Below are 144,179 nucleotides of genomic sequence, written 5' to 3'. Positions count from 1 at the left end.
TTCTTTCACTCTGCACATTTCGAAACAAGCACGTTTTGGCTCCACCGGAGACTGTGCAGTAACTCTCATTTAAACAGGGCTGGCAAAGTACACTTAAAAAAAACATTTCCTAGAAAACCACTTTTAGATTCACGCCGCTGAACAACTTTCTCCACAAACATTTCATTTCACTATGCACTGCAAAAGTGTCTGTTAGAAATAAGATTAGGACATTTTGTGAGGTTGGTTTATGGATGTTTAAATACAAGACAAAGCTACTGATTAAAGTAGCAGTGTGGTCATTGAGGCCATGACTGTAAATGTCAACTTTCTACCAAGAAAAGGCTTTTAACCACAACTTCATTGCAAACAGATTGGTTTATGGTCAACTATATGATAATGTTTACAAACTTTTTTATAAAAAGGAACAACAAAATCTTCAGAATGTGTCCACTAACTTCCTCTGTACATCAATACAGGAAAGAAAACTACTCATTAAGTCATTGTAGTGGTTTAGGTCAAATTAAAATGTTCTCCATCATTATGGCTTGGGTTTAGTTTTCTCTCCAACCCCTCCATGTGCCCACTTGCCACCCCAGTATGGCTCAATCTGTGACCACCAGGGTCTTCGGCTCTTTGCCAAAATTTCTCACAACAAGATCTTGTTCAGACATCTTACTGATACCCATGCTCTCTCTCTTTCTCTCTCTCTCTCTCTCTCTCCCTCCCGTTTCTCTTTCTCTCTCAAAACACAAACACAGTGTCTTTGTGAAACCCGTTTGTAAACATGCTGCATGGTCTCGCCTCTCCATGTCCTTAGAGCACTTTAAGAACGCACGTCTTGCATGTATTTACATATAAAACGGTTAGTTCCAGTCCTTGATTCTGATTGGTCAATAGCTGCACTTAACACTGTATCACTGCTTAGCACCTTTAGCAATATGGAGGGCTCGAATAAATGATATAAAAGTTCATAAATTATTTTGGTCAAACTTTTTAAGGTCCAATTCTCACTATTAACTAACTATTAACTACTTTTGCCTCTATATAGTTCTAAATACTGCTTATTAGGGCTGCACAATTTGGGTAATTTTTTCCCATTGCGGTTATTGGTGCTAATATTGCGATGTGCGATTATACTAAATGGTATCATGAGTCAACTTGATGGGTTTTAAGGAAAATCCACACACAGTTTAGCTAAAATGTGTATTTGTAAAACTAAAACTGTTTTCGTATTGCCAAGTGATGTAACAACTGCTCAGTGTCAGTAATCCAAAATACCGCCATACAACAGACATAGAGTTTTTTTTAGCTACCAGATCACTGTCAACCTCCTCTGCATCCACCTTCGCTCTGGTATAAGTGACGACGCACACCACACACGTGCATGCCACACGTGCACTGCCTTTTTTGTTCGATTTTCTTTCTTTTTTTAAACAGCAAGGAAAATCATCAAACTGTTATCAGAGTTTGTGTTAAAAAGTCCACACATTTATTTATTTAATATAATTGCAACTTTTTGCTGTCATATAATCGCACAGGCTGACATCGCGTTTGCGATGCGATTAATTGTGCAGCACTACTGCTTATTAATACTTAGTAAAGTAGTTGTTAAGTTTAAGTATTGGTAGAAATTGGATAGGATTAAGGTTGTAGAATAAGGTTTTGCAAAATCAGGCATTTATATGTATTTTTTAAGTATTAATAAACAGCTAATGTCTCAGTAATATTAATGCTAATAACCAACCAGTTAATGGTGAGGATTGGAAACAACACTATACTGTAACCATTATTCTTATTAACTCACCAAAGTATTTAAAGTGAGAAGGATACATAAAAAACATGCATTTTAACGTTAGACTTTAAATTGTGATATGCTAAATCCACTATTTTAAAATACATAATTGTTCTACAGTGAATACACAGTATTTAGTTCAATTACATCAGAAATAACTGTAATTAAATTACTGAAAAAAAATAAGAGTAATCCCTTACTTGACTTTTTCAAGGAAAAGTACCTTGGTTGCATAAAGCGGTGGTTCTCAAACTGGAGGGGGGCCGCGAGATGGTGCCAGGGGGGCCCCAGTATTATGACATTTTATAAAATACATTAATTTTTCATGAATTCTGTGTAATTAAACTTAAAAAAAATAAGGCTGCTAACCAACAGCACTACTATATATAACTTAATATGTTTTGTTTAATTAAAATGTTACATTTTAGAACAGTTTTTGTCATAAATTTTCTTTGGGTGGGGCCGTGAAGGAATGCACCGTAAACAAGGGGGGCCGCACGCGGAAAAAGTTTGAGAACCACTGGCATAAAGAATGTGTTATACATTTAAAAGGACACTCCACCTTTTTTTTTGAAAATATGCTCATTTGAAAATATGCTCATTTTCCAGCTCCCCTAGAGTTAAACATTTGATTTTTACCGTTTTGGAATCCATTCAGCTGATCCCTGGGTCGGGAGCTACCACTTTTAGCATAGTTTAGCATAATCCATTGAATCTGATTAGACCATTAGCATCACGCTAAAAAAAGAGTTTTGATATTTTTCCAATTTAAAACTTGAATCCTCTGTACTTAACATCGTATACTAAGACCGACAGAAAATTAAAAGTTGCGATTTTATTGGCAGATATGGCTAGGAACTATACTCTCATTCCGACGTAATAATCAAGGACTTTGCTGCCGTAACATGGCTAGAGCAAGTGCAAGTGCAAGTTACGCAGCAGCCGAAAATAGTCCCCTTACTAAGAAAATACGCATAGAAAAGCTACGGGAGCCACCACAGGACCACTACTGTATTTTGTCTTAGACAACAACATGTTTGTCCGACAAACATGTTGTTGTCTAAGACAAAATACAGTAGTAAAAAATGCGCTCTGCAGAGCAGTTTGTCTGTTTAGGGCTACTGTAGAAACATGGCAGCACAAAATAGCGACTTCCATGTGTGGGGACCCGTGGTGTATGTAGATAAAAACGGCGCATTCTAATGTAATAAAAGCAATACAGTTCATTATGTAAGGTCTATATACACCACTGATAATAACGTTTTGTATATAATATTGCATTTCTGTCATTAGATCCTTCTTAAAATTACACACTACACCTTTAATGGCATCATTACAATCAGGCCACCTTATAGACTCTTATATATTGCATTACTTCACCAGGCAGTTGTTTCTACATAGAGAAAATCACACAAGCATCACCGCTAGGATTAAGAATAAATAAACTTGATTTTAAATAAACACACTGTTTACCACAAACTCATTTCGGCTGTTGAAATAAGATGCTTTCTAAAACAGGGAAGTAAACACAGGAGCGTATATAGCGAAGTATTTATATCTTCATGAATGATCTCTGCTATGGACGGTGTGAATATTTTAGTGGTGCTACTTGCACAGAGTTAAAGATTTAAACAAATGTTAAGTATGAGAAAATGTGTTTATTTTATTAAGAATCTGAATAATATCTTAGATTTTGTAGCTTTTGTATTACTTTTCTTACAGTGTAAAAAGTAATTATTATTAATAACTATAATTTATCTTGACTAGAGATGAGCTGTAATAAATACAGATGAGATGTTATAGCTTATAAAATATAGTTGAAAAATAATAGTATAATAATCGAGTTGATTCAACAAAAAAAATTAAGGCAGAAAATATTTTTTACAGTGTAGTGGTTGGACTTTAAACCCAGCTGGTGGATTAAATTTTTTTTCCAAAACTCTGAACGAGATGTGGGCCAAAATATCAAATTTTAAGAATAGCACAGAGACTAAAGATAATATCACCCAGGACACTTTAGCAACTGTATAGCAATGTCCTGGCATTGTAACTGTAATAGGAGCGTTGCTAAAGATAATATATTGTAGAAGTGCAGTTTGATATCATAAATCCTTGATCCGTTTCATACATTTTTTAAATTTATTAAGTTGGTCAATTAATTTTGATTAGGAAAAAGACTGAAGTGTGAAATGGAAAAGTGCAAGGAAAAGGAAAGTGGGAGAGTGTCATATACAGTGGTGCATAAAGAAAGCATGGAAACTCAATATCCCTAGAGAGAGAAAGAGTCTGAAAAAACAGGCCAAGGGTATAAAAGCACTAAAGACCCAGAAACGAAGATTCAACACTGTGACAACAGTAACTATAAACAGTGAAGCTCCGCCCTCTTTCTCAAAGACCCTCCCTCAACGTCAATGATAGGTGATAATGATCCCGGTTACGTAACGTTTGGAAAGAGAATGAGAGCGAGGGTGATTGACAGAGCAACAGAGGCCCTTTTTGTATGAGTCAAAAGAATGCCCATAAAATGCCTTTCACAATAATTTATGAGCTCGGGGACGTGAGGTCTATGCGATGCTATTTACATTACCTTTTGTTTTTATTTAGTTTTGCAAAACAACTCGCATCATGAGCCAAAAGTTAAAGCTGTATGAAAACACACACTGTATTTCAGTTTCCACACTAAATGAGCTTTTATGAATGTATGGACCTCATTGTGTGCAGTTTGTATAGGGAAACATTTTGAATGATGGTGGCTTTTCAATCTCACACACACATTTGGCAGGGATTGATTATAGCTTTATAGCTTCATGCTTTCGCGCTGCATTTTTTTTCTAATGTAAAGCAGATTGTGGATGTTTGTTTATTGCCCACGGACTAAATTCTTAAAGTTTTCCCAGAAAAATACAGGCATGAATTTTGTGCTATTTATCTACTGATCATTATTGGACATCAATTGAATCATGAGGAAAACTGATTAGAATTTATATGATGTGATTCAGGAGATTTTTTGTTTACCTGTTTTCACCTCATGAATTGGAGAGCGTCATGCTGGGCTTAGCTAAAGATGAGTTTCTTGTTTGCACTTAACAGGTTTGTTTATGCAGTGGAAAATAAAAGTGGAAACAGTGGGCTCTTTCACAGCGTCTTTACAGTGTGTGCATCTGTGTATGTGTGTTTGTGTGTATCACTTTTATGTGTTTATGTGCTTCACTGTATGTGTGTTTGGGTGCATCTGCGTGGGTCTGTGCATCTGTGTATGTGTTTGTGTTCATGTGCATCACTGTATGTGTGTGTGTGTTTGTGTGCATCACTGTATATGTGTTTGTGTGCATTTTTGTATGTGTGTTTGTGTGCATCACTGTATGTGTGTTCATGTTCATCTTTGTATGTGTGTTTGTGTGCATCACTGTATGTGTGTTTGTGTGCATCTTTGTATGTGTGTTTGTGTGCATCTTTGTATGTGTGTTTGTGTGCATCACTGTATGTGTGTTCATGTTCATCTTTGTATGTGTGTTTGTGTGCATCACTGTATGTGTGTTTGTGTGCATCTTTGTATGTGTGTTTGTGTGCATCACTGTATGTGTGTTCATGTGCATCTTTGTATGTGTGTTTGTGTGCATCTTTGTATGTGTGTTTGTGTGCATCACTGTATGTGTGTTCATGTGCATCTTTGTATGTGTGTTTGTGTGCATCTGTGTATGTGTGTATCACTGTATGTTTGTTAATGTGCATCACTATATGTGTGTTTGTGTGCATCTGTGTATGTGTTTGTGTGTATCTGTGTATGTGTGTTTGTTTGCATCTTTGTATGTGTGTTTGTGTGCATCATTTTATGTGTGTTTGTGTGCATCTTTGTTTGTGTGTTCATGTGCATCGCATCGGTGTATGTGTGTTCTGTGTCATGTGCATATTTGTATGTGTGTTTGTTTGCATCTTTGTTTGTGTGTTCATGTGCATCAGCGTACAGTATGTGTGTTGCACACGAACACACATACAGTGATGCACACAAACACATAAACAGTGATGCACAAAACTCACATACACAGATGCATACAAACACACATTTAGTGATTTACACAAACACACATCGAGTGATGCACACATACAGTGATACACACGAATACACAGTGATACAAACACACATATAGTGATACACACAAACACAGATGCACACAAACACACATAGAGCGATAAACAAAAAGCACACATACACAGATGTACACAAACAGTGCATCACTGTATGTGTGTTCATGTTCATCTTTGTATGTGTGTTTGTGTGCATCACTGTATATGTGTTTGTGTGCATCTTTGTATGTGTGTTTGTGTGCATCACTGTATGTGTGTTCGTGTGCATCACTGTATGTGTGTTTGTGTGCATCACTGTATCTGTATGTGTGTTTGTGTACATCACTAAATGTGTGTTTGTATGCATCTGTATGTGAGTTTTGTGCATCACTGTTTATGTGTTTGTGTGCATCACTGTATGTGTGTTCATGTTCATCTTTGTATGTGTGTTTGTGTGCATCACTGTATATGTGTTTGTGTGCATCTTTGTATGTGTGTTTGTGTGCATCACTGTATGTGTGTTCGTGTGCATCACTGTATGTGTGTTTGTGTGCATCACTGTATCTGTATGTGTGTTTGTGTACATCACTAAATGTGTGTTTGTATGCATCTGTATGTGAGTTTTGTGCATCACTGTTTATGTGTTTGTGTGCATCACTGTATGTGTGTTCATGTTCATCTTTGTATGTGTGTTTGTGTGCATCACTGTTTATGTGTTTGTGTGCATCACTGTATGTGTGTTCGTGTGCATCACTGTTTGTGTGTTCGTGTGCATCACTGTTTGTGTGTTCGTGTGCATCACTGTATGTGTGTTCGTGTGCATCACTGTATCAGTATGTGTGTTCATGTGCATCACTGTATGTGTGTTTGTGTGCATCACTGTATGTGTGTTCGTGTGCATCACTGTATGTGTGTTCGTGTGCATCACTGTATTTGTGTTCATGTGCATCACTGTATGTGTGTTCGTGTGCATCACTGTATGTGTGTTTGTGTGCATCACTGTATGTGTGTTTGTGTGCATCACTGTATCTGTATGTGTTCGTGTGCATCACTGTATGTGTGTTCGTGTGCATCACTGTATGTGTGTTTGTGTGCATCACTGTATGTGTGTTTGTGTGCATCACTGTATCTGTATGTGTGTTTGTGTGCATCACTGTATGTGTGTTTGTGTGCATCACTGTATCTGTATGTGTGTTTGTGTGCATCACTGTATGTGTGTTTGTGTGCATCACTGTACCTGTATGTGTGTTTGTGTGCATCACTGTATGTGTGTTCGTGTGCATCACTGTATGTGTGTTCGTGTGCATCACTGTATGTGTGTTCGTGTGCATCACTGTATGTGTGTTCGTGTGCACCACTGTATGTGTGTTCGTGTGCATCACTGTATGTGTGTTTGTGTGCATCACTGTATGTGTGTTCGTGTGCATCACTGTATGTGTGTTCGTGTGCATCACTGTATGTGTGTTTGTGTGCATCTTTGTATGTGTGTTTGTGTGCATCTTTGTATGTGTGTTTGTATGCATCAATGTATGTGTGTTTGTGTGCATCACTGTATGTGTGTTCATGTGCATCACTGTATGTGTGTTCGTGTGCATCACTGTATGTGTGTTCGTGTGCATCACTGTATCTGTATGTGGGTTTGTGTGCATCACTGTATGTGTGTTTGTGTGGATCACTGTACCTGTATGTGTGTTCATGTTCATCTTTGTATGTGTGTTTGTGTGCATCACTGTATGTGTGTTCGTGTGCATCACTGTATGTGTGTTCGTGTGCATCACTGTATGTGTGTTCGTGTGCATCACTGTATGTGTGTTCGTGTGCATCACTGTATGTGTGTTTGTGTGCATCACTGTATGTGTGTTTGTGTGGATCACTGTACCTGTATGTGTGTTCATGTTCATCTTTGTATGTGTGTTTGTGTGCATCACTGTATGTGTGTTCATGTGCATCACTGTATGTGTGTTCGTGTGCATCACTCTATGTGTGTTCGTGTGCATCACTGTATGTGTGTTTGTGTGGATCACTGTACCTGTATGTGTGTTCATGTTCATCTTTGTATGTGTGTTTGTGTGCATCACTGTATGTGTGTTCGTGTGCATCACTGTATGTGTGTTCGTGTGCATCACTGTATGTGTGTTCGTGTGCATCACTGTATGTGTGTTTGTGTGCATCACTGTACCTGTATGTGTGTTCGTGTGCATCACTGTATGTGTGTTCGTGTGCATCACTGTATGTGTGTGTGTTCGTGTGCATCACTGTATGTGTGTTTGTGTGCATCACTGTATCTGTATGTGTGTTTGTGTGCATCACTGTATGTGTGTTTGTGTGCATCACTGTACCTGTATGTGTGTTCGTGTGCATCACTGTATGTGTGTTCGTGTGCATCACTGTATGTGTGTTTGTGTGCATCACTGTACCTGTATGTGTGTTCATGTGCATCACTGTATGTGTGTTTGTGTGCATCACTGTATGTGTGTTTGTGTGCATCACTGTATCTGTACGTGTGTTTGTGTGCATCACTGTATGTGTGTTCGTGTGCATCACTGTATGTGTGTTCGTGTGCATCACTGTATGTGTGTTTGTGTGCATCACTGTATGTGTGTTCGTGTGCATCACTGTATATGTGTTTGTGTGCATCTTTGTATGTGTGTTCATGTGCATCACTGTATGTGTGTTTGTGTGCATCACTGTATGTGTGTTTGTGTGCATCACTGTATCTGTACGTGTGTTTGTGTGCATCACTGTATGTGTGTTCGTGTGCATCACTGTATGTGTGTTCGTGTGCATCACTGTATGTGTGTTTGTGTGCATCACTGTACCTGTATGTGTGTTCGTGTGCATCACTGTATGTGTGTTCGTGTGCATCACTGTATGTGTGTTCGTGTGCATCACTATATGTGTGTTTGTGTGCATCACTGTATCTGTATGTGTGTTTTTGTGCATCACTCTATGTGTGTTCGTGTGCATCACTGTATGTGTGTTTGTGTGGATCACTGTACCTGTATGTGTGTTCGTGTGCATCACTGTATGTGTGTTCGTGTGCATCACTGTATGTGTGTTCGTGTGCATCACTGTATGTGTGTTCATGTGCATCACTGTATGTGTGTTTGTGTGCATCACTGTATGTGTGTTTGTGTGCATCACTGTATCTGTATGTGTGTTTGTGTGCATCACTGTATGTGTGTTCGTGTGCATCACTGTATGTGTGCTTGTGTGCATCACTGTATCTGTATGTGTGTTTGTGTGCATCACTGTATGTGTGTTTGTGTGCATCACTGTATGTGTGTTTGTGTGCATCACTGTATCTGTATGTGTGTTTGTGTGCATCACTGTATGTGTGTTTGTGTGCATCACTGTACCTGTATGTGTGTTCGTGTGCATCACTGTATGTATGTTCGTGTGCATCACTGTATGTGTGTTTGTGTGCATCACTGTATGTGTGTTCGTGTGCATCACTGTATGTGTGTTCGTGTGCATCACTGTATGTGTGTTCGTGTGCATCTTTGTATGGGTGTTTGTGTGCATCTTTGTATGTGTGTTTGTATGCATCAATGTATGTGTGTTCGTGTGCATCACTGTATGTGTGTTCATGTGCATCACTGTATGTGTGTTTGTGTGCATCACTGCATGTGTGTTCGTGTGCATCACTGTATGTGTGTTTGTGGGCATCACTGTATGTGTGTTCGTGTGCATCACTGTATGTGTGTTTGTGTGCATCTTTGTATGGGTGTTTGTGTGCATCTTTGTATGTGTGTTTGTATGCATCAATGTATGTGTGTTCGTGTGCATCACTGTATGTGCGCCAGTGGCTCAGTGGTTCACTTAGGTTGTCTACAAATCGGAAGGTTGGTGGTTCAATCCTCGGCTCCACCTGACCAAGTGTTGACTCGAGGTGTCCTTGAGCAAGAAACTTAACCCCAGCTGCTCTTGACGAGCAGGGTGGCGCCTTGCATGGCTGACACCGCCGTCGGTGTGTGAGTGAATGGGTGAATGTGAGGCAAATTATAAATTGCTTTGTAAAGCTCTTCGGATGGCCATGGGTCTATGAAAGCGCTATATAAATGCAGTCTATTTACCATGTGTGTTTTTGTGCATCACTGTTTGTGTGTTCATGTGAATGTGTGTTTGTGTGCATCACTATATGCTTGTTAACTGCATCTGTGTATGCGTTTTCATGTGCATTTGTGTATGTATGTGTGCATCACTATTTGTGTGTTTATGTGACTCTGTGTGTGCCTCAGAAGGAGAAAGGCGTTTGAAAAATAAAGCCCATATGGTTTCACACCCCCCTTGACTTCTTGTAAACAGTACAGTGCTCATTTTTTCATGTTTTATTCTTTATTGTCGAATTTCAAGAGCCAGCATACCCTGTTTAACTTGTTATGCTGCGTTTCTGCCAATTTTAAAATATCACAGTTGGCTCATAATCTAATTGTTTCCTGACTGTTTTATTAATCTTGCAGCACAATATTTAATCCATGTGTTGCTTTACTGTCAATGACATCAAAAAACCTAATAACCACAATTGTTTATGTTGAACGTACCTGTAGTCTGTACGTACTATACATGCAGTATTTCCCAGAACTCTGACACTGTAAGTCACTGATTGATCGGATGAACTGCTTACATAATGTTTGCACTCAGACCAAACCTTGAAGTTATCTAACATTAGGTAAACAAACCAAAAAGGCCAAAAACATGGTCACTGGAGTTATTTAGATAAATTCAATTATGTCAAGCGTATACTTGATGTTTAAGTTTAAGGCTTTAAAGGCCCTTCCTTCACTGCGGGACACACAGGTGTGCTTATTGCTTAAAGGAGAGCGTTGTGGCTTTTCTCTTACAGCAGTCACGCTCTGTTTACACACATGACAGGGTCGGAGACATGAGTGGAAATATCCAAAGTACTTATGTAACTCAATCATGTGTATCTTAAGTATGATGGGGTCTAATTTCACACGCACACACAAATACGCACTTTTTGTAACATAATTTAAAAAATTAGTCCTAAAAAATCTCATTACCGCAACAGTCAGAAAACATCAACATTTTCAAAATGACATGACAAACCTGAAAGAACATAATTTGGAGATTCTGCACATGCATTTAAAATCAAAGTATTATGCTTCTATTAATTAAATTAACATTTAATAAGCATCTGTTGCGGTAATGATAATCCAAATGTCGTGTAAGCATTCTGACAAGACAATATTTCAAATTAACTGTAAAAAAATGATCTTACCTGGTAGCCATCTTGAAGTAACTGGTCCATGTGCTTGGTCACTCAAAATCAAACTTTATTCAAATTCTGTATGTGTGCTTAAACTGTTCTCAAAAAGTGTTGCGGAGGATGAGAACATCAGGCATGGACACATCATTTTCCTAATTTTTCTTCATTATTATTATACATGAATATTCAGTAAATATTTTTGTGTTAATTTGATTAAATTACAACATAACGCATGTTCAAACACAGCCGGACACATTGCGGTAATGAGAATTTCAGCAGAAAATAAGATAAAATTTACAATTATAAATTCTTATGTTGAAATCACACATTGTGCAAGGTAGAACACAGTATTGTGTTAATTCTGATGCTTTTTAATGTTACTATATTACACATTTTAAAGCTAAAATCATTAGTGCCGTGGTGTTTCAATGGTTTCGTGAGAATCACCCATTTAGTCCGAGCGCCTGTTGGCCCTTCATTGAAAATCTATGTACGGTATACTGTCCACGTCCAGAAAGGCAACAAAAACACCATCAAAGTAGTCCATGTGACATCAGTGGGTCAGTTAAAATGTGTTGAATCATCGAAAATACATTTTAGTCCAAAAAAAACAAAAATCACGACTTCATTAAGCATTGTACTCTCTTCCACGTCTGTTGTAAAGCTTATGCGCGAGACTAAAGTCACATGACTGCAGTGACGCAGATGACGTGTTATCCTAAGACATGTTTGCGAAGTTTTTTTTATTCAAACTTACAGCATGCGTCTCCCTCAGACTGTAAACAAAGCTCGGGCGCACAAAATGCAAAAAAAAAAAAACAGCTGGGGCGCACCAGATAACACGTCATCCGCGTCACTGCAGTCACGTGACTTTAGTCTCGTGCATGCGCTTTACAACAGACGTGGAACACAAGACAATGCTAAATAAAGTCATAATTTTTGTTATTTTTGGACCAAAATGTATTTTTGATGCTTCAACACATTCTAACTGACCCACTGATGTCACATGGACTACTTTGATGATGTTTTTATAACATTTCTGGACATGGACAGTATACGGTCCATAGATTTTTAATGAAGGGTCAACAAGCTTTCGGACTAAATATAAAACATCTTAAACTGTGTTTCAAAGATGAACGGAGGTCTTACGAGTTTGGAACGAGTCATTAATGACATTATTTTTATTTTTGGGTGAACTATCCCTTTTAAAAAGGTGCTTTTTTCAAACTGCTGTGAGTGTGAGCGGCTCTTTAACACCTCAGCCAGGTCTCTGTAAACCGTTGGCCGCACCCATCATTAGCCTCTTTGAGGAAACACAGGTCCAGTGGTCTGAGACAGACAGACATCTGAGCATGACGTCAATACCAGATACATTAAATTAGACCTCATTTTAAATAAACACCTGCATTTTGGTGTAAATGTTTGGTTGTTTTAATTATAAGACACAACCACTCCCACTGAGTTATTTAAACCTGAGACAAAAAAACCCCGCTGACTAGTAAATTACAAAGTGGCCCAAAAAGTACCCAGCTCTTTACCTATCATTATTTTTAAGGCACCTTAACACTATAAATAATATAGAGATATTTCCTATAAACACAGTATTATTCAATATCAAAACTGTCTTAGCGATATGCTATTTATACATAAAATGATCACATTTGCAATAAGTGTAAAGGAGTGACATAATGTTCTCACTTTTCGTTCATTTCAGCCAAATTGTTTACATGCTTAACAATCTATCAGACATTCAGAGTTTCTTCCATTTCAGCCGAAGAGCTCCCGGCACGTGGTCACTTCTGACAATTGCCCTTTTTGTTCGGTTTGTGTTCGGTAGGATAGCCTGATGTAAGTAACGTCTGCTTTTTAAATGGGTACAATTGACTTCACAGCTCCTTGCCAGGTGCTGATATTTTTATAGCTCTTTTTATGAGTTTTTCACACCTCGCAACATCTTCTTAAGGTACAGCAGGGAGCTCTTTAGTCATAAAGATAGCATATGCTCGAACAAACACATCAATGTTTTCATATTGCCACAGAGTCATAGTGTTCACCTCATTTTTGGAGGGGGGGGCAGCCTATGAATGGTTTACTTCAGTGGTTCCCAAAGTAGGGTACATGTACACTTGGTGTACTTGGTGACGATGCGGCTACACAAACTGAATTAAATTAAATCTAAAATAACATTCAAACTGAGTTCATGTATTTCTCACAGGCTAAAATTGATGTGTGGGTACAAATGGCACAGTGCTAGTGTCAATGTTAAGTTAATGGGGCAATTAATATATATATCTTTTCATAAGGTATCAGAAGAAATCTTACAGTGCCGTAGCGCTTTAGGGCACACTTTTTGTTAGCGGCCCTCGGAGAGTGTGAACGAAGCCCTCAACTTAATTTAATTTGAAACACCCACTCACCTCAAAACGCACCAAGTGCATGTTTATTGACATTTCTACAAGCAACCTTTTTAGTGGAACATTGACAGAGTATCCGGCTTTTCGAAATTGCAAAAATAAAGCCATCACTATACCTTTTAAGACCATGTATCGTTGTAAAGTTCTCTGCATTCAGTTGTATAAGAAATAAATAGGCTACAGACATAGACTGCGTCCGAAACCGCATACTGTATAGTAGGTACTGAATTAGTTAAAGTACCTACTTACTTGCCGTTAAAACAGTAGGTACTGTATAGTATGAATCCTGGTAGTATGAATGAGATTCGGACGTACTCCGCCATGTTGCTACATCATGTGACATTCGTCGTCATCACGTCATGTCATTTCAGCGCGAAAACAGTCGCATGCCTCTTCTTCTTCGTTGGATAATTCCTCTCCCGGGGCAACATGGGATAGTGAAGTGTCCATCGTATGCACACTGCAAAATCTAACCGGAAGTAGTAGGTCATCCGGGTACTTTTCGCATACTGTTTTTCGAATACTATGTATTCTGACATACTACTCGCCTCGCCAACTGCTTTTCGCATACTATATAGTATGAAGTAGGCGGTTTCGGACGCAGCAATAGACTGTGTGTAGAAAGGACTTGAACATATTTCATGCTAATTCATGCTAATTCAGTATAAAGTTTTAACAAGATATTAGTATGGCTTATAAAATATCTACTATGCGTACTTTCTTAAAGGGCTGTAAGTAGGATTTTAATTGTTTTATTAATCAAAATCAATGTCTTTATCCATGAATATGTCCTCGTTGGTATCAAATGACCTCTGCCAGTGATCTGACTTTTCTTTGTAAGCTTAGAATTTCTTCTCTTTACTTACTTTGAACGGGTAAGTCCAAGAAGGCATCCATATCGTTCCGCCGTATTGATAAACTAATAGCAGAGAGGGACAAAAAGCACTTGCCTACCAACGCGTTTCCACAACGCGTTTTCATTCAGAACACGTGAACCAGCTGAAACGGACAAGGAGATCAGTGATAACATAACAGCTACCGTAGTTGCAACACACATTTGGAAAAGCGAGGCGCTAGAGAGCAATGTTCGTTTGAATGCAAAATACAATTCCACCACTAGATGGGGGTAAATCCTACTTATTGCCCCTTTAAACACGACTAGCAATGGCGGAGCGACGCAATCTCATTACGTAACAAAGTTGAGAAAAGTTAACTTTATGCAAATGACGACCCAGACAGTAGACGACTCCGGGCCAGATCCGCACCGAAGTCAGCAGCTCCGGTGCGGATCTGTCTCGGAGTCATCCGTGGGGAGCGACTTTTGGGAGTGAAGCAATGAAGTTTATGTCATGCATGTTTCTCATTTACTGTGAGGATGGTTAAGTATCACTAATATACTGTAGACCGTGTGAAAATTTGATATGCATAGTTGCTTAATAGGATTATAAAATAAACATTCCCATTATAACCTTACAGACAACTTTTTTACACTTAGTAATGGCCTGCATCCTAACTCGCCTACTAAAAGTATGTACTTTTTTGTTATGTAAAAATATAGTCATTTGAGTCACTGAAAGAGATGGGACATACAAAATCTAATTTCGACAACTATTTAGTACTGATAGTATGTAACATCGAATGAAACTTTTTGATACAGGCTTGTGTAATAGCAATATAAATGTATTGATTCCGCAATTGATTAATAGGCTTTATGCCCAGCTGCACTACTTCCTGAACTTCAGCCAGCTCCTTGTTTCCTGTCTGCCATTATTGGACAAACCGATTAATCCAGGCGCGCCTGATTATTGTTGTTGTGACTACTGAGGTCAGGCACACCTGGATTAATCAGTCCGTCCAACAATGGCAGACAGGAAACAAGGAGCTGGCCGAAGCCCAGGAAGCAGTTCAGCTGGGCACAAAGCCTATTGGTACTGCTAAAGTACTTTTTATGTATTTTATAATAATACCATATATTATTATTAATATTAATCATCCTTTATAATAATTAACAATAATACATATATACATTATTTTTATATGAACTGTGAAGCTGCTTTTATGCAATGCAAAATTGTTACTTTTGCTATAGAAATCAATTTTTATTGAATTTAAAAAGTGATTAATTTTAATATACTTAAATGCTCTTGATTTATTGCATGTCAGAATGGCTCAAATAATCATTATAAAACTAAGCCTGTACAGAGAATCTCATTTCTCTGAACGTTGATTCTATATTAAAGCTGAGGGATTTTTAAGTACTCCACTATTCCCTACTGTGTCCCCATGGCCAAACTGTCCAAGCAGTAATTACTCTTGGCTGACAGTGGTATGTTTAGGTAAAACAGCTTGTAAGCCCCACCGGTGCGTAAGAGACCAATTAAACAGCAATGAATCTTACTGTATGGATTACAGTCATCATTTATATGTTTACAATGGATCTTATTCTTCACCATTAAAACGCATCCCATTTCTCATTCCACTCATCCCAATATACTGAAAAATGACTGAAATATTTTCATGTTTCATGTTTGGTTCTATGAATAACTTTGTTATTGTTTCCTGGCTGCTGCAGAATCTACAGCACAATGGCAAAATAAATCATTTTTTATTGTAGCTATTTTGTGAGGTTACAATGAAGACTGGGCTTACAGTAATAAAAAACAATTGACAAATATGACAACAGTTCTTTGCATTGTATTGTTCTTTCTGGCTTCATATTGTAAAAAGACAAACATACATGCTGTAATTTGTTATTTATTTGTACGCTTACATTGTCAGAAAAAATGGTCCTAAGCTGTTACTTGGGCTGTACTGTTTAAAAAGATCCTAATATGAACCATACATATGTGTATACATTTGGTACAAATATGTACCTCTGATGTACTAATATGAACTTTTTGGTACAAATGTATGTACCAAATGTATTGATTCAACAAAATGCTGAAAGCATTCTTTAGAAATGTTGGCCCATATTAATAGGATAGCATCTTGCAGTTGATGGAGATTTGTGGGATGCACATCCAGGGCATGAAGCTCCCGTTCCACCACATCCCAAAGATGCTCTATTGGGTTGAGATCTGGTGACTGTGGGGGCCATTTTAGTACAGTGAACTCATTGTCATGATTAAAAAAAAAAAAAATTTGAAATGATTCGAGTTTGTGACATGGTGCATTATCATGCCATCAGAGGATGAGAACATGGTGGTCATAAAGGGATGGACATGGTCAGAAACAATGCTCAGGAAGGCCGTGGCATTTAAATGATGCCCAATTGGCACTAAGGAGCCTAAAGTGTGCCAAGAAAACATCCCCTATACCATTACACCACCACCAGCAGCCTGCACAGTGGTAACAAGGCATGATGGATCCATGTTCTCATTCTGTTAACACCAAATTCTCACTCTACCATCTGAATGTCTCAACAGAAATCGAGACTCATCAGACCAGGCAACATTTTTCCAGTCTTCAACTGTCCAATTTTGGTGAGCTTGTGCAAATTGTAGCCTCTTTTTCCTATTTGTAGTGGAGGTGAGTGGTACCCGGTGGGGTCTTCTGCTGTTGTAGCCCATCCGCCTCAAGGTTGTGCGTGTTGTGGCTTCACAAATGCTTTGCTGCATACCTCGGTTGTAACGAGTGGTTATTTCAGTCAAAGTTGCTCTTCTATCAGCTTGAATCAGTCGGCCCATTCTCCTCTGACCTTTAGCATCAACAAGGCATTTTCGCCCACAGGACTGCCGCATACTTTAGGTGCACCATTTTTTTCTGACAGTGTATGAGTTCCTTCGAATAAACTGGTCAGAAAGACTCATGAATCAGAGTAAACCTCATTATGTGTAGTTAAGGCTTGTGGGACTTTTTGTTTAAGTAAATGTGGTTTGTTAAGATACGTTTAGTTAATAAATAGCATCAATGTTTAAAAAAACATGAACAAAAATGTTACCAAAAATAGTTTCCTTAAAATAATTGTTAATGAATAGTTTAAAGAAATGGATTCATCACTCAGTGGTAAACAGCTGCTGTACTCATTGTTGAACTCATATGAGCAAATGTACCGTGTTTCAGAGCCAAAAAACACAATGTAAAAAATCCTGTAGAGGAATGAGAGAGAGAGTTGAAATTAAACTTGGTTTCAAGCAATCAAAGCTCAATCAAAACCAGCTTGTTTTTTTCTGTGTACTTTAAGAGAGAGTTAGACATACTTTAACAGATGTTGTTATATGTGTTTAGTACCCAACCAATGTACAGTATGCGAACAGACGCACAGTTCGGTCACAGTGGTGTGACAGTCAGCTGATATTAGTGGTGGAATACCAGAACACCCCCCCAATGTTTCCACAAACTTTCTGACATTGTGCCAGGATCACCGGAGAGCCTCGGGCTGCTTTCAAACCTCAATGACGGAGCTGAAGTCACAAGCTGGTTCTGCTGATCTTGCATGGTTGCGTTCACGTGCAGAGGTCTATTTGAAGAGTTTGGTTCCAAAACGCAATAAACGCCATTTTTGAAAAAAATGAGTTACTGCCAAAATCAGCATTATATCAGGTCAGTAGTTAAAAGTAAATTCTTAATTTTACGCAAAATCCAATATCCGCCGTGTTATTCTGTCATCTTTTCTCCCTTTTTTCCCAAAATGCGACAAACGCCACTTCCCCTTTTTTACAGAACGCAATAACTCCGATATTACAGCCCACCGTTCACGCAATGTAAACAAACAATGGCGGACGCGCTGAGTCCACGGAGTCCTAGTTTTCCTCATCTACTTTGTACTTCGTGATCAACAAACAAAACAAAATAATACTTTAATTGCATCGCTAAACCTGTGATGGTTTTCTGTGATGGGAAAGAAACGTAAGCCATCAGCATCTAATATTTTCCCTGAGAGGCACTCGGGAGACGGGTGCTTGTTCTCCCGACAGCAAGCTTCTCATGCTAACACATTGACCCCAGATGATCTTATGAAAAACTTTCCATAATTTTACTCAAAGTCAACGAAAATCGAGCAGGACCAAAAACATTTTACAGCTGATCTCTGTGAAGTAACCGCAATGACAGGGTTCTTAATATGACAAAGTAAGTGTTTTGATTAATGACATTAATGTTTATATTTTTAATTAGTGTGTACAACTAGTCAACTAAATGAATATAACATGGCAAAGATGAATGCACATTTATATAGGCTATTGATTCAATAGATTTATAGCATTTTGAATAAAAACTTGTCATGGATTTATTGCATTTTGTGGAAAAAATAATCCGTTTTTATAATAAATCTTTGAAAATCAACTTATGGATTTGAATTTTTTATGTTTTTATAACCTAAAGATGCTGTGTGAAAGTTTGTAACAGAAAATAGTTGTTTTCATCTTGTCACTTTCTTGGTATAGAAAACACGTTTTTACCAAAATTTGTCAAAATGGATTTATTGCGTTTTGGAACCAAACTCTTCATTTATTTATTTGCTATTTCATACAGTATTAAAACCGTGCAGCTGCATCTCAAAAATGGATGAAGAGAGTTTGTGTTAAAAACAAAAGCATGTGATGGTCCGAGGAATAGTGTGGTTTTCTTGTGGTTTTCATTAAGCATGTAAATTCCGAAGGCATGTAAACCTCCAAGGACATTCACAAGGGCTTTGATGAAAGGCACAACACGTTGTTATGTCATTGCCCTGAATATAAAAAACATCCCACCCAGATAACACTAAGCACAATGCTTTAAGGATACATAGACTGCCATTGGGACAAGCTTCTACTTCAAAGCCACTCAATGGGGACAGTGTCTTTGTCTAAAAATATAAGTTTACATAATTACATAATTTGTAATTGAATCTGAGCTGTTAAAGGGACACTCCACTTTTTTGAAAATATACACATTTTCCAGCTCCCCTAGAGTTAAACATTTGATTTTTACCTTTTTGGAATCCATTCAACTGATCTCCGGGTCTGGCGCTACTACTCTTAGCATAGCTTAGCTTAATCCATTGAATCTGATTAGACCATTAACATCGCGCTGAAAATAACTAAAGAGTTTGGATATTTTTCCTATTTAAAACTTGACTCTTCTGTAGTCACATTGTGTACTAAGATCGACAGAAAATTAAAAGTTGTGATTTCTAGGCAGATATGGCTAGGACTATACTCTCATTCTGGCGTAATAATCAAGGACTTTGCTGCCGTAACATGACTGCAGCAGGCTCAATGATATTACGCAGCAGCTGAAAATAGTAACTTAGTAAATTAGTAACTTTCAATGGCAGGGGACTATTTTCAGGCAGTGTGTAATATCACTGCACCTGCTGCAGCCATGTTACAGCAGCAAAGTCCTTGATTATAACGCCAGAATGAGAGTATAGTTCCTAGTCATATCTGTCTATAAAATCACAACTTTTAATTTTTCGTCAGTCTTAGTACACGATGTAACTAGAAGAGTCAAGTTTTAAATAAAAAAATCCAAACTCTTTGGTTATTTTTGAGCGCAATGCTAATGGTCTAATCAGATTCGGTGGATTGTGCTGAGCTATGCTGGAGGTACTGCCGCCGGACACGGAGATCAGCTGAATGGATTCCAAAAAGGTAAAAATCAAATGTTTAACCCTAAGGGAGCTGGAAAATTAGCATATTTTCAAAAAAGTGGAGTGTCCCTTTAAACACTGAGCTTTTATGAATAAACAAAAAAAATTAGCATAGCTAAGTTTTCATTAAGTGCTCTGTATAATACATCAATACTCCACAAACATTGTTGTGTCCAACATGAATGACTTTGCTTTATCCATAATGGCAAGTTTAGTGATCTGGCTCTGGTTAAAAAAGAGGAAAAGAGTCTTTCTGGATTACCTTACCTTGTAAACATGGTCATTTATCTTGATGGGGTTTTAAATTTGCGGTGCATGAGTTCTGTGTTTTACTGTATCCATCTGGATTCCAGCCTGCAGGCGCAGTAACGGAGCTGCGGTTTGAAAGCTTGCAGTCCTAAAAACATTACGGCTGCAAAACTTCATTACATGTTTTCATAGTGTGGCACGGCCCGAGGCAGAAGTGCTGTTTCCTGAGCAGGCAGGGATTCGGCCCCACAAACAAGTCGGCCCCCCTTTGGCCACTTATATTTACTGTACTGTGGTTGAATATATACAACACTGGGAAATGGCAGGCATTTAAATTATAGTTATTTGACTCAGTGTAAATTAGACTTAACTGAACTGATACCACAGACTATTATAAGCACTCAGACTTGACCTTCTATAACAAGTTGTTGTTTTTATTGAGAGGGTGTTCTGATCTTTAAAAGCTTTGTAGCATTTTCATTTTTCATTGTCTCCCAATAACGTTACTTTTGCATGAGAAGGTTCTTTGGGTGACCATAAATGGCATTGATGTAATCACGTTTGTTTTTAAGGGGTATTTAAATGACACTGTTTGCATTCAAGGGGGCTGGGGTCATCCCTTGGTTTTTATTAAAATTAAACTACTAAATTAATTTAAAGGGGACATATCATGAAAATCTGACATTTTTTCAAGTTTAAGTGCTAAAATTGGGTCCCCAGTGCTTCTATCAACCTAGAAAATGTGAGAAAGTTTAGTTTTGGTAAGCCATTTTATGTAAGCATGTGAAAAAATAGGTCATTGAAATTTGGCTCCCCTTGTGATGTCAGAAGGGGATAATATCACCCCTTAATCTGCACTATCCAACCACCACACTGCCATTTAGTGCAGAGATCAGCTATTTTGCATTTTAAAGGACACACCCAAAAAAGCCACATTTTTGCTCACACCTACAAAGTGGCCATTTTAACATGCTATAATAAATAATCTATATGGTATTTTGAGCTAAAACTTCACATATGTACTCTGGGGACACCAAAGATTTATATGACAGTGAAATGTCCCTTTTAAATTGTCATGCTGCGCTGCCTCAAAGCAATACTGTCCATTATTTGTCCCAATGTCTTAATACTGATCCAAAAGATTTCTGTTTGAAATAAATGTAAATTCTCAAGTGCGCCTCACGCTGTTTTCTGGAGGAATTGACAGATATTATATTATTTCACCTTATTTGAGGGGAAAAATGGTTAGGGTTTGAGTTAAGGGTAATATGGGGTTTCTTTTATTATTGTTCCGGGTGGCCCCATTTACTTCCATAGTATTCTTTATTCCTACTATGAAAGTTAATGGGGTCCACAAATGGTTTGGTTACATATATTTCTCAAAATATCTTCCGTTGTGTTCATCAGAAAAAACTAAATTTATACAGGTTTGTAAGAACATGAGAGTGAGTAAATGATGACAGTATTTTCATTTTTGGATGAACTATCCCTTTAAGGGACGATCACACCACACTTTCGCTCCATTGACTACTTTACCATTCACAGTGTTGGGGAAAGTTACTTTTAAAAGTAATGCATTACAATATTAAGTTACCCCCCAAAAAAGTAACTATTTGCGTTACTTATTTACTTTTTATGGAAAGTAATGCTTAAATTACTTTTTAGTTACTTTTAAGTTACTTTTTCTTGGCTGAGGCTTGATCTCTTTCAGACCTTGCAGGTGTTTTTATGACTGAAAAGTTCTGCATTCAAAAATTCCATAGTTCATTATAAAAATGTCGAGCTCTAGCCTGCCATCTCAGTTAAAGACTCAAATTGTTCCCACACAAGCGTGTACGCATAGAGTGCATAATGTGACTAACTTCAGTTTAATTCAGTACATAATTTTTTTTATCTAATTAATTAAACTAAAAAAGTTACTTGCATTACTTTTTTGAAAAAGTAACTCATATTAATGTGTACATTTAAAAAGTAATGCGTTACTTTACTGGTTACTTCAGAAAAGTAATATTACCGGTATTATGTAATGCACGTTACTTGTAATGCGTAACCCCCAACACTGACCATTCATACGCATGTGAATATGTTACGCGAATGCGTTAGGATGCGATTTCGTTAGTCTAAAAAAGCGCATGCTCAACGTCTATTATGACCGCCCCTTTACACTGCTTTCTATGTGTACATATTTTAATGTGTTGCAACACCCTTAAATGTATGATATTTGTACTCATAAACAATTTAATAAGAAATAATTTTGTATTGTACTGTTTCTGATTCGATTACATATTCGTTGTTTCAACTCAATAGAGTAACTCAATACAGACCTTGTTTCTATGGTTCAAGGCCTGGAAGTCTTTATTGAAGAGTTTAGGAAGAAAATGAATGGGACAAATACTTTCAGAACCAAGATTGCCTAAAAGTTGGCAGTAACTTTGCACACTTGACGATATTTAAACGATCTTTTTTGCAGTTTAATTTCTATTAAAAGTTTGTTTGCACTGGGGATGCAGCTGTGTCGCGAACCTTATAGTTCATTCAACACAAACTTTGTCATATATGTAGTGTTTCCATGATAGGTCTTCTTTAAATCTTTCTCTGCTTGTTTTTCATTGCACTCTTTCATTATGCGAGAATCTGAATGAATGCCATGAATGTGTTCGGTTCTAGAAAGTAATGAAGTCTGGCCATCGCCAACAGCAGAGATTATTTCCAGCAGCCACAGAGTTTGTGTTCTTTATAGACTACACATTTTAAGCCGCTATTGTATTCGCTTTTCTCCCCCCAGAGTTTCCTGCTTGCAATTGTGAATAGTTTAAAGCTCTGTAGCGTACCGGCTTGAACGTCTTAATTTAAAGGGACACGTATAATTCATCAAGGAGAGATGGTTTCGTGCACCATTAAGACAAAAGAGTCATTATTCTGCCACAACTTCATCTTTCAAGTATGAGTTTTCGTTCAAGTGAAACAAGAAGAGAAGAAAGTGTTGCATGTGTGTGCAAGAAGGGTGTCAATTGTTCTTTGATCACTTGACAGACAGACACATGCGCATGTGATTTTGCTTGCATTTGTTTGCAACACAACAACCCAAAATCGATGGTGAAAATATTCAGCAAAGTCACTCAGTCTGTTCACAGATAATTGATCAAAAATTATCATTCTGAACTTCAAATGGCTGGCCGGTCACAATTAAATGATCTGAGCCACATCTTCGCCATCTGTATCAGGCCAGAATGTGTTTGCATGTCTCTGCAGTCACGCAACGACTCCCTTAAATCAATTTTTATTCAGTGCCTTTTTTAATAGGAAATGCATGCACTGTATTTTGTAATGGTGATACTAATGGACATTGCAGGAAGACAAAAAGCGAACAGAGTGAATTGTCTGCTGCAAGAAAAGTACAAGAGTTGGCAGTTCAGATGTGATATTGTGCCAGAGTCTCCATCAGAATGTCTGGAGGTGAAAGAAAATACTGAAACGCAGCACGCACGCACGCACGCACACACACACAGAGAGAGAGAGAGAGAGAGAGAGAGAGAGAGAGAGAGAGAGAGAGAGAGAGAGAGAGAGAGAACGTATATAATTTGCGCTGGGATTTTGACAATGGCTCTCATAACAACTGTAGCTTTGGCAATTTTGTAAACAGAAGTACAATGAAAATCAAAGTGTCAGGTGTGAGAGTTTAGTGACTTGAGATGGTAAATGGTACGAAACACTTTACAAAGACTGATGCATGTGGTTTCAGAAGGTTACTTGCTGTCCTTGTCCTACTTTTCATTTTTCTCACTTCATTCTTAAAGGTGCCAAAGAATGCATTGAAATAATGGGCCCTATTTTAACAATCTAAGCGCATTGTCTAAAGCGCACGGTCAAAACGGGCGTGTCCGAATCGACTTTTGCTAATTTACTGACGGGAAAAATGGTTTGTGCACTGCGCATGGTCTAAAAGAGTTGTTCCTATTCTTGTAATGAGTAATGGGTGTGTTTTGGGTGTAGCGTGCAATAAACCAATGAGAGTCTCAGCTCTCATGCCCTTTAAAAGCCAGTTGCGCTGGCGCTATGTCTAATCCCTATTTAGATGGCAGAATTTGTAAACTGAAACAGTTTAAGATTAATGTTAAATAATTGTGTTGTTTTCATTTGTATTGAAATTGTTATTTTTTGGATTAAAACCTTTAAAACCCGTTTTTAGGGGTGTGACGAGACACTTAATCCACGAGACGAGACGAGACACTAGATTGGGTTCACGAGAACGAGACGAGACGATATTTTTACACTTTTTAAGAAACCCTCCATGATAAAATAAATGAATAAGAAACTGAAATCATGTTATTTTTAAATGTTTTAACTAATCAAGGACTGGCCCTAACAATTATTTTACTAACTGATAATGACGTAATTTGTTATTTTTGGGTAATAAAAATAAACCCAAGTGAGCAGTAGCCTTTAAAATTACATAATAACGAAGATGCAATAATAATTGGTTCAAATAAAGTATTAAAACCAAGTTACATTAAACAACATAACATTAACAAACACATTACAGTTGTGGTCTATAAATAAAAAGCATTATGTATATATTATAACAAATGCCTGCAGGGGGAGATAGTTGACTCGTCTCGCGGACGCTATCTTTACTTTCACTTTAGACGGAGAGAAACGCTAATTTTTTAGCCAAACAGTTTAATCCATTTGAATATTTAATATACGTCCATTTCTTTATAATAGAAATGAACATGCAGACATTAAATCATGTAAACTCTGTGATGGTTTAATCTGCTGAGACTTCACATCTGACACTGATCACCAGACAAACACAATACGTCTCAGACTTCATACGAGCTCCCAAACGAACATTATTGGAAACCCAAACAAAAAAGCAAATGCAGTAAAAGACAGAATATAATGCATGCACTGTAAGAGGCTAATTACACCAACCACGCTTAAAACGCTTGGAAACGCAAGGCGCGACGCACTGCCTTTTTTAAAAAAAGAGCAGTGCGAGTCGACGCGGCTTTTAATATTGCTAGGCAACCACCTAGTCAGCTGTCTTGTCAATCAAATATTGAAGCGTGCGCTCTTTTGCTGTTAACTGTCATATTAGCAGAAACTTTAAAAAGATGACGCTTGCTCTGACCTTGTTTGAGGGTGAGAGGTGCACAAACACGCAGGAGAGAGTTAGCGAGTGGAGTCTGGTTCTTCAAAGCAACTGTAAACTTCCCTCACCACAACGTAAGGCCCGCATCTCCCCTCATTCGAGTGGACAATGGAAAGCTGCGAATGACTTCGGGCGCTTCTCCGCTCTCAGCGTTCCTTCAAAGGCGCGTGCTGCGGCCGCCGGCAAAAACCGCATGGCGCTCAGCGCGCATAAACAGCGCGCAAACGCTCCATGCCCATAGAATATCATTTAAAAAAGGCGCCTGCAACTGCCATAAACACTTTTGATGTAACTGGCCCCTAAAAGGGTCAAACAGAAAGCTGCATCCTCCAGAGGTCGCATATGCAGGCTGCATACGTCATTAAGGTTTATTTCAGATCATTAACTGAGCATTACATTCGCAAGTCGTGAGCATATTACAACAATTTGCGATTAACTAAATTATTAGTAAACTTTATAATTGTTAGTAGTCTCTAATAAGACAGTCTTTATGAAGTAAATGCAGTTTAAAAATGCGACCTCCGAAGGATGCAGTCTTTTATTTGAGAAACGGCCAGAATTTCACCTACACAAGACATCTCGCGAGACACACTTAATCTCGCGATACATATTTAATCTCGCGAGATCTCGTCGCACGAGATCTCGTCACACCCCTACCCGTTTTCTTTTAGTCATGGGAGTAAAAATAGCAGGCTTTTTATTGCTGTAAATGTATGGATATCCAACATCATCTAAAAATTATTTACAAGTATTTAAGAAAAGGTTTGTATCTAAAATACTTTAACTAGCATGCAGCGCTAACTCAGCAGTCAACTTTGTGTTTAGCATTGTTACAACATTGTACTTAAAGGTTGCGCTATTTCTGTGTTTTTGAAGCTTTGATTGTGTTTACAGCCCCACGTGGGCTTTTATTTTCATGTTCTTTGTTAATAAAGGTTCTATGTTCACTCCCCGACATCGTCTGCGCTTGGGTTCTCTTGTCCTCCGTCCTCAACCCTCAAAGAATGAACCAGCCACACCTGAACCCAGCAGCGATGTCGCCGAGGTTAGCGCGTTTTGCGCAGTTGGAGCTGCCGAAGCCAGCGCGGTCGGAGTCCCCGAAGCCAGCGCGTTTTAGCACCGCCGGAGCTGCCGAAGTCAGCGCGTTCAGCGCCGCCAGACCGCCGATGTCAGTGGGTTCAGTGCGGCTGGAGCTGCCCAAGCCAGTGTTCAGTTTTATGTTTTCATTAGAGTCTAGTCTTGTTATGTCAGTGTTTGTAAATACCATGTTGAATGTAGTTTTGCCCCCACGTGGGCTTTTGTTTTCATGTTCTTTGTTAATAAATGTTCTATGTTCACTCCCCGACATTAGCCTCTTTCACACAGTAATTCTGGTAAATTACCATTAATTTACCAGAATGAATTTACCAGTAAATACAAAAATGTGCTGTTCACACATGTAGTGACATTCCGTCTTTTTACCAGTAAGACATCAGTATCAAAATACCGGTAAATTCGTTGAGAAAGCGGAAGTACCTGTGGCGCGCGTTGAGCTCAGTGTTGTATTTGTAAACAATCCACGTCGTTCATATCCACGGCCCGTATTTTGTTGTTTTTATGTCTGTGGTAAACTCTGACAGTCGCGTAGTTGCTCATGACCAAACAACATTGCATGAGGCGACGTCAAACCGAAAATGCGTTTTAAACAACAGTACTGTTTGCACTTTAGGCTTCACAGAGAGCGCACTAAGGACGTCGGTAAGTAGGTGGTAAGCTGTTTTAAACAACTTTGCTGAAGAAATGTGGACGTAAACTTCAGGTGTGCTCGACTTTCAAGCAGCGTGTGTGTGGAAACGTCCTTAAAACAGTGCGGGGGTAAACGCGTCATCTGTATTAAAACATTATGATTGGCCCGAAGGTGTCAGCGCGGTCTGACGTCGTCCGTTCTAAATGCTGGTAATCCTATATTTTTCGTTCACACATAGCGCTTACTGGTAAATTACTGGTAATCTTACAACCTGTCTTACTGGTAAATTGGGAGCATTGATTTACCGGAAAGGTTCTGTTCACACATGATCTGTTAACTGCAATTTACCAGTAAATAACCAGTAAAGACTGCATGTGTGAAAGGGACGATTGTCTGCGCTTCGGTTCTCTTGTCCTCCACTCTCATGTTGTTACAAACCTGTATAAATTTCTTTCTTCTGATGAACACACAGGAAGATATTTTGAGGAATGTTTGTAACCAAACCAATCACCCAATTCACTTCCATAGTAAGAAAAAGACACTATGTTTTTTTTTTGGGGGGGGGGTGAAGTATCCCTTTGAAGCCTGAAGCCAGGAGCTGCAGTCTAGTAAACTATTCCTGGAAAGAGATTTTCTAGGAAACAGCAACAGAGAATAGTCAGGAATTTAGACCTGTTCAATCAAGCATGAGTAATACAATGCACTGAGTCTATGTAATGCTTATTTGTTTCATTTATTAACATTCCACATTTGAACATTTTTGACATTTCACAGCACTACAAGAATGCAGATGGTTTATTTACGCTTTGTTGTCTGAATTTCTTTCTTCTGTGGAGCACTAAAGTAAATTTTAGACATGTTGGTGACTGACAGGCACGGTCCCTATATGCACAAAATAGCAGCACATTTTTAATGCACTTTCTCATTTTTGTTGTGGCATGGAAGTAAGAAATTCACACGAGCATGGATTGACATGAGGGTGAGTGAATGATGACATCATGCTGTTCTCTTTAACATACTGTACTTCCCTTTGAAGCTTTGCAATGCACTTAAATTTTATACTGTAGCTCCTATAGAAGAAGATGAAAGATCAGAGCTTGAATCCTGGGAACATAGAAACTGAAAAAATATTTATTTTAAGTATACTGTAAGTAATTTTGGATAATGCACAATCCTTTAATTTGGTGTTTAATGGAAGTGCTGCATAAGCACCCCACTTACTGAGATCTTCTGAGTGATCTGAAAGGTGACATTATTTTGCTTCAAGAAGTGTTCGTAAATCCACCCTTTAAGTTTAGATTTTTATCTCTCTCCTGCATCTTTCATCATTTCGTACTTCGCTCATATTTTATATGCTTGTTTAGGTTGGAATGGGACATGGGTGTGCTTTTTGCACTAGTATCGCTCCAGTGTGCTTGTTTTTACAGTAGAAATCAGTTCTTTGGTTAATATTTTTTCCTCTTACGTAGGTTCACTGCAGGTTTGGCTCCTGGGAAATACAAGCGCAAGTCAAGTCACAGAGTGTACCTAAAGGGCCGGATTCATAAGAAAACTCGATAATGGTTAAGTTAAAAGCACAGTGATCACATTCAGCTAATGGTGATACTCGCTGTTCCCAGCACTGCTGGATGATGAAGCAAAACAATGTATCTGTGACTGTGTATACGACCTGTGAAATCCTATACAGGATTGTTTTAAAAGTGTTCGAGCAAAAACCAACATACTTTCATACATGCTGACCAATGAGAATTTCCGAGAGGTGGGTCCATTTTTGCACCAGCCAATGAGAATTTAAAAGAGGCGCGTCAAGGCCAGTATTCCTAACTGTCATGCGGACACTAAGGGTTGTGTTTACATAGCAATGATTTCATCCATAAACGGGAATGTTTTCATGCTTTTTGGCTGTTCGTTCAAAACAACTATTCTGTATGGGGTTCAGCTTTTGATTACAGGGGTATGTTTTTGATAATAACGCCTCCATGTAAACTACAAAAGGGTAAATCTGTGATAATGGTGACGTCATGCGCATGGGTTAATTCAGTCTATAGGCATACACGAGTATAACCAAAACATGCTGCTTAAGATATTGCGTTTATTAATACGTCTCCAACAAACTTCACACAGTTTCGCTACTTTATATTCCATGGTCACTTGTAGTAATAAACCAACCTAGTCATCCATCTAAATGAGACTGTTTGATGCTTTCACTGTCTTTATTTAAATTTTTTTTGCTTTGTAAAAGAACGAGTATGTGCACAGGCGTGTCGTGTTTCTTTACAAGGTATCATCGCCATCTGCTGGCCTGTCACGCATAATGCAGTGTATTAAGTCATCTTTGCGTATCCTTGTAAATGCAGATCTGTTTGAAAGTGTCGATGAAATTTGTCATTAATGCAAAATAAACAGTTTTTGTTTTTCACTACATTGTTTGTGTAAACATAACTAACGTTAGTGTAGGCTACTTGAAGATGACAGTGTCAGTAAAGAGCATGCTTAAGATAAAATTAGTTTAAAGTGTCAAATACAATATATAAACTTGGAGGAAATTATGAATTATTGTTACGTATGTGTCCACTGTGTTTCAACATAATGACAATAGCACATAACAGAATTCTTCTACTGCAAATGCAAGTACACTTGTGTATAAACATGGCTGGACATTGTTAGTAGACAAATTGAATAAACTAGCTAGAAGTGTGCTATAAAAGAGGCTATTTTGTAAAAGGAAATACCAAAATGTGACAACCTTGACTCTTTTCGTGTAGTTTTTTAAACACTGAGACCGTTATAGTCTGTGGCAGCTTTGCTCACATAGAGATCATCTTACTGTAGTTGAAGCCATTGGATTCACTGAGAGAGAGAGAAAAGATAGAAAGAAAAAATTAAACATTACCACATGGCCAACAGAGAATTGTGATGGAGCCCAGATGTGTATGTACGAGAGAGCCAACATTAGCTGCCTTTGGACTGAAACTAGACCAGATTATACATAATTTTGTTGTCCAACACTGATGGTTTGGAGCGATTGTAGGCATTCGAATGAGGCTGATTGCCTGCTCGTAGATCCTATGGATTTTTAAACACACACAGCCACAATGAATGAAGGTCATGGACAAAGCGTTTGTTGATTTAAACCTTAATGACCAAGCAACTCAATATTTCAAGTACACTTACACAGTCTCATTCAAGACAAAAAGAAAATGTTTGATAAATGTGAATAAATTCATCACACTTTTTTGTGGCTTTTAATGAAACCTTGCAGTCTAAATGGATTCATTGTTGTATTACTTTACGTAAATAAATAAACTACCATATGCTGTATTTGAAAGCTACAATCTGTGACTTTTTTAGGTAAAATAGATAAATATTAGTTATTGAGTAAGTACATAAAATGTCTTTAAAAAAGTGTTTAAAATTGTCTACTAACTTTAGATTACTGTTTACATTTAGGCATGTAGGCTAGCAGACGGTTTTATCTCAATTGGAAAACAGCAAAGCGATTTGTCATAGGAAAACTTTCGCTGGAAAGTTAGCTGTTTCTCAACAAACATAAAGATAAGTACGTAATGTAACCTGCAATTTTATGTTTCAAACAGGGGTGGCGATAGAGAGGCAAAAGTTACGGATTGCAGCTTTAAAGGAACAGTATGTAGGATTGTGGCCGAAACTGGTACTGCAATCACAAAACTGGTGGCCAACACACAAAATGACAACATAAACATCAGTTGAGGGCTGCAACTCCACTTTTTAAATAACAATATCCTGACCAGACCACTGTTGTGAGTGATATAAGTGTTTGAAATGAAAATGATTTCTTAATGTCTAGTGACATATCAGAGCCATTTTATGATTAATTTATATACATTTCTTACATACTGTTCCTTTAAAGGAATTCACCCAAAAATAAAAATTTGTCCATAATTCACCTTAATGTCATCATAAGTAAGAAAGTCATATACACCTATCTACACTGTAAAATGCAGCATTTGATTCATATGTTTTTATGTTACTTTAGCTTAAAACATTAAGTTAAAAGTTAAAGGTGAAGTGCGTAATTTTTAGAAGGATCTCTTGACAGAAATGCAAAATAATATACAAAACTATATTATCAGGGGTGTATAAAGACCTTTCTTTATGAACCGTTATGTTTTTATAACCTTAGAACGAGACATTTTTATCTCCATAAACCGAGGGTCCCCTTACATGGAAATCGCCATTTTGTGCCGCCATGTTTCTACAGAAGCTCTTACCAGACAAACTTTTTTATTAAGTTGTCTCTCCATTGATGACATGTTTGTCCTGTGTCGGCTACTGTAGCTTCTCTATGCATTTCAAAAGCGAGGAGTGAGCAGTGGACTGAGCTGTTGGTTGCAATTTGCAACCTTACCACTAAATGTCGCTAAAATTTACACACTGCACCTTTAAACAATTTCAACTTATCACAAATACAAAAGTTAAACCCTTTAACTGTCACGGTCCCACAGGTGGGACATTTGGCATTGAATTTTAAAACAATAATTTCTAATTCTTAACCAGCACTAATCTTGACAAACCTATTGTTGGAAAGCTGTCAGATTGAGGTTTTCATATTTTGCAAAATAATGTTATAGTACAAGTAATTTTCTAAAATGTCACTGGCCAACAGGTGGGCCCAAGGTGTTTTGTTAAATGTCACTCAACCAGTAGGACTACATACGTATATATTCATAACTGTAATATCCTATTATAAATCTTCAAAAGTCTTGACAAACAATATATCATTGGAAAGCTCTATAATGTAGTTTTTTTTTCGTTTTTATAATGATGCAGTGACAGTAATTTATTAATTTGTGATTTGTAAGTATGCAAGAAGCCGTTGACATGTTGGTACTACATACAAATATATTCATAATTGTAATATCCTATTATAAATCTTCAAAAATCTTGACAAACTATATATCATTGAAAAGATCTAAGAATGTAGTTTTTCGTTTTGATAATGATGCAGTGACAGTAATTTATTAATTTGTGATTTGTAAGTATGCAGCAAGCCGTTGACATCTAGCCTTTGTTGGTAAAACTACTATAAAAGTGTGATAAAACCTCATTGTTTTGTTTGTGATTTTAATTTTAAATTTTGATAATAACTAGTTGAGACATTTGGCTTTATTTATCTAGCATTTTGGGAATGAAACATTTTCATATTTATAGGTTAAATAGTGCTGTGCACAGATTAATCGTGATTAATCGCATACAAAATAAAAGTGATTTTTGGAATAATATATGAGTGTGTGCTGTGTGTACAGTAATTATTATGTATATATAAATACACACACATTCATGTATGTATTTAAGAAACATTTACATGTGTATATATATATATTTATATATTCTATATTATATATAAATAAACAATTGTATATAAATAAAAAAATTCTGCAATGAATACATGTATTTTTGTGTGGTTAAATATACGCAATAATTATATATATATATATAATAAAAAAAATCACTTTTATTTTGTGTGTGATTAATCGTGACTAATCTTTGCCCAGCACTACTTTTAAAAATAAAATATATACTTTATTGCATTCTTTTTTATTTTATTTTTAAACTTAAACACATTTTTTTATTTAATATTCACAACTCCAGACAATTCAGTGAAAAACCTGAAAGGGTCTTCTTTAAAAAGAGACCAAGATTTTGCTTCTAAGAATGCCAGAGTGCTGCATTTTTTTTTACAGTGTTGGATGGCATTAAGGTGAGTAATTATGAGCTAATTTCCATTTTTGGGTGAACTATTCCTTTAATATGTGTAATGCATGGGTGATTTCCCATGAAATCCCAATAATGTAGTCATAAAATAAATGCATTAGGTACAGCTCTAATTTAAAAAATAAGTTGATTATAAGTAATAAAAAACCTAGTGTTTAAAGTAAACTGCTTAAAGGGGTACAACAGCACTCAGGCTAACTTATGTAATAGCTGTTGAAGGCAGCCAGAAATACCATTCCACTCACCATCATCATCTTGCATATCATGTTTAATGTTACCCTTCCTCATTGCGTTCCCCTCCATTTTAAGAGTGTGGAGATGCTGGTGTTGGCTTTCCAAGAAAGTCTGTGGCCAAGCTTGCAGCGTGCTGTAACACAATAATGACTGTTGCAAATCACAACCAGAAGATAGAGGAGCTTTGCCATTCGCTGGGATCTTTTGTGATTGGTTATGCAAGCACATTTTTGACTTTATGTGCACAAACTTGCGAATCTTTTAAGGATGCGTTTTTATAGGCTTAGATTTTTTAAATAAGATCGTTTTGTTAATCGTCCGCAGGTTGAGATTTGTGTGAAGTAAATTGAAATCTTACAAACACATATGTGTTTTTAACAAGCATACTTTAACAATGACATGTGATTTGAAATAATTTTTTTGTGTTATTATAGTAAGGATTAGGATGTGTCAAATAGCTTTGCGTTCAAATATTTTGATCTTAAAATTTTTGCAAGTGATTGTAGAATATTGTTAGATGCCTCGGCTAGCCTGGACCTGTTTTTGTAGCAAGTGGGGAACATGTTTACCCATGGTGACTTTCAAAGGATTTACAGAAAGGATAATAGTCAGTTATACTTAGAATTGTGATGAAAGATCCTGAAAAATGTAGATTTATACCGGCTCTCATGACAGAGCTGGTCTGACCTGTTGTGTTTAAATGCACATTTCACAAAGTCTACACTATTTAAACTACTGAGCTGGAGTCTGTATGGTGTGTCTCTGATGAACTTTTAATTCCCTGGACATAAAATGTCCAGACAGTACCATTCTTACTGGCAAACGTTGGAAGTTGTTAAAGGTGAGGTGTGTATGATTGGAGTTTGAAAAAAAAGTCACGTGAGATCATCTGCAACATAGTTTACATTTCATTTTATATTTTAACTTATTTTAACATTATTCAATTTAATTTTATTTATGTAGCCCTTTTCACAATTGGTAATTGTTTTAAAGCAGCTTTACATTAATAGAAGGGGAAAACACAGAAAAATCGTCAGACAACATAAGTAGCAAAATACAGCGTCTTTGAATAAACTTTACAAGCGAGCATATTATTAATGTAACATAGATGAGGGTGCTAAGTTAAGCCAATGTCGGCTGACTCCCCTGGGTTGAAAAACCTCCTAGGAGAAAAACCTCCTGACTTTTTTAGCCTGAAGGGAAAAAAGTCCTAGGAGGAAAAAAACCCTGGGAGATTTGTCTCATCTGTTTGTCTCATTGTCCTTGGGATCAGGACGAGACAGGGAGAGAGAAACTAAATACTAAAAGCGTGGGGGGCCATTCGCATGTAATGCAAATGTCACAGTGTTGTGTTTTAATAATGCTCGGTTCCAGACAAGCTAGCTATTGCGACATTAGTATATCACCTAGACGAGTTTTGTGAATGCTTTGCTAACTATTGCGAGATTTATGAAAAACTGTTTCAGATATTTTACACACACTAAAAATGTCTGGGGGATTTTTAACCCATGCTGGGTAAATATTGGTCAGAACATACATTTGGGTTAAAATTGATCCAATGCTGGGTTATTTTAACTCAACTGCTGGGTTATTATAACCCATGATTGCATAACAACAACACACCAACATTGGGTCATTTTTCAGTGGCGGGGTGACTTCTTTTTTCGAGGGCGCTCGATGCGAAGTTCGTCACAATATGTATATGTAACCCGTCATGTGTGTGGTTCGTAATTTCAAAATATGTGTTCGGCGCGTCGAGTGAACCTATGTGCATCACGTGTCTTGTCAAATAAGTGCTTGCTGCTGACGCGCCTATATGGGTTTATGATAAAAAAGACGCTTGGGTTCACCAGATACTTACATAATCTCATGCATAATCAGAGTTTACTGTTAAGGGAGTGTCTTGTGTGTATTTTGTGAACATAAGCGTCTCTTTTATCAAAAACGATTTTGAGTGTGTGCAGCTGGCACTTATTTTGACAAAACACGTGATGCACATGGTTTACATGACGCAACACATATTTTGAAAATACGAGCAAAACACATCACATTCCGAACACATATTTTGAATTTATGCCCCTCGGAAGAGCAGTCACCAGCCGCCACTGTCATTTTTAACCCAGCATGTGTTCTGTCCAATATTTACCAAGTATGGGTAAAAAAATAACCCACACATTTTTAGAGTGCATGATACATAAGAAATGGTTTTTTTAATATACATTTAGTAAATAAAGTGGTTTTAGTTCTTATTTCCCCATCCCAACATTTGGTCCTTTGAATATTGTTTGAATACAAAATATGTATTTTTTGTTCTTTTATTTAAAATAAAAAATATTAATAGGCCAATAATAAAAGCATTCAAACTTGATTAACACAAGAAGCATTACATTCCCACAATAATATCTGTTCAGTTCAATTAAAATGTTATGCCAAAACATATTGTTTTAATATCTTTATAAAGTAACCATATGTAAATCCAGTCTTTAATACATACTGGCTGGGGGTCCCTGCGCCTTCTCTTTAAAGTTTGAAGACCTCTGCCATAGAGGGTGTAGGTCCTTTCACTTTTTTATGGCTTATCACAAGTAGCAGCAAACATCTCCTCAATAAGCCTCCCAACAAATATGTTGCGTGCCAAAGTTCAGTACTTACAGAATATAGGGGTTTGTTAAAATCCTATACTCTAAACATAAGCGACAGTAATAGTGATGCATGTCATAGCAAATCCTCATTAGATGCTGTCACCTCTTACTGTCTGTGTACAGGGTTTATTCTGACAGAGTTTGATTGACAGTCAGTGTGTTTGTCTGCACCTGTGAATATGGTGCTGTAATGCTCACTGAAAGCTCAAGGCTCGCTCTGTGAGTTGCTATTCAATGTCATGACGTCAATGAATGGCTCGCTGTCACAGTAGATTTCAGAAGCTTTTTTCTCACTTCTATATGGATTAATAAAATATTTGTGCATGCTGGAAAATAAATAAATACAAATAATTTTCATGCAGTAGTATTTACCGTGTTTACCAATAAAATTTCTTGACAGATTATCTCAAAAATTCATTTCCAATTATAGAAGGTAAGCAAATTAAGTTACTTCAGTTCAATTCAGGGAAAACAAGTTAGTTTTTCTTAAGCCACTGGCATTAAATATATTTTTTTATTCGATTTTTAAAATCTACATTAATAAAAATGGTCAAAATATGTAACCCAGCTGTCACTGGGGCATGCATTACCCTTAAAATGGGCCTAAATGTACACTTAAGATATAGGTATGCATACATTTATATACCTTTGAGATACCAAAATGTACATTTGAGGTACTAATATAGGTGCAAATGTGCACTTCTTGAAAGGGTGAGAACATATTTTGACAGTTTTTCTGACAGTGCATGTATTGTTGTTTGCTTGACAAGTTTAATTACTTTTTGAGTTTTTAAAGTTAAAATATTTTTTATATAAAACCCCCAAAAGATTTTTTTGCAGTGCAGTAAAATCAGATGTTCAATGAGATGCCCATAAATCATTGAATCTGTGCTTTGCGTAACATGGGTTAATGAGTAAACAATGCAAGAACTGCAACATTTGTTCAAAATTAGGTCTCCTCAGGAGACCTTTATCTGTGCTTAAAGTGCAGTGCGCAGAGTTTGCGTCGTTTCATCATGCACATGTTGTGACATGAATAAGGTTCGGCCCATGAAACCGGATGGCTCAGATTTGCACCGTCCCGCCGGCAGATTGCTGAAATGAGATAAAGAATGGACACTTGGCAGTGTAGAGAAACGAGTGCAACTCATCAATCACCCTGTAGTGTTATGTAATAGAGCTCTGTCGGAGAGGGTGGAGATCCACACGAACAGCTGCGGACGATCTGAGCACGCTAAGCAAGAGAAAGCAGAGCTGTGGGAAAGCAAAGTATTGTGGGAGTGGCGGCGGAAAACAGTTACACCGCATTCATCCTGCGGCTAACATCAGGAACGGCATGCAATCATTTTCATATTTCAATTAACTTTTGCATGTGTAATGCAGCTTGGTGTTACAGGTTGGACGAAGGAAAAAACCAAAAGCTTTCCTGCTTAAAGGGACACTCCACTTTTTTTGAAAATATGCTCATTTTCCATCTCACCTAGAGTTACACTTTTGATTTTTACCGTTTTGGAATCCATTCAGCCGATATCCGGGTCTAGTGGGAGCACTTTTAGCATAGCTTAGCATAATCCATTGAATCTGATTAGACCATTAGCATTGCGCTCAAAAATAACCAAAGACTTTCGATATTGTTCCTATTTAAAACTTGACTCTTCTGTTGTTACATCGTGTACTAAGAATGACGGAAAATTAAAAGTTGGGATCTTCTAGACAGATATGACTAGGAACTATACTCTCATTCTGGCGTAATAATCAAGGACTTTACTAGTGCTACTGCAGGTGCAATGATATTACGCACTGCCCAAAAAGTCCCCTGCTATTGAAAGTTATCAAGGGGACTATTTTCAGGCACTGCGTAATATCATTCCAAGAGCCAAGTTTAAATAGGAAAAATCTTGAAACTCTTTGGTTATTTTTAGCACGATGCTAATGCTAATGGTCTAATTGGTCTAATAATCTAGATTCAATGGATTATGCTAAGCTATGCTAAAAGTGTTACTGCCAGACAAGGAGATCAACTGAATGCATTCCAAAACAGTACAAATTAAATGTTTAACTCTAGGGGAGTAAAAAAATTAGCATATTTTTTAAAAAAGTGGAGTGTCCCTTTAAGTCGCCTTGGTTAAATAAATGCAAAAATGTGCTTGAAATGCCTGCCAATAAAAAATGCTCTACATGCACATGCTGCATTTTTTCAAAATTGTGAATCCATGCATAATGTGCATGAACAATACATACTTGTATGTTCACCTCATGAATCCTACACAAATAAATGCTGGGTTATTTTCATCCCAGCGCTGGGTCGAAAAGGATAATTTGGTTGTTTTAACCTATTGTTGGGTCAAGTATAAACATATTATGGGTTAATTTTGTCCTTTGTCCCTTTCTGTCCCAATGCTGGGTTTAAAATAACCCAGCATTTTATATTGTATAAAATGAATTGGGATTAAAACATTGGACTGGTTTTAAGGAACCAGAACTGAATTTTTACCATTGTGCCCTCAAGCAAGACACTTAAGCCCTTAAGCAAGGCACCGTTGACAGCATGTAAATGTTGTAAAAAATGTTCATGATGAAGATTCTACTGTACTCTATCTACTATAGTCATCTTCAGTACTCTTTGGCAATCAACCATCACAAACAAGTTTAATCATGCTGAATTCTCATTGGCAAGCCATTTGACAGATACAGTAAGACTTTTGTGCCAAGATTATTTTTTCATTCAGCATGTGCCATGACAGTCTGACATATCAGCGCTCTTTCCTCTCGGATGAAACTGCACCAGCGTAACGGCTCAATGCATGTTGTTTAAGTGACAACATGTTAACCACCAGTATACAATCACCACTTCATACAGAGGTTGTTGTAAGTTCATGAAGTTCATGTAATTTAATTGGTAGAGCATTGCACTGGCAGTGCAAAAGATGATGGGTTTGACACACATACTGATAAAAAGTATACTTTGTGATGCAATGCTACATGCTTTTGGATAAAAGCATCTGCCAAATGCATGAATAAGAGCACTGCAAAAAATGATTTTAAAGAAAAAAATTCTTAGTATTTTGATGTTTTCAATGAAAATATCTAAAAATTCTTAAATTAATGGGGTAAGCAAATTTTTCTTAAATTTAGTGTTTAAGAAAATTGTTCAAGATTTTTTTGCTTACCACATTGGCAGATTCCTTGGCCTGTTCTATGCACAAAATCACCCAAATTTGATATCCTTGGTCTAAAAACTAGACTTATTTTCTTGGGTCGTTTTGCTCATCAAGAAAAAGCATCTTCATTTAAGAATTTTAAGATATTTTTACTGAAAACAAGACAAAAATACTCTTGAAAATATTTTTTGCATATATTGCAAAAACGACTTACTTAGTATTTTTGTCTTGTTTTCAGTAGAAATATCAAAAAAATCTTACATCAAGATATATTTTCTTGATGAGCAAAATGACCTAAGAAAAAATATATAGGTTTCAGACAAAAAAATATACAATTTAAGTTAATTTGCGCTTAAAACAAGCAAGAATATGGAGTAAGAAAAAGAATCTTTAAATAAGTTTACTTTTTTCTAAAACATTTAATTCAAGAAATATTTTCTCACCTCATTGGCAGATTTTTAGCTTGTTTTAAGCACAAATTGACTTAAATGTAATTTTTTTGTCTAAAAACTAGATTTTTTCCTTAGATCATTTTGCACATCACATTAAGAAAATGCATCTTCATCTAAGAATTTTAAGATATTTTTACTGAAAACAAGACAAAATTACTAACTAAGAAAGTAATTATTTTGCAATGTATCGCACCGAGCCCCTAAGGTGACATTGCACTGCAAAAAATTATTTTAAAGGAAAAAAATCTTAGTATTTTTGTCTTGTTTTCAGTAAAAATATCTAAAAATTCTTAAATGAAGATGCTTTTTCTTGATGAGCAAAACAACCCAAGAAAGAAAGTGTAGTTTTTAGATCGAAAATATCAAATGAAGTGATTTTGTGCATAAAACAAGAAAAAAAATCTGCCAATGGGGCAAGCAAAAAAATCTTGAACATTTTCCTGAACACTAAAATCAAGATAAATTCAAGATAAATTTGCTTACCCCATTGGCATATTTTTTGCTTGTTTTATGCATAAAATCACTTAAATTTGATATTTTTGTTCTAAAAACTAGGCCATAATGAACAACTTTTATGTTTTAAGCTCCGATGGAAAAAAATAAATTTCTCTGGCCAAAAATATGTTTGAAATGCTAAATACATTTTGAATTAGGTAAAGCTTAATTAAATATATATTTTAATTTAAAAAAAATATATATATATATATATATATATATATATATATATATATATATATATATATATATATATATATATATATATATATATATATATATATATATATATATATATATATATATATATATATATATATATATATATATATATATATATATATTAGGGCTGGGCATAGATTAATCTAGATTAATCTCATACAAAATAAAAGTAATTTTTTGCATAATCTTTGAATTTGTGCTGTGTGTAAATATTATGTATATTTAAATACACACACATACACGTATATACATTTAAGAAATGTTTTATTTAAATATAGTTTTTTTATTTATATATAATTTAGAATATATAAAAATATAAATAAATATTTATACACATGTAAATGTTTCTTAAATACAAACATGAATGTGTGGGTATTTATATATACATAATAATTACACACAGCACAAACTCATATGTTATGCAAAAAATTACTTTTATTTTGTATGAGATTAATCTAGATTAATCTATGCCCAGCTCTAATATATATATTTAATATATATATATTTCTGGCCAAAATATAAAACTTTGTATAAAATGTATAAAGTATAAGTATAAAAAATAAAAGTATTTTTGCAGTTATATGTATAAATGCTTTAAAATATATTCATTTTTAAAATATTTTTAAAAAATATGCATAAATGGCCAAAAATATATCGGTTAATTTTTTTCAAACATATTTCTAAATATATTTCAACGCGTATATTTTTGGCCATTTTTTAAAATATATTTAAAATTATATTTGAAAAAATATATTTTTCTGCCATATGGGTGAGTAAACCAAAAGGGACTGCCACCAAAACATTCATATCATCATATTCATTATCACACCTCAAATAAGGTACTTCCTAAAAAGCTGTCCTTGGCTGTACCCTTTCAAAAAGTACACATTTGTACCTAAAGAGTTCATATTAGTACTTTACAGATACATATTACTGGTACATATTAGGGTCTTTTTAAAGGGTACCATCTCAGCGACAGCTTTGTTCTTTTTATCTAACAATTTCATTATTTCTGCCATGTCTCCATATGGAAAGCTTAAAAAATGTTAAGGTGCCAGTAAGCACTTTGAAATGTGTCAACACTAATCCCAATTCAGTTTACCTATTAAACCATCTAATAGGTTTTGATTCATCTGTTCCCCGCTAAGACCCTGTTAACAGGCGCAAAGCTACTGCATTTCAGGAAAGGTCAGAGTTTATCTGCTTCGCTGTTAGTCAATGTTGCCGTCTGTTGGAGTACACTAGACTTTAAACATGTGTACTTTTGCTTTTCGTAATAGCTTGGCTGCGTCTTGCCTTGTAATTTTTGTGGAAACGGGCCTTGTTTACTCGGTACTGTGATTGCTTTTGATGTGACAGCTTTACGGGCAATGTTTGAAGTAATCTGCTCCGAGGAAGCAATTAGACATCTTTTCCTGGTTTAGAAGTGGGAAGAAGCCACTTGTCAACATTTGAATTAATGACTTTGTTGGGCATTTGTGAGCTTGAAGATGTGTCAAGATCGCTGCGATATTTCAACTTTGCATTATATGGAGCGACAGGACACAGTTATTGTCTCTCTTTCATTCCTTATTATCAAACAAACTAGTTGACCTTGTTTCTCGGGCACAGTTTGCGACATTGTTGTGCTCCCCTTCAACACTTAAGTCAGTTTTGAGAGAATCAATTAAAAAGTTCTTAATTTCAATCTCATTAATATCTATAAGAAACTACTGCAATATTAAAAAAGGTGTCATTTGTGAGATTTATTGCTTCTCTTTCCTTTGATGTTTGAGATGAAAGAACGAACAGCTGGGGTGTCTGGATCTAAAGGAAGAGTGTGGGAGGTGGCTTAAAGTGAAAGTGAAGCATTGTGGGTAAGTGCTCGTGTGTAGGCTATGCGTGACAGGTGTCCACAGTGTCTCAATGGAAAGGGACATGAGCTATATTTAGCACCTCCGACAAGTTTCCAGCACTCCTGTCAGGCTATCGCATAGCCATGAGTGGCTTTCTGTTTTACTGAGTTTATATTAATCTTGTATTTTGACAACATAGGTCCACAAGGGCATTGTGGGAGTTGTTGTCATGTCTGTAACTCATCTAGCAACAAATTATTGTGCTTTCTACTTCTATTTGTGGGTCTTTGTAATGCTTCATTATCATGCAAGCCCTGTAATTCATTAAAACGGCTGATTAGTTGAAATTTACATGATAATTACTAAAGCGGGTTTTGTATGTTCCCTGAGTAACATTCACGTGGTTTATCCTATTCGACGAAGAGGTGCACGTTATCCTGTACTTTCCTACCACCTAGTGGACCACACCGGCATTACATTGAAAGCAGAAAGTGTCAGGTGGGCAGAAATGTGTCCCTCCTCCCTACCTATGCTTAAACGAAATTACAATAGTAAATAACTGGATGCAGAATGCTATATCCCATAATGCATTGCACCACATTTTTTTCAATGCAATAAAAACAAGAAGTAACCAGAAGTATGTTTTCATATATTGATATTTGGATGCTATTTAAATTTACATTACATTTATGTACTCGTCAGGCACTTTTATCCAAAGGAACTTACAAGCCCTAAAAAATCCAGCTAAGACCAGCATAAGCTGATGAGCTGGTTTTAGCTGGTCTCCCAGCTTGGTTTTTGCTGGTTTTTCTGGCGTAGCAAGCTGGTCTAGCTGCGTTTTGGTCACATTTTAAACTGGTCTAGCTGCGTTTTGGTCACTTTTTAAGCTAGTCTAACTGCGTTTTGGTCACTTTTTATGCTGGTCTAGCTGCGTTTTGGTCACTTTTAATCTGGTCTGCGTTTTGGTCACTTTTTAAGATGGTCTAGCTGCATTTTGGTCACTTTTTAAGCTGGTCTAGCTGCGTTTTGGTCACTTTTTAAGCTGGTCTAGCTGCGTTTTGGTCACTTTTTAAGCTGGTCTAGCTGCGTTTTGATCACTTTTTAAGCTGGTCTAGCTGCCTTTTGGTCACTTTTTAAGATGGTCTAGCTGCGTTTTGGTCACTTTTTAAGCTAGTCTAACTGCGTTTTGGTCACTTTTTATGCTGGTCTAGCTGCGTTTTGGTCACTTTTAATCTGGTCTGCATTTTTGTCACTTTTTAAGATGCTCTGTTTTGGTCACTTTTTAAGATGGTCTAGCTCTGTTTTGGTCACTTTTTAAGATGGTCTAGCTGCGTTTTGGTCACTTTTAATCTGGTCTGCGTTTTGGTCACTTTTTAAGATGGTCTAGCTACGTTTTGGTCACTTTTTAAGCTGGTCTAGCTGCGTTTTGGTCACTTTTTAATCTGGTCTAGCTGCGTTTTGGTCACTTTTTAAGGTGGTCTAGTTGCGTTTTGGTCACTTTTTAAGCTGGTCTAGTTGCGTTTTGGTCACTTTTTAAGCTGGTCTAGCTGCGTTTAGGTAACTTTTTAAATGGTCTAGCTGCGTTTTGGTCACTTTTTAAGGTGGTCTAGCTGCGTTTTGGTCACTTTTTAAGATGGTGTAGCTTCATTTTGGTCACTTTTTAAACTGGTCTAGCTGCGTTTTGGTCACTTTTTAAGCTGGTCTAGCTGCGTTTTGGTCACTTTTTAATCTGGTCTAGCTGCGTTTTGGTCACTTTTAATGCTGGTCTAGCTGCGTTTTGGTCACTTTTAATCTGGTCTGCGTTTTGGTCACTTTTTAAGATGGTCTAGCTCTGTTTTGGTCACTTTTTAAGATGGTCTAGCTGCGTTTGGTCACTTTTTAAGCTGGTCTAGCTGCGTTTTAGTCACTTTTTAAGATGGTCTAGCTGCGTTTTGGTAACTTTTTAAGATGGTCTAGCTGCGTTTAGGTCACTTAAGATGGTCTGGCTGCGATTTGGTCACTTTTTAAGATGGTCTAGCAGTGTTTTGGTCACTTTTTAAGCTGGTATAGCTGGTCAGGCTGGGAGAACAGCTGACTCACCAGCTTGACCAGCTTTGCCAGGCCGGGAGAACCATCTTAAACCAGCTAGTGTCACCCTTAACCAGCTAAAACCAGCTACCAGCTTAGGTTGGTCTAAGCTGGATTTTTCAGAAGGAAAATATTTTTCTAATCTTTAAAAAACATAAACCATGCTTGTGTGTGATGAAACGACAAAAATACGTACCCGGCCAGTCCTCAAATGCTGTGCCCTTTAACATATTTGCATAATTACACTACCAAATTAGGTGCAAAGAATGTCATTTCAGACTGACTTGTAGTAAAGTGACTGTGATATGTGTACGGAAAGGGTTTACCTGGATGTTCTTTGAAGGGTATATGGAGTGGTGGGTTTCCCTGTCAACACCATCAGCTCAATGGCAGATGAGGTCAGACAGGAGGGGAGTGTTGTAAACTGCCAACAGGATGAAATTTAAGACACTCTTCAAGGCCGTCCCCCATCTGTGACTCCTCCAATCCAAACTTAGGTGGTTATTCTCGGTGTCTTCAAGATTTATTCGGTTTAAGCTGATCTTTCCTTCGCTCTACGACACTGTTGTTGGTAAGATCTATGTTAGATCTGCATGACATAGTACACTGCACTTGTAGTACGGATAGCTGGATTTGGGTTTATTGTATGTAATCTCCCCAGAAATTATTCATTCATTCATTCATTCATTTTTAAGTTGCCAGCCTAATATGCAACTTTTCTTGACCTTTGGAAGTTAAATGCATGGACAAGTGCTTGGTATAATAGTATTAACCTGCATGTTTAACATTTATTTGCACTAGAAGTAAAAGTAGAAATTGCTGAGGACATACTGTAATTGTTAGTATTTTTTAATATTTTTAAATGTATTTTTTATTATGGATTTTCATTTTATTATTTAAAACATAGTAAAATGTCACTTACAACAAGACCAGTACAACAAACCAATCTTTAAATAGATGTTAAATTCGTAAGATTTTTCGAAATAGTATGCATTTTTGTAATCATACATAAATGTTATATTTTGTTTCGTTCGCTACAAAATGACTGCACAAAATCGTTCAGCTCATGAATATTAATTTAGTGATCCGGTTGTTGATTCGTAACCTTCCAAGCGCGTCCGGTCACGTGGTAATTACTATTCATGAGGCAAGCTTTCTCCGTAATTTGATTGGAAGATTCGCCTCCTAATCTAGGAAGTGAAGCATTCTGTAGTAGTGGGCTTAGGTGTTTACAATGAAGGATGCTGACATCGATGGCGATGCCTAATGTAATATGATGAATATAAACGCGAACGAACGTCTAAATTAAGACGGTAGGCTTTTTTTCACGTGACTTTCTTTTTGTTGATTTGCAGCTCGCGGCAGTATGATTGCATACCGTGTAACCTATAATTAACTTACAATCAGCATTTACTTAGCATTCCTTATATGATTTGCATGACATACACTATTACATACATACACTATTTTATTTATTTAAGCATTCATCAGTAAAATGTCTGAGATTGAACGTACGACTTTGGATTACCATGGCAACGTGTCATCCATCCATCATTAGCAATCGTTATAAGAAATCAAGTTATCGCAAACCATTCAGATTAAACATCGTAAAACATTATTGTGGTTAATACTTTAACAGACAATGAAAAACATCTGTTTTGAAGGTTGCTTATGTCTGCCCTTATGGAAATTAGCTTGGTTTTAACTACACTAACCATAGTTTAACTATTTGCATTAAAACCATTGTAAACCACAAATCTACCTTAAAGTACCCATAGTGTAGGTATTTATAGTAAACCCACAGTAAACACAAATTTATTATTGTCTCACTACCCATAGTTTAGGTATTTGTAGTAAAACCGTAGTAACCACAAATTTACTATTGTTTACACCCTCTAGAGGAACCATAGTATAATCATAATTTTTGTAGTAAAACCGTGGTAATACAAATGTTAAGCAATCTACCACAAAAAACAAGATTACCATATTTTACTATAATAAAACCATTTATAATTTTCAGGGTCTTTATGTTCCGGAATAAATGAAATTAGTTTCTTTTCTGGCTGTGCCTGTATTGCTTCTCAAACTGTGTTTGACTCTCTGTTGTTCAGAGGCGGTGGAACGGAGACTCCACCATGCCCGGGGACGAAGTTCGACAAAGGAAAGGAGGAGGGCGCAAGAAGTCCAAGAAAGGCAAAGGAAAGGGACAGGGTGGCCTAGATCGGACAAACAGTGTCGATGGGCAAAATGACCTGCTCTTACCCCCTCCTGCCACACCACCTAAGAAGCTTGTGGAAAAGCCCAAAACGACCCAGGCTAAAATAGATGAGGAGTCTGGCACCTCTATCTGTCTGCAGGTGATGTTCCCCTACCTGCTGGCTGGGATGGGGATGGTGATGGCTGGCATGGTACTGGACAGCGTGCAGGTAAGACAACGCTCGAGTTTGTGGCCTGCTTTATAAATATATATATTTTTTTACATAAACTTTTTGTTTTCTTTGTATTACAATGATCCCATTTGCATAACTAAATTGTATTTGTATTTAAAAGCCACTGAAGAGCATAACGGTTGACCAAACATGGTTATCATCAAACCAAAGCAAATGTGACTTGAACTGATGATTTAGGTTGTTGTATACATTTCACATTAATGCTTTTTACAGACGCTTTTATCCAAAGCAGCTTAAAGTACATTCAAGCTATATGTTTAATCATTATGTGTGTCCCCTAAGAATCAAACCCATTACCTTTGGCACTGCTAACACGGTGCTTTACTTATTGAGCTATCCATCCTGACTAAACAAATAACTAGACACAAAGTGCCTGGTCAAATGTAAACATTTCTAAAACTGTTATAATGGTTGTTACTGTTTGTTCCTGGTGCCATTTCAATGCAGTTATAAATGCCTGACTGGATCTATGGCAGCTAATGTAGCTGTTAATTGTTAATCGTGGACTGTTGAGTAAGATGGTATTTATGGCCCGCAGTTAGTAACACAGACTTTAAGTTAAATTAATGAGATAATTTTCAAGGAAAGTGTGGAAGTACTCTAATCATGAAGCGTTATTTTGGAAGTTGTCAAGTGATCTTGCAAATCAAAGCAATTTATTGATCATCAAAGATAACTTAAGATGTATGCTGCAGTTTAGCAAATCAAATCAAATTTATATTGCACTTTTTTACAGTTTTACATTTTTAAGGCTGATTTATACTTTTGCTTCAGACCTATGCTGTACCAAAGATATTTAATGTTGACAAGATGCATCACTGTTATTGTTACTGGATGAATGGATGGGAGATGGCAACGGTCAATATTGTTGTTCTAGTCCCGCCTTCCAGAAAAAAGACCAATTGTTAACTCTTTCCTTTCCAGCATTTTTTATGATTTTCACAAAATTTAAATGCCTGCCAAAAAAGTTCTTCTTTAAATATATAAACATACAATATATCAAATGGAAGAACAAACACTGCTTTCAAACAAAAAACCTGATTCATCCTATCTTCAGGGTTCCCATGGGTCCTTGAAATCCTTGAAAGTTTGTGAATCTGGGGGGGAAATTCATGGCCCTGGGAAGTTTTTGAAAATATACATATATAGATACAGGTCTACATGAAGAGTTTGGTTCCAAAATGCAATTAACGACATTTAAAAAAAAAGTATAGTTACCACCAAAATCAGTATTGTATCAGGTCAGTATTAAAAAGTAAGTTCTTCATTTTACGCAAAATTCGATATCCCCCGTGTTATTCTGTCATCTTTTCTCCTTTTTTCCAAAATGCGATAAACACCAGTCCTCCTTCTTTCCAGAATGCAATAAATCCACTCAACAAATCACAGCGCACCATTCCACACATTGTAAACATTAATGACGGCGCTTTGAATACACACAAAATCATAGTTTTCCTCATCTACTTTGTAGTTCGTAATCAACACACAAACAAAAGCAAAATAATACTTTTGATGGTATTGATAAACCTGTGGTGGTTTTCTGTGGGGGAACTCTTGGGGGAACATTGGGCAACCTGGTAAGTTGTAATACACACTTCACTTTTGAGTCACTTGACGTTTATAGACCCGCGCTGTTCATTTTTCCCCTATAGTAAGGTTACCAAATACAAACTGATAACTCTCTCGATATAATGCACAACAATCAGTCATCTTGCAAACAGACAACCGCATAGCACTTGCCCCTCCCACAAGAAGCGGAGTTTGCCTCTGCCTTCATGAATATGAATTTGAAACATTTTATTGGCATATTTGTTTTAAATTAAAATTTTTATCCTTCCGCGAAACTTTGCACAGATGCATAAAATGATCGTAATATCTTATTAAGATCCTCTGCTTCATACTTGTCTGTCTCCATTTTTTCTCTTTTAGCCTGTCTTTGAGAAGTTTTAATGCCCATTCTGTATTTTTTGTGTGTTGGCTTCGTAGCTGTCATGCTCTATTTTGTCAAATTCAGTCTCGCTCTCTGTGTCTTGTCGTTGTTCTTTCTTCTATCCACTCCACTGTTTAAATGTTTTGATTTTTCCGTACATGTTAAAATGAATGTCAAAATTTTTAATTGTGGTTGTCCAGTGTTTGTCACAAGATGGCGCCAAACAGTAATCTTTGTTGGCGCGGAGGGATTTAAAACACAAGTTGTACCGGCTATGCGTTATTATTTTGGAGCGGTTATTATTTGAAAAGAACAAACCTGCAAATGTCTCAACTGACCAATCAGAATCAAGCATTCCAGAGAGCCGTGTAATAAATGATAATAACATGGCAAAGATGAATGCACATTTATATATTGATTCAATTGATAGCATTTTGCGGAAAAAATAATCAGTTTTTATAATAAATCTTTGAAAATCAAATTATGGATTTGAATTTTTAATGTTATTATAACCTAAAGATGCTATGTGAAAATTTGTAACAGAAAATAGTGGTTTTCATCTTATCACTTTCTTGTTATAGAAAACACATTTTTACCGAAATTAGTCAAAATGGATTTATTGCGTTTTGGAACCAAACTTTTCATATACATGATGTTTCATTTATTTTAAAAGGTACTGAAAGTGAAAAAAAAGTTATTAATCTATTGACAGCCTTAATTTTTACAACAAAAGTAATAATGTATGTTCAAATAGAAATCCACCTGAAATTGACTGAACTTTAGAGGATTTTAATGTGATTGTCACTTTGAGACTGTTATGCAGGATTTACAGCATGTGGCCGATGTAGCAAATTGCAAATGCACTTCATTTATTTACATGTATGCATCTGGCATACGCTTTTATATGAGGTAATCAAAAGTGCATGTTTATTCCCTAGAATCAATCCCATGTTCTTTTGCCCTGCTAATGCAATGCTCTGTCTTTTGAGCCACAGGAAAAAATACTTACCTACATTCTAAAAACAGTTCAGACGGTCAATTTGGAAATCCATTGAGATCACAGTGGTGATGTGGGTTAGATTTGCTGCGTCATCGTGTTGCTCACGATCGATTGGTTTCTTTAGCTGAATCATGCATCTCGCTCTCTACGTACTGTCAACCATTACGCTGGTGAATAATCAGATAACGCCGCTCTCAGTCTGTCTTTGTTTCTCATACACACACTTGTTCTCTCTCACGATCTATCTCTGCCTTCACCACTCGTCTGGAGTTCAGTGATACATTACAGGCAGAGAGGAAGAGCGGAAGATAGTATGGGGACAGACGCAGGACATTATAGACAAGAATCAAGGGTCAGACGGCTGCCCTCTTATTCTCTAACCTCTAACGCTAGAGAAAAGAGGTTAAGAGGACTGCCTACAGGAGGAAGTTAGAAGAGAGATTAAGAGAACTGCCTACAGGAGGAAGTTAGAAGAGAGATTAAGAACACTGCCTACAGGAGGAAGTGACAAAAACTCCTTCAACATGTGTTTCTGTCATATTTTGGACCTGTTTGACTAGGCCGGGTGATGAAGTGGCTTTTCAAGATCGCTTGATTGTTTGCCCGTGGAGAACCGGAGACACCAAACACATTCTGGAGATCTGGGTCCTATGTACATGGAGGTTCCAACAACTGGGGAGAGCAGAAAGAGGTTGCTTGGGAAGCGCACATCAAATGCTTCATGTTTTGAATTACTTATCTCTGTTTCTCATAGCCGAAGGAGTACAATTTTGTGCTGGGCACAATTTAACTTTTCAGAAGCCACGTGGCATTGATCAAAAAATCTACATCTTGAAGAACTTGAATGAAGACCACTTACGTTCATCAGCTGATTTGGGAGATTACTAACTTGCTTTATCGTTCAATCTCAAGGACTTCCAGTATTTTTCTTCAACCTTTGTTACTTTATGTTGTTTTTATGTTCTTTTAAACTTCTGAAAGCAACCTCCAGGCACTCAAGTGGGTGTTAAAAGCTCTCAGGAACCCGGGGGCACCTCCGAGAAATCTACGTACGTTTGCGGTCGTTGGTAGCGGAGAGATGGTGGTCACACAGTTAGAACTGGAGCTCTGTTATCATGGGAAGAAGCTCAGAGGTTTCACCTGCAAACTCACACGCACGCCTCACGGCTTCCTGCCGGAGAGCTCGTACATCATCACGGCACAGGTCATACTGCCGTACCTTCTGGGAGGATTGGGAATGGTGGCGGCCGGTATCGTCATGGACAAAGTTCAAGTATGAGTGTTTCAAACAAGCCTTGGTTCTCTTACTAGTTTTAACTAAGTTTTGTGGCATGCCTAGTATAAGATCATGATAATACTGTGGTGTTTTGATTTAAATATCATAAAATATCACACTGTAAAGTCTTTTAATTTAGGTCTCTTTTATCCAATTGGCAGATGCTTTATTCATAGGGACTTACCCTACATAGTGTATACCCTAGATTTGAACCCACAACCACTGAGGGTTGCTTTTTTGCATAGTTGTGTTTAACATATGAAAACATCTAGGGTTGCATATGTACTGTTGTTCTCTGAGAAGAGAACGAGACGATGTGTCTCCCTTGCCATACTTCCTGCGTCCCTGTAATGCCGTCTTTGGCAATATTTCAGATAGCGATATACTTCTTGACTCCTGCGTCACCCTGCCTCACCATTGGTTGAATTTGATATACACATTCAGACGCACTTACCCCTGGAGGCGTCCCAAAAGTGTCACCGCAATGACGTAGCGCGAGTTCCATCGAAAGGGAACTGTAACAATGTATCTTAAAAGGTAACATGATGTAACCTTGCTCTTACTTGAAATGTGTCCTCACATTTAGTCCTTGAGGGTATTGGACCTGGAAAGTCCTTGATAGGTCCTTGAATTTTAAGTTAACTAAGGTGTGGGAAGTGGGAACTACTGTGTACAGTAGTTGGCATGGACTATGTTTATTAATTGAACTCCAATGGGTGTTGGAGAAAGTAAAATGGCTCATGTTTCTAAAAGGCTAAAATAGATCTAAAAATAATGGGTGAGTTCCAAGGACAGAGTTGTGTTGTGACCCCAACCCTGTAAGCAGCAGCCTGTGCCACGTGTGACCGGTGTTTTTCAGCTGGTAAAAATACCAGACCCTGTCTGGATGGCACCGGTCTCTTATCTGTTCATTTAAAAATTACGGTTATTTTTAGCTGCTCGAGTGAAGAGAGTGCTTAGCTCATACACTGACACGTACTAAATATGGGACAACATCAAAAAGCCATTCATTTTTCAGCAAGATTTAGGATTTTTCTCATGACTAAAGAGAGTTACTGACATCCCGATTTAATCTGTACTCTTGTGGGGTTTTCATCTGATAGTTAAGAGCTCAATTGATGTCCAGACGTCATTTAGACGTCACTCAGTTGACTGTGATGCCAGATGTCTGTCATGACCTCCTGGAAAATATATGTGTGTATTTCTTTGGCTATGTTTGTGAGGGAATAAATGATCAATGATGTTTCTGTGGCTCATTGAATAGAGCGCTGTGTATTAGCAATGCAAAGGCCATGGGTTCAATCCAAGGAACACCCATATTGATGTATTATTTGAATACATGGATTAAAAAGCATCTGCCAAATGGATAAATGTAAGGGTGATGTGTTGCAAATGCAGTGCATTTTGGCAAATCCAATTTTGAGTTTGGAGTAAACCATGAGCCATTTTTCATAAGATTGGCTCTGCTGATGGTGTTTTGTAGTAAAATCATATGTTTGGGAGGAACACAGTCATTTTGGAGCCAGATACTAACTCAAGCTGTTCCTCTATCCCTTCAAAACAACCAAATGTTTTTTGGCAGAGTTGCTTAATGACATTTCTTTTAAATGTTTATTTCACAAATTCAGTACTAGTAACAGGTCAACCTCGGTATGGGTGAGAAGCAACACAATATAAAGTTTTAAGCCGTCTATCTAAATGTTGTCTTTTTATCTGTGTGTTTCAGCATTGGGATGTGTTTAAGGTGATCACAGAAGTCTTCATACTGGTACCTGCTCTTGTCGGGCTGAAGGGAAACCTGGAGATGACTCTCGCATCTCGTCTCTCTACTGCTGTATGTAAAAAATAAACGCAATATATGCATTACTGTACAGCAGTGGTTCTCAAACTTTTTACTTTTTTTGGGGGATGCCCCCCCCCAAAAAAAAACGATATGACACAAAACAATCTCAAACATTGTACATGATACAATGTAGTGCTGTTGGTTAGTAGCCTTTTTTTCTGAGGTGCAGAATTTACGATAAATTAATGTCTTTTATTAAATTTTATAAAACTGAGCCCCCCTGCCGACAACATCTCGCACCTCCTAGTTTGAAAACCACTGCTTTACAGTATGTATACATTTTACTATGTTCCAACCTCGCCTTAGACTAATTAATAAATAACTATCTTTTTCAATGCGGGCACTTAATCTTTGTACAGCGCGTTGTGAATATGTTAGCATTTAGCCTAGCCCCATTTATTCTTTAGGATCCAAACAGGGATGAATTTGGAAGCCACCAAACACATCCATGTTTTTTCCTATTTAAAGACTGTTACACGAGTAGTTACACGAGTAAGTATGGTGGCACAAAATAAAACGTGATTTTTTTTAAGCGCTTTGACCGCGCAGTAACATCATCACTCCTAAGAACCTCCTTTTTTGCACAAACTTTCGTCAATATTACTGCGCCAAAGGTCAAAGTGCTGCAAACTAAGTGCTCTTCTGCGTACAGTATAGTTTTCATTTTTTATCCGCTTAAAAAATTGCCATGTTTTATTTTGTGCCACCATACTTACTTGTGTAACTATAACAAAAGATAGGTATGTATTAATTTGTCTAAGTTGAGGTAAGAACATAGTAAAATATTGAAAAAAAAACAGTGATGTTTTCCTTTAAGATGAGATTATATTAAAATTGGTCATTGTTTTTTTCCTTCAGGCAAACACTGGGCAAATGGATGACCCAAAACAGAAATGGATAATGGTTACCTGTAATCTTGCCCTTATTCAGGTGGGTATGAGTAACAAAGTTATAGACCTAATGCTCCGTTCACCCCAGCCGCGGTAGAGGCGTCAAGCGCGAGTGATTTCAATGTTAAGTCAATGTGAAGATGCGTTGACGCGCCTATGGAGGTCTTGCGGCGCGAATGAGGCATTTAACGCAGCGCGTTAGACACAATTCCGCCTCATTCGCGCGTTAAGTTCATGAGAATGCCGCAAATTGAGCGTTATCATGGGAAACGCACGAGTTAAAAAATTTGAACTTTGGCGGAAAAACGCGCCGCGTTAACCAATCAGGAGCTTGTCTAGTAGTGACGTGATTACAGAAAGCGAGCGGAGTCGCAGAAGCCCCTCCCATGATGCAAATTTCAGCGTGAATGTCTCAATGACTAGAATTTCACGCGCGGCTTTCATGCGCTAATGAAGCGAGTAAACTCAAAATGTTAAGCGGCAAACTAGACGTGGTAGATGCGAATTTGACGCCTCAAACGCGCGTTTAGTTCATGCGAATGCCGCAAATTGAGCGTTGCCGCGGGAAACGTGCGAGTTGAAAAATGTGAACTTTGGCGGAAAAACGCGTCGCGTTAACCAATTAGGAGCTTGCTCTAGTAGTGACAGGATTACAGAAAGCGAGCGGAGTCGCAGAAGCCCCTCCCATGATGCAAATTTCTGCGTGAATGTCTCGATGACTAGAATTTCACGCGAGGCTTTCATGCGCTAATGAAACAAGTAAACTCAAAATGTTAAAGAGACGCGAATTTGACGACTCAAACGCGGCTGTGTGAACCCAGCGTAAGGCTGTTTAACCCAACATTATACCAAAAAAACAAGTAACACTTAATAAGGTTGTATTTGTTACATTAGTTATAAACATAAACTAACAATGAGCAATATAGTTTTCAGCATTTATTTTCTTAGTTAAGTAATGCTAACAGTAACAAATATTGATTTTTTAAAATGTATCGTTTGTATTGTAAAATATGTATTGTTCATTGTTAGTTCCTATTAGCTAATGCATTAACTAATGTTAACAAATACAACTCTATTAAGTGTTAACAAAATAATTTTCTTACTCAATATTTTTTTTTTCAGTAAACTTATTCCTAAAACAAAATACAATTTATAAAACAAGTTTATGCTTAAAATGTTAACATATTGTAGTGCAAAACAAGAAAGAAACTATCGTTTTTGAAGTTTGAGATTATTTGGTATGAATCACCTATCAAATATAAATACAACAAATATAAAGACATTACAAACATGAATAAATATTTTTAAACATGAATAAAATGTAGAATAATGAAAGCGTGACTTCGTGCTGAGGAGCTCCTCAGTGTCTTGAATATCAATGAGTATAAAATTCAATTTTAATCAGCATGGAATGATGAGTGAAGGAGGTCGTGATGAGTTGGTTAAATTCAGATTGTGGATGTGGTGTTTTTTTCACACAGGTTCAGGCCACTGTTGTGGGATTTCTGGCAGCTCTGGCGGCTGTGGCAATGGGTGCTGTGTCCAGAGGAGGTGTAGAGCTGGACCAGGCAGCTGTGCTTTGTGCCAGCAGCGTCACCACTGCGTTTGTGGCTGCGCTTTCTTTAGGTCTGGTGTCTTTATATAGTAGCTTACAGCTGAAATCTTTACTTTTATAATAAATGGTCCCAGTCTTATTGTGTGAGTACATCATTTTTTTTGTTGAAATATAATATTTTTTTCTGCTTTTGAAATAACTAAGCCCATGACATAAAAATGCCATGTGTGCAAGAAAAAAATTATGTTAGCCAATAATATCACAGACAGTTCAGTTTGAACAGTCCAGTCAAATCCCAAGTAATAAAAGCAAGTCTACCCTTTATTACAATCTACATGTAACAGTTGTGCAAAGCAAAATGGTGTATGCAATATTTAAATACGGCATAAAGACATATATCTAAGGGATAAAAGCTTAAGATGATTCACAATACCCAGAACAGGCTGTTATTGGGAAATTACAGACTAACCAATCAGAATCAAGTTGTGTAATACTTTAAAACCCCGACTATTTTCAATGTGCTTACATTTTAAAATAATTGTTTCAAAACATTTAAATGCCTGGCAAAAATCAGGACCATCCTGGATAATGCTATTGTCTTTCTATGTCTGTGTAATATGAGCCCCAGGAGACACTAATAATAGCTCTTCTGGTCTTGGTCTTTATCTTCAGGTCTGGTGATGATTGGTGTGATCATTGGTTCCAGGAAGGTGGGCATCAACCCTGATAATGTGGCCACTCCGATAGCAGCGAGTCTGGGTGATCTCATCACACTCAGTCTGCTGGCTGGGGTGAGCAACACACTGTTTCAATACAAAGATGAGAAACCATCTGCTTATGAACTCATCTGGACTGTTATGTAACCCAATGACTGTTACTTTTAGATGAGAGTGCTAAAATAGCTAATGCATTTATAATGTCTAGAAGTGGTAAGTTACGTGGTTGTATGTTTATTTAATTTGGTTTTAAGTATACCAATGTACAAACTAGTGCCAGAACTGTTTTAGATACAGATTTTGATGTAGCACTAAATTTATTCTTATTTATCACCTAGTACACAGGGCTATATCTTAAAAGTTGAAAATGTCACAGTTTTTACATCAAGGCAACAGAAGAGGGCAGCAGCATTGCACTAAAATATTATATTTGAACTCCACAGACTTTGATCTATACAGACAGACAGACAGACAGACAGACAGACAGACAGACAGACAGACAGACAGACAGACAGACAGACAGACAGACAGACAGACAGATAGATAGATGCTATTGAATTCCCAACATTCCAGAGTTACTTACATAATACAGAATAAAACCTTAAATGATGTATTTGTCAGTTTGTAATCCTGGCATCTGTGTGATAGAAATCATTTGTGTTTGTGTAGATGTCTGGTATTTGTCCCCATTGGTGTGTGGATTTTTTCTTCTGCTCATCCCACTGTGGGTGATCATCGCTAGACGAAGTCCACAGATCAAAGAGATCCTGAAATCCGGCTGGCAGCCTGTTATAGTGGCCATGTCCATCAGCAGGTACAAATACAGATATTAAGACACACTTTCTCATTCATATGTCAAAATAAATATAATTACAAATGGTATTCTGTTAGTATTCAGTCATTTTTTTTTTAATTAAGATGTCTAGGCCTAAAATAGCAATGTTTACATTTACACATTTGACAGGCGCTTTATACAAACCAAACTGCAGTGCATTATGATGTCATTTTATGTTTTCCTTTGTCTTTGGAGTGTTAAAAGCTGTTTGTGAGTATAGAAGATCCACAAAGTCGCAAAGATTAAAGTATCAAACCCAATGCTCATCCACGCCTTCCTAACATACCTTATTCAAACACCCCCCCCCAACATATCTACGTCACTGCGTAAGAAGATTTGCATTACATCTTTCAAATTTATACGCTAAAAAGGAAGGCGTAACTTATATTCTTACTGTAGTATTGTTGCCTTTTCAAAACAAAGAGCTTTGTAAAAAGGTGGGGCATAGAGGAGCAACAATAATGTATGTTAGATGACTTCACTTAGATCTTAAACCCGTGGTCGGACTAGGGTTGCCGCGGTGACAGAATTTTCCCACCGGTTAATCGGCGCGTCACAAACCCGGTGATCCCGGTATCACCGGGTGGGAGGGGCTTATAAATGCGCATGCAGACGTGCACATTTTACTTTCACTTTTGAATCACGCAACTGTTTTAATGTAGTGCTTGCGTAAGCTGCGTTAAATCGCGTATGAATTTGCGTGCAATGCGAGTGCAACAGCTGGTTTAATTAAGTGCTTGAGTCAATGTGCGCAGGTAATTCTCACAGAACCCACCAGTCCCAAGCAGAGCAACCGGCTACTTCTCCATAAAGCGCTGCTTGAATGTTGGGTTTATTATTTTTCTTGATGAAAAACACAACAACAAAACGATCTCGCTTATATTTAACATCATATATGTATATTATAACAAATACGAGTAAGCACGCGGCTTCTGCCATCGTCTGGTCTGTCAGCTTGCCTGCACACTGACAGAAATAAATGAAACCTGACACCTGCTGCTCTGTGACGTGACGCGCGTTCAGCTCCGCTGAATGCAGACACATTCAGTTCTTAGTGTTTGCTCTCTCTAACGAAACTAAAAGATTTAATTACACGAAAATATCAAAACAACGGTGAAAGACGGTGTCGCGGTGGGCAAGTGTTCTAACCGGTGAGAGGCTGAAGCACCGGTTATCACCGTTTAACCGACTATCGCGGCAAGCCTAGGTCGGACCCAAGACCCGAGCGGGTTTGAGTATAAAAGTTTCATGTGTGCCTTGGACACAGGTGGGGTATAATATTAGTAACATCAGGTCTCTGTTTTTTTTAAATGAATGTGTTTTTGCCGAACGGACTCGAGAAGACCGAACTATCTCGCGTGTGTGCATCGAGTTCTTTTCCAACCCCTCATCGTGTGAATGGCGGAAGGTTAATTTTTGTTGAGACAGACCTGTCAATCAATTTTAAATGCAAATTTTAGCGATTACCTTAGTGTCGTCACCAGATAACAACGGAAAAAAATGGAGCAACGGGCCGAATTGGATGAGAGGCCAACATGGTTTCTTTCTGACTGACTTTCTGTGCTGTTTGCATTCAGGTCCAGTAGGGTTAAAAAAACACTGGGTCAGGTTGGACTCAGGTCTAATTTTCTCGAGTTTGTCAGGTCTTTCTTAAAAAATGTATGCACATCAGTTAAAAGGTAAAAGGTGATTTGGGTCATTTTTCAGGTCGGGTTTATTTATTTGGACTTTAGAAGACCTTTAATGTGTGCTGTATGTTGAAAATAATGTGTTTTTTGAATCTTAAACCGCCTGCATTACACCAAATACACAAAATAATGTTCTTTTAATTGTGCTTTCACACCAGAAGCGGAAGAGGCGTCAAAATGCTTGAACATTTTGATTTACTCCCTTCATTCGCAGAGACATTCATCCATAAATTCGCATCATGGGAGGGGCTAATATAGCTCAAATTAAACTTACCTGATTGTTCAACCTCCTCACTCTTTCAAACAAGATCCTTTTAATTCCCCTAAAAGAATGAAGATGTCTTGTATAGCGATGATGATTGTCCTCCATTGTTGTTTTGTTTTTCTGCCAGAAAATAGTCCCCTGCTATTGTAAGTAAACAAGGGGACTATTTACGGCTGCTGCGTAATATCACTACGCCTGCTGCAGCCATGTTACATCAGCAAAGTCCTTGATTATTACGCCAGTTTAAGAGTGTAGTTCCTAGCCGTGTCTGCCTAGAGGATTGCAGCTTTTAATTTTCTGTCATTCTTAGTACACGATGTAACTACAGACAAATATTGAAACTCTTTGGTTGTTTTTTGGCGTGATGCTGATGGTCTAATTCAGTGGATTATGCTAAGCTATGCTAAAAGTGGTAGCGCCAGACCCGGAGATCAGCTGAATGGATTCAATAGTTCAAGAATCAAATGTTTAACTTAAGGGGAGCTGGAAAATGAATATATTTTCAAAAAAAGTGGAATGTGCCTTTAATTCCACGCTTACAGCGCCCCATGATGCCTATTTGTGTCTTTGCATTTATTTAACATGTAAATCACTCGCGCTTGCCGCCTCTTCTGCGTCTGGTGTGAATGCACCATTAGCAATGTCATATGTTCCCTTTAAAGGTGTTTTTCATCATTATGTGTGTTCTTTAAGAATGAACCCACATGCTTTGTGTTGCTAACACAGTGCTCTTGTTGAGCTACAGGAACACAGAATGTCCATGACTTATGTCTGTTTAATCTTTTCAAATAAAGCTTCGGTGGTCTCATTCTTGATAAGACTGTGAGCGATCCGAACTTCGAGGGAATGGCGGTCTTCACACCTGTTATTAATGGTGAGTGCACACATTAATACCTTTTTACATATTATATTAAAAATTCTCTTTCTTTTCACATCTATATGAGTTATTCTTGATAGGTGACATATTCTCATACGAGGCAGTTCTGAATAAAAATGAGCCTGAATAACAAGTTTGGTCATTTAAGGCTTATTTTTTTCTCCTATTCCCTCATCTCAGCAGAACGAATCTCATCTCCCAGTCTTGGTTTACATTAGTTGTGGATAAAGCGACCAGACTGCCAAAATAAAACCAGTTTCATTCCAAATTGTCACAATTAATCAGGGCATTCGATCTGTTTGCGTATTTTTATTATGCAAGAAAGACCTTAAATATTTTGATGGGAGTTTAAACGGCCAAGCTGAAAAGCCAGCTGAGACTGTCAGGGGGTTGAATTTGTTTGGTTTTTGATAAAATATCACTAGAGAAGATTTGTCATCCTTAGCAATCTGGTTTAGATGTCCCCTATTGGTCCTAAACTTTCTACCCTACCGCAGATGTGCACTCATCCCATTGGGTATAGACTTTGTAACAGCTAACCTAGTATTGTGTGACATAATCTAACCATGATCTTGCAGCAAGGAAAACTGACCTCTTATCCGTAGAATCTGGCGCCCGTCTGACAAATTTTCCAGCTGGATCCTGCTACAAACAACCCTTAATGGGGAACATTAGGTATCTGTGATTCAGGAAGACTCATTCAATACTTTATTAATTGGTTTGGATATTCACATGGAGGAATGCTTTCCTGCTGTCACATTCCCTGGAGGCTGTCAGGCAGCGTTAGGAGCTCAAGTTTAAATGTGGAAAAGCTATTTATTGTGCACTTAATACTCTAATGGTGGTGAAAAATGCATATTTAAATCAGCGTGCATACTTGCCCCGGGCACATGCACGCTTCTGTTTGTTTTCAAAGGAAATGTGAGACTTGGAGGGATATAAAATTCTTTCCTCTTTATTTTTAGGTGTAGGAGGAAATCTGGTGGCCATCCAAGCCAGTCGAATTTCCACCTATCTTCATTTCTGGAGCATACCTGGAGTTTTGCCCTATAAGATGAGACAGCACTGGCCAAACCCCTGCGTCACATTTTGCTCCTCAGGTGAGGTCACGGTGAAACTAAATCTGAATCATCTCACTCCCATCTCACTTAGGCATTTAAATGGATTTTTAATCATTTTAAGATGATTGAATATTAAGGTTCTTTTGTGTCTCTTGTCTTCAGGAGTAAACTCTAAATCAGCCCGGGTGCTGTTTTTGCTGGTGGTGCCTGGTCATCTCTTATTTCTCTTTGCCATTAATATGCTTCAAGGAGGTCACACTGCCATCACTCCTGTATTTATCTGCTGTTACCTGATTGCTGCCCTGCTTCAGGTAAGAATGTTATTGGTGCTTCTGTTTAACTTAATATATAGTGCCCTCCATAAGTATTAGGACAATAAAGGCAACATTGCTCTTTTTGCTGTACAGTCAAGAAATGTCTAAGCCAGGGGTGCACAAATTCGATCCTGAAGGGCAGAGTTTAGCTCCAACTTTAATCTCTGCAGGAGAAAAAAAGTACAGAATGTCAAATTTTATTTTTAACATGCACAATTAACCAACTAAATGGAGCAACACGTTTAGTTTTGAACACTTCTATCTAATGTGAGCATATTGAAGTTAAGTGATGAGCTGTGTCTTGATGCATTTATTGTTGACACGTGAAAAACAGAGAATGTGTAGTCCCAGTCTGATCTATGGCTTCTGAGTCTTGCATTTGGTGACAACACGCATCTGTCAGGATGAAAGGTTGTTGGTCTTGGTTGGTAAAGCATGCATTTATTGAAGAATGCTAAAGGGGTCATATTATGCAATTTTTTAAAAAGATGTAAAATAAGTCTTTAGTGTCCCCAGAGTGCATATGTGAAGTTTTAGCACAAAAAACCCCACGGATAATTTATTATAGCATGGTAAAATTGCCACTTTGTAGGTGAGAACAAAAATGTGCAGTTTTTGAGTGTGTCCTTTTAAATGCAAATGAGCTGATGAAATGCAAACACTGATCGGAGTGATGGTGGTTTGTTGAAATTGAAATTGAATTTGTGCTGTCAATAATTTTTTCTTGTTCTCTCTGCACTAAATGGCAGTACCGTGGTTGGATTGTGCAGATTAAGGGGCGGTGTTATTAGGGGTTCAAGCTCGAAGTGCTGAGTCCCTATTGTATTTGTTCAGATTTTATTATTATTATTATTATTCTGGCGTAAAACTGATTGTGCAGACTAGGGATGGGCATGATTAATCGACGATCGATAATTGATCGTTAAGAATTTAGTCGATTACGTTAATTTGTTATTGATTAATCGAATACTTTTTTTTAATCTAATGCAGGTTGCGTTGCCTAGCGTAGCGTGTGTCTTGAAGCAATTAAATGAATTTCACTGTGTGGCAGCAATTCAACATTTTACCACCAGGGTGCAATATTTGACACCATACTCTGTTATCTGTGACCTTCCGTTTTGATTGCAAAAAAAGAATCATGAAGAGGTCATGATTTTTTGGAACAAATGAGGTCTCTTTTTAAGAATGCGGCTCGCAGCTGCAGGTTCCACTGCTTTAGAGCACCGCATATTCAAGCGCATGTTCCGTTTGTCTAACTAAATGTAGTTTAACTGTTTGCCACAAGTTGATCTTGTAATAAAGGTCTCATGGAGGAAAACATGCTGTATTTTTGTATTCAACATTTTTGAATTATAAAAGTTAAATAATTTTTTTTTATTATAAAAATATTAATGATTAATCGATAGTCGATCGTTAATTCTCCCGACAATCAACTAAAAAAATTTAATCGAATGCCCATCCCTAGTGCAGACCAAACGGTAAGGCCAATCTGGGGTCATGTGCAAAATATTGCACCGCTTGGCCACAAGTTGACGATATAACACCACCTCAACTTTGAAGGGCTATAAGTACAGAAATCTTGGACCGATCGACTTGATGAAACTTGGCACGTGTGCTCTTGGTCTAGGGTACTAATAATGTCTAAAGGGACTTTCGCATAGCTTAAAGCCATCGGCCAATTAAGAACAAGCAGCTATTAGACAGGGTAAATGGAGGCTGTTTGACTCTTGGCCCTGAAGGTCTGTGCAGAGTATGAAAAAAAGTAATTGTGTGTTATGCAGCGTTTTAGATATAAACAAGATCCTCATATCATTTAATAGATCTCCTTATTCTGAACAACTTTTCCTCAAGAACCAATTGTCTCTGTCGAATCGTTTGTTAGATATTCACCATTATTTTTGAAACATACTTTTGCGATCTAGTCCTAGGCTTTTCAGCCGATCGGAACCAGTTCAGTGCTGAAATAGTCTTTAGACAACAGTCGCAACTCTACGCCCAAAAGTTCAAAAGGGCGGGGCCACATTTACTTTATTTATATTATATGGCTATAATTTATGATAGTCACATGGAAAAAAATTTGACCACTAGGTAGCACTATAACAAAATTCCAAGTGGTTATATCTTCAAGTCTAAATGTTGTATAGAAATGTTGGCTAGTTTATATTCAAACTTACAAGCAGCCAAAAAACATCACATAGACATGCGGGTTGGTTTAAATAATTCATACTGGGTGTCAAGGTCCTAAAAACGCTTGAACCCTGCTGCTTGCAGCTATATTTGTAATTAGACTTGCTAACTACCACACAAAACAGGCAAAATCTGAATGTCCTAATTTTTCACATGCTTGCAGAGAATGGTTTACAAAAACAAAGTTACTAGGTTGTTCTTTTTCATGTTTTCTAGGTTGATATATGACCCAATTATAGCACTTAAACATGAAAAAAAAAATCTAAATTTGACACTATGACCCCTTTATTAAAATGTAACATTCTGTACTTTTGCCTCATTCGTCTTACAATTTTTTGTCTCCATAGCAAACATAGCAGTTTTGTCTTTACTGTCCAATACTTATCTCCATAAGTATACATACATTACTCTGTATAATGTACCTTCTGTATTTACACTTTTTGTACTTTGAACCCTGCATTGTGCACTGTACATATACATTTGCATTGAGCAACTTTCTGCTTTGCACTCCATAAAGATCTTTATTGTATATACAGACATATTTATATTCATTTATATGATGAGTTCAGATGCAAAACCATCTAAGTGCGTCTGACATGTTGTAAATAAGCATTTTTATCAGAGTCTTACTGTATGTTTAGGTTTAGTCATTTCACTTTAATGCCAATGAAAATGTTATTAGTCAGTTATTGAAATGCCTTATTTTCACAAATGTCACTTTTGTCAGTTCATTGTAATTTAACAAATTTTACTTTAGCTGCAAAACCCTTTAAGTGCATATAAGCTTTTATGGCAAAAACCTCCGCTTTAAAAAAAAAATCCACTTCTTTTTGGACAAGACATAGTAAACGGTCGCAAAATTACTAAAAGTGCAAGTAGAAGCATTGCAAATAATAAAAGTAAGAATGTAAAAATGAAGAAACTGAACTACGCATTAGGGTGCGCTGTGATCCATGTGACTGCCACATACATGTGTAATAAATACCAAAAAACATTTGTCAACTATCCATTTTCTCATTTTTGACGGAGGTGGCATTTAGCGGCTTTTGCATCTGAGTTCCTAATATACATATTGACAAATCACCCTGTTGTTTTTTTTACTTTTTTAAATCGCTTTGAATAAAAGTATCTGCTGAAAGACTAAATTTAAATATTGATATTTGCACGTCGGGTTAGATGCTAACTCCATTTCATGGGCTCTGTACTCTGCACAATAATTGAGTCTAAAAAAATAATGACAATAATAAAGTCTAATCTAATCCTATTCTAATCTAATTAAATAATACTCCTAATGTAATCCTAATCTAATCTAATAATTTATATTACCCTAATAATGACTGGACATGAGGTTACATGTTACCTAAAAATGTACCTAAAAAAAGTCCTATAGAGTGAGTCACATAGTCTCAAAATAGAGACTCGTGGTGATGACTTTGTGACATTTCCTGTGAAAAGTAAGTGTGATTTACTGTTTTCTACGTAAAAATTAACATTTTGTAGAAATCTAATCTTGATATCTTTAATATTGACTAAGATCGGTCATGTCAAAGATTGAAGTTAAAGTGAAATCAGTGAGTGAAATCAAACGTTAATGCTCCTTATCTTATTACATTATGAGACTTAAGCTTGGATTTCACAGTCAGGGTCAAATATAACCTACAATATGCATGTAACAAAAATCTTGTTTTTTCCTCACAGGTCGGGATCCTTATTTATACAGCTGACTTAATTGTGCGTTTAATGTGGAGGAAAGGACTGGACCCGGATAACTTCTCCATCCCATACCTCACTGCACTGGGAGATCTGTTGGGTACTGGTTTCCTCGCCCTGTGTTTCCGTCTGGTCATGTTAGTGGAGGGACTCGGTCTGTAAGGCTCTGGCTACCTCCATCCCTTTGGACCCTTGTTGTGGCCCAGGCTGGCTACAGTGGCTTTGAAGAAACTTGGGAAGTGAAGTTTGGTATGGACATTGCTTCTGCGCTAACAGGATGGGTTGACTGGAAACTGACAGAAAGCACTACATACAGTAACACTACACTTGATCTGTAGTTGTGTTGTACCGCTGCCTGTATGCAGCTTTCAAGCCAACTGTATATTAAAGCAACACTATGTAGTTTTTCAACCTTTAAATAATGTCTCTAAAATTATTTCAGTGATAGAACAACTTTTAACTGGACAAATTGTACTGTTGCTGCAACCTGAGCAGCCTCCTAGCTGCTACAAGCACACTCTGAAAGTGGCGGTGGAGGGTAGAGCACACAGCCCCGCCCCTCCCCCTGCCTGCAGAAGAGTGTCTGATACCAGGCACTGTTGCGCTTTTCAACCACATGGGGGAGCTGTAAGTCATTTTTACATGGAAACTACATAGTGTTGCTTTAAAAGGATAGTTTTGCCAAAAATGAAAATTCTGTTTTCATTTACTCAACCAAAAGTTGTTACAAATTTGGATTTTTTTTTGTTCTGCTCAACACAAATATATTTGTGATATTTGTAAGTGTAGCGCAGTGGTAGAGCATTGTGTTTGCAGCGCAAAAGTTCATGGGTATCAACCCAGGGAACACACATACTGTTAAAACACTGTCTACCTTGTAATGCACAATATATCGCTTTAGATAAAAGCATCTGCCAAATGCATAAATATAAATATAATATATAATCAAGCAGGACCATTAAAGGAACAGTATGTAGGATTGTGGCCAAAACTGGTACTGCAATCACACAACTGGTGGCCAATACAAAACATGACAACATAAACATCAGTTGAGGGCTGCAACTCCACATTTTAAATGACAATATCCTGGCCGGACACTGTTGTCAGTGATATAATTATTTGAAATTAATATGATTTCTTAATGTCTAGTGACATATCAGGGCCATTTTATGATTAATTTATATAAATTTCTTACATTCTGTTCCTTTAACTAAATGATGGTAAAGATATTTGTGATTGTACCCATGGATGGTACCCATTGAATTCCATTGTATTTGTTTTCCTACTATGGGAGTCAATGGCTACAATCAGCTGTGTGCTTATCATCATTTATCCAAATATCTTTGTGTTCATCAGAAAAAGAAATTCATACATGTTTAAAACAACATAAGGGGGAGAAAATTACTTTTTTTTTTCATTTTTGAGGAACTATCCTTTTAAGATAAACTTAAGAGCATCCAAGTGTACTGAGCCAATTTGATTTAATACAATAAAAAATTTAGTATACATTCTCAAGTGCACTAAAGTACGACTGAAGGAGAACTATACATTTAATTAGCATATTTGTATTGTATAACCTAAAACTATTATTTAACACAAAATAACAAGTGTACTTGCGCTTTAAGTGCTGCAGACAGGCGCTATACAGTATAAATGTAACAAATTATTAAGTATATTTTAGTACATTAAAGTATACTTTATTTTTTCCTGGGTGGAACAAGTTAAAGTTGAGTAAATGATGACAGAATTATTTTTTTTGGGTGAACTATCCCTTTGGGGCAGTTTCATGGACAGGGATTAGACAAGTCCTAGACTAAAATAAATGTAAGAGCTGTCCAAACTGAAAACAACTTGCACTGACATATCTTAAAAAACATCAGTACCCTTTTATTACCCTTTTTTACCTATTTGTTTTGCCTCAAAATGCACACAAGTAATGTTTTCAGTAAGGCATGTTTGTTAAAACTAGTTATATTTCATAATTAAACTAAGGCCTAGTCCTGGCTTAAGCTAATCCCGGTCTGGGAAACCACCCCATAAAGATCTAACTTTAAATGTGGGCATCACAAATGCTTAATTATTATTTTGAATGTGCCATGTATAAATCGAATTTGAAGTTTACAAGATGAGATTGTGAAGGATAATAAGAAGGATTCTGGTATAACATGTTCCTGGACATATATACTTTTAAATATACTGAAGGTATATTTTAAAGTTTATGTCTCAAAACTGTTAGATGTCATTCCTTAGATGTTTTATTAAATGCATACAAGGTTAAAAATACTGCTGGATATTGTTTACTAGATATGAAACACAAATGCATTGCATACTGTAGTGTGCTTCACAATTAGTTTTTTATTTGATCTAAATTGTTAAGTTATTAGATGTTTTTTGCACAAATGAACAGTCGACAACAATGAAAATGTGGCACTTTTATTTAAGACATTTGTAATTTCTTCAATTTAAGGCTGAATTATTCACATAATTTCTCTACAGTTTGTGTAACGGTTCCTAATAAAGTAAAAAAAAAAAAACACCCAGAAATGTGTTGGTGCTCATACTGGACAATTCACTTAGTTATATTTGAACATTATATATGTTTGTTCAAATGTGTTTCCTGGTTTCAAAGCAAGATTCCATACTGGCTAGTGCACATTAGCATTCACAGTTAAACGGTACGTGACCACAGGCTTTCAAAACAGATGCAAACTGTTAGTTACATCACAGAGTACTTACCACACTCACAACCGTTCACCTCATACAACAGATGGCTTCCTTAACCTCACATTTTTCAAACATATGAATTAGCCTGCTAAATACATTCATACATTTCAAAATCAGAATCAAATAAGGTTTTGCTAGGACAGAGAGTCTTTCAAATCAAAAAGTTATAACAGATTTGTCCTTTGGCTATGAAACATTGCTTATTGATATGTTTTATTAGATGCATGAATGAATGCATCCCGGTGCCCATATTGTATCTGAAATGGAAGATGAATACTGTGACTAACTAGTAAGCCAGAAAACATGTTCTAACAGAAAAACACTTTGAGTTGCAATTCTAATATTCAACCACAAACAGATAAGCATTGCTTTGGGGTTACATTCCTAGTCTAGTACACAGCAGGAACCTTGCGAGCAACATTGCATAATCTTTTAGTCACAAACCCACAAAGATTAATCAGACATTTTCAGCTCTTCCAATAAGATTTATCATGACTACAGCTGAAAAAAAATCTAGTGGGACTAGACAAAATACTATTGAACCCATTGTGACTGCTTTCCAACCTGTGGCAGTCAGATGGAGTGTTTGGAAACTTATTTTTACGTTTTCTGTTTGGTGCTGCCAGTGGCACAGAACTTACACATTTCACCTTTATCCAAGTGTTACTAAACCACAAGAACATTAAATAAAGTCACTGTTTTTTTTTTTTGCAAAAGCTTCATTTGAATCGGGACTCTAAACTGTGCTGTTCAATAGTGCAGCGGTCCCAAACTACGTCCCTGGAGCATCCCCCAAAAAACATTATTCAATGTCTCCCTTATCTGGCACACATTAATAATGTCTTCAAGTACTCTACTAATGAGACCGTAACAAGCAACTAGTGAGGTGTTAAGTTAGGGAGGCATCCAAAATACTGTTTAGAGTCATCCATAAAGTTAGGGAACACTGCTATAGCACAACAGGTTCATGTAAAGCTTTAAAAGGTTTATAAAAAATGGTTCGCATTGGAGTTCAACATCTCACAACGCATTTCAAAGCATAAACTCATAGATACCGGTACCTAATTTATTGCACTTCAACCCTTATTAAAAATTCAAGACGAGTGTTCCTTTCCAAGACTCTACTGATGTTTGACCTGCAATACCCAGTGGATAGTTTGCACCTCACCCTGTATCCATAACTCAACAAGAGGGGCACTGATGAGGGTCTACCTTTCCCAACCACAGCTATGCACTGTTTACATAGCCCGACGCATGCTTAATAAAGGGGTGACTCTGTGAGAATGTTTCATTCCAGAAGAGGTGAACTGGCCAGTGTAGACAGCCCAGTTTAGATCATGACTAAAAGAAGAAGGGAGAAGGCCTAAATTCATCCCTGTATTTGACTCCCCTGACACTTCTATCTTTACCAGTTGAAAAACATTTGATGATTTGCTACCTTGGGATTTGAACAAATGGAAACTAGACAATATGTTCCTGGTGCAGGCTTATGGTCTGAAATCATATCCGGGGAATGCTAGATGGGAAGCTTCGAGATCAGCCACAATACTTTTCTCAAGGAATTTATTCAAGATTGAAGTCAAGGTTTGCTTGTTCCAGTTCAAGAGCAAAGCCTACAATAAATATGCAATGTAAACAATACCATAAATATCATTTGGGTGGCAAAGATTGAAGAAGGTGAAACATTCATGGCATTTGTCCGTTGATGAAGAATCCCGCTTCACTTATCAACATTAAGAAGGACAAAGGCACATAGTTGAAACTCAGTCATCAGTTCACAAAGCCCAAAAAAATTACAGACAGTATTTTGTCAACTCTCATGGGATGCAACAGTCATTCCAGCAGTAATTCGTTCACAGCAATGAATTTTGCCTCAAGGCAGTCAAGGTGACGCCACAGTCAAGGTCCTTCCCTTAGGATCCTCACTCCAGATCTAGACACAAGAGTGAAATATAAACCTCGAGACACATTCATGTGCAAATGAATGTGGTATCATTTCAATCAAGTTGTGCAAACCATCAACTTAACTTCAAGTATTCTGGCACAGAGTAGTTAAAAAGTAAGAAGTCCATTCGGTAAAGGTTAAAGAGCTTCTTCTGGTAAAATGGGCTGATGTTGTCAAAGAACTTTGCGGCCATGTCTCCCGTTGTCCTTGTGCTCTTGGAGGTGGTTGGGAATTTGACCTCCCCGTCCGCACCTGCTAGCTTCAGCACGTAGCGTGAATCCTGCGCGAGCGTTTCATATTTACCCACCATGTCGTAATGGATGAGGCAAGGGTGGCAAAGCGAGTGAACCCTTTCCCAGTGTTCATTAAACGGTTCCTCTCTCTGAGTTTGTGGGTCTACTAAATAATACACAAATTCCTCAAACGAGACATCGTTACCTTTTTCCAAAGCCTCGGATTGGGGGTCAGCGCGATGCCTCCTGATGATTTTAGTTCCGTAACGTTTATGGAACGCCGTGTTGTAGCTACGAGTAAACTTGTTCCGATAGGCGGAGACGAGTCTCTCGAAGGGCTCACGCACAAAGATGAATTTCAGGTACGTCCGTAACCGCTTGTTGATCTCGGATGTGGAATACTCCGACAACGAACGCAGGTTGCCCGCTACATGAGCCTCGTTGGCCGGAATGGCTAGTGGATCACGGTATCGTCCATCGCCCGTTAACACCATCATTACACGTTTCCAGTTTGTGCATGCCACTTTAGGGACATAACAGTACAGTAATTTGTGTTTATCGTCCACTATGAGGTGGCGGAGGTCCTCCGGGCTGAGAACACGTCTTTTACGAGTGTAGGTTTGACAGGTTTCCTCCAAGAGTTCCCGTCGCTCCTGTATAGTGGCCTTAACTGCAGAGTAATCCAGCTGAAAGATTAAAGGATAGAATTAACCATAATATTCTCCAAACCAACTAGTCAACTAAACAACTTGAAAATCAACAATACATTTATGAAATTAAAGAAATTACAAAAATGTGCAAGTAGCCGAGTATCGGTTTTTCTTAGATTAGTTGGTTCTTGTATTAGCCAAACATCGTGAACTACTCAGCTTGGGTTGACACTAAACAGGAAAAAAAATCAAATCTTGTGTTTAATTACAGTTCAGCGCATTACGCAATGTTATAAACAACAAAACCACATAAACAAGAGTTTTATTAAAGTCTTTTCTATTAAATCTAGTGGATGAAACCACACGCATGGTTTTCATAACTTTATGGGAACCAAATACCGTAACACATGCCGACAAACGTATCTAAGTGACATGTGACAGGGCAGTTGCTCTGTTTTCGGAAAGTCCGTGTGAAGACAAGAGACACACAGATGTCTCACAGGATGATCCACAGATGGATTTGATATCGACAAATAATAGATTAGACTTAGATAAGCTGCTTGTGATTTAAAAGGAAACGTCAGACTTTTCAAAGAGAACTTGAAAAGAATACTTCCCAAAAACTACTTTGTTAACAGAATTTTTGTGTACATTACATTTATATTTAGTGTAGAATACTAATGTCAATTACTTATGCACATTAGTGGCCAAAAGTAATGTCGAACTTTTAACAAAATCTTGTATTTTGTCGTGTGCGATTGGAGTATAAACTGAAGCTTAGCATTTAAAGAGGCTTGGCAAAAATAATTACACCAAACACGCATGCAAAGTTTATAAAGCCTGCCCAGGACATTGACTACCAAATATTACCAGAAAAGAGAATCAACAAATATTAATAACAGATAAAACTGTAGTCAACATATGCGTATGCTTTATTACCTATAAGCTTTTTGTTTCTTTATTCATTTTGTGTATATTCAGATAAAACCCAGATCTTTCACTGCAAAAAATTATTTTCAAGAAAAAAAAGTATTTTTTTGTCTTGTTTTCAGTAAAAATATCAAAATTAGTAAATTAAGATGCTTTTTCTTGATGAGCAAAACGACCCAAGAAAATAAGTCTAGTTTTTAGACCAAAAATATAAAATTTAAGTGATTTTGTGCATAAAACAAGCAAAAAAATTTGCCAATGGGGTAAGCAATTTTTTCTTGAATTTAGTGCTTAAGAAAAATGTTCAAGATTTTTTGCTTACCCCATTGGCAGATTTTTTGCTTGTTTTATGCACAAATTCACTTAAATTTGATGTTTTTAGACCAAAAATTTGACTTATTTTCTTGGGTTATTTTGCTCAAGAAAAAGCATCTTAATTTAAGAATTTTATATATTTTTTACTGAAAACAAGATAAAACTACTAAGAATTTTTTTTCTTGAAAATCATTTTTTGCAGTGTTCAATGTACTGTGGTATTCCTTTTTGACAAAGTGTTTTATTTAATAAATACCTTTAGGAGTGGTTTCCCGAACATGATTTAGATTAATCCAGGACTAGGTCTTAGTTATACTGGGACATTTAATTTGTTTTTACAAACATACCTAACAAAAAAATTGAATTACTGGTGTCCATCTTCAAAACAATGGCACTGATATATTTTAAGAAAGCTGATTTAGGTTAACACCGCTCAAACAAGTATCTTAGTCTTAGACAAAGCCTTAGGCCCTGTCCAGGAAACCACCCCTAAAAGTGAAAAACGAGTCAATTATGGACCATACGCCTCATATTAATTGCTAATCTAACCATTTAAAGTTAATATTGCACAAATCCGCCCCTTGAATATCACTTTAGGGCACTATTGTACCCTTAATGTGGAAAATCTGCTGGCAAATTTGTAACGCATTCGGTTTCATGTTTGTCTGTTGGTTTGTGAGCGTCTTTATGAAATGATGGTGTATGTCTAAGGTGTATGAAGTGAGCCGCTGTAGGAATGCAAGGTTGTTATTTCAGTAATTCAACTTCCTCTGCAGGTTAAAATCTGTCCCTTCAATATTCGGGGCCCGAGGAATGCACAGGGTCCTGTTAACCCAACATCTACCAATACCAAAAGAACCTTCAAACCTAGCCTTATTTTTTGCCTTAACTGTTGCTCAAGGTCAATTTTGTCCATTTCGATACATACCTGATCGTTTTCTTGTAGTGTTTGTAGAGGACTTCTTCCGGATTTAATCGAGAAACCGTTCTGACCCGAAAGTTGTTCGGAACCTACAACCACATAACAAAAGCAAAAGATGAGAAATAGCAAACAATAAAACCAAATGGAAACAGTAACAGTAAAACATATATGCATACTGTACCCCACAGCAGTTATTATTTTGGATGATACCTAATATTTGTGATTTGAGATGGAGAAGTGTGGATTAAATTGGTGATCAGCATTATAAAGCTAGAAGTATAGTACAGTTTTTAAGCATTTGCGAGGGTCTGCGTGACACAAATTTCGTCATCAACAGTATGCATGCAATGTATGCTTGTACGCAATGTACGCTTTCAACAGACCCATGGCCATCCAAAGCGCTTTACAAGTTGCCTCACATTCACCCATTCACTCATTCATACACCGTCGGTATACACGTATGAGCCATATAGGCCAAAAAGTCAGAGACTGTGACACCCTTTTGGAATGGGTGTGCAACACCCCTGCCCTCACCTAGAAAACAGAGCTACAAAAAAGCATGCTCAAAACATTTAGGTCATCTTATCATACGCATAACATCTGACTTGAAACAACTCGCATTTTGTTCGGTAAACGTTAACCACTTTCTTCGTTACTTTGATCTTGACACACGAGGTCAGAAGTCTCTTAACCTCAAAGCACTCGGGGTCTGATCCATCACATTATTGAGCTATAAAAGATAAAGCTGTTAATTCTGACCACATGGAGACCTGTTTGGCTCAACCGGCCTTCTCCGACTACTGCACCTCCATAAAATTCCTACATATACATTCTCTATAGGAACACTGTGTTCTCTCCAGTCTAAGTAAGTTTCCCCCTTTACTCCCCTTCCCACCCAGCATACATACACATCTCCACCCCCCTCGCCCCGCACTGGGGCCCTCGCCGGTAAACGCAAGTGATTGGTTTTGCACATGTGCCAGCTAAGTCAAAGGGATCCTTTAACTGCTCAAGAGAGCGTGAGGGCACAGTCTAGGTGACTGGGACGGCGAAAGTGTGGTAAATGCACCAATGATCCAGTAAAACTGAGATAAGTAGGTGCTATGGATCCTATAAGAAACCATATGAGGGAAACAGATGAAATAGTGGAAAAAAGGAAACGGGGAGGGGGTTGAGTACATATACAGACCTAAATCTGTTACATGAGCAGTGCTGAGCACTTCCCCAGTCTTTATGTATGGTCATTGTATATACATACATTTATATGACAGCTCATTTAGCCTAACACATAAAGGTAGTTGACATGAAATACATGTGGCTTAGTGTTCACATGATATACTTCAAAACTTTAAACAGCATTATGATCATTCTTTTATATTTATCACATTCATGTATTTAGCAGATGCTTTGGTCTAAAGTGGCTTTATTAGTATGCATGTTTTTTGGAGATTGAACCCACAACTTTTGTAGCCTCTAATACAAATAATATAGCACATGTTTTTGAACAAAGGCAATGACAGCTTCTAAAAAGTGAATCTTTTAATTTCTAGCAAGATAAAGCAAACATTTATGAAATGGAAATTAAACAGTTTGAGTTTTTAAAATCTGCTGTTGGTCAGTCAAACAGGAAATCCCACCGTAAAGGTATTCGTTTAGGACTGCAACTAACATTTATTTTCATAATCGATTAATCGGGTGATTATTTCTTCGATTAATCGAGTAATCGGATAAAAACAAACACTCACTCAATTACATTTATTCACTTGTTGTATAGCTAAAAAAGGCACTAAATTAGTGTATACGTGTGTAGAAGTACTATAATCTTTTTTATTTTAATATTTAAGTAGGGCTGCCTAATGATTAGTCACGACTGTTCGTTTGCAGAATAAACGTTTTTGTTTACACAATTATTATACACAGTACATCAAAAAATATGTATATATAAATACAAATACATGTATGTATAATTTTAAGGATTATAATATAAAATAAATATTAATTTTTATATATGATATCAATTATATGTAAATATACAAATGTTTATACACATGCAAATATTTCTTAAATATATACATGCATGTGTGGGTTTTTATATGTATACATAATTATTATACACATTACACACACATTTAATATGTAAACAAAAACTTTTATTCTGCAAACGATTAGTAGCGGCTAATTGGTAGGCAGCTCTAATTTTAAGCATTTTTTAAAAAACATGCATTGTTAGAGTAATTAAAACCTGGATACTTAGTTTGTTGTTTATACTATTTTTATGAAAACCCAACAATAATTAAACAAATACAAACTCATTTATATTAAAAGGACATAATAACCTTTATTAACCAGCGTTCGTTTGTGCTTTTGCTTCCATCATTGTCCTGTCAATGTTGCCAGATCCGCCTAACAAAACCAGCCTAATGGCCATTCAAAATTAGTCCAAAAGCATCCCAATGACTATTTACAACCCAAGTACCAACAACTTATGAACCAAATGCTTCCACATCAACATAGTAGCCCAATTCAGAACGCTGACGAAAGGTAGAGGACCTGGCAACGCTCCCTTGCTTTTAACCACGCTGGTTGCGCAATTTCATTATCAATTTGATCAATAAGTTGCATTATATGTATTACAATGTATTATATAGTATCTAATATATAGAATATCCTCTATAGATAATATGCTATGGCTTGCTCTCTCTCAAGGGTTTTTGTTTTTCATAGGACTTTTTCCTTCTAATAAAATTAGTTTTTTTCTCATTGGAGTTTTTTAACCCCTATTGAGTCATTGGTTTAACTTATTCTATACTTTGCTTGCTATGGTTTAATTTTAGCCCCTGTATCCTACTTTTGTTGTCATCTGTTTTTTTTTTTAAGTAAGGCTGCTTTGAGACAATTAAACAATTGTGAAAAGCGCTACATAAATAAAATGTAATTAAAAATATCCTTGGAAGAAATGACTATGTTTCAAGTTTCTATATTACAGTTTCACTCCATTATATCGTGGCTTAGACTCTTTAAAAAAAAGAAGCGCAGTTATGAAATGCCAAAATCTGAGCTGAGAAGTAGCATATCAAAGCTGCCATCAAAAAATTGACATCTTTTCGCAAGACACACTTAATAATCATCCCCAGATGAAATTTTTTTTAAGAGGAAGTCTTAAAGTGTGCGGAAGAGACGGTTATGAGCTGTCTTACCACAGAACATTGTGAATGAGAGCTTACTTCCTCTTATGACTGATCAGTTTGTTACAGGAACAGAAATGGATGATTCCACAGAAAATTAAGCAAAAACTGAACTGATGAAATTAGATTGAAAATAACACTGATTTCCTAAAAACAATATTAAGCTAGCATGTAGACAAAGAGCACTAAAGGACTTCCACAATGAGCAGGGCAACAATGAGACCCATTCTGGACCATATTAGTATGCACTATGAGTGAGTTTCCTCAAGTCGACTGAGGCCGGGCGGGCGCCGGCAACAACAATGATTGTTTGCTGGAATGCTCCGCGGGCTTGCGGCCATTTATGCCGGGTTGAGAGGGTTTCACGAGGACATCACACAAATCAGCAGGCTTTAATCGAAAGTTCGCAAGGTAACGGGGAGGAAGACCTCCTGCCGTCATACAGCTGATCGCTTACTAATCGAATTCTGCTCAGAGAGAGTCTTTGTTTAATGCTGTGGCATTTGAATTTTGTTTTACACACTAAATAAACTGATTTATTGACTGGAGGATGGTGTTCATAGCACTACAGTCTAAATATAATCAGGCTTTGATACACGAAACAGTCTGCAATAACAACAACTTTGGGGATCATATATCTCTGGTGACATTTACCAGGAAATACTTCAAACGACAAATGGAAATATATGTATAAGAGCTCTTACTTCCTGATGGTATGATGTAGATAGAAATGTAAGGTGTTGTGAAACCTAACAAAATTAACAGATCAGTCCAAGGTGAAGTTAAATATCATACAAATCAAATATGCAATGTGCATAAAACTGTCATCTACACATTTCTACACTTCAGAAAAAATATACAAAAACTTTCACTGGGGCAGCCAGCAACTTTCCAAAAAGTACACCTTTGTACTTAAAGAGTACATATTAGTACCTCAAAGGTATGTATTAGGACCTTTCTACCTTTTTTTCTGACAGTGAAGTGAAAGTGATGTAATGACCAATGTATGGTAACCCATAATTGGAATGTGACCTTTGCATTTAACCCTGTGGTTAAGGTGCCTTGCTCAAGTGCACCTCAGTCACAACCTGCTGGTTGTGAGACTCGAACCGGCAACTCTCGGGTTACAAGGCAGACTTTCTAACCATTAGGCCAATGTTTCCCAACCTTTTTTCTGCCACGGCACAGTTTTGATAAGTAAAAAAATCATATATGGCAGATCACTATCACAAGAAGCATTAACAGAACTGCACAAACCTGTATTGCAATGCTTAAATGGTTTGTTAAACTGGAATATTATACTGTATTAAATATAGTACTCACATTTAATATGAAATTTGATCTTGTTTGATGAACACAAAGATGCAGGGTCCCCACACCTTAGTTAACTTCAAATTCAAGGATCTTTCAAGGACTTTCCAGGTCCAATACCCTCAAATTCAAGGACTAAATGTGGGGACACATTTCAAGTAAGAGCAAGGTTACATCGTTTTACCTTTTAAGATACATTGTTACAGTTCCCTTTCGAGGGAACTCACGCTGCGTCACTGCGGTGACACTTTGGGGACGCCTCCAGGGGTAAGTTAGTCTGAATCTGTATATCAAATTCAACCAATGGTGAGGCTTATGACAAAGACAGGGTGACGCAGGAGCCAGGAAGTATATCGCTATCTGAAATATTGCCAAAGATGGCGTTACAGGGACGCAGGAAGTATGGCAAGGGAGACGCAGCGTCTCGTTCCCTTCTCAGGGAACAACAGTTACATAGGTAACACGAGACGATTTCATGTGTCAAACACAACTATGCAATAAAGCATTTTGGTATGAATTAACATTCGCATACAGAAGATATAAGCATTTAAAGCGAACAGTTTAGCATGCATGCTTAAAAAGTGTAGAATTTTTATGATATTATACTACACTACACAGGGAATATGGATTTTTTCCCCAGAAAACTTCTTGCATAAAATAGATTCAAGCACTTTCAATGACCTGTATATGTATATTTTCAAAAACTTCCCCGGGCCTTGAATTTCCCCCACAGATTCACAAACTTGAATCCTGAAGAACCCTGAAGATGATATCCTAGCTGGAATTGATGTGAGTGACACACTCAGCTGTGACAAACTCAGCAACCTGGCTTTTTTCAAACACTGTGCCATGTTATTTTTCCATGGCACACCAAACAAGCGGTCACGGCACACTAGTGTGCCGCAGCATAGTGGTTGGGAAATATTGCATAAGGCCACAATTGCCCACAGTGTACAAGAAGCATACGAAACAAAAAAGCAATAAGAAAACCCTATTATTTTACTTAAAAAAAAAAAAATTAAAAAGGCAAAGAAATGGTAAAAAATTGTCACCACATTATGCACATGTGATCACAGGGGTTTCGAATGGGATTCACACAAAAATTTCCCAAAAACACACATTTCACATTTGGTTTTTCGGATGTGAAATTCATGTGGTTTCTCTGTAGTTAAATATAGGTTACTATAGTTGACCAAAATGCCATGGTATACTTCTGTAAGGAAATAATAAGCAGTGAAAAGATTAAAAAAAGTAAAAAGTCATCAACAATAGTAGATTCACCTCTCTATTAATAATTAAATTAGTCCAAAGATTCCAGTTTTTACATTTTTGAAACTGGTTGGACTCGAGAATCTGAGTTTTGTCTACGTTTACAGGAATGTATCGGTATTTGGTTATAAATTCAGTTTACATTTTCATCCCTTGGAGAAGGCTCATAAGACCTTCACCAAGGTACAAAAATGCGAATTTCACATTTTTTACAAAAACCTTTTACAAAGAGGTTCTAACGTGTTTTGAGGACAGAAAGTAATAGGTTATTTCATCAAGCGTTTATTTGTCTTCAGAAAACTTGGAACTAGTGTTTGTCTTAACACACCATAAAGCAAAATCTATTACAGAATGAGGAATGTGCTTCATCAGAGATATGGATAAAGTTACATTCACTCACAGTGGCACAGCGTGTGGTACTACACAGTCCTCCATTCATAACATGAACTTTACTTTCATAACTATAGATGATATTTTAAAAGGAGAGAGAGAGAGAGAGAGAGAGAGAGAGAGTGGAAAAAATGAGAATCTAAAAAGTGCTTTAATTTTCCTTTCATTTTCCTTAAATAGTAACTATAGTCCAATTCACAATTTTACATTTCCTTTGGTATAAACAAAGTAAACGATGAGTTGTCGTTTGCAACGTAAATCTCTTTTCTTGGACTACAACAAACACACGGATTGTAGGCAACAGTTTACTTCCTGGTCCTGTTGACGTCAATAAGACCGACATTATCATAATTCCTTCCACCCTGTAAGTTAACTCCTGTCAGCATTCCATTGTGAGCGAATCTTTCAAACATGGTAATGAGCGTCACATTTGTGGCTGACGTCAGAGGTATTCAGGCCAATCACAACATACAGATTAGCTGGCCAACAGGGACAAAGTGCTTTTCATATCGATGAGTTTTGTACAAAATCAATGCGTTTGAGGAAAGCAGTATGGAAATAACAACATTCTGGAGTTACAAAATAAAAATAATGTGTTTCTTTAACCATAAACCACGTGAACACATTGTATTATACCAAATACACAAAATAACGTTGTGTTTGGCAATGAAATAGGTACACTTTAAAACAAAGCAATAGTAAAATAAGCATTTTAAAGAGGCATACATACTCTTTAAAACTTAACACAGTTTGCACAAATAAAGCAAACTACTTGTATTTGGATAATACAGACATACTGTTGCGACACTTGTGGCCATTATTAATGCACCGTTTTACGCATCCGTGAAAGCAAAGCACAATGAACGCATCAACGCTAGCTTTACCTCGCCGTTTGTGCATCCGTGAAAAGAAAAGCACAATGAACGCGTCATTTAAACGAGTGAATTAATGAACAATTGTTAATGCAACCCACCGTTTAAAAATCCCCCTTTACATGATGACGGCTCTCTCAATCCGCAACAGCGCCCAAGTATATTTGATTTCTGTCTAAGGTTTTTTAGACTGACGAATCATTTTAATTAGGAATGAGATTTTGTGGGTGTTTAAATCGAGATCGTGATCATGATTTTGATGAATCGTGCAGCTAGTTGATAACGATAAAAGGTGTAGAAAGACTAAACTTTGTCTCTCTTTCTCTTCAGAGACTCCCTGACTAACATACTAGCTGACTTTTTATGCCAAATTGCAAAATTTTAGTCTGGAGATTTAACCATATTTAATAAAAAAGTCTCTTTATCAGTGCCGAAGAGTTAAGTCAAATATCAAAACCAATAAGGAGAAGTAAGCAACAATCTTGTGACGCTCAATCATTGCTTAATCAGGAAGTTACCAATATCTGATAGTTTTGCAATCACACGATCAAGTCATTTAGTATGATCAGCATTACAATTCAGCTCTATTTAAGTGAGTTTTAGATGTCTGAAAGACGCTGCCCAATGACCAAGCATTTCACTGGCACGATAAATCAAAACATCTTGTGTACAGTTCCTCGAGAAAACATAAAACAGGTCTGTCATGAAACTTGGCCCTTTAGAGCGGAGCAACTTTACGGCTGGTGGTGTAATGGTTGGACAAAACTAGCACTGCTGATGACGCTAAACCACACTTATTTGCCTGGAGGGCCGAATGACGAAGTGCTTCAGGACTGCATGGCGTTTACGTATTTGTGCAAGAGCATTTGTATTATGGTTGGAAACATTAAGGAGACATTAACCTAGTCCATTATCGTGTCTTGGACTGTAGCAGCTTGGGTGGTTTTACTCAAAATCAACAAGGTTAATAGAAACCTGCACTATCAATCACCACATTATACAACAACTCGAGGACAAATGAGTAGAAAACGTAAATTATTTTGGTTTACAATTAAGCAAAGAAATGTTGGCTGCATCACTACAGAAATTCAACTTAGTTCCACTTTGAACTTGGCAGTGCATAGCGTCGCTAATATTTCAATGTTCAAAGACAGTTTTGCTTTTGTGTCTTAGTTTGCAGGCGATACGTTCGCAATAATTAATGCAAAATTGCCTTGAATGTCAGTGAACTACACTTTGTGTAGTAAATGCCTCTCCATCTGAAAGCAGGTGATAACGATGTACTACTAATCAAGGAACCAGCTTTACTGACAAGATGCGCATGACAATCACATGTGATTTATCATGCAGCCCGAAAGTAGAGGTCTTCTCTGGTCCAAAGAAATGTACAGACCCGAATCACTTTATACCCGAACCCGACGTGCATCAATTTTTTTTAGAAGAAAGACCCGACCCGAGACAAACCCGAGAAAATTTGACCCAAGTCCGACCCAAACTAGTGGCAATTTTTTAAACTCGATTGGACCCGAATGTAAACGGCACTGACGTGTGTGCATTCTGCAGACTCACACGCAGCAGTCAGACAGAAAGAAACTCCGGAGGCCTCGCAACCAATTTGGCAAGCTGCTCCATTTGTTTGACGATGACACCCAGGTAACCGCTAAAATATACATTTAAAATTGACTGAAAAGGACATTGATGCACACACGCGAGAGAGTTCAGGTCTTCTCGGGTTTGTTCAACAAAAACACATTTTAAATTACCAGAGACCCGATGCCGCTATTATTGTACCCGACCCGTGTCCGAGGCGCATGTGAAACTTTTAGACCCGAACCCAATCGGGTCTCGGATCTAAGTGGACCCGTAAAGACCTCTACCCTAAGGTGTAATGTGTGTTTTTAGCAGCTTCTAGTGGTGAGATTGCGAATTGCAACTAACCTCAATTTCATAACGCAAAGAAAAGCTACGGTAGCTACCACAGGACAAACATTTCATTGTCTGCTGACCCGACCTGACTCAAACCAAACCGTGGGGTACTATGCAACGGAAAAGTGCCATATGTAAGGTCTTTATACACCACTGATAAAAAGGGTAAGGAATAATTGACGATGGGCCGTTGAATCATTCGAAAATAATGCACACCCATGGTGGTAATGCGGCACGACGAGAAGTGGCGTGCTGTTACACCGTGGGTGTGCATTATTCTCAAATAATTCAAAGGTCCGTGTCAATTATTACACTTATACCATGGTTACCACAGACATTGTTCTGGTGGTTATTTTAAGACATTTGACAGGTCAGGAGAGGTGTCCGTATATTGCAAAATACATGCATACCTGTGGATCATTTCTCAACCAATCAGAATTAACCATTACAAATTTTGATGGTATTTTATATTGCATTCTGTCAAGAGATCCTTCTAAAAGTCCCACATTGCACCTTCAAGTATGCATGAGTGTGTGCCGTTTCCCTACGGTCATATATACATTTATGCAAAAAACTAAAGTATGTTTCAAAGTGCATTCAATATATCCTTCTTTCAAATGGTCAATAAGTGCGTTCCCTGGAGATCAAACCCATTTAGCTAGTGATGCTCTCGACCAAATGAGCTATAGGCAAATATTATATCCCCTTTCATAAACTAAGATCTACTAAATGAAGTCAGAAGAGATGCATTGAGACCTGGACAGGCTGTAAATTCTCTAGTTAGAGATTAAATATTTAGTCTCGGCTGAACTATTGTGTGGCTATCAAGAACTAGAATGCCTCCCACAGTTGAATACACAATTTTATCAGAGAAACTGTAAGGTACTTCAGTAAAACTGGTGCGATTAAGCAGCCTGTCGGTGTCAAACTATACAAGAAGAGAAGTGTTACGTATGGCAAGCCCAACTGATGGTGTTTAGTTAAGCAATGACACTCTCTGTACTGCACATTCAGCAAACACATTAATATCGTTTTTAAAAAGAGAACATAAATGTCCCAGTATGCAGTCGCAAATAACACTGGGAGAGTAAAACGGCAATAAAATGTAGATAAGCATTCAATAGTACAAAGCCATTTTACGGTTTACATTCATGCATTTGCCGCTTTTATAAAAAAAGTGATTTACAGCGCTGTTGTGTAGTGTGCATTGGTTTCTTTGTGTTTTATTTAATCAAACCTACAATCTTGGTGTTGCAAGCGCCATGCTCCAACAGCTGACATTGTTGGATTCTTACAAAATCATTTAAAACTGACCACAGTTCTGTTTAGTCAACAGATGTGACTCAAATGGATCTGAGGACCAAGGAAAAACCCTTAATTACTGTAAATGTTTAAAGGACTTTTGACAGCTCACCCACGATCCTGTTGCTTATCTGATCTCTGCTCTCACTGATGTTACGCTTCTTATGGAAAAACCACTACAAGTTTATTGGCTGTTTCTCGCTAACCCCCTTCAAGTTTGTTTTGATGCTGACGTTAGGTGAACAGAGGCACGTCAGCAGAACGGAAAGGGGACAACGTAAGAAACAAGATCTAAACATCTCTCCTATGGTGAAGTTGATAACAAACACCTGAAAAAGCTAGATACGCATGAGAATGGTTACAAAGCGTGAAGATAACCAACACTATCTGTGCCACTGTGACGTTGGGGTTAGGGGTGGGGTTTCGTTACTGTTTTTATGATAATCGTATGTTTTTGTTCCATTCATTTCTTACAAATTCATACGAATCAGCCAACTCGTAAAATACATACAAATTCTCGTGAGATCAGGCTGAGATAACACCTATATTCCTCATAAACAAGAGAGTCATTTAGGGATGCACCGATAAATCGGCTGATGATGGTTGCTATGTTTCCAATGCTATCTCATATTTAACCAGTTGGCTAATTTGTATCAATTCATACGACCACATTCATAAGTTTTGGTACGATTTGCCTTGACCCCTGTGACTAGGGGTTAAATTTCATTGTTGTTTATTTCATGAGAATTTGATGCGCGATAATTTGCATGCGATAGTCAAGTCATTGCGCATCTCGTCAGTGAAGCTGGTTCCTTGATAGTAAATCGCCATCACCTGATTGGATATTGTTTGGTTTCACATGATAATCTCAAATGCGTGCACGCGTTTTAGGGCTGCACGATAAATCGCATGTGTTTGTCACGCGCATCACGTCAGTAATGCCGGTTCCTTGATTAGTATTAAATCGCCATCAGCTTTTTTCAGATGGAGCAGCTTTAACTACACAGAGCCGGAGTTCACTGACAATCGGGGCAATTTCGCATTAATTATCGCGGACGTATCGCCTGCGATATGTATGCGATATGGCCCAGCTTGTCAGGGAACTACGGCTCTGTGCAGTTAATGTCGCGCCATCTAAAAGCAGCTGTTGGCGATTTAATACTAATCAAGGAACCAGCATTACTGACGTGATGCGCATGCGATTTATCGTGCAGCCCTAGTGCGTTTGTCCTCGGGGTTCCCCCCACACATTTCTGATTGTAAAAATCAAACATGTTTAATATTTACGATTCGCGATCGGGGCGGCTCCGACATTCTTCCAATCACGTTCGGACACTCTTAAAGGGGTGGTTCAATGGTATTTCATGCATTCTGCCTTATTAACAGAGTTATAGAGTTGTTTCCTCATGCTAAACGTAGGCAAAGTGTCAAAAAACAGGTGGGGGTGTTACAGAGTATTTCTGTGCCGAATGCACTTCGCCAGGGTTTGTACAAGTTTCAGAAAGTTTTTTCGATTACAGGTCCAGCTGACGTTTTAGGGGTTTTCTATACATATCACTTCTTTATATGGACACTTCCTCCGCCCCCCCACCCGTCAATCAGCGGGAGACGCTAGAACTTGCAAACATCATATCACGCGACAGGTTTGTTTAATTTCAAAACTCAACAATGGCACGAAAGAAGAAGTGTGTTTTTGGATGTTAGGAGAAGAAATCCAGCCTTATGAAAACAACGGATATAGTTTATTATCCGGGGTAGCAGTGGAGTTTTGCGTGTGTGTTTGATGCACTGGATTTTCCCAACCAGGTCATGAGTTGCATGCGGTAAGTAAAACTTCTATCTTATGTTGGAAATAGGCACGTGCATTTTATATAAATGACACGAACATGCAGTAAATCATAAGTTATACGTACTCGCTCCTCCCGCGGTATAACTCCTCCTTCATTTTTTCGTACGTTATCGGAAAGATTCGGTAAAGCTAATCTTTCTTTTATAAATCTGATTAATCTAAAGACTCTTCGGAGATATAAAGGATGTAATACTACTCTATAGGTACTCCAGATTAACATCAGAAATGCAAAAACAGCGTGTGTTCGTGAGCTTTAAGAAACATCACACCAAGGGGAAATCTGATAATCTATAGTACCATCAAGATAATCGGGACATAGCTAGGATTGTCGGAAGGGGGGAAATTGGCCCAAAATCAGAAGATGGGATAAACATTTTTTGTTTGAAAGCAGAGGGTCTGTTCTTTCTTTTTAATATATTGTGTGTTTATATATTTAAAGAAGAACATTTTCTGGAAATCATTTAAAAAAAAAAATGCCTTTTTACTGGCAGGAAGAGTTCATAGTAATTCTGTCCGAATTTGTAACTCTTATTGTATATATGTGAACTTCCTGTATGTCTAATTGACAATATACAAGAGACATCTGTGAAGTGTGACCCTGTGACCACTGAAGATCTGAGTGTACTTAAGTGCATGCGTTCATGCAACCGGTGAGAAATTAGGTGAGAATATGATAAAGTTTCCATCCAAAGTTTCCATTTTAGTTTTGCTTAACGCACAAGTTAAAATATTTATAAACACCTGATCGAGAGAGACAAATGATGGACCACGTGATGCTGTTAAGCTATTCGCCTCTGGCTGCATGACTTTCCGGGTCATATCCTGAACTCATTCTGAGCAGTATGTACCGTAAAGCTCCTGTACTCTATAATAACAAGTCTAGGCAAGAATAAGTTGGCCAGATGAAGTCAAAGGATGCGTACTAGGGAGTTAATTTGTAAATCTAGGCAGGTCTTGGCTCTGCGCTCACCAAAACACTTCGTATCCCCTAAACCTGGCTGCAGTGTACGAAAACTGATGCTTTGTTGTTTAAATAATGAAATGAGGAGATTAGCGATCACTTTTCAAATTCTGTCATGAAGTATTTTATCTAATAACATGCAAACAGGCCAATGCCCTTATATAGATATTCAAGCAATGGCTTTACATGTGACTTTGTGTTTTAGAGCATATACAGGTGGCTTTCATAGACAGATTTATCCCATATGCTTTTAAAAATGTAAATAATACCTGGGTCAAACTGAACATCTTGGTCATATGAAGCCTGTATCTCAAGTGACTGACCTCTATCTCTAATCTCATACCCCCATCTTACACTAACCTCCAACAAGGTAAGGCATTTGTGGGCATCAGGGGTAAGGTTGAATACCCCAGAGTCTCTTCAGGGGGTTTTCCAAACATTCCAGGGGCGTTTTTTTTCCTCACTCTCTGCTTTGTTCCCAGTGGGTTTGAACAGTCTTTTATTGTTCACTTGCTTCTCCAAACAGACTTAAGTCCACATGTGGACTGTGAGGACAGACTGCTGTCCTTTTTAGTTTGTAGTGGCGAGGAACGTGGCATGAATGTTCGCATTGAACCGTGCTGCTAAACTTTATGTATACTAAATAGTGCTTGTCAAATGGTACTGATGTAAAGCAAAAAGGTAAATTGTGACTATCAAATACAAGACTGAACTCTCATAAACTAAAATTTTGACATGGCCTTAGTAAATAATATGAAAGATATCAAGGTTATATTTTCACAGAATGTTCTTTAGATTTTGTAAAATGTTTATTTTCGATGGGTTTTACAGGATGGATCACATACTGTTTCTTAAATCCCAAAAAACTGTGCAGTGCTGTTTTGACAAAATGGCAAGATATTGCAAATAATAAAGCCCAGCTGAATCAGCAAGAGTCCAACTCATTGTCTCCTTAATGGTCCATACTGTCCCTGGATATTTAGGATGTCTAGACCTGGGAGGAGCCACAGGGAGAACTTGCATCTTTCAGTTAAGTTACACAAACCCAGTAAGTTACGCGTATTCATGAATTTAGGATGTGGTTACGTTACAAAAATAACTGATTTGTATCTCAACAGTCGGGATGTGAAACAGGTCAACTAAGACAACGTATTATGTCTGACACTTTAAAAAAACTAGATGACAGAATCAAATATTATTTAACAAAATGTATGTTTTATCAGCTGAATATTACGCAATGCAAATATCACCAGACAAAAAAATAAGCTCTTACAAAAATGAACCAAGGGTTTATTAGTAAAAGTAGTTACTATATTTTTGGTGTACTTTAACTAATACAATTGGATAAAAATGAGCTAAACTGTAGCAAATCGTTGTTTATTTGTGGTAAACATTGTGTTATTTGTAAGTTAGTAAAACCATGGTTAATGTTCGTAAGGGAAAGATCCGGAATCCGGGTAACGTTATAGAGATGTAAACTCTTAATGTAAACCAGACTCTTAATGTAAACCAAGCTCTTAATGTAAACCAGACTTAATTCTGAATGAGTTTTTTAAGGACTCACCTGATCTCGTGCTGTTTTGGAAGTATAAAATAAGGATGAAAAACGACCCGACGCATGTCGCCAGGAACACCCGACCCACTTTCGGCTTAATCATTCTGATATAAATGCCCGACTCTCGCCCGGCGAGGGAAGTCGGTCGGAAAAGGACTGAACAATCCTGAAAGCGTCTTTAATATAAGTTCCTCATTTTAGCAGAAATCCTAAACGAACCACTGAGGAGAAACTCTCAACGGTGTGTTTTATCCAAAACTCTGTTGCGCCCGTAGCGACCCGCTGGATCGGAGAATCGCCCGCTTGTCTCAAGGTTGGGTGTTACGAGCCTTTCAAAAAACTTTAAAGGTTGCTGCTCTGTTTCAGCGAGTCCACGCGTACAGTAGCCTATGCATAATTCCCATTGAACGTCTATGACTTCTTCTCTGGTGCGTCACATGTTGTCGTTGTCTTGTCAGCAACGCCAAACTTCCCCTAAACATGGAGGGCACCGTTTCAAAGTTTTGCCTATGACGTCACGCCCACTGGCGTAACGCAGGACACGCGGAAGGGGGACGTGATGGTGACGTAACGTAAAACTGTAATCGTAAAACCGTGTGAGAGAATATTGTATTTATTGTACTTTATTGTACTGTATTGTGATCAACTCACTTTTCAGACTGAAATAGACGAATAATTCCCTTTAAAATTAAAAAAAGTCAAAACAAGTTTAACCATTTAAAAGTCTCAAACCACTGATATTCGGTGTTGTAATCGTGCACATTTAATTATACGTCTATATTTAAAGGTATGATACATTTAAAAGCGCTTTGGTAATAACAACGTACCTTTAGTGCCATCTGGTGGTAAACGTCGGAAAATTCACACATACACTGCAAAAACGCTTTTTACTTTTCTTTTTTAAGTAATTTGTTGGCAGAATCCATTAAGAGGGTGCCCTGCTGAAAAAAAAACAATAAAACCATTACAGAAAATTCTAATGGTTTCCATTAAAATATCAATAGGAACCATTAGCTTTTACCATTAAAACCACTACACTGTAGTGTGTTTTGGGCCATATTCCATTAGAACCAATACATAGAACCAATACATACCATTAGAGACCAACAAAGACCAATACACTGTAGTGTGTTTTGGGTCATATTCCAATAAAACCAATAAAACCATTAGAATTGGTCTGTAATGGTTTTATTGTTTTTTTCAGCAGGGTGATCAAAAAAGCTCATTTGAAAGAAAACATGTCGGATGCACTTAGCTGTACAATTTCTTTATTTTACATTTTTCTAATACAAACAAATTTTGTGGTACCAAACAGCCAGACAAAGAGCATAGGAACCTTTTTAGTAGCTCCACTTTGTAATCCAGTTTTTATTCAAACCAGGGGTTTGGCGTCGACTGTGGGCCTCACCAAACTTCCAGGGGCTCTCAAAATTGAACTTTGGTTAAACAACTTCTATAAATACGCCAAACTAAAGAATATTTTATTGGGTAGAAACTGAGAGTGGGAAGGATTTTAAATAGACCTATTGTTGTGGACAACGGGGGGTGGGGGGGTGGGATTTGGGAAGGGGTGGCTGACACATCTGTAGCCTAAATGAAAGGAAATGATGTAGTCAAGTTCATTTGAGGACAGTAAGGGTTATAGTGAGTAAGTGTGAATGTGAATTTTCTCGGGGTTGTGGTAAACTGGAAAACTGGAAAACTGGTCAGCACAAATCTGGCTTAGACAATGTCACTGTTGTCCTTTTTGATCCAGATGAAAAGCGGATGGATGGATGGATGGATATGGTGAAACTGGTTTGCATGAGCAGCCAACCATAACCATACTATACAGAAGATAAAAAGCAGATGTACTTAATATTTACAAAGCAAGTTTTTGAACATGTTATATGGGAAGAGGCCATGTCGATTCAGGTCCAAGTCTAACTCTGATAGGAACGGGTTTTATGTTGATTCAGTGTCAAAATGAACCAAATTATGGTGTAGATGTTGTGGGACAAAATCATACTGTACTTTATATATATTTTATATACTATATATATTTTAGAATGAGATTCACGGACATAGTGGGCTTCTATGTGCAGTGAATATTACTTTATTCAGGTCGTAACGGAAACTGAATGAGTAAACAAACAATGAGCGAATGGACATTTACTGATGTACTGTATGTGTTAGATCATGTGATGGGACTGAATGCATTGCCTCCCCATTGCCGATAATGCAGGGACTTGATCACCACTTCTGCTGTCATCTTTTGTTCGGTTTAGAGACAGAAACCATTTAGTAAAACCTTTAAAAAAATGATCTTTGCCTATAGATTATAATGTTCATAATGGCAGAAATATTTGGGTTCAGACGTAGATTCCTGCTTCATCAAAATCTGAAAGTCCTCACAATTATGCAGTGGTTATAATATTAGGCTATTTGTTACAGAAGAACCATTCAAAGAACTGTCTGAGTTGGACCGCATGGTTGTTTTCATGATGGATTCTGTCAATTCTTAGTCACTCTTAGGTGTTTAATAGAAGAGTAAATCATACATTTCCTTTATTACACCAAGCAGATCTGGCAAGATCAATCGTTGCTTTATCCCTGAAAGAGAGAGAGAGAGAGTTCACAGGCATCAGTAACTGCTTTTATTGGATGATGCTAAAACACTTCATAGGGTGTTTGAGATGGGATATGTTTGATATGTAGCTTTGCCAAGCTGATGCAGAAGCTTTTAGTTACTCTTTGTTTATATTTTCATCCTCTAGTCTAGGCCAAATGTGACCATTATTCTTTTTGACAAATAGAAATGCTCAGATTGTAAAGCTGTTAACAGATACAGATAAGGTGATAGCAACACCTAATATTTTCCTCAGACAAACTTATGCAAACATCAGATATCATTTATGAGCTGATTTATTGACGAGCTGATTCATGGAGTAGCTGAATCATTTGTTAACCTATTCACTGAGTAGTTGATTAAATGAGTGGCTAATTTACTGAGTAGCTAATTTACTGTGTAGCTAATTGGTTGAGTAGCTGATTCAGTGAGAAACTGATTTATTGAATGGTTGTTTTACTGATTCGATTTGTAGCTGATTTACTGAGTATCTGATTGGACAAATAGTTGATTGACCGAGCAGCTGAGTACTTATTCACTGAATATATGATTCACTGAGTATCTGATTCACTGAGTATCTGATTCACTGAGTAGCCGATTCACTGAGTAGCTAATTCACTGAGTAGCTGATTCATTCAGTAGCTGATTCACTGAGTAGCTGTTTCACTGAGTAGCTGATTCACTGAGTAGCTAATTCACTGAGTAGCTGATTCACTGAGTAGCTGATTCACTGAGTAGCTAATTCACTGAGTAGCTGGTTCACTGAGTAGCTGTTTTTTAGTAGCTGGTTCACAGAGTAGCTGATTCATTGAGTATCTGATTCACTGAATAGCTGATTCATGGAGTAGCTGATTCACTGAGTGGCTAATTCACTGAGTAATCGATTCACTGAGTAGCTGATTCACTGAGTAGCTGATTCATTGAGTAGCTGATTCACTGAGTAGCTGATTTACTGAGTAGCTGATTCATTGAGTAGCTGACCAACTGAGTAGCTGACCAACTGAGTAGCTGATATACTGAGTAGCTGATTCACTGAGTAGCTGACTCACTGACTAGCAGACTTACTGAGTAGCTGATTCACTAAGTAACTGATTTACTGAGTGGCTGATTTACTAAGTAGCTGACTGAGTAGCTGATTCACTAAGTAGGTGACTAACTGAGTAGCTGGTTCACTGAGTAGCTGGTTCACTGAGTAGCTGATTCATTGAGTAGCTGACTAACTGAGTAGCTGATATACTGAGTAGCTGATATACTGAGTAGCCGATTCACTGAGTAGCTGAATCACTGACTAGCAGACTTACTGAGTAGCTGATTCACTAAGTAACTGATTCACTGAGTAGCAGATTTACTGAGTAGCTGATTCACTGAGTAGCTGATTCAGTGAGTTGCTGATTTACTGAGTAGCTGATATACTTAGTAGCTGATATACTGAGTAGCTGATTCACTGAGTAGCTGAATCACTGACTAGCAGACTTACTGAGTAGCTGATTCACTAAGTAACTGATTCACTGAGTAGCAGATTTACTGAGTAGCTGATTCACTGAGTAGCTGATTCAGCGAGTTGCTGATTTACTGAGTGGCTGATTGACTAAGTAGCTGACTGAGTAGCTGATTCACTAAGTAGGTGACTAACTGAGTAGCTGCTTCACTGAGTAGCTGATTCACTGAGCGGCTGATTAACTGAGTAGCTGATTCACCGAGTAGCTAATTCACTGAGCGGCTGATTCACTGAGTAGCTGATTCATTGAGTAGCTGACTAAGGCCCTGTCCCAAATGGCACACTTCATGTGGACTTTCTGTCTCGTGGCCTTAAATTGCGCATGCTCGCTTAGTCTACGAGTCTGTAGGGTGCCCCATCTGTCATTTTTACGCTTTGAAGTGTGTTCATCAGCGCCTCCTTTGCCCCCTTGATGCGGTCTCCAGCGAAGCCCGCACTGCATCTGGCTTCGCGCACTTTACCAACCCAGAAGTCTTTGCGAAAGAGCAATCAGACCAATCAGGCGACAGAAGGGAGGAGTTCACACTGACGGGCAACTTCTCTACCTATTTCCGGTGTGACGCTCGAGTCTGTCCCAAAATACGACTCCGGTGCACCCACGTGGACTCGCGTCAAGGGTCTTTAAAGTCTGGACCACATGATGTCATCAAAGTGTGGACTCTGAGGAGGATCACAAGTCCGGAGTTTGCCATTTGGGACAGGGCCTAACTGAGTAGCTGATTCACTGAGTAGCTGACTAACTGAGTAGCTGATTCACTGAGTATCTGATTTACTGAGAAGCTGATTCACTGAGAAACTGATTTACTCAGTAGCTAATTCACTGACTATAGCAGATTAATTCAAAAGCAGATTCAATCGGTAACTGATTCGTTCAGTAGCACATTTGGTGGTATAGGTGACTGATTTTTATGACTCTGTGGTTCTGTTGCACAAAAGCCACCAGACAGTGGTGAATCTGTGTGGGAATGTACAGTAACCACTTGAAAAGCTTTCAACATGAAAGCAGTCTATTTTATCACTGACTGTATGAATGATGATACTCACCTCACTTTATCTGTGCGTCAACTGGCATAAGTGAACCCTGAACAAGTGAATTTCATTGTTGAAAGAGGTTATAGTTGAAATCACAAGAGATTTTACAGCAAGATTGCACACATCTTGAGCTTGAAGTTCCTACTAACTCTACTATTAGGTAAAATGGGGGAATCAAAGGTTCAGCCACCACATAACCTTTCAGCTCACAGAACGGATGAGAGAGCATTTGGTGACTTTATTGCAACTGAGAGCATCAATTACATCTCAGATTGCTGCAAATTGCTTTGCTATTGTGACTGCTGATTTCTGTGAAGTCATTTTTTAACACTGTTTCCTAGTTTGCCCTTTGCGTCAGTAAAATCCCATATCTTGCAAAAGTGTTTTCATTCACATGATCAATTACACATACTTATGTTTTAAGGTACAACTGCATTGTTAAAGAAAACTTTTTATACACAACGCTGCATCCAGGCAATGTGTCCAATGAAAGTATAAAGTCACTTCAATAACTAAAACATCAATAAAACCAATTAATATGTTTGCAACATGTACATTTTTAGGTTTCAGCACCACTGCATGCCCCCCGAAACCTCTTTGAAGATATCACTGAGCAAATAATCACTCCAGCCTCCTTCTGCATTTAGAAATATACTGTAGCGCTTTAATGTCAGATTTTTCTGGCTTTTGTAGTGCTTTTTTTGGCAGACATTTTATTGTGAATCAGCAGAAGCATAATTCAGCCAGATCTTTTCTGAAAAAGACCTTTGTTTGAACTCGATTCAATCAAGATGTGCTTCTTTATATATGGACAAAATAGTCAGAGGCAGTCCATGACTTGGAAGTTTGTCATTTGGGCTGCCAATATAAAGCAGCCAGATCATGCCTCTGTTTCATTTCAATGAAATACCCTCATATTACAAAGTTATTAATCTTATCTCACAAACAAATCTGAAGTCAAGACAATCACATTATGTAATGATAACTGGCCACATTTTCTTCCTCTGTAACTCTCAGATTGATGGGGTACTGGCAGAGTTCCTCTACTAGTTATTCAAAATATATACTGAACTGTACTCACAATAAAATGCCTATATTTTTCATTACAGGGTTAAGAGACAAATGTGATATTTAATGAAATTTTGTTATTCATGTAGCCTTAAACTCATTTGAAACAATGCATCATAAAAAAGCAGCGCATGAATAGCCTACATTTGAATTGAACTGAACTTTAATTCCCTCAATGATCAAACCAAATGTACGCTACTACGCAAAACATTTCATCTACTTGACTCAGAACTTTGACAAAGGTTCCAGTATGAAGTTTCCTCTTGAAATAAAAAAGTGAAAGAATGGTCATGTGTGGGGAGAGAGGTGACAGACCCCAGCTGAGCAGAGACTGATGGGTGAAAGACGGTACGTAAAGATTTCCACACATCATAGGACTTATGATGTCATCACAGAGTTCTCATTGTGATGCCACATATCATAAGAAACATAAAAAGGCAACAAAATGTTTTTTGCAGCTAGGGGTTTTCTACATGAACAGTGATCATGCAATAATATAATTCAATATGATTCAATGTTTCCAGAGTTGTTGTAGAGGTTCCGTTTTTTTCAGCTGAATTATGCTTTTATTTCCATAATATCAGATCTTTTTTAAGTAAATTGTGGTGTAAAAACAGGTCGGAATCCAGCACTGCACAACTCGGCCAGCAGGTGGCAGTGTGTGACCTACAGTTTAAAGGAACAGAGCATCCAAGAAATATAATTTTTCTCACTCTTATGCCATCCCAGATGTATATGAATTACTTTCTTCAGCCAACACAAATATTTTTATTATAAAATGCTGGCATGTTTTCTTTATATATGGGACTCAAAATGTTGAAGCCCAAAAAAGCGCATAGCCTACATCCATCATAAAAGTAAACCAAATGACTCTTAATAGGGGTTTATATATGTCTTCTGAAGTAAAACAATAGGTGTGTGTGAAAAAAAGAATGAATATTTTACCAATATTAACACCAAAACAAACTCAATGCGGTTGAGATGTGATTCATGACTAGTTGTCATGTGTACACTTCAGATGCAACTTCTGTGCCACCTTTGCAGCATAAATATTGCTTAAAGGGATAGTTCACCCCAAAATGAAAAGTCTGTCATCATTTATTCACCCTTTTGTTGTTTCAAACCTGTATACATTTCTTTGCTTTGCTAAAAACACGAATATATTTTGAGCAATTTTTGTAACCAAATTGTTTTTGAGCATCATTTACTTCATTTACTTCCATAGTAATTTTCTTTTATACTATAAAAGTCAATGGAGTTCTGTTTCCTGCGTAATTACAAATATCTTACTTTGTGTTCACAAAAACAAATAAATTGATACAGGTTTGTAACAACTTACGGTGAGTAAATAATGACAGAATTTTCATTTTTGGATGAACTATCACTTTAAGGGGGAAAAGACAGTTCAGTTAAAAAATATTAATTTTATCTATAAATAATGCAAAACGCAAAAAGCATCTTGATATCCCGTCTGTCCTCTGCTTCCAAAAAGAAACTGATTTGATATAAGAACTCTGATAGACAGAACAGAAACAGCAGCTCATTTACAACATATAAAGCCACAGAAGAATGGATCACAACTTTAAACTAGGCAATGTAGTGAGAGCTATTAGTTGGTGTCACATATCATGACTGGACTATTGAAATCTGTTTGCAGTTTACAGTGTATATCATTTGTCGAAGTGAGTTTCTGCATCTCTAAACAAACAGGGCTCGCTGGTGGGGTTGTGGGGCCCTAGGCAAGATCATGAAGATGGGCCCCAGCAATTATGTATTTATAATTTTCAGTGAATTGTCAAAGGCCAAAGGGGTATTAGATATTATTCTAATATTAAATATTTGTATTTCAGTGTGTAAAGAATGTGGATGACCAGAAATGTCTGTACTTTCAGGGATTATGTGGAAAAGGCCAATGCGGCCTGACGTCAGAACCCGACGTCGGATCGACGTCAGACTGACGTCAGAATCCGATGTCAAATTGACGTCAGAACCCGACGTCAAATCGACGTCAGAATCCGATGGTCGCCTGACATCAGAAGCCGATGTCATATCCACGTCAGAATTTGATGTCAAATTGACGTCAGAATCCGATGGCCGCCTGACGTCAGAAGCCGATGTCAAATCCACGTCAGAATTTGATGTCGAATTGACGTCAGAACCCGACGTCCGTCTGACGTCAGAACTTGACGTCGGATTGACGTCAGAACCCGACGTCCGTCTGACGTCAGAACTTGACGTCGGATTGACGTCAGAACCCGACGTCTATCTGACATCAGAACTTGACGTCGGATTGACGTCAGAACTCGATGTCTGTCTGACGTCAGAACTTGAACTTGACATCTGTCTGATGTCAGAACCCTACGTCGAATCGATGTCAGAATCTGCCGTCCGTCTGACGTCAGAACCCAACATCGGACTCAGATATATCTCAAATATTATTTTAATATTAAATCTTTGTATTTCAGTGTGTAAAGAATATGGACAACCATAAATGTCTGTATGAGGTGAGGATGAGGCAAATGCGGCCTGACGTCAGAACCCAACGTCTGCAGAAGCGCATCAGAAAACTGGAATCAATGCATTTCTATTCATACATTTTACATTTATTCAGCTGATGCTTTTATCCAAAGCAATTTAGAAATGAGACTTACTTTTTGTATTTCCTGTAATCATGTCATGTTAAATTGAAGAGGAAGCCTATTATATAACAAAGTCAACATTCTCACCTGGCAGCTTCAGCAGGAGCTGAGGAAGGATGATGAAGAAGATGATGATGATGATGCTGTTATCCCTGGCATATGCAGAGCTGAGCATCTCCTCAGCAGGGACAGGAAAGGTGGAGGTGCCAACAATCTGCCACCAGCAGATTAAACCTTTAGTAGAGAGAGACATGAAATGTTTAACAGTTTAATGAATATAACATATTCTTATTTCATATGTGGCCTAATTAAAGATAATACGCTGTAAGAAGGATTTTGTCTCATGATATAGAAACAGATAAAAGTTATTGTACCAAAAAATATATATACTGTAAAAATGTATTAGCATGTTTTATATTTTTCTCTTTTAATTTTTATATACTGTAAGTGACGCTTTACAATATGGTTCAATCTGTTAATGTAATTGCAAACAATAAATAACAATAAAAAGTAAAGAAAACTGTTGTCCATGGTTGGGTAAAATAAAAAATGATGGGTTATTTTTGAACAAGCATCGGGCCAAAAAGAAACAAACCCAAACGCTGCAAAGGTTTATATATAAAACAACCCATGTTAAATTACAACTCAAAAGACCCAGCAAATGTTAAAATTTTGACCCAATACTGGCTTGAAAATAACCCAGCATTTTTTAGAGTACGGATCAACCCAACCGTTGGTTTAAATCAACCTAGAAAAAGTCTATATTAAACAGTTTTGGGATTGAATGTGGTTGAAAGTGGTTTATTGACAGATCTGCATTTGTATATTGCAACATCATATATATCAGATTCGATCCTTACACTATCTCCATACACCCAATACAGCGAGAGATTACCGCCATCACACTCATCAGCACAGTGGCTGTTCCCACGGTTACGCACCACTGACCGCACCTGAAGGCCGTGTGAATTCATGATCCATCCAGACAGCGAGGGATGAAGATGAAGAGACTGTGAGGTGAAGAATCAGGTTGGTCACAGGCTGTTTGTGAACGTGAACCGCATGACCAGTCTCACTACAAGCTTTAACTGCCAATCAGAGCTGACAATAAAAACACACAAAAAATGTGTGCTGGACTACCATCTGTGCGACACAGAGAACAACAAACTGTACCTTTAAAAGGAAAAAGATACAACTATATTTTGTTCAATTTTAAATATTGAGAATGTTTTCATATTGATCATTTATAAATGTGACCCTGGACCACAAAGCCAGTCATAAGGGTCATTTTTTTATTGAGATTTATAAATCATCTGAAAGTTAAATAAGCTTTACATTGATGTATGGTTTGTTAGGATAGGACAATATTTGGTTGAGATAAAACTAATGTAGGTAGGACATCTTTACATATGATTTGGCATAAAAGAAAAATAGATCATTTTGGCCCATACAATGTATTGTTGGCTATTGTTACAAATATAACTGTGCAACTTAAAACTGCTTTTGTGGTCCAGAGTCACAAATTAAGATTTTAAGCAGGTTACCCAGTACTGTGTAGTACATGCAAATCAACCTTATTATAAAGTAAAGTTTTTAACCATGCTAATATCTCAGATGTCCATATTTGGTGGTGTAAAGCATTTTGTATAGATAAGGAAGTGCAAATTTCAAATTTTCCATACAATCATCATAAATGTGAAAAAAAATGAAAAGCCGACGCTTCTTTATGTGTTCGGTATAGTTGCTTTTGGTTTGTGCCTTTTAATTCACAGAATTCCTACAAAGTATGTTATCTCCCAAAAATATCATGTTTTTTGTCACATCCATAACGCATGCATTGTTTCCCTTATCTAAAATAGAAGATATGAGTGCATAAACTGATTTTTTTTGATGTAATCATGACATATTAACCAGGACTAGAAACTCTTTGACATCTTCAGACTTTTGAATTGTTCACAATGTTTTACTTTAACATACCAATAAAGTAAGACATTTAATATAGATCTCTGACCCTTTCTACCGTCACCACAATGTGATAAATCATGTGTGATTATGACTGAAATTACAAGTATTCAATCTGAAAAATCTCCAAGGTTGTCCAAGCAAATGCCTGACTGTAATGAAAAGCATTCAAGTTCTCAGTTTGTATTGAAAGATGTTGTTTGTTCCTGTATGCTGACCTGTCCTTCAGCTCATTCAAAACAGACTTTATTCAACCCTTTATATTACATGATTTATATAAGCAACTGGCTTTACACTTAATCTATAGGAATAACTTACACAAGACACAAATGGTAAAGCTTATTAAGGACATGAAAGCTGACACTAAGGTCAGACAATATGCAAGGCCATTGCCAACAGACCCTCCCGGTTTTTATTCTCACCCAGGACACTGAAATATAGGATTAGTCACAGACAACATGTAATATACATATGATTCACATAGATGTTGTACCTCACATATCCATTAGAGGACAGTGGTGCATCATGCATTAACATTAAGACTCCAACCTTCATCATCACTTGAAGCCCTTTCATTATTGGCTTTAAAGAGAGGTCAGCTCTTTTGAGAAACTTTAATACGTATGAAAAAATGGCATGTAAGAATCATGCAAATCAACATGGCATACCTTACAACTCGAAATGAATTAAGCTTTTCAAGCTTACTCAAAAAGCAAGAAAAGCCTACCAGGACCAAATTTCCAGAAGATATGATCAATATGCAGAGTTCCCACACCTTAGTTAACTTCAAATTCAAGGACCTTTCAAGGACTTTCCATGTCCAATACCCTCAAATTCAAGGACTAAATGTGGGGACACATATTAAGTGAGAGCAAGGTTACATCGTGTTACCCTTTTAAGATACATTGTTACAGTTCCCTTTTGAGGGAACTTGCGCTGCGTCACTGTGGTGACACTTTGGGGACGCCTCCATGGGTAAGTGCGTCTGAATGTGTATATCAAATTCAACCAATGGTGAGGCTTAAAGACAAAGACAGGGTGACGCAGGAGCCAGGAAGTATATTGCTATCTGAAATATTGCCAAAGACGACGTTACAGGGACGCAGGAAGTATGGCAAGGGAGACGCAGCGTCTTGTTCCCTTCTCAGGGAACATAAGTTACATACGTAACCCGAGACGTTTTTATGTGTGAAACACAACTATGCAAAAAAGCATTTTGGTATGAATCAACATTCGCATACAGAAGATATAAGCATTTAAAGCAAACAGTTTAGGACGTGTGCTTAAATATCCTAGAATTTTTATGATATTATCCTACACTACACAGAGAATAATAAGGATTTTTTTCCAGAAAACTTCTTGCATAAAATAGATTCAAGCACTTTCAATGACCTGCATCTATGTATGTATATTTTCAAAAACTTTCCAGGGCCTTGAATTTTTTCGCCCAGACTTCAAGGATTTCAAGGACCCGTGGGAACCCTGAATATGCTGATGTCATCAGCAGTGTTGGTGTAATGCATTACAAGTAACGTCCATTACGTAATAATATTACTTTTCTGAAGTAACGAGTAAAGTAATGCATTACTTTATAAATGTACACATTAATATTTAAGTTACTTTTATAAAAAAGTAATGCAAGTTACTTTTCAGTTTAATTAATTCAGAGCTTGACATTTTTGCAATAAAAATTATGCAATTTCTGAATGCAGAACTTCTCAGTCATAAAAACACCTGCAAGGCTTAAAGGAGATCAAGCATCAGCCAAGTATGAAAAAGTAGCGCAAAAGTAACTTAAAAGTAACGTAAATATTACTTTCCATTAAAAGTAACTAAGTAACGCATTAGTTACCTATTTGGAGAGTAACTTACTATAGTAATGCATTACTTTTAAAAGTAACTTTCCCCAACACTGGTCATAAGGCATTTCGCAAAGCACAAAATAGACCAAAGTGCCCTCCGATATAGAAAACATTAACTGTTTCATGTCATTCAAACTTGAGGGCTTCTAGTTGAAGACCATCATTTGATGTATAGGATAAACACAAACTCAAGGTTTTTTAATTTCCAAATCATCTTATACTGAAAGATGCCTGGAGTGCCCTTACTTATCTATTCATTGCCGAATTACCACACTTGTCAGTCAAACATGATTCTTGAACAGCTGTATTTGATCGGTCAGACATACCCTGAAAACTACAAAATAGGGGATGTCAACCCAAAGAGAGACTTCAACGTGTAAGATTGTAGGGCGGTATGTAATTGGACAGATGAATGCCGGGTCAAAGATTTTCTAAATCGCTCCTACGCCAAGGTGGTTAGTACGGAGGATTACAGCCGACGGGTGTGTACGTGAAAACTTAAAGGATCGTGAAGAGCTTTAAGGTTCTGAGTGACACCGCATTAGCTACGTTATTTATTTACCTTCTCATTCTATAATAAAACAAACCTTGACTGAATTTGCTAAGGCCATTTGAAATTCTTCATTTTTCCCTCTCTGTGAATTATCATAAGGCGATTATAAAAGCTTTATGATGAGAGAGCAGAAGTCTATCAAATGCCTTTGATCTCGTGGCTCCAGTCGCAGACTCGCAGGTACAGCACAAAGCATTTGACAGGGATTTGCTCTCGGTTGAATCTTTTCAAATGATAATTACTGTTTTGTAGCTGTTACCGCATTGAGGACGCACAGATTTCGACGAGCTAAAGAAGCTTGAAAATCTGCGGTTATTTTTCTGTGTGGCCTTCGGTTCAAGAAGAACTTTTTTTTTAGACGGCGGGCACTCCGGGTTTATTGTCCCGCATAAATTTGTGTATTCTTTGTGTCGACTTAAGAATGCAATCACATAGCGGTTTGGTTGCATTACCTGCGTAAACTAATTGAGTCTACTGGTACTTGTTTTTTTAATCTAGCCTTTAATGGTTTTCATAAAGCTTTGTGCTTCTTTAGCTGGAGGCAGAAAACAGTCTGTGTCTCAATTATATCAAATCTAATCACTAGTAACATTGAATATATAGTTGACATAAGCACATTCACATATGTGACACTGGACCACAAAACCAGTCATAGCAAGGGTTTATTTGTAGCAAAAGCCAAAAATACATTATATGGGTCAAAATTATACATTTTTTATGCCAAAAATCATTAGGATAGTAAAGATCATGCTCCATTAAGATATTTTGTACATTTCCTACTGTAAATATATAAAAAATATATTTATCATTAGTAATATGTGTTGTTAAGGACTTCATTTGGAGGTGATTTTTTAATATTTAGATTTTTTTACACCATCATAATTCAAATCTCAAAGTCGCAATGAAATTGAAATTAAAAACGATATATATATAATAAATAATAATATTGTGGTGTTATTAACAAATGACTTATCTTTGAGCTTCATTATTTAAAAAAAATGGTGTGTGCTCAAAATCTTTAATCAAAAATGCAAATCTCATCCTCTCCTCAAAACGATCTCTCTTCACTTCCGGTCATGGCAGGTGGGCGGGGTCCGGGAGAAGATCGCAGCGATTAGCAATTAGCAACACGACCCAACTTCAAACGATCCAATCAGATCTCGATGGACGTCACCACAAGGAAAATAAGGCAATCGCTACTTCCGTTTCATGGCGAATTTAATTTAAAAAAATAACCATTAAGACTGGTTTGTGGTCCAGGGACACATATCTACTTAATACTGTATGAAAGTGCATATTTTACGCATGGGAATTCACATTTTGCAATGTGACAAATTATTTTTTACACTATTAAAACCATATACTTTCACTGGTTTGTGTGATCATACAGATACACCCACCATTACCTGTATGTATGAAATAGGTTCATGCATGTAATGTGCATGCCTATAGATTTTTTTTAATGCCACAGATGATTGAGCAGAGCAGTATTTTCAAATTTAAATTTAAGCACAAAAATTGCTTAATTGTGCGGTTATTTCAGCAGCTTTATTAACATAAGCAATTCCTGGGCTGGGACATAGCACTACGATAGCAGAAAATTGGCATTCTGGCCAGAGGGAATTAAAAAGCTCAGCTTGTAAACGGTAGACTGAGATTTCTAAGCTAGCGGAACTGACATTTTTAGTTTCTTACCAATTATGATCCCAGTCTTGTACATCCCTGTGCCTCTTGAACACTATTAAACAGTATAGATTAACATTCACATGCGCTGGGGCTGGGGGAGGTTTCTTTATCATGTTTACACTGCCATACGACTGGCTAGATAACCCAGAGACATATGACTTTTGTATATATCTCCATATGGCTACAAGACTGTATGATTGCAAATGTTTATCTGCTGATATGGATGTAATGCATAGGATGTGCTAACATTATTGATGTAATAATATATGAAGAGTTTTGTTGCAAAACGTTAAACAAAATAATAACCTGATAACATAATATTAAACATGTTTTGACAAAAATGTTAAAAAATGGATTTATATTGTTTTGCAACGAAACTCTTCATATGTTTATTTTATTTTTACGAAAACTGTACGACTTAAAAGACTTTTGTTTTTGTATCCTGGATTGATGGTACACATACTTGGAAATACGTATTTATATAAAAATAAAAACAATGTTTTGTATGGTAGAAAAAATGCATATATTGAAAATTATGGGGCAGGAATTAGACTAGTCCTAGACTAAAATAAATATAAGAGCTGTCCAAACTGAAAACAACTTGCACTGACATCTTAAAATACATCAGTGCCTTAGTAAGGCATGTTTGTTAAAACTAGTTATATTTCATAATTAAACTAAGGCCTATTCCTGACTTAAGCTAATCACTGTCTGGGAAACCACCACTTTTTCTTGTATTATAAAGAAATTGAAAAAAATTAAGTAGGACTTATACATTTGTACATTGCATAAGTTTTTCTAAAATTATAACAAAAAAACGATAAATCTTCAAACTCATCAGTTTGGGAAAATAAGACTGTCAAAATTAAATGTTGTCTAACTGTGGGTTTACACCAGATGCGAGTTCAACGATTTGCGCGAGTAGATTACATACAAAGTCAATGCAAAAACGCGATCAGACGCGTCCTCGCTTGGGGCGATGCGAATGACGTGATATGGACCGCGCGTTTGCCGTGAAAACACGCGATATTCGCCTCAAACTCATCTTCGCCCAAGTTGAAAATATTCAACTCGAGCGAAAAACTCGCATGACACGAAGTTAAATGCCGCAAGTAATCTAGAGCGAGTAAGGCGACTGCACGCTTCGTGTTTCGTGTAAACCCACAGTTATGCTGCGCTCAGACCAGCCGCGGTAGAGGCATCAAGCGCGAGTGATTTTAATGTTAAGTCAATGTAAAGACGCGTTAACGAGCGTCTGGAGGTCTCTAAGGCATTTAGCGTGGCGCAGTACATGCGATTTTGCCTCACTCGCGCGTCTAGTTTGCGTCTAGGAAGCGAGCGGAGTCGCAGGGGCCCCTCCCATGACACAAATTTCCTCGTGAATGTCTCGATGACTAGAATTTCATGCGCGAATGAAGGGAGTAAACTCAAAATGTTCAAGCAGCAATCTAGACGCGGAAGACGCGAATTTGATGGCTCAAACGCGACTGGTGTGAACCCACGGTTAACTCTTTCGCCGCCATTGACGAGATATCTCGTCAATCAAGAGAAAACGCTTCCCTGCCAATGACGAGTATTTCCGTCTTTCCGCAATATCGCTATTATCTTTTTAAAACCCTTCCGCAACTTTTTAAAACCGGAAGTATTGCCCTATGGCAAGCGGCTGCATGTCCGTGTCTGTTTTAAAGATCGCTCTGAATGGGAACTCTATGAAAAGACCGTCACAAAAATGGAATCATCTCTGCTTTTTGCTCAAAATGTGGTGTTTTTGCAGAAACCTTCTCATGTTCAAAAGCTGATTACAAAAGAACTACTGAAGATAGGATGAAACATTTTTTTGTTTGAAAGCAGAGTGTCTGTTCTTTCATTTGGTATATTGTATGTTTATATATTTAAAGAAGAACATTTTTTGGAAGGCATTAAACTTTTATGAAAATCATGAAAAACGCTGGCGCTGGCTGGCAACTTAAAAAAAAAATGCTGGCGACGAAAGGGTTAAAGTCCCGCAAATGTGTTGTGACGTATTTCCTAGTGAAACAGAAAATCACATAAGAAAAATACTGAGCTTGGTTTGTGTTTTCACTGTGTTTTGATTGGATATAGAAAAGTAGGCTTTTCATCACTGATCTATATAAATGACTGGATTGCGCATGACGTCACACTTGTGAAGCCACCGCGCCGCCATGTTGGTATACCCAAACGTTCTATTAAATCAATGGACGTTGTCAGATTTTAATGATAAAACATCACTTTACTCGTCTTCGTTTTTATATGTGAAGTTAGCCTGTACATTATTACAATACAAACATCCAAAGCATGTAAATAGTTATTTACTGAAAGTTGTACATTTTGCGTTTTAAACAGTTATTATACATTCATCTTCATTACAGTATCAGATCAGCAGACAGACCGCAGCATATTTAGTATTAATGACAATAAACGTGCTCATTCTGAAATCTAAATAAATAATCATGCTTCGTACCGTATGTGCATGCAATAATTTGCTAGTTTTGTAATTATGTTATCTAAACTTACAAGTTACCTAAACTTATTTAGAGAAATAACGCTGACCGTCACCGTGTAGCTGAATGTCAAAAAAAACGTTATTTATACCCGTGTCATTAACAAATGCAACAGACACACTCACCTTAACGGTTTTTTGTAAATCCATTATCCTGCCCGATTAAAACATAAACATTGCAAATAACACCAGAATTAACAAATAATTAATGTACACATATCCTAAAAATTAACCTTGTGTAACTGATATGCTGTAAAGGGGGTAAATTTTTATCATGATTTTGAATGGAAGTCAATGACGCTCTCTGCCGGTTGGGTATACCAAGATGGTGGCTCGAACTCTGCGCTGGCTTCACCTCACGCTGTTACGTCAAGCGTTCTATGCGCAATCCAGTCATTTATATAGATCAGTGCGTTTCATTCAGAAATGGAACTGGCATTAGACTGACAGTTGGAGGGGCCGGAGTTAACGAATGCTCTCACCTAAGCCATCTAACTATAATAAAGGCTAGACGTCTCGCCCACGCTGCTGGTGGAGGTCAATGGAGGTCGACGTCCGCACCCGGCGGCCATCTTGTCTCAGGCAGCTCGCTCACTCGTAGCATTGTATTTTAATGGTGCATGTACTTTTAAATAACCATAACTTGCTCAATTTTCTACCTATTTCCAAATGGTTTTGTTTGTTAACAACATCAGAGATGTACCTAATATGACACTGCATATTTATGAATAATGTTCATGAAACATGTTCAACTTTCAAGCTTCCAGAATTATAGTCACAACGTTTGTAAAAAAAAAACAATTTGAAAAAAGTTATGGTTATTTTAAAGTACATGCACCATTAAAACACAATGCTACAAGTGAGCGAGCTGCCTGAAACAAGATGGCTGCCGGTGATGAACACATCTAGACTTTTTTTTAATACATATCTATGCCGATACCTCCGAGTTGTCCTAGACGCGAGGGTGCGCTTCTCGTCCGGTGTGTGAGTGTGACCCCCTTAAGGACCTTTTGTGTGCCTTTAAAGGTGCAGTTCAATGTTTTGTACCCCTAACATTTAACTGGTAAAAAATTGTTCCTTAAAGGTACACAATATAGGGTAAAATATTTAAATGTTGGATATCCATGTTGTATAGCCATAAAAGTACAAAAATAAACCACATCAGCGACAAGAAACGTACAGTTTTAAACTTTTTTCTGACAGAGTATGTGCTTAAAAACCAACCTACACAACCTGCTGATGAAAACAAGAATCTGTTCATTTAGACTTTTGATTCAAGCCCTATAATGACAACACACGTGACTAGTCCAAAAAAGTTTTACAAGCTTTACCAAAGGCTATATAAAGATGTAGCAATTAATAGCCTATACCAATAAACCACCTGTACTAATGTGCTCATACCACACATTCTGCCCTGAAAAATGACATGGTACACATTTATTCAACACTCAACATATGCAAATCCCAAACTTTTCTTGTACCGTCGTGACATCCTCTCTATTTTTCTTGCTCGTCTCCCCTCAGTCGAGCTCATTCATCCACGGCGAACGAGTAAATAAAACGTTTTTGAACGAGATCCATACACCATGTAATCTCGCTAAATAACTGCGAGACACCCGCTGCTTTTTGTGGGGAATGAAAATCATTTGCGTGCTCACAGACTAAATGCATCACGCTGATGCGGAAATGAAGATAGGACGGGCACGTCTAGGGCCCGTTGAAATAAACTTTCCAAGCAAATCGATTTTAAAACGCAGTGAGTTTGAAGCTATTCGCACCTGAAGAGGGAAGATGTGGAGCAAATATATATTTAAAGGGTGACATTACTTGTTTTGCACTCCTGTAGGGAGGAATTTAAAGTCAAATTGACTGAGCATGTGCAAAAATGACTTTGATTCAGATTGTAAAGTGATGCTGGCTATTTTAAAATGGATAGTTCCTGTCCAAAATATGATAGCGGGACTGGATGATAATTGGTCAATACAGCAGCTGTTTTTAAACACACAAAGGCAGGCAATTGGATGGATTTGTTCAGATAAAATATAATACTTTAAAGTTTTTTTTTTTTAATTCTATCTGGCCTTACAGTAGCTGAATAGATTTTATTTCTCATAAGTATTGTATATAATGACCATTATATGCTACCTAAAGGGTACAAAAAGCCACAGGATTGTGTTTAATAAAAAAAACAGGGACATATAAAACAAAACAATACATGGTTTAGATTAGATTATAAGTAACATTTACTTCCATTTAAATCTGTACAGTCTTTTGGTAAACCCATCACATTATTTTGGCCATAAATTAATTTATGTGACATTAAAAGAAATGGACACTCAACTAATTTTTGGCTTTACATGGAAAGGTCTTTGGTGATTGACAAATTGCATTGCCCTGTTGCAACAGGGTTATAGACCTGTGCCCAATAAATCCCACGCTTCATTAGAAACACGCCTGGAATATTTTTAATTAATTGCAGGGTTATGACACATGGCTGCTTTAATTTGATGAGTTTTTTCTTATGAATAATGCCCCCCATCTGCATATTCAAGCCTTACTTCACTGTATTTTCTATACATATCCTCCTTCTGAGCTGACACAATGCAATGTGAGTGTTGAAGGTAAATGACAGACATTCGCTTGACACTCAAAGCATTAGCTGGTATCATGAGTGAGGAGTCAGTTTGTAGTTTAATCTTATAATCTATAGCCAAGAGTTTAGGGGGTCAAATTTGCAAGAGTTTAAGGTGTCCAAACCTGGATTCAGATTGAACTTATGGGACAATACAAAGTTGCTTAATAAACTTTTCATACAATATGCAGGCCCTTGATACAGTATATACATAATCAATTTGAATGACATTAAGCATTTATGGTTGTACAAACATTTTGAAATGTATAAACCTTAATCTTTTGCACTTCTACTGGTACTGTAAAACTTAAAGGGGTGGTTTCCCGACCAGGGTTTATTCTAGTCCCTGGCTAAATTGCATGTTTGAGCTGCCTTCATTTAAAAACATCTTGCCCTGACATATATATCTTTAAGGGGACATATCACGAAAATCTGACTTTTCCAAGTTTAAGTGCTATTTTTGGGTCCCCAGTGCTTCTATCGAACTAGAAAATGTGAAAAAGATCAACCAAGTAACTTAGTTTTGGTAAACCATTCTCTGCAAACATGTGAAAAAATAGGTAATTGATATTTGGCTCCCCTTGTGATGTCAGAAGGGGATAATACCACCCCTTAATCTGCACTATTCAACCACGACACTGCTATTTAGTGCAGATATCAGCTCATTTGCATTTTAAAAAACACACCCCAAATTTTTGCTCATACCTACAAAGTGTCAATTTTAAAGGATTACTCAATTTTCTTAAATTTTTTTTAGATAATTTACTCACCACCATGTCATCCAAAATGTTGATGTCTTTCTTTGTTCAGTCGAGAAGAAATTATTTTTTTGAGGAAAAAATTCCAGGATTTTTCTCATTTTAAAGAGTAACTAAACCCTAAACCAACTTTTTTTAGTTAATGATCTGTAAGAATGATGCTTTATTAGTGCTGTTCATTGATTTTAGTAAGTTTTTTGACATTTGGATATAAAGTGTTTCAATACTTCAATATATGGTGTAAAAACGTCTGAGTGGTGCCCTCTTCAGGTTGAACGGTGGCTACTGCAGTTGAATTTTCCTATTGGATGTTGAGTCCAAAAAATGACTCGTGACGTAAGCAGATTCAAGCTCACCACGCCCTTGTTACGATCTCACCACACACTTAGTTCGTCCCCTCTATCTCCGTTGGGATCTGCCCACTTTTCTTGCATTTTTCAAATATTGCCAGTGGGCGGAGTCAGGCTCTGACCAGGGGTTTAGTTGCGCTTTAATGGACCCCAATACTTAACAGTTTTAATGCAGTTTAAAATTGCAGTTTCAACGCAGTTTCAAAGGACTCTAAATGATCCCAAACGAGGCATAGGGGGTCTTAACTAGTGAAACCATTGTCATTTTTGGCAAGCAAAAAAATCCACTTTTAAACTTCTTTTCTTCATCCGGCTGTGTGACGCGCCAGCACGACCTCACGTAATTGCGTAATGACGTCAAGAGGTCACAGATGACTTATCGAAACTACGCCCCAGTGTTTACAAGTGTGGAGAAAGAGAACCGTTCCGAGAGCCGTTCCGAGAACTTCCGATATGTTATATGTGGAATGATACTAATTAATGTCTTTGTGTCAGTTCATTGTTTAAAATGGTCCGCAAATGTTACGTGAGGTCGCGCTGGCTCGTCACACAGACGGAGGAAGATGAGAAGTTGTGGTTTAAAAGTGCATATTTTTTTTCTTGCCAAAACTGACAATCGTTTCGCTAGATAAAACCCTTCGTAGATAAGCCTAATTTGGGATCGTTTAGAGTCATTTGAAACTGCAATTTTAAACTGCATTAAAACTGTTAAGTGTTGGGGTCCATTAAAGTCCATGAAAATGAGCAAAATCCTGGAATGTTTTCCTTAAAAAAACATAATTTCTTCTCAACTGAACCAAGAAAGACATCAAGATTTTGAATGACATGGTGGTGAGTAAATATCTGGATTTTTTTATTAAAGAAAATGGACTTATCCTTTAACATGCTATAATAAATTATCTATATAATATTTTGAGCTAGAATTCTTGTGAAATGTCCCCTTTAACATATATCAGTGACATTTGTTTTGTCTCAAGATGCACAGCATTGTTTTTTTGTAAGGTTTATTTGTAAAAACTACTTAAATGTCCTAATATAACTAAAGGCCTAATCCTGGCTTAACCTAAACCTTGTCCGGAAAACTGCCCCAAAGTGCGATATTAAATGTGTTCTCAGTTTGTGACACCACAGAAAAATATGTTATTAACCACCCAGCCAAATTTGATAAAAAAAAATCAAGTAAATAAAATTTGTTATAAAAGTCGTTTAAAAATACACCTGAATGAATGCTTGTTTTTGTGTTAGGGGCGGGGCCATACGCGATGGCTCCAGTGTGTCATTGAGCCACTGTTTAAGCTCCTCCCAAATAATCCTGAACACAAAAATGTAAAAAAACCTCCACAATTCAGTACTACATATCTCACAGTCTTTGTAAGGTGTTTCAGCAATACATTTCTAACATTTATGTGCTTAGAAACAATTCTCTGAAATGACTTTACACGGACTGTAACAGTAACAGTCAGCATAAAAACAATATGAGCTCATATATCCCTGACAGCCTTTCTATTCTTTACCCTTAAAGTCTGATTTTGCTGGCTTGCACCTATAAGGGCCGCAGTTGGAAGTGTTCATGCCGTAATCTCGCCTCTTAATGCCTTAATGCCTTCCCTGCTATAAAGCCTGTAATTACGCTTCCTCCAGGATTTCCATGCACAAACAGGCGGCCTATGATGGATTTGCCTTCATTTATCTCAGCTTCAGTAGTTAGAATGATTGTTTTATGCTCATGTAAGGTTCCTGACCCACGTTTCCACAGATTATTCACTTATTCTTTAATGAGTGTGCAGGGACACACATCAGCTCGCAATTAAAACAACTAGCCAAGACAATGATGCTTCGATTAAAACCAACAATAAAATGCCCACTTGGCTCTTAGTGGAAATGTATATGAACATTGTGATAGTTTTATTTAAAGGGGACATATCATGAAAATATGACTTTTTCCATGTTTAAGTGCTATAATTGGTCTCCAATGCTTCTATTAATCTAGAAAATGTGAAAAAGATCAACCCAGTAACTTAGTTTTGGTAAACCATTCTCTGCAAGCATGTGAAAAAATAGGTCATTGAAATGTTGCTCCTCTTGTGATGTCAAAAGGGGATAATACCGCCCCTTAATCTGCACTATCCAACGACGACACTGCCATTTAGTGCAGAGATCAGCTCATTCGCATTTAAAAGGACACACCCAAAAATTGCCCATTTTTGCTCACACCTTCAAATTGGCAATTTTAACATGTTATAATAAATTATCTATGGGGTATATATGGGGACACCAAAGATTTATTTTACATCTTAAAAAAGTCTTGTGAAATGTCCCCTTTAATTAATTTAGCGTTGCTTGTTGTTAGTTAGCTAATGCATTTAAACCCAGCTTTTTTTTGTAGTTTACTGTTTTCTCCATAAAATCATCCTACATAATGTAAAGAACATTCTGTGAAAATATAACATTGATATCTTAAAATACTAACTGAGTAAGGTCATGTCAAAAATTAAAATGAATGCAAAATCAATTACTGTGTAAATGGATGAGAAAATATTGTAAAGTTTTACTTACAACAAAAATGATGTTGGCAAAGAGCTGAAAACATTTTCGAAAGAAAGTGTTATTTAATATATACATTGTAAAATCTTATAGTGCAGGTCTAAATGATAAAGATGGCCAGACGACCAAAATGATTGCTCAGGGGCCTGAAATAGAAAATGAATTATGGAAAATGTTGTCACAGTTTTATCTCCCGACCAAAAAGTAGGCTATTCAATTTTAATGATGGTAGGCAACGCACCTAAATAATAGCAAAATTTGTTTGGCCACTTTCGTAATCAGATAGTGGTAAATACAGAATTAATTATGCATGAATTTGATGCATAAATTACAAAAAGGAATTTGAATTTGGAGGAGGGAACTGTTAGTCACGGAAGCCATCAAAGCACAGAGTCAGAAAAGCTTCGAAGTGTGCAGAAGATGGGAAAATAAATGTTTATTCTCGGGTCACTGGGAATGTTAATTAGAATGTGTTTTTCCTTCGCTTTGAATACACGCGTGCGTTCGGATTCACGGAGGGAGCCCGGTGAAATTGCTATCATGTTTCGTCGTCTCTGAAGCATTGTAAATGACAGCTTGTCAGAGGAGAGGACATTTCCAATGACAAGTGGCCCGCGCCTGGATACAGCACCCCGTGATACGGTTTACAACACAACCATGTGAGAAACCTGTAATATTCATTAGGCAACGATTTCTTAATGCAATACCTTTAAGAGGACTGATGTTGTGCTTGATGAAACTCATCTTCATAGATGTTACACCAAACTTCAATTAGCCCCGTCCGTACATCGGTTAATCTTCTACCTAAATGCACAATGAATGGTTCGGATAAAAGCTTTCATTGTGGCAATAGATTACACGTTGATTCCATTAAGCTAAACTACGTGCCAATGTAAAAATACATTAAGATAAAAGCTTAGAAAAAGTCAACATTTAAGCCATACATTACACAAGGCTGAGGTATATCATAAATATAGTGATAGATAAAGCACTTTGTTAGACAAAACACAATATTGCATTCTCTACTAAGCCGTATTGCTTTAAAAAAGTTGCTATAATAAATATATACAGTACTGTCGTAGGCCACCATGCCACCATTAAATTTGTTGTTTTTGCAATGTTATAGTGATCATATATAATTGTTTCTCAGTCTCTGTAATAGAATAAATCCAGAAAATACAGAAAAAATGTGTTGAAAAAAATGATTCATTGAATTTAATCAATTTTATTTGAGGTAAGTGGTTGCAATCAATTTATTTAAGCTACATTTAAACAAAAAAGATTAGTACAGTAAAGTAAAATATAAAACTTTTGTTTAAATGTAGCTTAAATAAATTGATTGCAACCACTTACCTTAAAAAAAAAGATTAAATTCAATGAATCATTTTTTTTTCAGTGTATATAGTAGGCTATTAAAAACTGTATAAAAATGTAAACTGATGTGTCAAGTTTTTAGGGTAAACTCTCCTTCCACTTGAGCAATAGCAGGAAACTGCACACTGTAAAAAATACTGCCTTAAAATTTTTGTTGAATCAACTCGGATTTACAAGTCATTTTAACTTACTATTATTTATCTTGACTAGAGATGAGTTGTTATAACTATAGGTGAGTTGTTATAACTTATAAAATTAAGTTGACTTTTCTCAACTATATTTTACAAGTTGTGACAACTCATCTTTGTTGACATGACTTGTAAATCTGAGTTGATTTAACAAAAACATTTTTTACAGTGCAGAATCTCTTAAACCTAAATAAAATTAAATCCTAATTTCTAATTTTAAAGAAATTAGTCTTTTTACTTCAATCTGCTCAAAAACGCTCAAGATGTGTTTAGTGCCAAGAGAGGTCACACTAAGCACAGATGATGCCTAAAGAAGACATTTGGTCCTGAAAATTTAATTATTTATTTTTTGTACATACACTGAAAAAAATGATTCATTGAATTTAATCAATTTTTTTAAGGTAAGTGGTTGCAATCAATCCACTCAAGCTACATTCAAACAAAAAAGATTAGTAACGTAAAATAAAATATAAAACTTTTGTTTAAATATAGCTTAAACAAACTGATTGCAACCACCCACCCCAAAAAAATGTATTAAATTCAATGAATCATTTTTTTCAGTGTATTTCCTGTATATTCGGTTTGTATCTTAATAAATAAGATTGAAAAATAAATATGGATGGACAATAAAACTTCTAAAACAACAAGTCTGGCGGTGGTTGAATCAATGTCAAGGACAAGGTTGAATCAACGTTGAATTACCTTTTGATTTTGCAAATTGAATCAATGTTGAACAAACAACTGACATTATTTCAACCAAATTTCAATGTTGATTTTTAAGCATTTTATTAACCTTTTGCAACCGTTTAGCATTAACTGTTGTATTAACATATTTCAACCATATTTCAACATTGCAGGTCGGTCATATGCCTGCTGGTTTTCTTTAAACATTAAACAAAAAAGTTAATTTTAGTATTTCACTCAAAAACTAAATTCTGGAAGTTTTCAGCCTAAAAACAATAGCAAAACCCCGCCCCTAACCCCAACGTCACAGGGGTAAAATGAATAAAAACAACTTACGAATGTGGTAGTACAAATTAATACGAATTAGCCACCTCGTAAATTTGCATGAGATAGCGTTGGCGTTTTCAGGGTCATATCACTTATTTGATATAGCCTATATTTAAAGGGCACCTTTTAATTGTTAAAACAACGTTATTTTTTGTATTTGGTATATTACAATGTGTTTGCGTGGTTTATGGTTAAAAACAAATAATTTTTCACATACCGTACATTTTTGTAACCCCAGATTTCACTCTCTTCCTGAAATGCATGGATTTGAAAAGCGCTTTATCCCTGATTGGCCAGCTAATCTGTACGTTGTGATTGGCCTGAATACCTGACGTCAGCCGGAAATGTGATGCTTCTTACCATGTTTAAAAGATTTGCTCACAATGCAATGCTAACAGGAGTTAAGTCAAAACTGTGAGGCTGTGAGTCAAAGCGGGAGGATTTATGATCATTTCGGTCTGGTCTACAACACCAATCCTAGGAAGTAAACTGTCGCCTACAATTCGTGTGTTTGTTGTGGTCCAAGAAAATAGATTTACATTGGAGATGAAACTCGCGTAATTGTTTACTTTGGGGTTTGTACATTTTGCATATCATTAACACGTACTAATACACACTTAAACACCAAAGGAAATGTAAAAATGTGAATCGGACAATAGGAGCTCCTTAAAGTCCAAATTTCTAAAATGGACCACATATCGACCTTCCCAGACTTGCTTTATCCATCTAACAAGTAGATAAGCACATATAACCAAATTAAAATTCAAGCCTGTATTCAAGTACAACCTGAAGTCGAAAAAGCAACCTATCTTGAACTAGAGTTAAAAGCTTTTATTTTACTGGTTAGGGTAAAGTAGGCACTTTAACGAAGAGATCTTGTTAAGATGTACAGAGAGCGACCTGAAAATATCCTTCGCTCTCTGTATATACACAAGAACAATGCCTGATAAGAGCAGATACTTCATGCTGTTCTGGAAGTCGAGTATCTCATGAGGCAGAGAGAGAGAAAGAGAGAGAGAGAGAAGCATAGGGTTAATAACCAGATCTTACTGGGTCCACAGCGCTTAAATATCACTGACGACAGGAGACTGCTGCGTGCTTACAAAGTTCACTGGACTGAGAAAGCCATCAGGAGATAGAGAGCTCTCCAAACAGCAACCAAAAGGAGGAATTGAATGTTATTGGGTATGCGTCTTCATTTTCTGCATTTACATTCAGTTCAGATTTTTCAAAATGGATATTTAAGGGACACCCCAAAATGAAAATTCTCATTCATTTATTCACCCTCAGCCCCTTCTCATGAAATGCGTATAAATAGCATGCAGTGTGAATATCGTGCAATATATACGGCAAATTTGCGTGCTGGATACGCCTGTCCTTCCCGTTTACTTATATGGCGCGTATTTTCAAGATGTTATATTTATTGGTTTCTCATTTGTTTTCTGTTTTTTACCATTGTCGTTTGGGCAAGTTTTTGTAACATAAAATGACACCCTAACCCCAATTCTGACCCCAACTCCCACCGACCATGAAAAATAGACAAAACATGGAGAAACCTATTAAATGACATCTTAAAGGTGCAGTGTGTAATTTTTAGAAGGATCTCTTGACAGAAATGCTAAATAATACACATAACTATATTATCAGGGGTCTACAAAGACCTTTCATAATGAACCGTTATGTCTTTATCACCTTAGAATGAGACCTTTTTAGGTACATACAAAGAGGGTCCCCGTACATGGAAGTCGCCATTTTGTGCCGCCATGTTTCTACAGAAGCCCTTAACAGACGATTTTTTTACTAAGTTGTCTCTGTCGATGACATGTTTGTCCGGCGGCAGCTACCGTAGCTTCTCTATGTGTTTCAAAAGCAAGGGGTGAGCAGTGGACTATGCCGTTGGATGCAATTCGCAACCTCACCACTAGATGCCGCTAAAATTTACACACTGCATTTTTAAAGCGAAACCCAAATTTAATCCCAAACCCAAGCGACAAAATTGAAAACAAATGAGAAACCAATAAATACAACAGCACAAACAGATGCGCCATATAAGTGAACGGGAAGGACTGGCGTATCCTATGCACGCAAAATTGGAATTATTCCACGATAAAACTATTACATGATGAATCTATTGCACGATGAATGGGTTGAGTACAAACATGTATTTCTTTGTTCTGTTGAACACAAAGGACGATATTTCGAGGAATGTTTATAATCAAGCGGTTTTGGAACACCATTGCCTTCCATAGTATTTTGCTTCCTACTATGGAAGGCAATGGTGCTTCTGCATTTTGCTTGATTACAAACATTGTTCATAATATCTTCCTTTGTACCCAACAAAACAAAGAAATTTATACAGGTTTGTAACAACTTAGGGTGAATAAACAATGACAGAATTATTTTTGGGTGAACTATTCCTTTACATTTTCAATGAATAGTTGTAATTACTCCCCTTTGTACAAATACAAGAGCAAGAAATAATAAAAATGATTTAATAAAAAGTATTTTGTTTACAAAGACAGTTCATATTATGTCTACTGAAATCATGACAGGTTGAAATGAGAAACAGAGTAAAACTTCAGTCACTACACTAATTTATTTTAAAGCTACACGGTAAACTGTTAAGTTTAATCAACTATCTTGACAAGTGATGAGTTAGTGGAACTTAATGAATTAGGTTGAATTGGCTTTAGTTATGTCAACTTTATTTTTTAAGCTACAGCAATCATCACTAGTCAAAACAATTATAACTTAAAAAATGAAGTGCAAAAATATTTTTTACAGTGTAATCTGTAACTTTTGCCTCTCTATCGCCATCTCTGTTTGAAACATAAAATTGCAGGTTACTTATATTTGTGTGTATTGAAAAATACATGACATTTCCTGCAAATCTGACCCAACGGCTCAACTTAAAAATCATAATTATAAGCTGACCATTTTGAATCGCAGAAAAGTAAGGAGATTTTATGATTTTAGTTGATTTTTGCTTATTTTAACCAAAAAAGTTACAGCATTAAAGCTTTATGGTGCATTCACACGGGGCGTAAGCGTTAACGCTTCCCATTCACTTTTAATGGGTAACTTAATTATATGTTGCCGAACTGAATTGTGGATCTGTCGGTGCCGTCAATGCCGTTGCTCAATTTCTCAACTTTTCAATCGGCAACGCGTGCGTCAGCCAATTAGATCGCCTTATGCAAATAACCTAAGCCAATTACGTTTATGGAAGACCGGAGCATGTGTTGCGGCCACTGTGATTGGCTGTTGGCTACGCTTCAGACAAGTCTTCCTTCAAGCGGTAACGCTTATGCCCCGTGTGAATGTACCGTTACAGCTGTGGTCATTTTGCTTTGGTGAATATAACTGCATAAGTTTGGAAATGAAAGCGAGTAAACAGTGACAGATTTTTCATTTTTAGGTGAACTATTCCTTTAAATATGTATTTAATATCTAATAACCCTTGTATAAACCGCCTGCTCGTCCAGCCGTACTTTTAATGAAGTATAAAGCAGTTTTTAAATACACAACATAATCACGGATCTGAATTTAGTGTGTATCTCCTTTCAGAAACATGAACGAAAACACCTTTTCTTCCATTTGAACATTTTTACATCATGTTTCATGGCAAGTATGAACATCCCTGATGAAACATATTGCAGCTGCATGCTAGGAAAATACAGACACTGCGCACATGCACGCGCATACACAACACCAAAGGTTTTGGGGCGAGATGTGGATGTAAAGCCTGCCATCTGTTCTTTTGTGTACACTTTGTAGAATGCATTAAAACCAGCATTAAAGCCTTATTAGGCTTCATTATCCTTAAGTGCCACCCATTGTGAAAACAGATGCGAATGTTTAAATAATGAGGAAACATTTAAAAAATGTGAATTTCCTGTGCGCATAAAGGGCTGTGATAAAGGCCGCTGTTTGTAGCTCTTAGTTATGTGCTTTCCGTCTGTACCTACCCAAACATCCTTATGCTGTTAAAAAGAAAACCAAAAGCAAATTATCTGTGAGAATCCAGTCGCAGCCAAGGCATTCAATTAAAATTTGGTGAAAAGAGGAACGCTTCTTTTTATCTCTGTTTTTAAAGGATTAGGCGTTTTTCATGTGAATTCTAAACATGTTTGCTTAAGACAAACAATTAATGGATTTTGAGTTTGGACATTCAGCCTTTCTAATGTAATAATGAGACTTACATGAGACAGACTTAAGTATTGTGATGTTTTTTCGAGTCAAACATAATATTCAATTAGATGAATAGAGGGTCTGACATGTTTTTCTGCTTTGAGGGGATCAAAGCAGACGTGGCTGAAGACTGACAGTTGAAGGGAAGGGGCCAAGGTGATGAAAAGGACCGCCTTTACAGGAAGAAAGTGCAGTTTTTAATTTTTATTAAAGGTTACAAAGACAATTTTGTTTTTGTGATAATTTTGTGTTGGCAAATTGTTTACCTAATACCTGTAATGTGAGCTAACCAGGTAAATACATACAAAAATTGCTGTAGCTATGCAGCCAGTAACTTGCTGCAGATTTAAATTTATGTTATTTACTAGCAACAGTTTCTGTAAAGTTAAATGAACATTATACATTAACAAGTCTTTATCTTTACAGAATAAACCTATAAAATAACAGCCTCATGCGAAGCAATCTGGGAACACAAAATCCTCATCAATCTTTTTTATTTTTTTTCCTTCAGATTTTGGTTCCCAGAATGCTATGCATGAGGCTGTAGTTTTATTCTGTTAAGATATTGGGGCCTATTTTAATGATCCAAGCGCATTGTCTAAAGTGCACACCGTGAACAGTCTCAAAGAGCTTGTCCGGATACACTTTTGCTAATTTAACAATGGGAAATATGCACAGTCTAAAAGGGTTGTTCCTATTCTTGTAATGAGTCATGAGTGTGTTTGGAGCATAACGTGCAATAAACCAATGAGAGTCTTAGGATTCATCCCCTTAAAAAGCAAGTTGCGCTGGTGCCATGCTAATTCCCTATTAAATGATGGAATTTGTAAACTGAAAAACTAAGCAGAGGAAGAAGATCACCAGTTTAAGTTAAAAATTACATTGTTTTTATTTGTATTGAAATTGTTATTTTTTGTATTAAAACCTTTAAAGGGGCCATGGCATGAACATCTGACTTTTTTCATGTTTAAGTGCTATGATTGGGTCCCCAGTGCTTCTATCAACCTAGAAAATGTGAAAAAGATCAACCCAGTAACTTGGTAAACCATTCTCTACAAGCACATGAAAAAATAGGTCGTTGAAATTTGCCTCTCCTTATGATGTCATGAGGAGCTCTTATTATAATAATACCACCACTTAATCTGCACTATCCAACCACAGCATTGCCATTTAGTGCAGAAAAAAACACAATTGAGTTTTAATTGCAACAAACCACCATCATTGTGATCAGTGTTTGAATTTAATCGGCTCATTTGCATTTTAAAGGACACACCCAAAACGACACATTTTTGCACACACCTACAAAGTGGCAATTTTAACATGCTATAATAAATTATTTATATGGTATTTCGAGCTAAAACTTCACAAATGTGCTCTGGGGACACCAAAGATTTATTTGACATCTTAAAAAAGTCTTGTGCCATGGCCCCTTTAAAAGTCATTTTCTTTCAGTCATTATGGAAGTAAAAATAGCAGGCTTTTAATTGCTATAAATGTATGGATAGCCGGCATGATCAGTGTAATCTCAAAATTTGTTTACAAATATGCAAGAAAAGTTTTTTTACTTTAAAAATACTTTATTTGTAACAAACAAGAGACAAAGAATTTACAAACGAAACGTTTCAGCATTTCAGACAGCGTGGTAAGTGTTTTGAAAAGCTTTAAAAAAAGTTCTCATGTCATATCCACAGGTACAAAGTCATCATATACAATAAATCCGTGGGGTAGCATTTAACAATTGATGCAATATTTGCATTTGTTTACTAACCAGGCTACAGGTGAAGCAGCTCTTTATGCCTTCTAACGTCTCATAATCGGTCCTCATTTATGTCCAAGAGACTTAATAATGATCTTTTACATTTTAATCCTTACATTTTTCATATTTAAAAACGTTTGTGTGCTGTCCATGTGTGTTATAAGCAAACGCGCGTTGTCATCTCATTTATAGGCACATATTACTAACGCGCTCTTTAAATAACAAAAACAATATTGCGCCATTGACTTTAGACCAGGTTTTAGTTGATCAATGGCGTAGTCTATTTTAGTTGCTTTAAAATAGCAACGTGCCAACAATGCGCCTGAACACACCTCGTTTTCAGACCAGAACGCCCATGGGCGCAAAATTGGGTGTAAATACATTTGCTATTTAAACAAAATAGCGCGTAATGTGAAAACGATAATTGCGCTGCGTTGAAAGTAGCAAAAGACACTTGCGTCACGCATTGTGTCGCATTGCACCGTGTGTATGATAGGGCCCTTAATGTTCATGTTTCTGGCAAAAGCTGCCATTAATATTGTAATTTCTACAGAAATTTTTAAAAGTGTAGGGTTTTGATTTCATGGGGACTTTAAGAGAGCACTAAAGTAAATACCACCGACATGCAGCAAAATAACTGTTGCTATTTCGATTTTTCTATAGTGCTAGTTGCTATGGCAAAAAAAATCACTATTACTTTTGCTTCTAAATTTGGGATCAATGCAAACAAACTCCTGCAGTATTTGTGCAACTGACAAGAATAACATATTTAATCGCTTTAGGAGAGATTACAATCGCTAACACCTAAAAGTTTACGTTTTTTCAACATACATTTTTTTTACTTTTTTAGTTTTTTCGGTTGATCCAACTTTACACTTTTTACAGTGTGGGAAGATTCTTATAACTGAGGGTCATGAGAAATCCCATACAGTAATCATCCAGAGCACCCTAGCAAGCCCATAATGACCAAACCAACGCTTTTGCACGTCACTGCTCACATTTTTTATTTTATGTTGTTGTTTATCTTCGCATTTATCCACAAAACGATATGCTGCTTTTATGATGTACTGCATGCTTTTTATAAACATTCCCTCTGTGCCGTTTTCAATTTTGTGGGCGTGCTCTTATATAAAACAAGTTAACAAGCATATCTGTCAATTATTCCATTCTAATACGCTGTGAGTGATACCCTTTACACCCGAGCCGCTGACCTTTTCTTTTATGTCCCACAAATCATCTCTCCACACTGTCCTGGAGCTTTTAGCCTGCATCACAACACTGCCTGAAATCCAGCAATCAATTGAACGAAAGCGCAAACCAATTAAACAATTCCACGAAGCACTCAAGGCTGACAGGACGCTGCTTTCTGTTGGGTAAATGCCATTTGAGAAGAAAAAACCCATGAATACATAATTTCACAAATGAATCAGAAGAGTGCCGGTTCCATCTCGCGAAGACGCTGCGGACGTGTTTGTCTGGATTATGGCGCATTTACCATTTAGGCATTTGGGTTACAAAAGAGACCAGCAGAATGTATTTATAACATGCATCAACATGCTTATTAAACAACCCTAGGTCAAACATAAACCCTGACATCAGAGGACAATTGGAGATACACATTGCTTGGTTCTTTGGATGATTCAAAAGAACAATTCAGCCATAAATGGTTCTACTATGGCATCGTGACACACCTTTATTTTTAAAAGACAACAAATACAGCAGTGTGATCTCACGAATTCCAGACTTAGAAGGTGTCCAGCGTCAGATTTTTTAAAAAGCCCTTGAAGCCAATTTTTTTGCACATATAAGATTAAAGGCAGGATAGGCAGGAATTATCTAAAAAACTTTTTTACAAATTTATTTAAACTGTCTTTATATACCAATACATAAGTAAAATGTAAGTACTCTGAAAAAGAGAGTATAAAACTCGAGTATCTGTAGACCTTTAAACACAGCTCATTTTTCCATTCACTCCACCCCCTTCCTTCTGGGTTTCTTCTAAAGCCACGCCCCCAAAACACATGAACGCGCTACACCGGTGGACTCTGCTGGGAGCAGCATTTACCTGAGATATGCAGAGAGGAAGGAGCGGGGTGCATGTAGTAACATTATGTCAGAATCACATGTAATAATACATCTAACTTTATCACTATGAATATAAACAAATACGATAGCTTTAAGTACTCACTATTAAGCTAGCATATCGATACGGGTAAAGTTTAAAATATATTTTGTTTGATTCGGTAACAAACAAGCTAGTTATATTTATAAGACAAAGCTAAAAACAGATTGCATTGATACAAGTTTTTTTATTACCATCAGTTACACTGTGATGAAGGTGAATTCCGTGGAAGATTAATAAAATATATTGTGTTTTGCATGTAAGAGTTTCCGTGATAAAAGCATTGTTGACTCTGATGAGGACTACACTCCGGAGACAATACCGCTACCGCATCATCGACTCGAGGAAAAGCCACGCGATATTTACTCTCGTTTGATTTCTTCGTTTATTCTTTTTTTGCCTCGTTTGCCTTCGCTGACTGCATATGCAGGTACTGTGAGTTCTGAATGCTCTTTCTCTGCCGTACTTTTGCTCTTCCTAGAGTGCCTTGTGCATGTTCAAATCAATAGGGTGTGCGCATGTGTGGGCAGATCCCGTAGCAACAGGGGTGGTGCATGGTCACGCGAGTGAGTGATAGTCGTGCAAGCCAATCATTTGTTTCGTCCCGAATGGAAATAATAAGCTGTGTAAAAGGTCGACACTCGAGTTTTATACTCTCTTTTTCAGAGTACTTACATTTTTTTAGATAATTCCTGCCTATCCTGCCTTTAAGGTCTGAACTTACTATAACCATTATTTTTAGAAGATTTAAAAAGACAAATTTTTTTTGATTATCATTATAAAAAATTATAATTACCGCAACATGATATTACATTAAATATATGCATTTACAAACTCATGTTTCGGTCATGAGAACTAAAAAGTTGTCTAGGTACTATGACAAACTAAATTTGTACTTTTATCTAGAGAGAAAAAATAAGAACTGCTGGTAGCCATCTTGAGTGTCACAGTCAATAATGTCCCTTCCAACATTTTTTTTAAATGTTAGTTCCTTGAGTTCTTAAACAATAATTGAAAATTGTTCCGGAGGATGAGAAATTTTTCTTGGACACATTTATATTCCTTATTATTGTCTCTCCAATTACCAATGATCACCAAATACCACATGTTTCTTTACTGTAAATGTTTATAGTATAACATGCACTGAAGTTTTTAATTTTTTAGATTTTTTAATTATAAATATGTCCATGTCAAAGAACCCAAATCCAGTCATGGACACGCTGCGGTAATGAAAATATTCTCCTTAAATGTGGAAAAAACCCAAAATTGGTTTCGTATGTCATTTGAAATCATGTGCAAAATAATACATGAAGAGATGTTTGTAACTGTATGCTTCTTTTTTTGATACTCTTACTTTGCATTTACTTTTTTTATCAAAATGTTTCATGACACCTCATATGTCTAATTTCGCGAGAATTACCCAAAGAGAGAGAGAGAGAGAGAGGGGGAGAAAGAGACATTGCTTCACGATATAAAAAAGATACAAATAGTAATTGCTGATGTTTGTTCACATAAATGATATTTGGATATTGTCCTCATCGTCCAAGCTCATTACCCACGATGCCCGTGAACAAATAACAGGGTTGAAGGTTTGTGTTTTCTTGCGATAGATAATTGAGCTCAAATTAGATGTGCCAAATAAAGTGACATGCATCATCTTTGCACAAGTTTTGGCATTGGATGAAACTCACAAACAAATGAGACATCCCTAACAGATACTCTGTGATGTGTTAACTAAGAAGTTTCTAGCTTGCTCATTTAAAACAGATGGTGGTTATGATTTTATGCTCATTAGAGTCATTCTCGTAAACCAAAATGCTGTGGTAAACGCTGGGCGACTTCAAATATATGCAGCGTTTAAACCTCAAACATTTCTGCTCAGACACCTGTTTGAGTCAACTCCAAAGATGCTTTAATTCTCTTAACAAGTTAAGCTTTGCTGGCACACTTCGAAACTCAGATAAACTCCTACTCATCAATTAAAGTGTTTAGCGTTAAATGAATTGTAGAGTTAACTCGCAAAGAGTTAGCAGCTGGTGTGTATTCTCCTGTAATACATCAATATGCCGGTTTAAGCCTGCTACTGTATGTACTTTTTAAAAGACATCCTGCATTTTTCATAGTGCTTATCGCGGCTCCATAGAAAACGGATTCGTCGCTCGAACGGTAAACACTAAACATGCTTCCAGCTCTCAGCCCGACAAGATTACGCTTTCAAAAGATTTCCTCCGCTTTGCTGACAAACAGGAATCACTCAACTGGAAATTTTCAGAGATTACATGTTGATCGCTGACCGGCTTACAGCACATCAATGCACCAACTTTTAATTGGTCCCTCTGTGCAGACGGCATTTTTGATTATGATGTCGCGAATGTTTGTAAAAAAACTTGCACGCTACTGTCAAGTAATTGATAACCAAAGACAGCACAAATCTGAATGTAGCTGAAACAGCGAAATCTAAAGAAGCGCTGATTCAAAGCGGACTGAACTGCAATCTAATCTCACACTGAAATGTGTGTCTGTGCTCTCAGGGTATTTTTTCAAACCATCAACATTTTTTCTGTATAGGTTGACATCCAAGGGAGTAGCAGTATGGAGTAATATTTTGCCCACCAGGGGTCAGTATAAGATTTTGGAAAATAAACACTGAGAATTAGACATCAGAGATGGATCTTCTGAACCGATGAGTGAATGCCAAGAACCTGGAAATCTTCATCCTGTTTTACCTGCAGGCCGATATCTATTCAATCTGAATCCGATGCATTTGAGGAAGCACTTCATATTTCCATTCGACACAATACCGGCACTTCCTCACTCAGCTTAGCGGACACTTCGATAAATATTACATGAGGAACGGTAATAGCTGTAACAGCCATCGAAATTTAATAGGTTTCTTATTATGGACGAGATCCTTGACCGATGTCTCTGTTACGGTGCTTCGGCTAAACATATCCTCATTCAGGATGTTCATGGTTTTATAATACCGCCTTTATAAAGTCACAACTAGGGCCACTAATTGACTCTAAAAGCCTGTAATTATTCACTTCATTCTCACACCGCACGCATGGTTACTTGAATAGGTTTTGTATTAAATGCAGACGGAATAAACGGCCACGTGCTGGGGTTTGGCAGCACATGATAAAAGTAAATGTCTAACAACAACTTTGAATACCAAGGAAGTCACCATAAGGGGTTTCAAGGCGGCTAAAATCCTCTTAGTTGTCCCTGACCCCTGTAGCTCAACTGCAGAGAATGGCGTTAGCAGCGTAAAGGTCATGGGTTCGAACGGGAAAACGCACGGTGATAAAATGTACCTTGAATGCACAAAAGTCACGTTGGTTGAAAGTGTCTGCCAATTTCATAATGTAAATGTCTTAACCGTGCGTAAAATCAAGGTGACACAAGACCTCAAGTGTCAGGGGCCTCATTTATAAAATGCTTCGTAGAAACCATCCTACATTTGATCTTACGATCATTTATCAAAAATGCGTACGTGTGATTCATAAACCGAACTTACGCACAGAAAATGCGCACGAAATGTATTAATGGCAAATGATCTTGAACTTCCGCCTTTAAACGATGCCTAATTAATGTCATTGACATATAAACTATCCAGTCTCACAAGGTTTCGTGATATAGTCACATATTTTTTTCCGTGATATTATCACGAATTTCCGCGTTTTTCCATGATCGTATAACGAATTCCTGTTTTCGTGTGATTATCACGTATTGGTTACTTAACTGCTTCGGTTTAGGGTTAGATTTGGGGCTTGCATTACAATGTCACTTTATACATTGGTTTATAATTTTTTTTTATATGTCGTCTGACGTTAGGGTTAGAGTTGGGTTTGGGTAGGGATGTCATTTTATGTAAATCTAACACTAAACCGAAGCGACAATGGTAAGACAATAGGACAAAACAGTTGAGTAACCAATACGTGATAATCACCCGAAAACAGGAATTCGTTATACAGTCACGAAAAAATGTGGAAATTCGTGATAATATCACGAAAAAATAATAAAAAAATACGTGACTATATAACGAAATTTAGTGTTCTGGTCAGCATATAGAAGAGCGCTTGTCAATGTTTAAACCCAATTTCGAGCAGCAAGAATGGCTTATATTGCCAAAAACCTGCAGCAATCGGACAAAAGTGCGTACGTCTGCTCAGACGTTGACGTTTTTATAAATATGGACTTTGCGGTGGATTTACTTTACGATCAAATCTGTATGTACGCACACTTTATAAATGAGGCCCCTGGACCACAAAACCAGTCATAAGTAGCACAGGTATATTTGTAACAATAGCAAAAATACATTGTTTGGGTACAAATTTTTGATTTTTTTATGCCAAAAATCATTAGGATATTAAGTAAAGGTCATGTCCCATGAAGATATTTAGTAAATTTCCTACCTTTAATATATCAAAATTGTATTAATTATTAGTAATATGTGTTGCTAGAGACTTTGGACAACTTTAAATGTGATTTTCTCAATATTAAGATGTTTTGCAGCCTAATCTAATCAGATTTTCAAATATTATATAGATTTTCAAAATATCTCCACTAAATATTGTCCAATCCTAACAAACCATACATCAAAGCTTATTTATTGAGCTTTTACTGCTTTTGTGGTTCAGGGTCACATATTACATGACCGCGACAGCAATATGGTAAATGAGATTGTTATTTTAACTAATAATATGTAATATTAATAATAATAATTGGACAATCAAGTTAATAGTCTTTGCAAATGTTTGTCTTCATGTTTATATTTTTATGTTTATATTGTGCTTCTTTTTTCTTTTCTTAGAATTTATGTTTGTGGTTGCTGAAGAATTTGCGTAATAAGAATTGTATTGTACATTGTAGCAGTCTGTTTCAAAATATATCACAATAAACCTTTGAGTTATATAAGCTCTATTTGACAAAATGAAATGCTCTCTCATTTGTAAGTCGCTTTCAAAAAAGCGTCCGCTTAATGAATAAATGTAAAGTAAAATGGAATAAACATTTCTCTTGCCAATAGGCTGCCCACAATCGGCAAGCCACACAGCAACTTGCCGCATTAACTTTAAATGTTGTCGCAGGTGTGCATTTTTTTTTATCTCATACAATCAGGTGGAACCCTCTGCTGCTGTTGACTCAAATGAGTTTTAAAGATCTAAGCTTGAATGGCTGCTTTAGTGAAAAATAATTACTGCAAACTAAATCAACGCATTGAGAGTGAATGAATCATGGCCATAACCACACCTTGAACATTGGGGGGAAACCAAAACATTCAGGGCTATATGTATGTATACTAAAACATAAAATATTGTTGGGGGGGACAATTTGGCCATGAGTTTTTTGAGGGGGTACATGTCCCACCCAATGGCTATTGTGGTTGCAGCCCAGGTGTCTCATTTATAAGGCATGTTCCCACGCAAAGGTTGCAATCTATAAAAAAATAAACTTAAAGGCAGGGTGCATGATCTCTGAAAGCCGATGTTGACATTTGAAATCACCTAATCAAACACGCCCCTACCCCAAAAGAATCTGGACCTTCTTTTGATAGACCCGCCCCACACATACACAACCCAGGCAACAATGACGATTAGTAGACACACCCCTTACTACTGATTGGCTACAAGTGTGTTTTGGTAGTCGGCCCGACTCCCTTTTCCAAAGTGTTTTTCAAAAATCATGCACCCCGCCTTTAACTCATTCCCCGCCAGCCATTTTTTTTCAAGTGGCTGCCAGCATTTTCACAAAAGTTTCACAAAATGCATTCCAGGAATTTTTTTTTCTAAAAATATATAAACATACATTTTTATAAGGTTGTATAAGTTGCGGAAGTGCGCCACCTGGTGGATAATAGCGGTATTGCGGAAAGACGGAAAATCTCGTCATTGGCGGGGAAGCGTTTTCTCTTAATTGACGACATATCTCGTCAATGGCGGCGAAAGAGTTAAGAGTTATAAGCAGGGAAAAAATATAGATAAGATAAAACTTTTTTTCTTGTTTTGTTTGTTTGTTTGTTTATTGTTTGTTTGAATGCAGAGGGTCTGTTCTTTCATCTGATATATTGTTTGTTTTTATATTTAAAGAAGAACATTTTCTGGAAGGCATTAAACTTTTGTGAAAATCATGAAAAATGCTGGCGCTGGCTGGCAACTTTTTTTTTAAAACGCTGGCGGGGAAAGAGTTAAATATGGGTATTTTTCTTTAAAAAAAATTTTTTAGCAAAAAGCTGAAATAATTGCATTTTTTTGTGAAGGAATTTTGTTAGAGATAAGATTCAGAACAATTATCAAAACATATACAGAGTTTAAAATTAGTAAATAATGTTTTGGCTTCAGTTTTTTTATAAATTGAGTAATCCCGGTATTGCAGATAAAATTCATCAGGAACATGTTTTTTATGCAAATGTTTTCTCTTAATTGATGAGATAACTCGTCAATGAAAGAGTTAATGGGAGAATGGGCTTGAAGGGTGGGATCTGAGGATGATTGATGTACGCACACTTGCATGTGATCTGTGATTTATAAAGTAAACATTGCTTTGTTTTATAAGTCTTAATATTTTTTGCCATATGCCATTGTTGGCTTTTGTGCATACGTAGACTTTTAATAAGGATCCTACAGACAGTTTTATAAATGAGACCCCAGGTGAAAATTATTTATCGTATGCATCTCAAAGTGTTACAAAGCATCAGACTCCTTCACTCCATCACATTCCCTTTTAAAAGCTCATCATATTGCTCCCTGGAATGCATCAGAGTATATCATTAGAAAATAATGATCGCAGTAATCAGTGCAGTACAAAAATATTCACAACTGTGTTAAGCTACGATCTGACAAATCCAACCATATCATGATAGAAAACGCATGCCAGCCCAGAGGAAAATATTTTATTGCTTTTGTCTTTGCTTATGAGCATTGATGGAGTTCTCAGTTGTGTTTCATTTAAGAATCAACTCAGTCCCAGATAATTAGCCTTTAATTTGCTTAGGAGAAATAATAATAGAAGCAAAGTGAACAAATGAGAATACGAAGCTGTAAAATTAATGTTGTGTGTATAGGTAAAATAATCCCTGGGTAAATTTGATGAGAAATGTTTGAGTTCATATTAAATTTTTTATTGATATTGACTTTTGATTATAGACTTGGCTCACATGAGAGGCTCAGCTTGTGACAATGTTGAGTTACTCTAAACTAAAGCCTGCTACAGACAATGTCAGACAATTGACAGTGCAATATCTGCCCTCTTATAAGATCATGATAGATCACGTCATGCATCATGGATCTAATAAATGTGGGTAGTACATGTGTGTAGACTGTAAAATTATGATACGTACAATTCATAGGCCACAACGTAAGTTAATAAACCTCATCAGGTTGCACTAGTGGTAAACAAACACAGAAAAGTGAATCGCGGATGGCACAGGGAGCTTGCATGTAGTTAACATAAATGTAAGCCTGGTCTTTATGTAAAAGAAAAATGCAGCATTTTTGTCAAATCAACATATATTTTTATGCTACTTTAACTTAAAAAAAGTTAAACAATTTTAAGTTGTTTTTATAAGTTATGTCAACTATTCACAGGTTAAAACTTAAAATATTACATTGAATTGACTTGTTGAATTTACTTGAAATTGAAAGTTGTTTTAATTTTTTTTATAGTGCAGATATTCATCATTACTTTTCCAATGTTAGGCTCAGCAGTGTTCTTATGCAGAGTTCACGCAGAAAAACTTTTAGCAACATGTCACGTTGATCAATATGTCATTTCATGTTGCATTTTCATTGGCTATTCAGTATAGGTCGTACACTGTAAAAATTCCTTGTTGCACTTAAGTTTTTAAGTTTAATCAACTTGAAATTACAATTATAAAAATTATTTAACATGATCTCATGGAAATTCATGTTATAGTCACAAAAAATTTGATTAATTTATTCTTGTCCATGGCACTAAATCCATTTTTTTGTGTCTTGAGCATAAATGTCTTTTTCATGACACTCGCACAAATGTCTATAAATAGTTTCTGGTGTCCGTGGCGTGACTTTGTTTTTTGTGTCATTTTATGTATTGTTTTCTCTTTTTTTTCTATTTTTAAATCATTGTCGCTTGGGGTTGGGGTAAGATTTGGGGTTTGGGTTAGGATGTCTAAAAATGTTCTTTTAGTATTAGTATTAGTATTTTTGTCTTGTTTTCAGTAAAAATGTCCAGTTTTTAGACCAAAAATATCAAATTTAAGTGATTTTGTGCATAAAACAAGGAAAAATGGGGTAATCAAAAAAATCTTGAACATTTTTCTTAAACACTAAAATCAAGAAAAATTCAAGAAACATTTGCTTACCACATTGGCAGATTTTTTTTGCTTGTTTTATGCACAAAATCACTAAAATTTGATATGTTTGGTCTAAAAACTAGACTTATTTTCTTGGGCCATTCTGCTCATCAAGAAAAAGCATCTTTATTTAATAATATTTAGATATTTTTACAGAAACCAAGACAAAAATACTAAGAATTATTTTCTTGAAAATCATCTTTTGCAGTTCAAGTGACACTGGTAAGAAAATAGGAAAAAAAATGAGAAAACCATAAATAAAATTAAATGAAAAGAAAGTCGTGTCATAGACACGAAAAACTATTTATAGAAATTTGTGCAAGTGACACAAACAAGACATTTGTGCTCAAGGCACAAAAAGCTGAATTTCGAGCCATGGACATTAATAAGTTAATCACATTTTGCGTGACTATAACACGACTTTCCGTGAGATCAGTCTGAAATTATTTCTGGGTTGTAATTTAATCCATGCTGGGTTTGTTTTAACCCAATGTTGGGTCATATATAAACATTTTAACCCAGCTGCTGGGCTTGTGCCTTTTTGATCCAACGCTGCGGTGAAAATAACCCAGCATTTTTTAGAGTGTAGTGAGAAGTTGCTATAAATTTTAAAAATTAAGTTAAAATAACCTCTTAAGCTAATTCAACTTAATTTTTAAAATTTAAAGCAACTCCTTACTAGCCAAGAAAGTTGAAATGAATTGTAAAATGAAGTTGATTTAACTTAAAAATTCGAGTGCAACAAATATGTTTACGATAAATTTTGGACACTTTTAGAAAATAATCACAGGCTATCTTTGATAACAAGATCGTGATTACAGCTTTTTTGATAGCTCATTTGTGAGATTTCTTGGTCTTTTTGTCAAGAGAAATATCTTCTGGAGAAGACTGAATTTGATTGTTTTTTTTTTTTAAATTGAACATACTAATTAAACTGATATTTCTGATTCTGTATGATCCATATTGTTGTTTAGTTGCAATATATTCTCCTAACTAAAACGTCTATTCAATATTCAAGGACCTGATCCTCCCGATCAACAACTCCAGCAGTCAAATAAATAAACGAAAACATAGTTAAAAGTCAAAATCAAGCTGAACCCCCTTCAAACATCAGAGGGATGTGCGCGTCTACCCTACTGAAGGACCCGTGTCACCTTGAAGTGCTCTTAGGGATGCCAGGATAATTATGTGAGAACACATGCGAAAGTAGAAGGAGCTATTAATATAAACCAATCCCCCTCACTAAACCTTCAAAGAGGAGTTCAGTCAACAGGGCTCTAGTCTGTAAACGTTTCGGGATGTTTATTTATTTTCTAAATAATTTTGCGGTGAATCATTGCAAAATGGCTACAGCTGTAATCACTAGATAAGTAGGAACCAACATGGCAGGTGTTTGGGCAGAGATAAGCGAGGAGCCATTGTGAGGAAAGACGATGCTTCCAGGAGGAAATGTTTTGGGGCTCGGATTCCCCGTTTGATTTCTTACCTACAGCCCTCCTCGAGGGCAGGCGGAAGATAGGCTGAGCGTCCTCTTAATACATTTTCGGGAAAAAGTACGTTTATACATCCTCCAGACGTGTTCAGAGAGAGGCACATTTTTTTGTTGAACCCGGCTGCCACGCTTGTCTTCTCATGTCAAAGTGATGAACTGCTGCCGGTCTGTAAAACTGTATACCACTGTAAAATATATTTTATTGTCATCATCTAAAAACACTTACATTCAAATTGGCACACTGTAAGGGTGGTTTACTGTAAGACAGAGCTTTGACCATCTGAATAAAAGCAACATTGGTCAAGCCTGAAGCCTAGTCTGGTGACATAAAGAAAGCATTTGTGACCCTAAACCACAAAATCATAAGGGTCATTCAAATTTTTAAATGGGGATTTATACATCATTTGAAAATTGAATAAATTGATACGGTTTGTTAAGATAGGACAATATTTGGCCGAGATCCAACTATTTAAAAATCTGGATTCTGAGGGTGCAAAATAACACACATTGCTAATGAAAAATAAATGTGTGATATATTTACAAAAAAAAAAAAAAAAAAAACACATATATATATATATATATCTTTAATAACTCTTTCCCCGCCATTGACAAGTTATCTCGTCAATTAAGAAAACGTGTTCCTGATGAGGTTTTATGTTAATCTGTAATACCACGATTATCCAAAAAATGAAGCAAAAAAAAAAGATTTATTAATTTTAAACTCTGTCTATGTTTTGATAATCGTTCTGAATCTGATATATAACAAAATTCCTTAAAAAAAAAAAAATGCAATTATTTCAGCTTTTTGCTATTTTTTTTAAAGAAAAATATCGATATTTAAGAGTTTATAAGCAGAGAAAAAAATATAGATAGGATGAAACGTGTTTTTTCTCGTTATGTTTGTTTATTGTTTGTTTGAAAGCAGAGGGTCTGTTTTTAAATTTGATATATTTGTATGTTTATATACTTTTAGAAGAAAGTTTTCCTGGAAGGCATTTTGTGAAACATTTGTGAAAATCACAAAAAATGCTGGCGGGCAACTTTTCAAAAAATGGCTGGCGAGGAATGAGTTAAACATTATATTTACTTAATATCCTAATAATCTTTGGCATAGAAAAAAAATTAATTATAATTATACATTTATATTAAATGATAAAATTATAAAAATGAAGTATAAATTTGACCCATGCAATGTATTTTTGACTTTTGCTATAACCATGCTATTCAACATTCATAAAAATTGTTGATAATTTATTTAACTTTGTGATGCGTCAACGTGACCTTACACTGAAAAAAATTATTCATTCAATTTATTAAAAATTTTTAAGGTAAGTGGTCATAATCAATTTATTTAAACTACATTTAAACAAAAGTTTTTTGCTTTGTTTTTCTTTCTTTTTTGTTTAAATGTAGTTTAAATGGGTTGATTGCGACCACTTACCTTGAAAAGATAGTAAATTGAATGAATCATTTTTTTTCAGTGTACGTATTACGTAATCACGTCTAAAGGTCACGCATTACTTATGTGAAACTAACGTTCCCATGTTTTCAAGTGTAAACTCATTTTTTGGGGGCAAAAATGGCGATTGTTTTGCTAGATAAGACCCTTATGCCTCAGTTGGGATCATTTAGAGCCCTTTGAAGCTGAATAAAAAAAATGCAATTATTTCAGCTTTTTGCTTTTTTTTAAGAAAAATACCGATATTTAAGAGTTTATAAGCAGAGAAAAAAATATAGATAGGATGAAACGTGTTTTTTCTCGTTATGTTTGTTTATTGTTTGTTTGAAAGCAGAGGGTCTGTTTTTTCATTTGATATATTTGTATGTTTATATATTTTTAGAAAATGTTCCTGGAAGGCATTTTGTGAAAATCACAAAAAATGCTGGTGGGCAACTTTTCAAAAAAAGGCTGGCGAGGAATGAGTTAAACATTATATTTACTTAATATCCTAATAATCTTTGGCATAGAAGAAAAATAAATTATAATTATACATTTATATTAAATTATAAAAATGAAGTATAAATTTGACCCATACAATTTATTTTTGACTTTTGCTATAACCGTGCTATTCAACATTTATAAATTTTTTTGATAATTTATTTAACTTTGTGATGCGTCAACGTGACCTTACACTGAAAAAAAAATGATTCATTCAATTTATTAAAATTTTTTAAGGTAAGTGGTCGCAATCAATTTATTTAAGCTACATTTAAACAAAAGTTTTTTTGTTTTGTTTTTCTTTTTTTTTGTTTAAATGTAGCTTAAATACATAGATTGCGACCACTTACCTTAAAAAAATTGAGTAAATGAATTAATAATTTTTTTCACTGTACGTATTACGTAATCACGTCGAAAGGTCACGCATTACTTATGTGAAACTAACGTTCCCATGTTTACAAGTGTAAACTCATTTTTTGGGGGCAAAAATGGCGATTGTTTTGCTAGATAAGACCCTTATGCCTCAGTTGGGATCATTTAGAGCCCTTTGAAGCTGAATAAAAAAAATGCAATTATTTCAGCTTTTTGCTTTTTTTTAAGAAAAATACCGATATTTAAGAGTTTATAAGCAGAGAAAAAAATATAGATAGGATGAAACGTGTTTTTTCTCGTTATGTTTGTTTATTGTTTGTTTGAAAGCAGAGGGTCTGTTTTTTCATTTGATATATTTGTATGTTTATATATTTTTAGAAAATGTTCCTGGAAGGCATTTTGTGAAAATCACAAAAAATGCTGGTGGGCAACTTTTCAAAAAAAGGCTGGCGAGGAATGAGTTAAACATTATATTTACTTAATATCCTAATAATCTTTGGCATAGAAGAAAAATAAATTATAATTATACATTTATATTAAATTATAAAAATGAAGTATAAATTTGACCCATACAATTTATTTTTGACTTTTGCTATAACCGTGCTATTCAACATTTATAAAATTTTTTGATAATTTATTTAACTTTGTGATGCGTCAACGTGACCTTACACTGAAAAAAAAATGATTCATTCAATTTATTAAAATTTTTTAAGGTAAGTGGTCGCAATCAATTTATTTAAGCTACATTTAAACAAAAGTTTTTTTGTTTTGTTTTTCTTTTTTTTGTTTAAATGTAGCTTAAATACATAGATTGCGACCACTTACCTAAAAAAAATTGAGTAAATGAATTAATAATTTTTTTCACTGTACGTATTACGTAATCACGTCGAAAGGTCACGCATTACTTATGTGAAACTAACGTTCCCATGTTTACAAGTGTAAACTCATTTTTTGGGGGCAAAAATGGCGATTGTTTTGCTAGATAAGACCCTTATGCCTCAGTTGGGATCATTTAGAGCCCTTTGAAGCTGAATAAAAAAAAAATGCAATTATTTCAGCTTTTTGCTTTTTTTAAGAAAAATACCGATATTTAAGAGTTTATAAGCAGAGAAAAAAATATAGATAGGATGAAACGTGTTTTTTCTCGTTATGTTTGTTGATTGTTTGTTTGAAAGCAGAGGGTCTGTTTTTAAATTTGATATATTTGTATGTTTATATACTTTTAGAAGAAAGTTTTCCTGGAAGGCATTTTGTGAAACATTTGAGAAAATCACAAAAAATGCTGGCGGGCAACTTTTCAAAAAATGGCTGGCGAGGAATGAGTTAAACATTATATTTACTTAATATCCTAATAATCTTTGGCATAGAAGAAAAATGAATTATAATTATACATTTATATTAAATTATAAAATTATAAAAATGAAGTATAGATTTGACCCATACAATTTATTTTTTACTTTTGCTATAACGGTGCTATTCAACATTTATAAAAAATTTGGATAATTTATTTAACTTTGTGATGCGCCAACGTGACCTTACACTGAAAAAAAATGATTCATTCAATTTATTAAAATTTTTTAAGGTAAGTGGTCGCAATCAATTTATTTAAGCTACATTAAAACAAAAATGGAGTAAATTGAATAAATCTTTTTTTTTACTGTACGTATTACGTAATCACGTTGAAAGGTCATGCATTACTTATGTGAAACTAACGTTCCCATGTTTACAAGTGTTAACTCATTTTTTGGGGGCAAAAATGGCGATTGTTTTGCTAGATAAGACCCTTATGCCTCAGTTGGGATCATTTAGAGCCCTTTGAAGCTGAATTTAAACTGCAAACCGTTGAGGTCACTTAAGTCCACTATATGGAGAAAAATCCTAAAATGTTTTCCTTAAAAATTTCTTTTCAAATGAAGAAAAAAGATAAACATTTTGGATTACATGAGGGTAAGTTCATTTTTTTTTATGAAAGTATGAGAGTGGAGTAATCCTTTAAGATTAGTTTTGTGGTCCAGGGTCATTTGCTCTAATCTTTATAAAAAGTATAGTTGATATAAGACCATAACGAAAAGTTTTTGCGTCTGAAAGTTTACCCTGTTATTTTGTTTTCACTTTGAAAATAAGAAAACAAGCAATAAAACATTTTGAACATATGGGTGTTAGACTGAGAACTGGAGAAGACACAGACGGCTCATATCTTTAATCTGCCATAGAGCTGTGTGATGTTCTTCAGACCGGCCTGCCTTTACACAGATCCACAGAGAAATTCCTGCAGAAACTAACCCAAAAAAGTCAACTTTACTGAAAGATACATGCTGATGACGACTGGGGCTGAATCTACAGTACAGAAGCACTAATGAATACTTTATATACTTGCACACTTACTCACTTTCTCCTTGGGATACAAGGAGATACAAAAACACATTTTTCTTTCCCTTTATCTAAATAGTGTAGTTTACTCTATTGAAATATACCACGGTAAAGCATGAATTTATTTCAACATGTACAATGCCATGGTATTAATAAACAACAAGGACATTTATATACACATTGTGATCAAATATTGTCTTCTGATCTAAGAGTAGTCCTTGACCAAAGCAATGCAATGTGTCCAGATGTCTGGCTGAAATATTCAATAATTGTTACCACACGCACAAACAAATACCAATAAAGATTAAATCCTCTAAACCTGCTTTGCAGACAGCAACATTACAGAAATTGGGAATTATTATAAAAACCTGACAATGAATGTCTTGCATAGTTAAAACACCACCGATATACAAGAACACAATAAAAACGAGAGGTTTAGCCTTGGTTGCCATAGAAACGCAAGTAAGGTTTTCACTGGTATGATGAAAACAAGACCGAAGGTCCACATTTACAAGTACAATGTTGCCAATGACATTAGCCACCAAACAAATAATGACAACACATCCCCCTTCCGTTTAAAGATTTTTAATCTCTTTCTGTAATGTCTATATCAGTAAATGGTGCATTGTATCAAACCATGGTTGGCTAAAATATAGACAAACCAAACTGTTGGTGTAAAATCAACATGTTCATTTTTGTCCCAACCATGCACTCTCAATATAAAAAAAAATGGTACAAAAGTTGTCACTGGGATGGTACCTTTTGAAGGTTTTTGAAAATACCTAAATTTCCAGCTCCCCTAGAGTAAACATTTGATTTTTACCTTTTTGTAAAATCTCTGGGTCTGGCGCTAGCACTTTTAGCATAGCTTAGCATAATTCATTGAATTAGATCATTAGCACCGCGTTAAAAAATAACCAGAGTTTGGATATTTTTCCTATTTAAAACTTTACTTTTCTGTAGTTACATCATGTACTAAGACAGACAGAAAATTAAAAGTTGCGATTTTCTAGGCTGATTTGGCTAGGAACTATACTGTCATTCTGGCGTAATAACAAACTTTGTTGATGTAACATGGCTGCAGCAGGCGTTGTGATATTATGCACTGCCCGAAAATAGTCCCCTGCTATTAAAAGATACTAAGGGGATTATTTTCCGACAGTGCTTAATATCATTACGCCTCCTGCAGCCATGTTACATCTGCCTAGAAAATCCCAACTTTTAATTTTCTGTCAGTCTTAGTACATGATGTAACTACAGAAGAGTCAAGCTTTTAAATAGGAAAAATATCCAAACTCTTTGGTTATTTTTTGGCGTCATGCTAAATGGTCTAATCAGATTCAATGGATTATGCTAAGCTATGCTAAAAGTGCTAGCGCCAGAGCCGGAGATCAGCTGAATGGATTACAAAAAGGTACAAATCAAATGTTTAACTCTAGGGGAGCTGGAAAATCTTTAAAAAAAAAAAGTGCAGTGTCCCTTTAAGGTCCTAATATGTACTTTTGTGGTACCAATTTTAGGTACAAAAGTGTACTTTTTGAAAAGGTACCACACCCAGGGCCGCATTAATGCATGGGCTTACCTGGGCTTAAGCCCAGGGCCTCGGGCTGGGAAGGGCCCCGAGATGCCGGAAAAAAATAACAACCGCATTTTATAAAAAGTTGATACTCCCTTTAAAATATGCTTAATCGCTTTGCTTTGAATGTCCGTGCGTGAATGCAGTTCCTGCGCAAGAAAATATCTCACTTACTGTAGGCTACCCTGCAATCATTAGTGAGCTTTTTAAAATATCTGTCTGAAATATCCATTATTGCATTTCTAAAGGCAACACAGACAGCTTTCTTATAAAGTGACCACAAGTGCCTTTCAAGTGATGAACAAAACGAAACTGAGGACGCGTTTTTATCTTAATATGAAAGACAACGTGTATATATACATTCATTAAATGATTCCTCATAACATTTTAAAGCCAAGATATACAGAACAGCACACAAAGATTTTACACAAAACATTTTTGATAACTAAATATAATAAATAACAAATTAGATTCTTCCTCGGAAGCCACGGCTAAGTTCAGCGATCTTATTTCATTTTGAGATCAAGCGTGGCAAGGAAATAAAAGACGAGAAATTACATATAATTTGTTACTGTAATTTATAAAAAACAAGCTTTATATACAATTCCTTAAACAAAAAACACTGAAATTAATGATTTTATAGACACCATATATGCTTTATTATTTTGCACAGAAATATCTGATTGCTTACTTTCACTTTGATCATCTCTGTATTCACTTGAAACACCTGATGATTCTTATAACATTTGTTTCAGGAATCTCTTTTCTATCATTTGAAAGTTAACACAGACCATAATATTAAATCACAAGAGAGACAATTGTGTCAGATTCGGTAGAGATATTTTTGGTGTCATCACCAAAATTAAAAATAAAAACGGTTTACCTGTTTTGTAGTTCAACTTCTGAAAAGTTGAGCAACCTTTTTAAATACATTTTAAAACTTATACTTGTCGAAAAAAAAAGTTTTTTGATGTTTAGTTTGATGAACGCCTAAATATGATCACGCAGAGCACTAGCGCGTTCGGCTAAATTGAATGTGACAGCATGCAACACCGCAACATCGACAGAACGGAAATCAATCCAAAACTTACAGAAATTAAATTAGATCAGAATTTACCTTTATAATTAATAAAAAATAAAAACAAAATTAAGTCAATAAGGTGCAGAACATGGGTGCAAAATGCCTAAATGCGCAGGGGAATAAGACACAAACCACAAATAGTTTAATCAGATAACACTGAATAATCTATCAATTAAATAAAAACAAGGAAATATTAAAATTAATTTTAAAATAACGAAAGTATAGAATTGCCTGTTTTGTCTTTTTAATTGCAGAAACAAAGAGACTTTGCAATGGTTTCTGGATATGGGCGTGCAGCCCTGTCACGGGATTTAGGCTATTAACAGACTTTAAAAATATTTATTGAAAGCTACTTTTTCACATATTATTTACTTAGTATTATCATAATAGGCTGTATATTTTTTATATTTGGAGAAAGCTGTTAAATGTGAAATCAGATAATGTGCACTCTTATACAGCCAAAATTAAAGGCGCAGTGTGTAATTTTTAGAAGGATCTCTTGAAAGAAATACAAAATAATTTACAAAACTATATTATCAGTGGTGTATAAAGACCTTTTAAAATGAAACGTTATGTTTTTATTACCTTAGAATGAGACGTTTTTTTCTACTTACACAGAGGGTCCCCTTAAATGGAAGTCGCTATTTCGTGCTGCCATGTTTCTACAGAAGCCCTTAAAGGACAAACTTTTTTACTAAGTTGTCTCCAACGATAAAATGTTTGTCCAGTGGTGGCTATTGTAGCTTCTTAATGCATTTCAAAAGCAAGGGTTGGGCAGTGGACTGAGCCGTTGGTTTCAATTCGCAACCTCACCACTAGATGCTGCTAAAATTTACACACTGCACCTTTAAATGATCCTCATTTTATAACACATCTGCGACGATTGACTGTTCAGTAGTCGAATCAGGCTTCTCCTGTCAAAGCATTGAATCTTAGACTATTCCGGTCACCTCTAGCTAGTACTATGTGCATATGTTATGAAGTGATATTTGTGTATATTGTGGGCACTCTGATATGGTTTTAATATTTTGTTATTCCATTTATTCCAGCAAAATAAAAGCCTGACAACTTGCACTTAGTGGTTATAAAGATTGTGTGAATGTTGGCTGCAATTCTGGTGGATGAAGGGCCACACAAAAGGGTAAAGCCCAGGGGCCCCTTACAGTGTTAATGCGGCCCTGACCACACCAGTGACAACTTTTGTACATTTTTTCTGAGTGTGGGTTGAAACAACCCAGCATTTTTAGCGTGTATGTTGTTTTATGAAATAGGATGTGTACATCAATTAAAGGAATATTCCATTTTCTTTAATGGATTTTAATTAACACTTAACTCAACACGTAACAGTTTTTTTCAACGAAGTTTCAAAGGACTATAAACAATCCCAAACGAGGCATAAGGGTCTTATCTAGCCAAACGATTGTCATTTTTGACAAGAAAAATAACAAATATATACTTTTAAAGCACAACTTCTCGTCGAGATCCGGTCGTGATGCGCCAAGTGACCCCACGCAATACGTCATGACGTCAAGAGGTCACAGAAGACGAACGCGAAACTCCACCCAGTGTTTACAAGTGTGGAGAAAGAGGACCGTTTCGACGTTGTTGTATGTGGAATAATACAAATTAATGTCTTTGTGTCAGTTTATTGTTTATAATGGTCCGCAAATGTGCGTTTTATATATGTAACACGTGACCTCTCTACGTCATTACGCATTTACGTTAGGTCGCGCTGGACCAGATCTAGACGAGAAGTTGTGGTTTAAAAGTGTATATTTGTTATTTTTCTTGTCAAAAATTACAATCGTTTTGCTAGATAAGACCCTTATGCCTCGTTTGAGATCGTTTATAGACCTTTGAAACTCTGTTGAAAAAAACTGTTACGTGCTGAGTTAAGTGTTAATTGTTGGTGTCTATTAAAGTCCATTAAAATGAGAAAAATCCTGCAATGTTTTCCTCAAAAAACATAATTTCTTCTCGACTGAACAAAGAAAGACATCAACATTTTGGATGACATGGTGGTGAGTAAATTATCTGGATTTTTCTTTTAAGAAAATTGAATATTCCTTTAAGCTTTGAAGCAAAGTGTGTGTGAACTGAAAATTCACAGTTATCTGTGAAAAAAAGCTCCATTTTGTCAATTTTAATAGCCACATTATAGATCCCTTTCTGTTTAAAGGGAGTCTGTATATTACAGTCTGTAGTAACATTGTGCACCTAAGAGGCCAGGAATTAATCTGTGGCAGCACTCCAGTCAAATTGATTCATTTCAAACAAGTGCTGGAGTTTCGTTGAGGGCTGCGACAGGCCTACAGTATCAGCGGGGGAACGTAATGTCTGCAGGTGAGGGGAAATGTTTCCAAAGAGACTTTTCACTAAGAAACCGTAAGCGGCTAAAGTAATGCACTATAGTTCTCTCTGTTGGCAAAATAAACGTCGACTGAAAATCATAAAATGGCTCCCAGACAGTTTAGAGATGCCTCAAAGGGGTTCTGCCTCACCGTAAGCTTGGGATTCAATTTAAGATGGCCATAAGCTGGATGAAAGGTTATCTTGATTCACGGACCTCAAGGTGTGCCTTTCTTTTATATCGTGCCTTCTTTGCATCTAAAGAAATTTAATTTGCAGTCCCTTCACAAAGCTACACACAGTTTGCATACAACAGGAAAAAAAAGTCCAAGAAGTATGAGATAATAATGAGATTTGGAGCATGAACGTTTGATGCGATCACAAAAAATGACTTTAGCTGGGTTTTTACAGACTGGGTCACAATTAAAGCAAGTAAATAATGACAATTTTTTGATGTCTGTGACAGTGGGTTAATGTTTTGTTGGTGTGTATCAATATAGTTCTCTTTAATCATTGAGTTTTCGCACCTTTAGTGAGTCTAAATGTTTAATGGTGGACAGCAGCACTTGAACACTTCATTCATCTCGAGATAAAGAAATAGAAATATATCTCGCCTTTCATCTTTTACGCCAGGAGCTCCAAAAAAGTTGTGGTATTTTTTTGTGTGCGTTTGATCACTTCATACACCGCTGCTTTGAAGCTCCCTAAACATAATTTTTCCGCACGAAGAAACTCACCCCTGTCTAACTCGACTTCGAGTCGCACTGGTGTTGAGCCAACCTGTCTGCTCCTTAGCTCGAGAAAGCCATGTTTTCCACTAATTGGAAGGTCTGTGCTTGGCATATTAATGCCTGACAGCTTCTAAGGTTTGTGTTAATATTCTGGACATCCCTGCGGCATCACACAAATACGAAGGGCTTCCTTCTGATAGAGAGAAGAAAATGCGTTCGGAATTGTAAGCAGAAACTCCAAGTCGTAGCGTTTTCCAAGGTTAAGTCCATGCTGAGGCAAACTTCAATATTGGTGGTGACCTAAACGACATGCGACCAGATCAAAAACGTGAAAAAAATAAGACTTTGGTTGGGCATCTGAAACCCAAAACGCCAACTCAAGATGGCCGTCACAGTGACCATGTGCGGTCCGATGTGTCTGGGCTTGGCTTGCTTGTCGTCGACCGGTCCCTTTGAGTGGGTTTGGCACAGCAAAAAGGAGATACAGATGGCAAGAAAGACATCCATAATGAGCACACACACCAGACTGGGATGGTGATACACATTCATCAAAAATCCACGCTTGCAATCCGTGCTTATCCTAACATACAGGCAGAAAAACCCACATGCATGATGCGTCTTTTGTCAACACCCACGCAGACAGAACGCTCGCAGGATGGCGTGTCTGTATGCACGCACTGCATGATCGCCCTTTGTTTTAAGTAATTATCTTTCTTTCAGAGTTGCTGCTTCATTGCTTTACATTAATTGTGTTTGCATCACAAAAGTCTCTGAAAAAATAATTTTTGTCAGCTATGAATAAAAAAGCTGTCTATAACATTCCGTTAATTCTTGTAAAAATACAACAGGTAAAAAATGTGACAAAATTTTTAATTAAATGATTATTTAATTATTAAAATGTTTAATTTATTATACATCTCTCTGAAATACTACTTAATTCTGAATGGTCAGTTGCAACATCCTAAAGTCCTGTTGTCCACTCTTATTGCACGGATTGTTGGAATGCTTGATTCTGATTGGCCAGTCGCGACATTTCCAAGTTTGTTCTTCCCAGATAACAACCGCTCAAAACTACAGGTACAGTTGAATATTACATAATATTTGTATTTAAATATGTCTTTTAATTACATATACGAATTTTTATTTACAAATAATTAAACCAAATAGTGTGCGTGTCTTTTGAACGATGGGTTTTCCTTGTGAAAGATCTGCATTCGTTAAAAATGAGAAAAAAAAACTTCAAATCAATATTTAATGTTCCCTTTACTTATGAGGTAAAAGCTATCTAATAAGCAGGTTAATGTACAGGCAGCGGCTGCTTATACATTATCACTTACATTATCCTGACATTAACCAATACATCATAACTTTACCAAGACAACATAACTGACCACTTTTTTTTACCAGTGATACAAACTGAATTTGTAATTAAGTTTAATAACAGCGTCATAAATATTTTTCTTGACCTCAACTACAGTGGTACAAATACAATTTGTCATTAAAATGTCATTAAGTGTTAATACTCTGGTAAATAGTTTTTTTTAACAATGTCATTGATATTATTTCGTTCATGTTTTTTTTAAGTTTCCTCCATGTGTTAACAAATAAATAAAATAAATAATCAATATAATAATAATAATAATAATAATAATAATAAATTATAAAATTATATATTTTTTGCATTTGTAGACCGATTCACCTAAAATTAAATGAAAACTGTACAATAATGTGTACAATAATGGGTTAAGCCATGCAGGGTAGGATCCATATCATTGTAAATTTCAGAGTTCTGTTGGTTGTCAGTTTTTATGCTTTGTGCACATACGTAAAGTTAAAATATAATATTTTGATGTGTCTGTGGCATTTTGTTAAGGTATTTAAAATTCTTGAACATAGTATTAACACTTAATGACATTTTAATGGCAGTTTAATGTTATGTTAAAGGTATTGCGGAGGATTTTCTATTTCCGGGTGGATCATCAAGACTATTGGTCCTACTAGTTGTCAATCAAGAGTGTTGCCCAATTGCATTTTTTAAAAAGTGGAGAAGGCGGTTCCTTTCTAAAATTTAAGAAAATCCTCAGCTATACCTTTAACCCATAAAGCGATAGTTTCTAAAGTTTGATAATTATTCTGCTATGTCATGTTTATGACAAATTTATGACAAGTTATGATGTATTGGTTAATGTCAAGTTGTCATCATAAAGACATCTCAAACAATGTCATCTTTGCATTGAAAATGACATGACGGTTGTCATAAATGTGCATAAAATCTCCTTCATGTTCACGACACATTTCATGTTATGATTACGAAGATGTCATGTCAGTCTTATGAACACCCCTTCAAGTGTTACCAAAATGGGTATATAAATTCAACAATGTAAATAAGCTTATACATTTTTTTCTAAAAAAATACTCATGTTGCAAGAAGACGTTTAATAATCGCTACAAAATTAACCCCATCAGGGTGATACAAGATTCATTCACTTCACTTCGGGGTCCTTACCACCCTGTTGGGTTTACCCATTTACATTAAAGCTTTGTCTACACCCAACTACTCTTCTAAGGAAACCACTGCGTATTATTATCAATATCAATTC

At 36.6% G+C, this 144,179-nt stretch overlaps 2 protein-coding genes across 2 annotated transcripts; one reads left to right on the top strand and one right to left on the bottom strand.

The window, feature by feature from the left end:
• The first annotated feature begins 44,461 nt into the window (after window positions 1-44,461).
• On the top strand, window positions 44,462-65,313 carry LOC129430612 (solute carrier family 41 member 1). Its single transcript, XM_073875468.1, has 11 exons — window positions 44,462-44,617; window positions 46,158-46,472; window positions 52,429-52,536; window positions 53,404-53,475; window positions 54,917-55,061; window positions 55,663-55,812; window positions 56,379-56,520; window positions 59,289-59,368; window positions 60,337-60,471; window positions 60,595-60,743; window positions 64,632-65,313. Exons 2-11 carry the CDS (start codon window positions 46,182-46,184, stop codon window positions 64,803-64,805), a joined length of 1,446 nt encoding a protein of 481 aa, XP_073731569.1. The 5' UTR covers window positions 44,462-44,617; window positions 46,158-46,181; the 3' UTR covers window positions 64,806-65,313.
• A 1,747-nt stretch (window positions 65,314-67,060) lies between these two features.
• Window positions 67,061-87,495, bottom strand: LOC129430613 (carbohydrate sulfotransferase 11). The gene is made up of 3 exons (XM_055187977.2): window positions 86,992-87,495; window positions 72,369-72,451; window positions 67,061-70,231 (listed from the first exon to the last, which is right to left on the bottom strand). The coding sequence occupies exons 1-3, from the start codon at window positions 87,083-87,085 to the stop codon at window positions 69,386-69,388; spliced, it is 1,023 nt and encodes a 340-aa protein (XP_055043952.1). The 5' UTR covers window positions 87,086-87,495; the 3' UTR covers window positions 67,061-69,385.
• Between the last annotated feature and the right edge of the window lie 56,684 nt (window positions 87,496-144,179).

Source organism: Misgurnus anguillicaudatus, chromosome 13 (assembly GCF_027580225.2).
Source record: "Misgurnus anguillicaudatus chromosome 13, ASM2758022v2, whole genome shotgun sequence".
Lineage (NCBI taxonomy): Eukaryota > Metazoa > Chordata > Actinopteri > Cypriniformes > Cobitidae > Misgurnus > Misgurnus anguillicaudatus.
The sequence above is the reverse complement of the archived record's forward strand: the minus strand, read 5'-3'. Positions and strand labels throughout refer to the sequence as shown.

What these genes read in the sequence shown, in the direction of transcription:
- LOC129430613 (XM_055187977.2), bottom strand. Translation starts at nt 87,085, where the DNA reads ATGATTAAGCCGAAAGTGGGTCGGGTGTTCCTGGCGACATGCGTCGGG. An exon ending in CCAAAACAGCACGAGATCAG is followed by an intron (nt 72,452 to 86,991) that starts GTGAGTCCTTAA and finishes ATGTGGTTGTAG; the next exon opens with GTTCCGAACAACTTTCGGGT. An exon ending in CACTACAAGAAAACGATCAG is followed by an intron (nt 70,232 to 72,368) that starts GTATGTATCGAA and finishes TTAATCTTTCAG; the next exon opens with CTGGATTACTCTGCAGTTAA.
- LOC129430612 (XM_073875468.1), top strand. Translation starts at nt 46,182, where the DNA reads ATGCCCGGGGACGAAGTTCGACAAAGGAAAGGAGGAGGGCGCAAGAAG. An exon ending in CATCTCGTCTCTCTACTGCT is followed by an intron (nt 52,537 to 53,403) that starts GTATGTAAAAAA and finishes TTTTTCCTTCAG; the next exon opens with GCAAACACTGGGCAAATGGA. An exon ending in GTGGCCATGTCCATCAGCAG is followed by an intron (nt 56,521 to 59,288) that starts GTACAAATACAG and finishes TTTCAAATAAAG; the next exon opens with CTTCGGTGGTCTCATTCTTG.